Source organism: Liolophura sinensis, chromosome 6 (assembly GCF_032854445.1).
Source record: "Liolophura sinensis isolate JHLJ2023 chromosome 6, CUHK_Ljap_v2, whole genome shotgun sequence".
NCBI lineage: Eukaryota > Metazoa > Mollusca > Polyplacophora > Chitonida > Chitonidae > Liolophura > Liolophura sinensis.
The window spans coordinates 42,766,414-42,910,351 of NC_088300.1; the positions used below are offsets into that span (position 1 = coordinate 42,766,414).

Consider the following 143,938-nt stretch of genomic DNA (forward strand, 5'->3'; position numbering starts at 1 on the left):
CGTACGTGCGAAGGTCTGCCAGCAGCCTGCGGACGGTCGTGGGTTTCCCCCGGGCTGTGCCCGGTTTCCACCCACCATAATGCTGGCCGCCGTCGTATAAGTGAAATATTCTTGAGTACGGCGTAAAACACCACTCAAATAACTCAAATAACTCAAGACCTACTCAAGTATGGCTGCAAAGGAAACTAGCATGAGCTGAAGTTGAGCTCACAGCGACGGCACTGCCGTGAGGGTTATTGCATCCCGCTGGCAAGCTGACCACCTCGACCACCGAGTCCCCCCATCTCAGGTCAACACGCTCTAAAATGGACGCAGAGGCAGATGATATATTCGTTTCTTTCAGATCCACAGATGAAGAAAGCTTTGGCACAGTCAAAGACACTTCATTGTTAAGCGCAACTTAACAAACTTTAAGCAAAATTCACAGCATGCAGATGAGCCAGCGGACAATTATGTCACAGACCTATATTGCCTTGCTACAAAGTTTCAGTACGATGACCAAAGAAGAAGGAAATTAGAGACAGAATCCTTAAGGGATCTAAGATTGTCAGAAGAACCCGGAATTAGCTGTACAAAAAGCTGTGACACGAGTCAAACGAAGGAAATTGTAAGACAACAACACAAACAATTTAAAACCAAGTGAAGAGACAAATGATATAGTTACTTTAAAACAGTAGGAAACCTAACTAAAATAAAGACAAAAACTGTCAAACAAAATTTAGAAGACAACAGAATCCAAAACCATGTAACATACAGATATGTTGCAAAAAATATCTACGACATCATCTGTGAAAGATGTAGTCTCCGGGTACGCAACACAAAGACCAGCTAGGAAACCACAGCGTAAAATACACTAGACATAGCTGGAAGACGGGTTTGACTACGACGGAGAGCTAGGCGAACTCTCTCTGGGCACAGTAACTGGCAGTTTTCCTTCTGGACAAGACTGGGACGTACACTCTCCATGAAAAGCCAGTGGGACAATAAACAATCACGATGTCATATGTGAACTGGACACACGTGCAGACGTCACAATTGTACTGTCATGTCAGTCTTTCACAAAATAGGGGAATTTTGAGGCACACTAGAGGCAACCAACAAAATTCTGTTATAGGCCCGAGCAAGCAACAACTCTAATGCAAGGGCCAGTTCAGTGCTAAGATTACAACAGACAGTACAGAAATGGTGGAAGACAGATACGTCGTAGATAACATGGAGATACCATTGCCATGTCGTGGTGCAATATTTGTGATGCATTATTGCTTCAGTGTGTTACAACATGGTGTTAATTCCAGCTCTGCACTCGCAAAATTAATCTGTTAATGTTAACAGTCTGTTTTCCGAGTTATAGTAGAATGTGTTGTGTTATTATAACATAATACGCTGTCATATTCAACGTAATATCCTGTTAGTCCTGCCATCCTTCTAAATGAATCTTCATGAAACTTATAGGTGTAGGTATTTTTGCTTATCAATGGCAGAACATAATGATCAATTTCTTTACTTCCAAGTATCTGTCTTTACTCACTGCACAGCAAAAGCTCTATCATTTATACGTTTTCCTATCCAGCATGTTCATGTGAACACATGGGTCAAATTGACAGATGCCGTATTACAACGGTGAAAGACCACAGAAATGTTTCTAGATGCACTGAAGTATACAATCATGTTTTCAACTGCAATGAATTTCAGTATCTTATCAGTTTACTCTGTCTACCAGATAACCTCAAAAAACCACTAATCCAACCAGCCTTTGTGATAGCATTCTAAGCAACACAACTATTATAGATCAATAATACCACTGGTCCGACATTTTGTTTAAGGAAGCCGTTGTATTCGCAGATGCAGGCCTAACCTGAACCATGGGTTAAAAGCATCCAAAGATCTTGTGTTATTCCGGTAGACCGCCCCCCCCCCCCCCCACCTCCATTCCCATTTTCCTGTCTTGTTAAAATTTTCTACTTAATCTTTGTACTTGTCCTGCTGTGAAACCCATATGTATATGTCATATCATGTTATTTTCTTTAGTGTTCAGTAAGTCAGGTTAATTGATCTTGTTTTGTTTTGTTTCTTGATACTCTGTCTAGACAACTGATTTTATGTTATTCTTGTTTCTATGATCTTATATATACTCTACTACAAGTACACTACAGCTATTTTTTCAGAAATGCATGAGTCATATCCCTGCAAATGACGATGTGTTAATACATGGCTCAGATCAAGAGATACAACAGCAAGATGACAACACATGGTGACCAGTAAGCTACATGTCCAGAGCCACGAATCCTACTGATATGCAAAATGAAAATGACGCACTTTCAGCGGTTTCATTGTTGGAAGGGAAATATCCATGCAAACACATCACAAACCTCTGGCAACTCTACTAACCAAGTACACTCTGGATTCGTTACCACCACGAATACAAAGGCATTGTATGTGACTCAGACGATTCAGTTCACGGAAGTGACGGAAAGAAAAGCACACTTCTGATGATCTGTCACGATTACAATGCCAGTCTATGACGGTCACTACGACTTTTGAAAACCTGCACATCAACGCTATCGTCACAAGCATCATTGATAGCTTAACTGTGTCCAATGTGGGGGGGGCCTACGTGGCTCAGTTGGTTAGCGCACTATCGCAGCGTTATGACCTAGAAGCCTCTCACCAAATGCGGTCGCTGTGAGTTCAAGTCCAGCTCATGCTGGCTTCCTCTCCGGTCGTACGTGGGAAGGTCTGGATGGTCGTGTGTTTCCCCCGGGGTTTTGCCCGATTTCCTTCCACCATAATGCTGGCTACCGTCGTATAAGTGATATATTCTTGAGTACGGCGTAAAACACCAATCAAATAAATAAATAAATAAATGTATCCGATGTGAAACTCCTAGGCCCCGTGGCCGAGGTGGTTATTGCGCCAGCGCGGCCCATTGGAACCTCTCGTTTTCCTCCCACCACAATGCTGGCCGCAATCGTATATTCTTGTGTACGGATTAAAACACCAATCATTCAAATTCATCAACCGATCCGAAACTCCAGGTTATTAGAGAAGCCCAGGAGGGAGTAAAACCTGCACACATTCAGACAACAGAATCATTCCATCGAGGGTCAGAATCGATCGTCTGGACAAAATCCATGCGATACACCAGGGGGCAGCCAAATGCCAGTAGCATCAGAACCATTGATTCCAAAGGATTCTGTACCAACAGTCCACATGCATCTTGTTCCATGGTGGCCAAACATGAAACAGTACAGACAAAATGAAACGTTTAGGAATGAGAATCAGAAACAAACTTATGTCATGCATCAATGTTCGAATGTTCATAAAGGATCGAAGGACAGAGATAGTCGTGACAAGATCGGACAACCCAAGATCATAAGTTGAACAAACACCTGACAGCACAGTGATGCAAAACAGCAGCCTTTTGACTCCATTCAGTAGAGAAGGGAAGCGTGTCTTATTAGGCTTTTCCAAACGTCTTCAAAACCCTTGACCATCTTTGCTACACAGCAGGACGAAAGGTGTTTGTAAACCTACCTGGAAAGTCAGAGAAAATCTTGGGCTTGACTGAAGCTAACTGTGTGTATAAGCCAGCCATAGGATTTTTGTCAAGAAACATTAACATTACAGAACGCAAGAAAAAAAACTGTTTAGAAATTTATTTTTAAAATGTATTTTTAAAATTAATTGCAAAAGAGTGATTTGATATAACCGATTCCATTAAGTTGATTATTTGCAAGTCACCCGAAGTTAGAGATATTTTTTGTAATTCTGCATCCCGTATCAAGTTAATAGTTACCGACTTTAAGTGCAATTACCTAGCCTTAATAGGGGAGGTGTGGTACAGTGTTGTTGTCATGATAGTGACGTGCTGATATACGGTGAATTAGAAAGGTGGATTTAAGATGCAATAATTATTTGTTAGTGTCAATTTACGACCGGCCCCGATAGCACTTTTGATAGAGCGTCCGCTTCGGGAGTGGTAGATCCAGGGTCAATCCTGAGTCGAGTCACACGCTCGCCTTCGGTAAGGCGTCTCAGTGAAGCAGCACTAGATAAAACAAGGAGCATATAGACATATTGCATGCACTGCAAGGATTCCTTTGTCGTCATATGACTGAGGGGCCTCCGTGGCTCAGTTGGTTAGCGCGCTAGCGCAGCGCAATGACCCAGGAGTCTCTCACCAATGCGGTCGCTGTGAGTTCAAGTCCAGCTCACGCTGGCTTCCTTTCCGGCCATACGTGGGAAGGTCTGCACGTGGGAAGGTCTGCAGCAATAATGACCCCAAGCTCTGCGCGGTTTCCACCCACCATAATGCTGGCCGCCGCCGTATAAGTACGGCGTAAAACACCAATCAAATAAATAAATAAACCATATGGCTTGTCATAGAACCATAGAAGAATTGTTAACTACGACGTTAAACCCCCAAGCTCGTCGTCGTCACTCGTCAAACTATAACGACGACTGGAAAACCCCCAATATGCCACCAACATGGTATTGATATCCCTACATTCCACATGGAAAAATGCTCATAGCAGCAACAAGAATTCCGTCATTTCATTTTCTCCACGAGAAAAAACCTTTGACGGCATAACATATATAAGGGTGTCAAAACATCGCGTACAATCAAATTGTGCCACATTTACGTGGAGATAACACATGCAGCGTACCAACCGTCTGACTAACAGTATGTAATTGTGGGGCCAATTAAGGCATGCATGTGTTTTCTGAATAGATTTTGATACGCTTAACATACACCGAGCTGATGGCCTGCGTATCGCTGTAACCAGATCGGTCCACTGGATTATTAATGAGGCATACACCTATACTGTAATTAGCCTAATTTCAACCAATTTTAGAAGCGTCATCGGCTTCAGTAGTGCGGAACTTTGTTTGGTTAACCAGTATCACATGTGTGCAATCATTTCTGGAGGTTTAATTCTGCCTTCTGTACCCAGGAGATTTGTCAGGTGTCTATTCAACATTGTGCAACGGGTGTCTCCTGGTTACGTCTGGATTCGCCAACGCTCCAAAACTGGTGTCAGCTTTGGCTCTTATCCTTGAGCTGGCTCGCACACACAACATCCCAGGTATATTCCACTCGGTAATAGAGACCTTCAGTTAGATATATAAGTGTTATCTCCAACATTCGTATACCATTCGTAGTCCGTAAAGGGCGTTCCAAGTCGATAATCGCAAGATCCATTTCCAAAACAACGTTTAACACTAGCTCCCAAAGACAAAGGTATGTAAGAAATTATACAAATAGAAAATAAAGCCGGTAATACTCAAGAGAGAAGCGGTCATCAGTTTTCAATGATGCCGTGCAGACAGTGGATATTCCAGGCATGAATTCCGTTCAAAAAAAGTTCAAATTCGTAGTCCATGAATGAGTTCCAGGTCAAATAACAATTAAACAAGCTATCTCAGTCGTGCTTTGATTGCAACTGTCCATAAAGGCATCATGCAGATGTAATGAGCATGGCTGCCCTTACGGCCCCTAGCCCCAGGTTAAACGGTATTAGATACAGTTCGAAAATGACGAGCGTTACAGACCTTAACCGAACAGATTGTGATTCAAAAGTAACGGACGATTATGCCTTTCCGTTAATATGTAAGGATCTCATACTACAAGAGGCGCCATCTATGATGTTACACATGACACGCTGGTCTGTGTAACTTGTACCTTCAAAGTATAATTAGTTCACCTATTCTAGTTTGAAGCTACAAGCTATAAGTTGAACCTGTAACTTCTAAATAAAGGTCTCTTACGGCCAGCTCCGTATTCACGACATGGAAAACCATTTCTAAAGAAGGCGTCCATTACACTCGTCTTTTCAGGTTTAAGGCCCATGCGCCATCAAGAAACGATAACTGTTTCAAGACCCATAATTGCGGTGACGGCTTCTTTAGCGATGATTGTGAGGTGAATTTGGGTCCCGCGTGTACTTACCAAGTGGAATATACCTGAGATGTTGCGTGTGCGGGCGAACTGAGAGGTAAGAGGTAAAGCTGACACTAGTTTTGTACCCAAGCCATTGTTTAGAAAGGACTTATCGGACGTGACGTAAAATGGATGCCCCTTTGGCTACGATATACGCCAGCTGAGTATAAAGAGGGGAGTTAAAATAGCTACCTGGGGGGCTAGGTCTGTAGCTGCGGTGAATATGCTGAAGGAGAAGAAAACTTTAAAAAATGACATTATAGGCACATTTTTTCTATCTGGTGGTGCATGTTGCATAATTTTGCGATTTTTCCTCACCATACATGTAAAGCCTGAATACGGCAAAGCTGGCATAAATCGCTGAGTCCATCGCGTCCTCCATCTTTAACACCCTGTAATTTATGCTGGGGTGTGTTGCCTCTCAACCATTGAGAATCGTTAACTGCCGGCTTGTTCGTGTAAACTCGGAGCCTTTGTCCAACATTCCGGTTTCCCAATCGTCAAGCGGAAAACGAACTGTACTGTTCGCTACCTTCTGGGAAGAAGAGTTCTACCGGAAATGTACGAACTGCACTTCGGCGGTTTCCGACAGCAATTCTCCTCCTAACACAGAAGACTTCAGGACTAGTTCTTAGGCAAAATGGAGTCGCCCACAACGACTTTTGACGCTGACTTTGTTTATAATTTATCAACTTGAAGTACATGATAGAGTTTTATTTCTGGCATGCACCTGCGAGGAAATACATACTCTTTTCATTGGTATTTGTTTGATATTTACATTTTCTTCTCCTTTAATTTCACGCTAGGCAGTTTTATATATCGTATTTGATACACATTAGCGGAGTCATATAATAGCAGTATATAATACAGATATTGCTACAAAAGTAAAGCTTTTAAATCTCATTCCGTTTATGAATTACAAAGAAAATATCCCCAATGATTTGTTGTAGATAACTAATTTCACAATATCTTTTACGGTTTTTCAAAGTGTAGTAAGCGTGTCCCACAACTCATGTCCAAAATGATTTGACTGTTTCGCTTGATACGATGGGGGCCAATGTTGGGAGGAGGAAACCGGAGTAAACCACCCCATATTGATGAGTTACTTGACAACTCTTTCACGTGTGACATACTTCAATTGCGCATCACTTGAGAGGAAAGTTGTCCTGAGTGCAGTTCATGCAAGACCACACAAGGGATGGCCACCGACCATTGACTGACACCCAAGTTCCCAAGAATAATGGAAGCAGAGCTACGAGTCTGAAATTGGATTGAGCCTAGCCTTCGTGTCACCGAGCACCAGGTGGCTTGGAGCACATTAACACTCGGCCATGACACCTTCCTTGATCCCATGACGACGGTATAGATCTGCCAAAGTAAAATACGTATCCTGAGTGAAATTAAAGACACGATAAAAGCGGAAATGAGACATATTATTTGATCACACTGAAATACTGAGTAATGTATCAGAAGCTCGCCATGTTTACATATACAGTGTTTATAGACACAGTGCTGTGCCTTTCCCGTTTAATATGCTGAATGAAGAGTTATACAGAGTGAGAACTGACACAATTAATTGAATAACTTGGTCACTGAAGCATCGATCGTTGGTTGAACATTACTGAGAAAAAGCAAGGGGCTACCGATCAATACAAGCGCCTGTGTTTTCAATATTACCATACGTCTTGCCCGCTTTTCAAGGTATAGCTTCTGCACACCACAACTTGCTTTGAATATTTCTACTCCAGAACGGTTCCCCCTTGCACCCGAAATCCTCCATGTTGCCTCGCCTGGGATTTTGACTTCCGAGCAGATCATCTTCGAGTGATGGTCTAATTAATGTAATTTCAAAACTTCCTAAAGTATAAAACGATTTCAAGAAATAAATATCTGAACAATAGTTGTATTAATTTGCATATTGGCCTCCACTGATAAATTTTATAACAACTTTCAATACATTTCCTTCACTTCAAAATACAAATATTTTGGCAGTGTAAATTAGCGGACATCTTGCCTTTTACAATGTTTTATAATCCTTCGCTCTACGCCATGTGATACTGTACTCTTGTATGAAACAGTACACAGTTTTACAGTACTGTAATCCGCTATTCACCTTATTTATCGGCCGTATAAATGCATACGTGTACTTTGTGAGGTAGAATCACTCAAGGCCATTGACTAGATTCTCATCGGCACAACTGTCAGATAACAGAACCGGACCCAGTTGTTCAAAAGTGTATTGGCTTATACCAGTATTATGTTATATTTTATATTTAAGAATTTAGCCAGACTCAGCAGCCAATGCAATTGTCCAAAGCCAAAGTATAACAGCAGCAGCTTTAGTTCATATTTAATTCACTGGTACACAATGGTTTTTAGGCTAGGTACAAAACTGAACATTTGGCTTAAAGTTAAATCTGGTAATAAGTCTTAAAACTGTATTGAACAACTGGGCCCACAACTACAATGTATATAACTTAATGTCTCAGCCTTGATCATTTGAGGGTTGAACATTAGGAAAGATGTAAGTCGATAGTGAATCTGCGTCCTGTTCAGTTGCAAGGTCCAGATGGCACCGAGAGGCTGGGATTTTCATAATACTACGCAGCACCACCATGTTTCGATCTGTTCCACCGGCACCGTGCTTGCAGACTTCCTAAGCTTTCTCCTTCTAGGCGGAGGAGTTGCTGTGGTGCTGAACATGAAAGAATAGTCATTATTTGGGTCATCTCCAAACCAGAATTCCTTCATGGCATCCATGAATTCTTCTTCACTGATAAATCCGTTCGTGTCCAGGTCGAGGTGAACAAACACGCGGTGAGCGAAGCCTTCCGAGTCCAGACCGTGCCAACGGTAAAACACGGCCAGTTCCAACTCGGTCAGGTTGCCGTCGCGGTCGTCGTCAATGATATGAAACATGGCCTCCCAGAGTCCCTCGAACTCGGCGCGCAGAGCTGGGTACTTCCCTTCCTGCAGCAGCCGCATACAGGACATGTACATTGAGTCTGTGATCTCGAGGCTGTTCTCTCCCAAGCACTTCTCCATCAGCCACCACCACTGCAGCCAAAGGTTGTGCAGGCGCATAGCATTGTTCTCCGGAAGTGCAACAGATGACTGGGTAAAATTGCGGGCTAAAATATCGAAGTCGTTGAACGTGATGGTGCCATCTTTATCTGTGTCCAAGAAGGCGAAGAAAGCCTTCCATTTGCTGATCAGATGAGGTGTTAGTGGCATGATGGTGGAACAGTCCCGGTGGGTCTTCACTGGGACACCGTATGTAGATCTCACGGCAGCCCAGTTTACGCCATACAGTACATATAACCAAGGACTGAATTGCTCAAGAACTCTTTCTGGTATTCAGCTAAAGCAAGTCATACTTGTAAAGCACCTGGTGTGTCGTTTAACTTCCCACGACGGCAGCCACTATGTGCATGTATAGGATGAGGGGTGTTCAGCCTGGCTATTATACACTCCCTAGCACATGTGACCCACTACGCTAACAACGATCCATATATAACCAACACTGGCAATAACAAGTCCGTTCATTGACCTCTTGTGAGTCAAACAGAGCTGTAGAACAGTGATATCACTACTGACCCTTAGGAACGGCTTTCTGCACAGTATTGGTCGATAAAACAGAGGAAGTCCTCATTTACCTGCAAACGTAGTGCCGATCGGCTCCTTCCGTACGATTCCGTAAGTCTCGCGTTGACCGTGACAGCGCATATAATGTGTGACACACTGATTCAGCGCGATGTAACAAGTAAACAGGCTGTAGAGTTGTGCCTCATGTAAACGTTAGCTCGTTGTGTGTACAACGTTTTACATGCCGCCTGATTTAAATCAGTAGGTTTACTGACATGAAAGAGATGTGTATCTGTTCTCAGTCAAATTAACCCAACTATACAGGTAAAGGAAATTTAGTTGAAGACAAATTACACGACTGGCTAAGTAAGCCCGAAGTGAATCTCGGTAGTGTGATAAAATCTATCCTCAATTGTCGCTTTTATCAAACTACAGGCCTATACTCTTGTGACGGCATACTGTTAGCTGTGTTCCACACTCAAGTTTATACAGTCTAATCTTTGCTAATTTTCGTCTTCTCTCCCCCCCCCCCCCCCCTATTTTGCTCACGTCACGACAGTCATAGTGGTGAATTATGTATAACACGACACATTGAGCGTAGCTCCGTCCATAACCCTATGTTTAGAAGGTTTCATCTCCAGAACGTGCCACCGGACCCGATATCATTAAAGCGTCCTCTTCGGGAGGCGGTAGATCTAGCTGGGTCTGTTTGCCATGGTCAGCTGTACACCCAGCTCCCCTCCCACCAGCTCCTCTCCAACAGGATGACGTTAAGGGTCAAAATCCAGCGGACAAACCAGCGGTTACAGATTTTCGTATACCTATGATATTAGCAGGCCAACAGTGTAGGCGGCGGTCACTGAACAAATAGCTAACAGGAAAAGAGGAGGGGTGGGGAGACGACACTTGTAGTATGAGTGCCTCATGATTATACTGACCTATAAATACGTGGACAATCAGCAAAGGAAAAAAATAAAACATGTTTGGATACTATCTCGTGTCCACCACGTCCGACAGACACTAAATTCCATATGCATGTATTTATAATCATTGAAGCGTAATACCGGTGATGCATGTTCACTAAAGTATCAGTATGTAAGATCCCCCGCTTTACCTGGAGGCTGGAGCACGGATGTTTATTAATTAACACGCTGATACCTCTCGAGGATGACATAAAAAATCATGACGTCACGTACAGTCATATTCACAACCATGGCCACCGTGTAAAAAATAAAATACTTGGACCACCTGTATAAAACATCACGTAAATCCTGTCATTAAAAAGGTTTTTTTTCTCCAAACGACGCTGTGACAATAGGTATATTTATGGAGAATTGTGCAAGTATACTCTGGTATTTGCCGTGGTACCAATAACGTGCTCCAAATGAAAGGATTTCCTACAGAAGTAGATTTGTTTACTTTACTTATTTATTTATTTATTTGACGCTGTACCTAAGATTTTTTCCACTAATGCCATGGCGATGAGTTTTATGGGTGGAGTAAACTATGCGCAGACCTTGGGCCAGCAAGGTTGATACTGCTCCATGCCTTTGGTAGATTACTGACGAACTCTTCCATGTGCATATGGCGAACAGATATGTGTGCCAAGTGGTCATCAACGAACCCAAGGTTTCGCAAACGATCACACTGTAGAGTCGTCGACTGTTCATCGTGACTAAGGCCCTAAGAACAGTGAATCTGCAAAAGTCTTTTTCTCCACATTAAAAAAAAAATAATAAGAATAAGTAGAATTTTACAAATACAGGGACTTCGATATAATTTGTACTGAAAGTATTTATTTGCAATAGATTACTTAATATTTACATGGATATTTTTTACGCATGACGTAGGCTACCATTTGCCCTGAGCATGCTTTTTTTCTTACGAGTTTAGGACCAAATGGTTAGGTATCCTGCATTCTCGATAATCATGTATGTTATGATTTCATTGGGTATAGAGTCTCGTGTATGTCAATTTCTTAGCTTTGAAGACAAAGCTTATTACCTTTTCTGGCGAAGTCGGCTTTAGTTATTCTTTGTTGACGGTCAAACACACTAACACTGACATCATTTAACTGTATATGCCTAGTTGGTTGACACCAATCAGATACCTGACAAATACACCCTGAGCATGCGTGCTGCATTTCCTTCCCAGTGCCATTACTGTGATATCTCAAGAATGTTTGCACATAATGAATGTGGCATTGTTTAAACCTAGCTAAGTGAATCGCCGCTTAGGCGTCGAAAAGCGCATATATATTAATCCGCACTGTGTTAATCCATATAATACCACGTGCACGATTCAACCTGTCATCCAGTGGCCAATACACGCATTATGACATTCCAGTTACACAAGAGCATGACTATCCAGTGTACAATTTGCTTAAACGCTGAAACGGAAATTTGGATTAGTGTCTATAAAGGATCCTGATAGAAGAATTCTCTTTGTTTCTCCAAAAGTCCTTCCCTGTCAAACAAATACGGAATCAGTCCATTTCGAAACCTCTGATCTCCGAAGAAATATTCCCTGTATGCAATTCTAAACTCTTCTCTAGAAACGGAACTGTCACGAAGCAAATTGAGATTATTGAACAACGTCTCCACAATTATTTGATTGTGAATTCCCACTGCCTTGTAAAAAACTGTAAGTTCCTGTTTTGATATTTTTCCATCTCGATTAATATCAATAATTTCAAAAAAAATCTCACTGAAAATGTCCAGATCTTTGAAAAGATGTGTGTTGTCACTGACTTTTCCCAGTAATTGTCGTAAGGTCTTGCAAAATACGTCCGGATTTATCTCCCCTGCTGCCACTTGGCACAGCTCTTCCTCTTGTGTTTTCAGCCAGTGCTGCGCTTGCCTCCTCACATGCATTGCTCCACTTTCTGACAGCAGATTTCCTGCCTCCCGAATGAATCTATCCGCCAAAGTTCGCAAGTCTTTTTTGGTCCATTTCCCATCATTATCGGCATCAAAAAACTTGAAGAAGTTTGTCCATTTGACATACAGATGAGAGACAAAGGATTCGGGTTCGACTTCATCTGAAAAGAAACAAGAGTAAAGTCATTTTAGATTTATGAAACGTTTCAACTGATGAATATTTATGTATTGTAATATCCGAGGTAATACACTGGAGAGAAAAGAGAGAAAGATGCAGTAGAGCCCATGATAAAGTTCCTTAGCTAAAGCTGTTTTCCACTCTGTATTTAATTGATATCGATCGTTGCCAAAAGCCACGCTGTTGCAAGTAAGCTTAATACATGCTATTTTAAAACGACTTAGCTAAGTAGGGGCATATATAATCCTACTGCAGAGTTGTCGGGTTTATCCAGTCTTCAGTGAAAGGCCATTCACCTGTTACATTAGATAAAAGTGTATTTTCGGAACATGTGTAATACAATCCCCGCTCAAAGTACAAGGTAATGGAATGCAGTCATATAACTTGCCGGTGTTAGTTTTATGCGTGATTCACACTGTACATTTCAGGCGGTATTTCGGGTCGTATTTCAGGCTAAACCACGTCGTCGTTGTTGGTGCGATGTGTTCATACTGTTTGGGAAGAAATGTGGATGTTCACGCTAAATCACGTGAAGTGGTATTGTGTTATTGGTGATATGTAGTGATTTTGTGAATACGGTCGTTACTCAGGCTAAATCGAACGAAGTGATATTGTATTATAGGTGATATGCAATGATTTTGTGAATGTGGTCGATATTCAGGCTAAATCGCGCGAAGTGATAAATACCATATTGTTGTTATTGGTGTTATGCAAGTGCTGTTACTGTAAAAAAAAGGTAGTTATTCAGGCCTAGCTTGCTTAAAGAGAGGGTGTTGTTATTGGTGTTTGTGTATTCATACTGTGAAGAAAATTACGTTGTTTTTCAGACTAAATCGCGCAAAGAGGTCTTCCTGTGGCACTGTGCCTACTGAAGCTGCATGAGAAGAATGTCATTTTTCAGGCTAAACCGCGTGAACAGGGGCCGCTTCCAGAAAGCCATTTCTGACTTAAGTCAAAAATTAAATTCTCTTTGCAATGCTTAGTTATTGGTACTTAAAGTTGGACACGTTTGTCTTAAGATAGCATTGATGAAGTGTACAAACTGTTCATGAGTTAAGTCCAAAAATATGCTTTAAATTGTCATACCAATTTTGACTTCAGTCAGAAATGGCTTAGTGGAATCGTCCTCAAGTCTTACTATAGAAATATACTTATGCTTAGAAATAAATTGTTATTCAGACTCATTCGCCCGAGGAGGTATCATTGTTATTGGTGTGGTATGGCTATTCTGATACTAAGAAGAAAGTCATTCCTCTGGCTAAATTGCGTAAAGAGGAGGCGTTTTTCGTGGTTCTGTGTAGGGCACTCATTATTGAGAACATTATTTTGCAATTATAATAAGTGTAACGACAACAATTAATTACGAACTTATTTTAGGAAACTCAAAACTAAGACGTTTATCGACTGCCATATGAAATGATCTACACTGTATACCTGTACCACATCATTCCCAAATCTGTAGTTGTCGGTAAGATCAAACGGGTAGGGTCTTATTTCGAAAGTCCGGACAAACGTTTCATGAGATCTTAATACATGTTGTTATAAACATATAAACATATGCACACAAGTTGGAGTATGTATGGGATAGTTGTTCTCGGGGCGTTTGATGACCTTTCACGTGCGTACAGTTAATTAGCAGTGTTGTTCACCATTTAATACACCCTATTTCGAATTTATTCGACCCCTGGTGTGCTCTGTTTATCCCGTATACATGTAATTGTAGCAGGAATATTTAGTTTCTTTTTTTCACATGGTTAGTCCATTTACCCCCCCCCCCCCACCCCCACCCCCCAAAAAAACATGGGACAGAAATGTAATTCTTTGCTCTCAGCACTACTAATATCTATCCTAATGATTAGAATTAGGTTACAGACAATATTGTCTTCTTCACGATATGTCATCATGTCACTCAAAGGAAGTCGCAAAAAAAAAAGCGCATCCAAGCGAGAAGAAATCACAGACACCGATATATACATTTATTTCTCACTGAAACAATTAACACCTACTGTAAAAGGACGCCCATCCATTGACCCAGTTTCTTCCATCAATCACTTAAACAACTACGTGTTTCAGCTCTGTCATGTTGACCTATACTATGTACTAAGGCGACGGGTGCCGGGGAAGTAAAAAGAAATCCGAAGGTACTTGAGAATCGTCTGCACAATTTGATAATGATGTAGCGTTAAGACTTTCACTATATCGTACAGGTAAAACTGTACGGTAACTGACATAGCGTCCGTTTTTAGCCGTTAGCTTAACGAAAACCGCGACCTTCGTGTCCCCGTGGAAGACGTCGAGGGCACACACAGTGCAGATCCACGCCTCCTTCGTATTCCGCGGTGTCGCGAAGGTCGCGGCTTAATCAAGAAAAATCTAGTTATTAAATAAGACATGAGACATATCATATTTAACATTTGCAAAATTAGAAAAAAAAAATGGAATGCATGTATACAATCCCTGTTACACAACTTTTGCAAAAGCTGGTTCACCTGTCGTGAATATACATGCAGGAACCAGCCCTGCATCTGATATTCTATATAGACAATCCATCAATGAAGACGTGAATGTGACGTCAGTGTGCATTCCGGTCTCAAATGCCTTCAGGCTTATGACCTTCGCATGTTTTACATGTTCAAACACTTACTTCATGAACGGATTTGGTAAACCATGCAGCTAGGCAGAGTTGTACATTAACAATATTGCTAACTACTTAGTTTCACTCCCTTTGGAATATAATTTCTTGACATACTATAATTCCTATAAGATAGAAGTATGTATTTTTGTAATCCTGTTCTGATAAGACGTAAGGCTTAAAAATGGAGAATAAACACAAATGAGCTAAAACAAAAAAACCGTATCGTATAATACTACATCAGACATACTTTCGAGCAAATCTAGCCGACTGATATGCATGTACAAAGGTAGACATTATCTGCATATTTTCTTTTCAGTACAATGGAATCTAGTCCATGTCCCATACATAGTTGAGTGGTTTCTTTACATGTGGAGACATAAGATGTTGTACTGAGCGAGACAAACACTATGAAAAGCTACAAATCAACTTGAACTAACTTTTCAGTACGTCTATATATAACAACTGAAAATCTGTACTGTGGCCATACTCCTAAAACACAAATATACATGTTCATTTTCTTTCGGACATTGCCCTGAAACATCTGTACGGTTTGTGTAATATTGGGTACACCCGCCGAAACACTTTAAGAAACCCTTAAGTATATTTTATTTTATTTACATCTTTGATGAGAAAGCTCTTCAGCTAATGGTGTCTATATGATAAGACTGTCGCCAGAGGACATACTCTACTGTCTTAGTGTGGACAGAAATAAAAGTGCTTAGCCCAAAGCACTTATCTAAAACAATAAAGGATGATATCTCTGTACATAGGTGTTCTTTGATTTTCTTCGCCACCATTCGTTCAGTCGACATTGTACCAGCGGGGTGTGACAGATGCCCAAGGAAGTGCAGTGTCGAGTATTTAAAAAGTTGCGTATTGCGTATATGCAAATTAAGCAATAATGACGTCACAGACTGCACTAGTTTTCCATTACCGAATTTGCCATTTCCTGTTTTGTGTGTGTGTGCTTATAAATGGTGTCGGAATCGTGTACGTGCATGTAGGAGTATTCCCTAATGCACTTTAATGGTTGTGCCTCAAAGATATACGTCAGTCTATGTATACATAATAACTGTTGACAACAGATAGGCCTATAGGCCCTACCCTGTAGATACATTCTTCGATAACACATGTAGGCGCACGGTACATTGCAATATAGCTATGTGAGACTGCTACAATGTACGAGGGGCCGAGAAGGTTAGCGCGCCAGCACGATTTGACCAAGGAGCCTCCCACAAATGTGGTCGCTGTGAGTTCAAGCCCAGTTCATGCTGGCTCCCTTTCCAACCGTACGTGGGAAGGTCTTGCAGCAACCTGCGGATAGTTGTGGGTTTCCCCCGGACTGCCCGGTTTCCTCCGACCATAATGTTGGTAAAACATCAATGAAATAAATAAATCCAATGTGATGTATGACAAAGATCTGAGAACAAAGTAAGCTGTTGCAATAGTCTGTAACCCTTTAGCATTTCCTCCTTGCTTACCACAATGTAGAACGATGTATACACGGCTAAATCAATGGTGGAATGTTTGTTGTATGTTTTTGGCCGCCTTCATGGCGTTGCATGTAGCCTACAACTTGTGCCAGAAAGACGATAATCCCAGAACAACCTTTGAAATTAAGGCCTGCAATGTAAAACATTTCGGGCAATGGGAATCTATGTTACTGGATGCGTATATGCAGAAAATCAAAAGTTTGTTCCATAAAATACATGTATAAATATTAAGGAATAAATAATAAAAATTAGGAAACAATAAGACAGGACCATGAGCCTCGGTGTCAGATGGACTCTGATATTAAACTGTACACTGTACAGACTGTTACCAACCACTGATACATAAGTATGGTTGGTTTCAAGTATGCAGATTTCTCTGTTGATTCCATACAAATGAAAACGCAGAGCTCTTTATCCGTTCGCCGTTTACCATTTCCTAGTTTTCGCTTAAATTTCAACTCATGCACGCGGGCATACAGATCGCTCTCGCCAACGGGGGTTCCCTGGGGTGGCACACCGGTTTTGCGAGTTTTTGCTGATCGTCATTGTGTATTCATGTCTCTCTTGGCAATAATAGTCACTTACTATTCTTCGCCGCTGGGTTTCTGTCAGTGTGGGTCTAGTTGCTCCACTTGTGCATACCCATATCCTATACGCACCGAATAGTACGATAACCATCATTGAGAGGATATGTACAGTTGTAAAATACAGTTAGCATGCCAGTTTTGCATGCGAGGATACCGTTTATGTTGAAGAAGAGATGATAAATACAAATAAGATATAAAGATCACATGCTAATGGACGTAAGAGTGCGCCAAAGCTAATTAACTGGGTTGATTTTTGGTATGTTATTCAAAGGATATGGCATTTAGCGTCCTGGCCGATGGCCTCTCTGTTTTCCTCTAGTATGCATGAGGATTTGACACGCAGCAAAACAGCTGATTGCTTACCGAGTGTGTATTCCCACATGAGTGAACACCGTACAACCCACAAAGATGTACATGTTCGCACTGTTTGAACGTATTTCAAGTAATACAATCGTCTACAAGGAGGTAAGACAGTTCTTGTCTTCATCTTTTTATGAACATAAAATCAGCCACATATGATTTTGTTGATTTTTAGCGGATATATGGGAAATCTTTCAAGGTTATGATTGTGGTTTGTTGACTACTGACTGATGGATTGTACTTACTTTTTTGCTATAGAAGTTACGAAACGTGGCCGTAATGTGGATAGTCATCATTCAGCTACTGTTCACCGGAATGTATACGTGGTAATACACAGGTAACTGATTAAGCGATGATTGTGTTATCAGTGACTTACCTGTGGTGGAGTCCATGGCGCATCTGGACGACCGAGTACCTCTGTACCTGGATCGCAGTCAAAAGGCGTTCTGGGTATGCAGGCTATATACCTACAAACGACCACATATACACAGGGTGCACGACGCCCTGTAACAATTAAGGCTCGCCACAATTATAAGACTCTACTCCGCCTCTGACCTAGTTTTGTTCTCTCTTTCCGCTTCACTGCCTTTTCTGAAGTTCCCATCCAATGGTAGGTCCGGTGTATGAGGTCAGAATGTATGAGCTGGGATTCAGCCGATCAGTGCCAGACAGGTATCAGTGACGTTCATCTCACTGGTGATCAGTTGGTCTTGGCGAGACTAACAAGGATGTTTTTAAATGTCATACCCCGTCACTATAGCAGCCATGCGTGAAGACACGTCTATACCAGTGGACGAAAAGTTGTACAGCTGAATGTCTGACATATACCTTCAAATAGCGATTGTGCGAATATCTGCATTCATACGGGTATGACAGATTACCGCCTGTTACACTATATGTGAAAAGTTATATGAACTGATCGCGTGGGAGGGGGTGGGGGGGTGGGGGGAGGTGCGTGCGTCACCTCCGGCCGTACGTGGGGAGGGCAGCAGCAACCAGCGGATGGTCGTGGGTTTCCCTCGGGCTCTGCCCGGCTTCCTCCCACAATAATGCCGCTCCTGAATATTGTTGAGTACGGCGTAAAACACCAGTTCAATAAATAAATATGCATTGATGTGTCAGTTTTACAAAATGCCAACCTATACATATATCTTTGTACGGTATCTTTATTTGCAGAATATATAATGCCGTTCCGACAGTATTACATTGTTTGTAGTCGGTTATAGTTATAGTTTCAAATGTATGGTGAAATGCAGAGTGTTAAAGGTAGTATTGATGTTCCTATAGCCGTTTAATGGTTTGCGTTATGCAAACAGCCATAAGCCCAATAGCGGAAACCTGTCCAGCGGCCTATTATACAACCTACACAAGCTTCCAAGGTAGAGGACAACACTCTCCCTAAAATATAATCTTAGGGGTCCACTCATATATTGACACACAATAGCTTACCATCGAGATATTCCCACAACCAGTTATAATAACTATATTATCATAACCTGTTTAGTCAACGTATATTAGCCCTAAATCGATACAATGTATCTGAATACAGATGAAACCATGTGTTATAAATACCACATACATGTACAGTCCTGATTGATTACTTACAGTATGAACATAGCATACTGCGTTATTTCTAAATATTTTACAAATCATCAAAGTTATTGAATCGTAGACCTAAAACAACGTTAATGAGTTCGAATCCGACTTACAATCAATTTGTGTAAACTCAACATAAATGGATGAGGGCGTCAATGTTTGACCACAATCTTAGCGATCCCGCGGAGGGCGCGGTTTGAACAAAGCCCGGAAGGCGCGGAAATCGGAGAGGTTGTGGATACGCGTCTTCTGCGAACTCCGCGGGTGCACGAGGGTCGCGATTTTGTTACAACCGTATAGGTGATAGGGCGCATACATAACCCTGCGTGGAGCATGGTTTTCAAGGGAAAGCCATACATTGCAATATTATACGTAACAAGGTACCATACAATGCATGGTTGAGTGGACCTCAGTACATAAGTAATGGATGAGCAGCTAAATTCAAAGCCTGTGGTAGCGTTATGTCCCAGTAGTTAACCAGCTTTCCGAACACAGAGCTCTATATATACGTACACAATGGTTCTCACAGTTGGCCCCGAGGAGTCTCTGGGGTGAAAAGCACAGGACCTCGGTGATATATGCTAGGCACAAACATCTACTTTGTCGGCCGTATACTTGGTACAAGCATATCTGTTCTGTCGCGGGTATGCTGGGCACAAACATCTGCTTTGTCGGTGGTATGCTGGGCACAGAGAGATACTCTGTCGGCGAATTGCTGGGTACAGACATCTACTCTGTCGGTGATATGCTGGGCACAAACATCTACTCTGTCGGCCACATGCTGAGCATAAACATCTGCATTGTCGGTGGTATGCTGGGCACAGAGAGATACTCTGTCGGTAATATGTTGTGCACAGACATTTACTCTGCTGGTATTATGCTGGCCACAGACATCTATATACATTGTTGGTGATAGGCTGGGCACCAAGATCTGTTCTATCACTGACATGCTGGTCACAGAATCTATACTGTCAGGGAAATGCTGGACACAAAAATCTACTATGTTGGTTATATGCTGGGTACAGACATCTACTCCTTGAGTGATATCCTCGGCACAAACATCTACTCTGTGGATGGTATGCTGGGCACAAACATCTACTCTGTCGATCACATGCTGGGCATAAACACTTACTCTGTCGGTGATGTGCTGGGCACAGACGTCTACTCTGTCGGTGATATGCTTGGCACAAACATCTACTCTGTCGGTGATGTGTCAAGCACAAACATCTACTCTGCAGGTGATGTGCTGGGCACAGAAATTTACTCTGTCGGTGATGTGCTGGGTACAGACATTTACTCTGTCGGTGATATACTGGCCAGAAACATCTTCTCTGTCGGTGATATGCTTTGCACAAACGTCTGCACTCTGTCGGTGATATGTTTGGCACAAACACCTACTCTGTCGGTGGTATACTGGGTGCAGACATCTACTCTGTCGGTGATATACTGGGCACAAACATCTACTCGGTCGGTGACATGCTTGGCCCAAACATCTACTCTGTCGGTGATGTGCTGGGCACAAACATCTACTCTGTCGGTGATATACTGGGCACAAACATCTACTTTGTCAGTGATATGCTTTGCACAAACGTCTGCACTCTGTCGGTAATATGTTCTGCACAAACATCTAACTGTCGGTGGTATGCTGGGCATAGACACCTACTCTGTCGGTGATACATGCTGATCACAGTCATCATTTGTGTAGGTGATATATGCTGGGCACAGACACCTATACTTTGTCGGTGATGAACTCATCCTCTACTTTCATTGTCTGTCGATGATATATTGATATATATTTTTTACTTTAATTGTTACGGGCACTATAACTGCTAAAACATCAAGATATGAAGACTGTCGTTTGCTCACTATTAAAGCTAAATTGTGATGAGTTTTTGTCGTATACTGTTTATCGGTTGGTGACCAAGGACATGCTCTTCAAAAGGGTGCTGTAACCCGATCAAATATCAAATGATCAAATATCATTGTAAGTATTATATAACATGTGGGAAATTTCCGTCACAGTACTAAAATGACATAAAAAGCTCCTGCACTCACGTCTTGTCAATGAATGAATGAATGCGTGTGGTTTACACGTTAGTCATATGACGAGTCATTATGTGTATAGACACATATTGTGTATTCTTGAGGCAGGGTGAGTCTATGACGTCATGCCGAAGACACCATATATGACACCCCACCCAATCACATTACACTGACACCGAGCCAACCAGTCCGGTTTCCTTGCGCAAACTTCTGCGAGCAGTGGAAAGTGGGACTTGACTGAAAATCGATGATACATACAGGTTCATCAATTAATAAACTGGCCTTTCTGAGAAACAACGTCATACATGATATGAATGATGCCGAACGACCTGAGTGGGCCCCTACATGTGATCTTGATCAACACAGACTAACGCTCAAACATCGATCAGATAATCGTTCATTAAAAAAACATGAAATAAAATCAATTATCAGAATATACGATTAGCTTCAATCATTCCTCCCAAAAAAACTGCTTTTGATAAAACTGCAGCAACTACATAGGCCTATACTAATTGCAAGCATTACTTTGCCTGAACAACTGCTTTGCCTCTCTGGAGGCGGCATATAGGCCTACACTTCAAATCGATACTCGATGAGCAATATACGCTTTATATTTCGGGATTTCAAAGAAATGGTCAAGCCATTCATGAATGATAATGTAGTAGGTAGTTCTAAACGGCTTGAAAAAAAAAAGACATTGTAATAAGAAAAGCCCACTTGATCGAACAGTGTCCAGAAACGGCTTTAAATGTCATTGGGTATATTTTATTCTTCTAATTTTTTCGCCACATATGATGAAATGATAGTTTAATCTTGAACACATCTGCAATCAGTTTAATTGTATGCGCAGCATGGGCAGGAATTATTAGTCATTATGCCGTATCACGGGTTTTATGTTCACATTTGTGGTAACCTCAGAGGGGCATAAAAACCTGTAGAACAAGGTTGTGTAACGATAATTACTGAAGTAACTGCCCATTACTGCAATAGCATGAACTTCACGCATAAGGAAGATAAAACAGGATAAAACAACGTTGTAAGGAGTGGATGTATTCTGATGACGTTGTCACACCATGCATTTCGCAGATAAAGCCTATTCTCATTTTATCTACAGCGGTTTAAAAACAAACAAACAAAAAAAAAACAACAAACAAACAACTACAACAATAACAACAGAAAAATAATTATAATAGTCAACGATAATTAAATTATAGATTATGCGAGCATTCTTTTAATGTCATCATGAGATGCTTTATAGCTATTTTCCTTTGAGGCGTAAATGTACATGTAGGTAAACACCAGCTGTACACACATGAACGTCAGTTGTCCAAAGGGAGGTAATTGTGTATACCGTAGTATAATTAACCAACGTGTATGATATTTTATAAACGCCTATATTGTCTTATTTCTCATATTTTTTCAGTTCAGCCTCAGTTTTAACATCATTTTGGTCATATATCCCAAAAGTATCGCCTTGTAAAATACCGGTTTGAAGTCCGACATCTATACGTGGTGGCCCTATCTGACAATAGATATCTACATGCACATCAACGGTATATAGTATTCCTATAGTTGGCCTGCTTCAGTACGCTCAAGCGGCGGAAGTACAACAGCTGCGAATTTTAAAGTCTTACATAGCTTGACATGTACGTATGAGTCATGGAACTGGATGTGCCATATATTTACGACGGGGACACTAGCATTATATACAATAAATTATAATAATAGGAATGCTATTATCTCAGACATATACATATATACAATAAAAAAAAATACAACTGTTCGAGTGAACAACATACATACATGCCCACAATAAACCGACAGAACTGCTGACTTACGGCCGCTTTCATGCCACCAATCAGCTGAATAAATGAATAAGTTCCTAAATAAATATTTTTTTCTTTCTTTGAGTGGTGTTTTTGTTATACAAATAATTTGTTAATTTTAACATTAAGTCCGTTGTGGGAGTGATGCTTGAATGTATTCTGTTATTATAACATAATGCCATGTCATATACAACTTTATATCCTGTTGGTCTAATACAGTCATTAAATGCTGAATGAATAGATCATGAACATAATATCTGCTGCAATAACAGGATACATTCTAGTATAATGCAACAGATTTTCTGTTAAATTTAACAAATTATTGTTTCTTTTTTGAGAGTATATATTCTGCACACATGCATGCAGGTATAAACATGCGAATAGTGCTTTCATTTTGCTTTTTAATATAGCCTATGCTTCTATGCACTGAAAATAATTGTGAAATAAAAGTCTACATGCATTCATATATATATACACTTTGAGGTGTGTGCATCTCATACACTGTAGGCCTGTAGATGCGATCGGGCCGAACACCATTTAATCAAGCCGGACACGTGTGCGGCGCATATATTTGGTGTCAAACCAAAATGTTGGTTTCAGGCCTATATTCCTGTACGTACAGACTATTCATACTGTGGGTAAAGCGTCCACTTTGGTAGCGGTATATCCAGGGTTAGTCCTGGGTCGAGTCACATCTAAAACCTGAAAGGAGGAAGCTGTAACTTCCTCGCTTGGCGTTCAGCATGAAGGGTATAGTGCACCGACTAAAATCGTACCGATATCAGTAGGCCCCTATAGTGGCTCGGGCGGGGCAACTTACTTGCCTTCGGTAAGGCGTCTCAGTGAAGCAGCACTAGATAAAAGAGCGGAAGAAATCCATTCGTCGTCCTCATATGACTGAAATTTTTTTAAATACGACGTTAAACCCCAAGCACTCACTCACTCACTCAATTCATATTGTGCAGCGATGTCACTGGCACACTCTTTGGTCACGTGACTAGATTACTGACGGTGAAAACAAAACGAATTTAGCCCTACTGAGATATAGGCACTAAAACATATTTTAAGTAAGAAATTCTTGCTGGAAAAGTTATCAGAAAAAACTAAGTAATCAAACTTTAGGAATGGACACAAATCCGCATTTCGCCCATTTTGCTCCATATTATTTATCACCTCCTGCTCCTTGTGAGGAACCCGGGTGCTCGAAACTATGAATAGGGCTATGCTGAAAAAGTTCCAAGTGTTCATGTCTTACATTTATCTCCAGCCCAACAATCATATGATCTATGAGATCACAGGCTCGAATCCAGCTCTCCCTTCTTTGTCCGCGGCTTAAATTCAAGACGTTATGACCGATGTCTGATGAAAGGTGGTGGTCTATTCGAAACGGTTTCCTAAAACTAGAATGTTGGCTATCGTCGCAGTCTGTATATAGTGAAGCATTCCACAGGCAAATTTTGCAATTTTGCAGGGGTAGGCTTAGGTCTATACCTACCGGGGTCAAAATATGCTAGCATCTAAACATATTGATAATGCAGAAGCAACGAAAAATCATAACTTCATTTATATCTATTATTTCTGACAGCTTCTCTATTTTGCAAGATTCTGAACATTAATTGTGCACGTACGTGGATTTAAAAATATAAATGTACCGCTGTTCACAGAATAAGGAAGCTGAACCATTTTTTTTCTCTCTAGCCTACGTACAATGTGTGCGTGTATTATCTGTAAAAATATTACTGTAACCATGGGATGGATCGAATATCCAGCACCCCAGCAATTAATGCTTGACATGTGACGCTTAAACCGACTGTCATACTGATAACTGCCACGTAAGGCTACTAGATCAGACAGCAGTTCGCATTGACACTTCATCAATATTCATGAGCTTCGCAACATGGCGGCCGCCATAACAGTCCTGTTGTGGCTGAAATTTGTCCTGGAATTATGTAGGTTTTGTGACTGTTCTTCGCACTGGATTGTCACGGAAGATGGAAGAATTCAGGCACAGGTAACTATGAGGCTAATTCAATTAAGTTCTTTGGCAGGCACGGTCGTGTAACGGAAAATTCACCTGACAATGCCCCGGTGTACCGACGTCTGGTTATGCATCAGGCAGTACGTTATGCCGCTAACCCAGCTTGAGGCTACCCTGTGTACATTACGCACGGAAATCGCTATTTTACGCTCTTGAGGTTAAGCGTTTTAAACAACAATGCTAGTAGACCTTAAGACAATGTCGGACAAGCGCTAGGTAAAAGTTACGCGCGGTGGTGATCAACACTGATTTGTCATCATACTAACTAATGCTAAAATCTGATTGGGTTAGCATTCTCTTCAGTTTCTGGACTTACTCTGTTCTGTCATTTGTGAGCGTAATCTTGTTACGGTCCTGGTAACTAGGCCAGCGAACACATACTATTAAATATCCAAATTTCATAACACGATACTTTATTTCGTAGTTGTTCCTATGCTTTAAATTAATTATGTTTGCATACCGTTACTTCACATGCCTTATCCCTCTTGGGCAGGCAATGGTAGGCCTATATCAGCTGTCCTAACCAGTCTTATAACATACTTTTGTACAGTAATGCATTATGTATGCTCCATTCAAGAAAAAAATTGCCCTCATACGTTTTTCAAAGAATTTACCTGGTGCCACTAACACCTACCACCCTGCAATGACAAGAATATAATTACATGTAAGATCCGTGGAAATCTCGAGAAAGCCTTGGCAGTTTGTGAGTGATGGGATTAACAGATAACATTTTACACTGGATCTGCATGGAACTCTGTTGTACGCCTTGGTCATTGTTTAGTTTGAAGTTTATATACCAAGGCTTTCCAGCATAAAAATATCATTTGGTACTTTGTAGACTCATACCTACATTGTTGGTCGGAACCTGCAACCTTTTGCTTGTAACTCACAAAATCCAGTGGTCATTGAAAATTTCAATAGAAGTCTTAGTAGGGCTTAATTCCTATTAAGAAAAAAATAAATAAAAACTGATTGCGCAGATTGATTTTGTCCAGTAGCATTTGAAATTCTTATGTGATACATGATCTGGTAATACCGTATACTTGTACCTTAGTTTCTGCACATTCTACAGTTTGGTTGTAATGGATGGTTTTTCAAATGATACATAGCTTTTCTACAATGTGTGGAAAAGCAGGTATGTTGCTTTTCAAGATTTTGTAACTTGTCGCTTATGTTCTGCTACATGTAGGCTACTTTGCCTATCGTGTTGTGCTAAAAGCCTTCAGTACTGCTGAATTATAACAGTGATCCATGCATGGCGTGGTGATATTTATTTATTTGATTGGTGTTTTATGCCATACTCAAGAATATTTTACTTATACTACGGTGGCCAGCATTATGGTGGGTGGAAACCGGGCAAAGCCGGCGGAAACCCACGACCATCCTCTGGTTGCTGGCAGACCTTCCCTCGTATGGCCGGAGATAATTGGTGATATATTTTCACATCATACGTAATATTCTTATCAGACTTAGATGTAAAAGGCAGGTATCAATCTTCAGATTCCTGGAACATTTTATAATAGTAACTTGTACCAAGTGTATTCATTACTTCAGTCAAGAATGATCAATAGTATGGTCTGAGAATAATCACATCTTAAATTTTTTTTTAATCTGAAGATCATAAAATTAATACATGTATATAGTCTACATCATATGATGTATTGATTATTCTAAAGGGTTCTAATTACAATGTTATGGTTATATTTCTTTTTCAGCTGGACACAGTATTTAACATGCGTCGCCCATATGATCTGGTGGCCTTCATGAAGCAAGATGAACGCGCTCGAACATTAAGTGGTCTCAAAAATGAACTCTTATCCAGGAAAGATGAAATTGATAAAAATGAAGACAAAGATACAGGTAAATCATTATCACACATTCATCAGGCGGATTAATTCTTTGTGTGCCAATGAGCACTCCATACCCTTGAGTATAAGGTTTTTTGCTCAGGCCATTTCATGCTCAGGCCATTCCATGCTCATGTTAAATGATGAACTTAATTTGAAGGGAAAGAAGTTTCTAAGAAATTACTGAATTGGACAAGAGGTTCTTGTGCACAGTATTTCCATGTAAGGTAGCCTGAGCGAGTCTCTAGGAGGGAAAAAGACTTTAAAAGACTCGTATGCGGACAGGATTTGAAGTAAATACATGGACTTAAAATGAAGCATATATATAGCGGAACCGACACCTCATGCCCCCCCCCCCCTCCAAATCACCCCCCCCTCCAAATCCCCATGCAGTGATATTACATGTGTTTGTGTGTCATCTGTATACCCATGTACTGCTGGTCTGGAGTTCTGGACTGCATATGTACATCTAGGCTACCAATAAGCCCGACTTGTCACAGCCTGCATGCATGGCCTGTTTTTGGTGAATCTTGTTAAGCACAGTTTAAACATGGCCTATAGGTAGTACTGTAAGCCAGTACTACTTTCTTTAACCTGACAAAAGCTGTTTTCTGTTTTTCATGAACAATGATACAGGCCCGCAGCTAGAAATCAAAAAGGGCAGGGTGCAAAGGTACATTCCTCATAAAGGGACAGGGTTGCAGGGTGTCTATTTTCAGTCGCATGTGTTAACATTGTGTGTGTGAAAAATGGAGCAGGGTGCACAGTTTAGGGTAGGATGCAACATAGCTAGGGTCTAACCAGTGAATCAGTTGTGTTCAGATTAGCAAGGACTTACTGCGGTCTGCTGAACAAGGATAATATTTCAGTGTCTACCAGCCAAATGGGATTTTTTTCAGTTCCTCTCAGTATTAAAAGTTTTAACTGCCGATACAGAAATTCAGTAGCTTAAGCGCATGAATTCAAATTTTTGAATTATTATGCAAATTCGGATTGATATGGTAAAAATGCAGGCATGTTGTTTGCTCAGATGTTTATTATGTGATAAAATAAGGACCATTTCCTTGATGAAGGTCCCTAACATCTCATCAGCAGTATCAGTAATTTGCTTATTACACGTGAAAATTGTGCTTGTGATGTTATTACAGTTTAAGCAGTAAAGTGTCTGTAGAACTAGGAAACCTGATATATTGTGTTGATATGGCATTATTGAATTCAGTGGTTTTCACTCAATAAACACTCAGCATTCACAGTCAGATCAGCAGTATATTGATCAGACTATTTGTAACCATGTCAGTTCACAAACAACCATTTAATATGTGCACCAATTATCTCATCATGTGTTCATATTACGAAAGAGGATTATATCTGACATCAGTAGAGTCCCAGCCTTCGTATCTCCAGTAGGCTTTGATCATCCCAGCCTTTGTATCTCCAGTAGGCTTTGATCATCCCAGCCTTCGTATTTCCAGTAGGCTATGATCATCCCAGCCATCCTGTCTCCAGTAACCTATGATCATCCCAGCCATCTGTCTCCAGTAGGCTATGATCATCCCAGCCATCTGTCTCCAGTAGGCTATGTTCATCCCAGCCATCCTGTCTCCAGTAGGCTATGATCATCCCAGCCTTCGTATCTCCAGTAGGCTATGATCATCCCAGCCTTCATATCTCCAGTAGGCTATGATCATCCCAGCCTTCGTATCTCCAGTAGGCTATGATCATCCCAGCCTTCATATCTCCAGTAGGCTATGATCATCCCAGCCTTCATATCTCCAGTAGGCTATGATCATCCCAGCCTTCGTATCTCCAGTAGGCTATGATCATCCCAGCCATCCCGTCTCCAGTAGGCTATGATCATCCCAGCCTTTGTATCTCCAGTAGCCTATGATCATTCAGTTGCATTTATGTTGCAAGTTTGAGTCTTTTGAGTTTGCTCATTGATATAATATTAAATTCAGTCACAATTAACTTTAGTATCATGCAGCATTTTGTATTGATTGATATTGTCCAGCTTAGAGCACTGTAATCTTGACACAAAGGGTGTTTCTGGACAACACTAATTCATTTAGTTATTTGATTGGTGTTTTACGCTCTTCTCTGTAAATGAAGTGTTCTTCCTGTAAATGGCACCCATACCCCCCAGCCTACTGCTGACCTACAATGGCCAGACCTGTCATCAGTTTTGAAAGCTGCTCAGTATTGCAATGACTGTGTCAGAACTTCTTATCTGGACACCTTTGACAGTGAATTACTATTTACATTTATGTTGATGGTTATCTCTAAAAGCTATTAAGGAAAAAATTATCTACTCAGATTTCAAGTGTAGTTGCCTTAAATACATGAAGTTTTGTGTTGTTAAAGTCAGCCCTTACAGGGATTCACTAATTTACCTCTGAAACTGGATTAAATTTTTCTGTAGAAATTAAGTATTTTTGTCTAAATCTGACAGAATAAAGTTTTCAACCATAATTTCCAGGTATGAACTGAACTTTACCCCTGAACACCAGGGCCCTGTATCACAAAGCAGACGTAGCGCTATGTTCACGCTTTGTGAAACGGGGCCCTGGTCATAAAGCTGATGGGTATGAATCCGCACTCTGTAGTCAGACTGTATGCAATGTGTTCAATACATGTATGTTTATGGCTGTACTTTGAAATGGGATAACTTAATTCTGAGATTCAGTTCTTTCAGTCATCCAGATCACATAAGTGTGGACATCTTGCCATTAATCAGTGAAGCGATGTTTTCAGTCAACCTTCTGTCGATTCTGTTGATGTCCATTGCCAGAAGGTTTGTCTGTGGCTGAATGCAGAAAACACTCCAGAACTGAGTCATAATTTGTAGTATGATTTAAATGCTTACTATCAGATCATGGGAGTTAAATTTGAAAATAAGTGTTGTGTTGAGACAGCTGTGGTGAAATTTGAAACCCTGGGGCCATAAGTTGTATAATATTAAGGTTTTAAGTTTGAATTTTGACAAGTCAAGATTTGTTTTTGTGGAATTGGTCCTAGGTATTGGACAAGGTGCATATAAGGTTTATTCCAGGTGTTGTCCGTTTTGTCCACCACAGACCTGACTCTAATTTATTAGATAAACTCTGAGCTTTCATATATCATTGTTTTGTTAAACATGTTCAAAAGTCTGTCATACCTGATATATTTGTCTGAAGTTCCATTTGATACCTGTATGTGTTGTCAAGTCTGCGAATCAGCTGAAGGTCAGGGACAACGTTTGTGCACCCATTGAAGTGTTGGCAAGGGCCAGTTGATTGCTACAGGAAGAACTACCTTGTAAATGACGTGGCAACTTTTTTTGAAACATTGTCAATAATGTCACACACCAACTTAAAAATTATTTCCAGGCTTGTGAGAGATTGTATTAGGGTTTAGGGATGGATTTTGACACTTTTTAATAAGTCAGCAGCTATCGTAAGACTTTTCTTGTTTGTTTTGCAGGGCTGGAGCAGAGGTTTTACAAGACAGATTCTGATTGTGTATCTGCTGGAAAGGCTCTACCAGAGTTTGACCTGTATATCAGTACTGTGTTACCCCTGGAAAACAAGGGGATAAGGTTAGTGACAGGGCTCTTGCCTCACATTAAAGCTTGAACATTTTCTGATTTATGAGATTTCCGGGCACATGCTGCTGTACTCATGTATACAGTCAAAACTCAGTCAGAATCAACATTGAATTCATAGTAATCAAATATTTGAATGCCTTTCAACACTCTTTAAAAAAATCTGAAAAAATAAAAAAAGTTAATTTTATGCATAGTTTTAAGTTGTCTGTATGTTGACCTCGCTTCATATTTTAGCTTTCTTTTACTTTAATACAAAAATCTGCTTCATGGCAGTCCAAAACAAAGGTTTGTTGATATTTCAAGTTTAGGTATGCTGTGCAGATTGGTCTAGGATCTAACATCGTACAATTTCCTGCTCTTATCAGGCAGAGTTTTGAGAATATTGGGCATTGTTATCCATTTCTGTACGCCTCACCCTCCCGTGTTATCTGCTACCTCAGCATCCGGCTGGTGATATGCCCAGATGTGTCTGGTTTCAAGTGTAATACATGAGACAGTTCATGGCAGAAGTTTGATTTGAGTTGATTTGTACTATTAAATTCAGGTTCTCACAATATTGTAGATATTAAAAAAGATACATATTTGACATTCTGATTGATGTATAGTATTGTATGTGTATTATGTAAACATAAAACAGATATCGGCCGTGAATAAAAAAAAAAGGTTGTTTGGTTACACGTACGTATGAAGAATTGAGTTGTTTTTACTTCATGTTTGTATAGTAAATAGTATTTCAAGCTGACTCTTCATAACGTTCAGCATTGACGATTTGAATTTTGTACATGTTAGAAAACTTTAACTTTTACACCCAATGATATTTCCTTTAAATTAAAAGTGACACATAACCCGTATATAGCAGAACATATGTCTGTGTGTCGTTTACAGGCCAGAGGAGCACATAGATATTAAGGCCCCACCCTCAGCTATCCCTATACCACCAGACTGTACAGCTGTCATGGATCTAGACTACTCCTTTCATGCTTTTGAGCATTTAGAGGTGAGTTCGCTGGTAATAACAGTGGTAGCGCTAACACTTATTGGATACTTGCAATTTGAGGTCTTTGTCTCTCTCAGATGTAAAATATCTTACTGTTGTACTTCTTTCAGGGGATGAAGGATCGTGAGAACCTGACAGGCACTCCAGAGCTGGGGTTAAAAAATGCCATCACCCACAGGGACAATGTGGATGATTATGGTCACCTTATATATGAGGCCATGAAGAAGGCAAGTGAATGAAAGACTATGGCTTTAATGTGACGCTACATGTTTGACTGAATGACTGCCTTTAATGCCACACTACATGTATGAATGAATGACTGTGGTTTTAATGCCACACTACATGTAATAATGAATGACTGGCTTTAATGCCACATTACATGTATGGATCAATGACTATGACTTTAATGCCACACTACATGTATTAATGAATGACTGGCTTTAATGCCACACTACATCTTTGAATGAATGACTGCCTTTAATGCCACACTACATGTATGAATGAATGAGTATGGCTTTAATGCAACACTACATATGTGAATGAATGGCTATGGCTTTAATATCACTCTACATGTATTAATGAATGACTGTGGCTTTAATGCCACACTTCATGTATTAATGAATGACTGGCTTTAATGCCATACTACATGTTTGAATGAATGACTGTGGCTTTAATGCCACACCACATGTATTAATGAATGACTGGCTTTAATGCCACATTACATGTATGAATGAATGATTATGGCTTTAATGCCACACTACATGTATGAATGAATGACGATGGCTTTAATGCCACACTACATGTATTAATGAATGACTGGCTTAAATGCCACACTACATGTATGAATGAATGATTGTGGCTTTAATGCCACACTGCATGTATCAATGAATGACGGTGGCTTTAATATCACACTACATGTATGAATGAATGACTGTGGTTTTAATGCCACACTACATGTAATAATGAATGACTGCCTTTAATGCCACACTACATGTATGAATGAATGACTGTGGTTTTAATGCCACACTACATGTAATAATGAATGACTGGCTTTAATGCCACATTACATGTATGGATCAATGACTATGACTTTAATGCCACACTACATGTATTAATGAATGACTGGCTTTAATGCCACACTACATCTTTGAATGAATGACTGCCTTTAATGCCACACTACATGTATGAATGAATGAGTATGGCTTTAATGCAACACTACATATGTGAATGAATGGCTATGGCTTTAATATCACTCTACATGTATTAATGAATGACTGTGGCTTTAATGCCACACTTCATGTATTAATGAATGACTGGCTTTAATGCCATACTACATGTTTGAATGAATGACTGTGGCTTTAATGCCACACCACATGTATTAATGAATGACTGGCTTTAATGCCACATTACATGTATGAATGAATGATTATGGCTTTAATGCCACACTACATGTATGAATGAATGACGATGGCTTTAATGCCACACTACATGTATTAATGAATGACTGGCTTAAATGCCACACTACATGTATGAATGAATGATTGTGGCTTTAATGCCACACTGCATGTATCAATGAATGACGATGGCTTTAATATCACACTACATGTATGAATGAATGCCGATGGCTTTAATGCCACACTACATGTATTAATGAATGACTGGTTTTAATGCCACATTACATGTATCAATGAATGACTGTAGCTTTAATATCACACTACTTGTATGAATGAATGACTATGGCTTTAATGTCAGACTGGATATATAAATGAATGACTCAATGCTTAATGCAATGTTACATGTACATGCATGCGAGGACAACTGGAATATACTTTAATGTATGATAATAATTTAATAATATTGAATGGTCAGGAAAAATCAGTAACCTTCCAAAATACCCAATTATTCAAAATGTTTTTAGACTTTGGTGTATTTTACACACATTATTTAATGGATATGACACACCTTTCATGAATATGTCTGCTTCATGAATATGTCTGCTTCATGAATATGTCTGCCTTGTGAATATGTCTGCTTCATGAATATGTCTACTTCATGAATATGTCTATTTCATGTATGAAATAGTATTAAACTTTGACAGATGTAATTCGGCCGTATGTGAGAAGGTCTGTCAGCAACCTGCGGATGGTCGTGGGTTTCCCCCGGGCTCTGCCCGGTTTCCTCCCACCATAATGCTGGCCGCCGTCGTGTAAGTGAAATATTCTTGAGTACGGCGTAAAACACCAATCAAGTAAATAAATAAATTGACAAATGTAAAAGTGCATGCCTAAAACGTACAGCAACTTTGTGTGGGTTGCGGTGTTACTTTTTCCTAGTCTGGTTAATGTGACATCTGTCACGCACTTATCAGTTTACAGGCTAATACTATTTCATAAGAGTAATGCCTCAGATGTTCCTGGGGGATTCAGATGCATCACCAGTGTCCACTCCAAACCTTGTACATGTGCATGTGTGTATTAATTTAGTGATTGACCGGCACAAATGCTTTAATGTACTGATGAATGTTTTAAGGACATTGGTCTTCATGATTGGTGCTGGTGAGTAATATAACTGTTTCTGATATGTATTGTATGGATATGTCAGTTAACATGAACCACACATGTACATGTGTGTTTTTCACTTAAACATATGATTTAATATGGTATATTAACAGTTGCGCATTTGTATACTTCCAGAATAAAACTTCATGGGTGTTATATAACATGGCAGCTTTTTACTGGAGGATAAAGGGAGACTCCTATAATGTTATAGAATGTCTGAGGCGGGCTCTGCACTATTCTCCCAGGTAAATCCACAAGTGTATCTACACATGTTACATACCATAGATGTTTTGTAAAGAAGAACTCTGCAGGGACCATAAAGAGCATCCACCATGTGTCACTTGTTCACCTTTATCTTTTCTGTAATTCTTCAACCTTTTTGTATGTTGGCAAGGTGTTTATTCATGCATATTTTGAAGGCATTACTCTGTGCAGACTTTTTGGGAAGCCCTGAAATTGGCTAATCCAACCAATGTAGTTTTGTTACCAAAATAAACTTAAGAATGTGCACAAATTACACTGACAGTTGCTCTTTTATATGTGAAAAGGTTGAGAAATTAAGATATTGTAACATGAAATGTGAAAGAACAATTTCCTTGGTGATTTGTTGGAGGGTTGAACATGTAAGCGTAGGTACAAAATCATAGCATGGCGTGAAACGTTCTGTTACAAAGCAGTGGCGAATTAGGAGATTATAGTCCATCGGGAGTTTGTGTGAAGGATGGAAAGGTTAACCTTCTAACATTTGATGGAAATAGCCCCAGGGGCATGGGAGAGCCTCTGGGTGACGAATGGTTAATTAGATGCTGTTACATTTTGCCATGGAATATCTTATTGATACACAGGGACTAATTTTATTGTGGTAACTTCTAATTGAGAAATGATGACAATATACAATGTTATATTACCTTTGGTCATTTGATAGCTCTAAGTTTATTGTGGCTCCTAAGTGAGAGTTCAAAACTGATGCTGTTGCTTTGTTAGAATATTATACAAGTTCATGAAGTGAATGATCTGACAGAAGAGCTATCTCAAGTAACTCTCATGTTATAGGGCACCATGATTGCTTAAACATTATTTTCAGTAAAATTAAGAAAAGAAAAAAAAAAAAAAAGGGGTGAAGACTATTGGAATAGGTCATTTAGTAAATCAAACGTGTTTGAAATGAACACCTGGATCTCAAGGCTGTCCAAGTGAATTGTTGGATATTATCCACTAAATTTCTGTATTTCTTCGTACATCATCGTAACATTTATTGCCTCAGAGATTACAAACTATAAAGCAGACAAAAATATGATGGTTATATGCACGATGAGACACTTATCACAAGAAACAAAGTGTCATGATCAGTGAATCAAAGTGTCCAAATATTTAAGTACAAGCACATCACTGTTATTCAATAAGATGTTCTTTTTTATCAATTCCAGAATGCAAAAAGATGTAGCCTTGATCAGCTTGGCCAACGTTTTACATCGAGCTCGATATTCTAATGAGGCTGCAATAGTCGTTCATGCAGCATTGGATGTTTCCAAAGAACTCAATGTTAACCATTTTACCCTAGGGAATATTTATGCCGTAAGTTCATTATTTACCAAGTTATGAATCTTTTAATGGCTATGCTCATTTATATAGAAAGTTCTGATGATAGCAATGTGGATAAAGTGTCTAGTTTGTGTATTATCTGTTTTATATAAGTATTCACTTAGTACAGTTGAGTCATAGTCATTGCGAAAAAAATTACCATAAAGCTCTGTTGTAGTTTAGTTTTAACCAAGCAAAGAATGTAAACCTGCTGTATGTTTTCCACCTTAAGTTTGGTATGTGCATGTAAAAATGTAACATGTAACACAGGAAACACATAAAGGTCTCAAATGATACTTTTGATGTCATCACTTAAGTTTTTCTTTGGAAGGAATTTAATGATGAAACTTCATGTAAGCAGCCATATAAAGTGGCTGAATCAATCAGAATGAAGCAAATGTGTCAGCTGAAAAGTGCTAAACTTTGAGTGAAATACACTCATCTTATCCTGTATTCAAGATATTAAGGGGCCTTTGTGGGAGAGAGGGTTTAAACATGCCTCAGTGATCCATTAGCCTTTTACCAATGCGTTTGCTGTGAGTTCAAGTCCAGCTCATGCTGTCTTCCTCTCCGGTTATAAGTTGGAAAGTCTGTCAGATGGTCGTGGGTTTCCCCCAGAGCTCTGCCCGGTTTCCTCCCACCTGGGCATCATCATATTTGTGAAATATTCTCGAGTACGGAGTGGAACACCAATCAAATAAGTAGATAAATTCAAGGTATTAAAATATCATTGTGTACAATATGTGATCTGATTGCATGGTCTCAGACTATCACTACAGTCTGCATATATGTCTATATTTTCTAGGATTTTACCTGTAGGTTGTGTTTTGACAGGTGTTAGGGGAGTACAACAAGTCTGTGATTTGTTTTGAGAACACTCTAAAAATTCAGCCTGACTTTGATGCCGCAGCGAAGAGGAAACATGCGGTGTTGTGTCATGCAAAGTTAGAGTCAGCACTGGAAGCTCAGCACAGGTACAACTTCTGTCTGATGTGTAAAGGGAAACGATTTTGATCTTTGAATGATCCTCTTACTATGAAATGTATTAAATGCAGCATTTTTTTCTTTTAGGAAAATTTTTTGTCCTTTTGGGTCATCTCATGTCATTTCAGCCGGCTTTTATGGCGACCCTCTTGGATTTTGCTGAAAAAATTCTTAAAAATTCCTTGACATATATCAAGAAGGGTTCCTAAGTTATAGCCCCAAATTCCAAGTTGTTTTTGAGATATGACCATCTAATAACACCCTGTAAACTTCATTTTAAAAGTCGCGAATAGGATATCTGTTCTGGAGGCATTTTTGGATGACCATAACTTCCAATAGAATGGGCCTAGAAGTCTGAAAATCTACCTACAGGGTATTTTCTACCCTGACTTTCAGAATATGGAATATCTTCAATACTGTTTGAGATATATGTCCCTAAAAACCGGGTTTCGTTCAATGCATATCTGCTATTTTGTATTTTCAGTGAGCTACCATATATCGTGATAGATTTAGGAGATATTTGTTGCCTGATTAATATTATTGATGTACATGACAATTTGCAGAAGAAGGTCTGCAAGGCATCATGCTCTGTCTCATAATGACTTTGAGAGGATAGAGAGCAAATTGCCAAATTTTTCTCAATAGGTTTACTTGCCACTCTGGGATTTGAATCTCAGTTTTAAGTTCAGAAATTGACATGTGTCTTAATCATTCTAACAAAATTGTATAATGGTGAAACATAATGAAAGGTATAGAAAAAAACTATGTGCCTGTTTATATAGCAAGTTATTGTCTGTATACCAATAATAGTTATACAAAGTGTAGCATGTACCATACTACAAATGTCTATTAAATAATCGCCTATTTAATTAAATTAACTATCTGGTTTGCTGAAAACAGTTTGGAATACTAATTTAGCTGACCGTTTCGCCGTGGTTACATTGTACTAGACTTACGTACTTCAATATATACAGTGTTATCTACATGCATCATTGTCATAAAACATATATCAGATGTTGCTTTTTTCAAAAATTTAATTTCAGTAGAAGGAGTTGAGAACAACTCTTGAATATTCTCCCGTAGTTGACTAATAGGTGTATCTAGATGTGGAAAAAATTTCAAGCAGATGTTCAACTGTCATCAGGGGATAAGTTAAGACAAAAACCAGGTAAAGTGTCTGCTTTTTTGTCCTGGAGCAAAGTTCGGACACCAACTTCATGAAGAATAATACCTCAAAGTGGTCAGACTTTCTTCTGCAAATTGTGATGTACATCAATAATATTAATCAGGCAACAAATATCTCCCAAATCTATCACATGACCTATGGCAGCTCACTGAAAATACAAAATAGCAGATATGCATTGAACGAAACGTGGTTTTAGGGGCATGTATCTCGAAAAGTATTGAAGATGTTTATTTTTTGGTTCCGTAATTTTCAGGGTAGAAAATACCCTGTAGGTAGATTTTCAAACTTCTAGGCCCATTGAATGGGAAGTTATGGTCATCCAAAAATGCCTCCAGAACAGATATCCTATTCGCGACTGTTGAAAATGAAGTTTACAGGGTGTTATTAGATGGTCATATCTCCAAAACCACTGGGAATTTCGGGCTATTACTTGGGAACCCTTCCTGATATACGTCAAGGAATTTTTAAGAATTTTTTCAACAAAATCCAAGAGGGTCGCCACAAAAAAAATTTGGGGGGGCTGATTTGATGTGAAATGACCCTTTTTATAAAAAAGCTTTTCACAAAAATGTGCTGGATTTAAGTGCTTTGAATGACAAAATTATAAGGTGTGTAGTAAACACTACTGCCTGTCTCGAATGGGCAAAATTAGTATATATGGTATACATAGCTGTAATATTTAATACTTAAACCAGCAAAAACTTGATAAGCTCAGAAAGTAAAACTTGTAAATTTGTCTTGTAAGCATTCTTACAACAGATTAATGTTTTTTCAAGATCTCTACAGAGGACGCTAAATGATCTGAAGGATTATCAGAAAAAGCATGATCACTGGCAGCAAGAGAATGACCGACTGCTGACAGAGCAGGTGATGAGTGGGGTGAAGATGGAGCAGAGGCTGGCCTATGAGCAGCTGAAGAGTCGAGATAGCTCCAGTGGTGTGGGTAAGGCTTATTGGTGCGGGGGTCTATTTGGTATCCTGGTTTAGGGAAGCAGGAATGAGAATTTGGTAGTGCAGAGTTGTGTAATTCTCCAGTGGAACGACCTACAAGTGATGTGAACATGGATGCCCAATGCCCATTAGAGTCATGAGGCATATCACTGGCATTTCAAGAGGTCAAGAGGTTAGAAACTTTGACATTGAAGTCATTAGTATTTCCATTTTCATTGGTAAGCTTCAAAAAGTAGAATGTCTTAGCAACTACAACAAATGACTTAAGCAATACATGACTCAGTGCTTTGGTTTTATTTAAACCAATTTGAATTTATTAAAATGGTTTAAATAATATTGAAGCATTGAATCATTTATCACCTTTTGTCATTTGTTGTTAAAGTCATCAGTAGTTATGACTGTATAGAATAGTTCATGGTGTGAACAGCTTATTTGAGTCCTGTAAAGAATGGCCACTTTATTATTGGTATATTGTGAATACATGTTGTTCTATGTATGTTTTTATGTATGCACTTGTTATTGTGAAATTGTGTTTTACTACAGGTGAGCATTGTTTAATGGGGGAGAAAGATGGGAGGCAGGTGTTAACGTGTACCTGGAAGAAACAGCGGAGTCCTGACCTGGACTTCTCGGCCCTATTTGAGGGAGTCTCATCCAGCCTATATAACCCTCAGGTGAGTGTCACACCTGTCCTGTTTGAGAGAGTCTCATCCATAACCCTCAGGTGTCTCACACGTGACCTGTTTGAGGGAGTCTCATCCATAACCCTCAGGTGTCTCACACCTGTCGTGTTTGAGAGAGTCTCATCCATAACCCTCAGGTGTCTCACACCTGTTCTTTTTGAGGGAGTCTCATCCAGCCTGTATAACCTTCAGGTGAGTCTCACACCTGACCGGTTTGAGAGATTCTCATCCAGCGTGTATAACTGTCATGAGAGTCTCACACCTGACCTGTTTTAGGATGGCTCATCCAACCCATGTAAACTTAAGGTGAGTCTTACACCTGATCTGTTTTAGGATGGCTCATCCAGCCCATGTAAACCTCAGGTGAGTCTCACACCTGAGCTGTTTTAGGATGGCTCATCCAGCCAGTGTAAACCTCAGGTGAATCTCACTCCTGATATATTTGAGGATGGCTCATCGAGCCCGTGTAAACCTCAGGTGAGTCTCACACCTGACCTTTGGGCTTCAGTGCGAGATTCTGGACTATGTCACGCATCCCATGTCCCCTGGTAGGTGTAAGGGTAATACAGGTTTGTGTTTTGTTTTGACAATCTCAAGATGTGAGATGCATATTTATATAACATGCTGAAAAGGTACCGGTGTTGATAAATACTGATTAAAGGCTGTGTTTTGTTTGTGTTTCAGACAAGAGGGACAGGGGATGGTCCAAAGAAGAAGAGTTTAGACTATTCTAAACCAGTGAGAGCTCCGCTGTACACCAAACACAGACGAGAAGCACCTAAGGTAATGGCATAACTTCATGAAAATAATTTATTTGTTTATCTATTTATTTATTTATTTGTTTGGTGTTCTATGGCATACTCAAGAATATTTCACTTATCCAACGGCAGCCCGTATTAAGGTGGAAGGAAACCAAGCAGAGCCTGGGGGAAACCTATAACCATCTGCAGTTTGCTGACAGACCTTCCCACGTACGGTTATAAAAATGAAAAAGTGTTCAGGAAACAATGCTATCCTATATGTGTACTGCATTAAGGGTGAGTTATAGAAACACTGAAAGAACATGCTTATGATAGAAGACATTTCATACCATCAAGTGTACAATCTGATTGGAAAGCTTTCATTAAACACTTTTCTTACATGTACACATTTTGTTCAGGTAATTTCTTTCTCATTGACATAATTAGCGAATATGGTGAATTGTTATTTGATTTGATGAAACTTTAAGACTACCTTATTTGTAATGAGTGTTGTACCTGTATAGATGTCTTAGTCAAATAAAAAAAAGACATCAATGAGAAAAAAAGGAAAACAAATGTGCAACCTGTTGGTCATAGAGAGGGACATAGTGTTTTCCTGTGTGTTGTAATATTACCTTTTGTATGTTTCAGTTTGGGGACCCGTCAGCTGACTGGCCTAGCAAGGAGGAATGTGACACTTTTGTACAGAAGGCACCCACAGCCATGGAACTTCCTTCTGTTTACCTCTCACCTGAAAACAAGGGCTTTGAGTGAGTTATTTGTTCATGTGTTCTGGTGTACTTACAGGCCTTCAATGACTGTGGGTAGACATGCTGGTGTGTTGTCAACTGTCAACTACATGTAATTGTGTTGGGGCCTCTGTGGCCTCTGTGGGTTAACATTACAGACTGGTGCAATGACCCAGGAGCCTCTCACCAATGCAGTGGTTGGGAGTTTAAGTCCAGCTCATGCTGGCGTCCTCTGTTGTCGTATATGGGAAGGTCTGTTGGCAACCTGCGGATGGCCGTGTGTTTCCCCCGGGCTCCTCCCCTCATAATGCTGACCGCCATTGTATAAGTGAAATATTCTTGAGTACAGCGGAATCTCCAATAAAATAAGTAAATGATGCACCAAGTTGTAATAATAGATTTGTTCTTTGTAGTCTTGAGTTGTCTGTCTTAAAGTCTGAAAAGCCTATTAAGTTGGTTCCTTGCTGTCCTGTTTGGATTTTTTGCAAATGTAAATACAAACCTGACTTTTCCAGCAAGTCAGCAATAAACTAACACATGCTGTGTAGGACCAGGTCTCAAGTAGTTACACATACACTTATATCCCTGTTTCTCCTGTAATAAACTGAAAATGTTACATGTACCTGTAGTTCATGTTACACATTGTTCATGTTACACGTACATGTAGCTCTTGTTACACGTAGTTCATGTTACACCTGTTTTCGTTACAGGGTGAAAGCACTATTATCTGAGGAGCAGAATCTGAAGCCTGGGGCTCAGCATGCCCTGCCGTGGTACCCTCCAGCTTGTGTGCCCATCATGGACCTCACAGAGGGCAGCACTGTTTCCTATGATCACCTTAAGTCCATTAGTATTGAGGAGCGAGGCAAGATGCCTCTGAAACTCCCTGACAAAGGGGTCCTTAGCGTGAGTTTTAATCAGTACTCGTACCATAATAATGGTGATGCAGGTACAACCGTCTCACCATGTCAAATCTACGATGTACATGTATTGCATATCTTTGTAAGAGAAAAAGTGAAATTTGAAAATGTAATACTTTTGGTGAAGCAGAATGTACAGATGTTCAAATGCCAGGTCTTGATCTCAAGAAATTCCGTTGATACATGACAAAATTACATTGGTTGGATTGTCCAATTTCAGAGTTTCATAAATTGTGTTATTTGTGTCACTTTACACTGGTGATACAGTATGCTTGAATAAACATCTTACGATTATGTGAACAGGCTAAAGAATTACAGTATTAGGGCTTGGTATATTTGTTTCTTTAGGCTATCTACCTGTCCTCAGGAAGCTTTCAGTCATCAGGATCTGATAGCAGTATACATGCAAATTGCACATATACAGTGTTCTCAGTTAGTACAAGCATAATTTTGGCAGATAAACTGATGATTAAAAAATATCATTGCTGGTTGTATTTGTTTCATTAAACTCTCTGCATCTGAAACCTCTTGCCAAATACACATATAATGTGGTCTGCAGTCAAGTCTTGTGTTTGTTGTTTAGGCCCTGCTGAACCACATTAATGGTGGGTCGGTAACAGAGGAGGAGGTGGGTCAGAGAATCCTGACCGCTCTGAAACAGGTGAGTTCATGTCCAGCTATGACCTTACATTGCCCATGTACATGTATAGTACAGTACATGAATCGGGATGCGCGAGTTACCAGACTGCCCGCAAATCGTCATCTACACCAGTAAACAAAAGGCCATAAACCCTTGACCAGAATAAATTTAGATGTGACCTTGATCGTGCTGGCCTCCTCTTCGGCCGCTTGTGTGACGGTCTCTCAGCAACACTGTGCATGGCTGTGGGTTTCAACCGGGCTCTTTCCGGATTTGTCCAGTCATAATGCTGGCCACCATTGAATAAGTGAAATATTCTGGAGTATGGCGTAAACACCCATCAACTAAGTACGTGAATGTAAATTAATATATAAAGGGGCTTTAACACTAATCAAACAAGTAAGTAAATAAATAAATAAATAAATAAATAAATAAATGGTAGTGTTCCATGTGCTCGTAGTACAGTACGTTGCGTACACTAATAATTGCTACACACAATCTTTGAACAGAACATTGGGCCAAGCTGGGTTCTGTTCAATCTAGCCGGTCTGTACTGGCGGGTGGCAGGTAACGGGTTCCAAGGGGTGGAGTGTATCAGGCGTGCGCTACACACGGTCCCTGAACAGTACCGTGACGTACCCCTGGTAAACCTGGCTAACGTGCTGTACCGATGGGGGAGACATGACGATGCTGTGGTTGTCATGCAGGAGGCTCTCAGAATCAATGACTTAGAGGTGAGTCAGGGCACAACAGCAGGGTATGTACAGAAGCATACTTATGTGGATGGATGATTTATAATTAAATTGTAGGAACCAGTTGTTCAAAAGTGGTTTAAGACTTAATGCCAGTTTTAATTTTTAAGCCAAGTTTTAAATTTTGTACTTAGACTAAAAAATATTGTGTAACATTATATCAAAATAGGAACTAAAAATGTTGCTGTTACACTTTAACTGGAGAAATGCATTGGCTCAAATTTTAAATATGAAATATGACTTAATACCAGTATCAGCTAATACACTTTCAAAAAACTGGGTGTAGATGATTAATAGAGTAAGGGTTAATATTAGAATAGATCAGTGGTACTCAATAAAGGGATTAAGATGTCATGGAGACCTGATTGTCATTTGGCTACACAGGATATAACAGTGTATCCATCACTGTGGTTGGAGCCTAATTTATTTATTTTTAAATGATAATAGTAATGAAAACAATGAATCAATTAGCTTCCCTGTTTTCAGCCACTCATTTGTTTCTCATACAGCAATAATTTCCTCTTGTCATGACTCACTGTAATATTAAATGATTTAACTCTTTTTTTTTTTTTTTTCAGCCGGCCTCCCACTTCTTGTTTGGTCACCTGCTGTGGTCTAAGGGTAACTACACAGGGGCTGTGTGGCACTATGAACAGACCCTTAGGAGTGACCCTGACAGCCAGGAGGCTTTCTCCACCCTCAGAGCCATCAAATGTTTCCAGAAGTATCACCAGGCAGCTCAGAGTGCAGCTCCACGAGAAACTGTCTCAAAGCCTGTGGACAGCAACTGTAACCACAAAGGGGGAGGTAACCCCAGCAGTCAACAAACGGAGAGCAGAGTTATCTGTAAAACTGTAAGTGGATGCTACAAAATGGATGTTGATCAGCATACACTTGCATTGCACTGGCCCTGATGGCACAGTTAGTAAAGCGTCAGCTTCAGGAGGCGGTAGAGCTAGGATCAATCCTGGGTCAGGTCATACTAAGGCCTTAAAAGGTTAGACTTTCAGCATGAAGTGGATAGTGCAACAACTGGTTGACCCGCATCAGTATAATGGCTCGGGTGGGGCGGCTTACTTGCCTTCAGTAAGGCATCTCATTGAAGCAGCACTAGATAAAAGAGCAGTGGAAATCTGTCCTGCCACAAGGAGGCACATTACGTTCACTCTAAGGACGCTTTCATCGTCATATAACTAAAAAATTGTTAAGTACGACATTAGACCCCAAGCACTCACTGACTCACTTGCATTGCATTTTCCGTGAATTTATTGGCCAAACTCACACAGATACTTTGCTATGACTGGTCACTTCTAATTACATGGTATCTTTTAGTGTTACGTATATATGTTAAGGATTGGAGGAAAGCTCTCATGATTTCATCATGCAAGATTGTCACAAATGGTAGTGGCATTTCCATATACATGTAAGCCCTTTAAATATCTTACAAGTTTACTAACTCTACAGAAAGTGAAGAAGGCATTTGTATGCTTGATATATTTTATACAATGTAAGTATAAGGTAAGTACATAATCAGTTCTATTTGTCACATTATCTTTTCACATTGGAGAGTTATGAGATGGTATCCTTTTTTGATAACTCTGCAGGAGAATGGAGAAGAAAAGTGTATTATTGAGACTCGAACTCGGACAAAAATGCCGGAGTGTAATGGCCACTGCACACAGACCTGTACCATCACCCCCATCAAACTGGACTCCTGTGGCAGTATGGCAGGGGAGATCACTCTTGATGGTAAGTGCAATGTAGGGGTGGGGGCAAGGGGATGCTGTGCTGCCAAAGGCTCCTAGATTGTAACATCAGATGTCAGCATATTTCAGCACCTGTTTTCAATGGTGGTTAAACAAAGGTTTACGGTTTTGTGATGGCTTCAGTATTCAAAGTGTAAAACAATACTAGGAATTAAGGAACTATTCTGACATTGCTCGAAGTTTACGCGCTTCTTCTCCCTCTGTTGTTGGGGACAGTACTTTGCTAAACCATACCAGTCAGAACATAGTTAACATTTGTCAGTTAACAGCATACAGTGAAACAAATTAATAAAATCCGGGAACTACGGTGGATTTCATAAGGTTCAAAGTGTTTTTACTAAGATTACTTAAACATTGTGGTTTAGTTTCCATATTCCAATTTGGAGAGTTGTGATTATTGTGCACAGGGTCTTCATATTGACATATAATGGAAGATTGATCAATTTGTTATCTGGTGAGCATCTTGCATGTTCTGCTCGTTTTTGGTATTCAGTAGGCAGAGAACAGCAAGAGTTATATCCCTTGTGCCATTGACTTTCTGCAGCTGTAGATGTAAAACCATTGTTCACATTGTACATATATATACTAGAAATTAAAGCCATGGAAATGATTGAACTTTCTTAAAAATTTTTTATATTTAATTATAAAAATTAGGAAATTCTAAATTAGGAAATTTAAATTGGTTATTAGAATCCAGATATCATGATCTTAATGTAAATTCTACTGTGCCCAGTTTTTTTTGATATGGTGGGATTATCATTGTGTTATTTAAATAAAGTGAAAAAAGAAGATTTTAATTATGTTACCTTAATTCCGCAACCTTTTTCACACATGAAAGAGCAACGTTCCATGCAATTTATGCAGAAAGTGTAATTTAATCAGTCAGCACGAAATAATCCCCCCCTCCAAGAATTTTTTTGAATAAACACCTTGCAAACATGCAAAAATGCTAAAAGAATTACTGTAATATTTGGAGGCAGCTATATGTTTCCTAGTAGTTTACATGTGATACGGGAAAGTGAATTATTTTCAGATGGTAAGAGTGAGACAAATAGCTGTGGTCCTAAGGGACCTAACCAACCGTATGCCAGCTCCCTGGGCCTGGAGGACTCCTTCTGTATGTACTGCCTTCATCTCACTTCACTATCACCTGTGGTTCTTCGTCTTGTCTTATGCTCTTGATTTTGTATAACAGTACATGTATATTGAAGATCTAAGATTTTGTGGAGACACTGTATCACATTTCTTTAGGTTCTTTTTAACTCACTGTTGCCTAAACTTGAACAAAACCCATTATTTTGTAGTCTGTAAATTAAATTAGTATTTATTTAGGACAGTTAACCTTCAGTTCAGTTTTCAAATTTAGACATGATTGCCATCATACAGGTGAAACATTGTTGAGAACGGCATTAACAGTAATCAATCAATCAATCAATCAATTTTACACAACACCATACATATTATGGCATGTTGTTCACTGACACTTACAGATTAATTACCAGATTGACTTACTTGTAATGAGTGAGATGACATAATGATGATCAGATTGACAGATTTACTTGATTCAATTATTTGTATTTTTTGTGTTTGCCTTATTTTACTCTAACTGTGAAGAAAAAAGTCCTGATAGTGATGATATAAGTAAATGCAAGTTTCTGAATCTTCACTATACATGTACTACCATCCAAGTCTCCATTCTTTAATTTATTTATTTGATTGGTGTTTTACGCCGTAGTTAAGAATATTTCACATTCAGGACTACAGCCAGCTTTTTGGTGGAAGGAAACCCATGCCCATCCACAGGCTGCTGGCAGACCTTCCTAAGTACGGATGGAGTGGAAGTCAGCATGATCTCCATTCTTTGTATCAGTGCGTAGTTTCTTTGATCACCGTAATACAGATCATTTCATGTGTGAGTGTGTGATTAAAATGTTCAAAGTACCTCACAGACTGCATGCATGTATTTACATGTGAATCCATGTGACTGTATTTGTATTATGTATCATTTATTTCAGCTGTTCGTTAAGTAAACACACCGTATTGCTGCACATGTGGTTTGTATAAGTATTTAGTAGTGGACTTAGTTTATGTGACAGTAGCCATATCTGGTTTTGTAAATGACAAAAAATACTGAATTTTTTTTTTTAAAAGTCCTAAAAGCCTTTTGAACAAGTGGGCCCTGTCAAGACTGCTGCATACTGAATAGAGGAGAAAGCTCTAGTGTTTACTGTAAACAGCTAGGATTATAAAGACTGTGAAAGTCTACTGTAAACTACCAGGAATATAAAGACTGAGCTGTAAGTTGTACTGTAAACTACCAGGAGTATAAAGACTAAGCTGTAAGTTGTACTGTAAACTACCAGGAGTATAAAGACTGAGCTGTACTTTGTACTGTAAACTGCTAGGAGTATAAAAACAAAGCTACAATGTTTACTGTAAACAGCTAGGATTATAAAGACTGTGAAAGTGTACTGTAAACTACCAGGAGTATAAAGACTGAGCTGTACTTTGTACTGTAAACTGCTAGGAGTATAAAAACAAAGCTACAATGTTTACTGTTAACCGCCAACAGTAAAACGACAAAGCTATAATGTTTACTGTAAATTGCGAAAAATATAAAGACTAAGCTACAGTGTTTACTGTAAACTGGCAGGAGTATAAAAACAAAGCTACAGTGTTTACTGTAATTTTGCCAGGAGTACAAAAGCTACAATGTAAGCCTATAGTGTTTACTGTAAACTCTCTGGGGAACATGTATAAAGACTGTAAGGCTGTGATGTTTATTGTAAACTACCAGGAGTATAAAGACTAAGCTGTAATGTTTACTGTAAACTGCCAGGAGTATAAAACTGAAGCTACAATGTCTACTGTAAATTGCCAGGAGTATAAAAAGCTACAATGTAAGCCTATAGTGTTTACTGTAAACTACCAGGGGAACATGTATAAAGACTGTATGGCTCTGATGTTTATTGTGAACTACCAGGAGTATAAAGACTAAGTTTATTTAATAAGAGGCAATGTTCACACCTTGATGATGTATGTTGACTTTCGAATGTGTTGTTTTTCAGTCACGGCGGAGTTCGCTGGCAAACTGGACGAGGTGAGTGAGATATACCAGAGGAAAGGGCTGTGTAATGGCGATGAGTGTAATCAGCTTAAAGTACAGGTGAGGTATTCCTCTCCACCAATCAGAGTTTCTTGCACCTGAGAGAGAGGGCAGGTGGATTCAAATCAGGACTTTTTGTTCACTTTGAACCTTTTTTTTTTTTTGTTAGGACATTTATTGTTGCCATGGTCATTTAAAGCACAGAAGCAGCATTAATTATGTCTGTTATATCTTAACATTTTATCGCCAAAATGACCTTCAAATTCTCTGGCCTAGACTGTGTCAGAATAAACAGAGTTTTCTTTCATTCTACAGTGCATTTTCAGCAGCATTTAATAATTAAGGACAATTATCCTCTGGATTAACCATTAATGTAGTTATTAATAAGCTTAATAACTACATGTATTTTGGGAAATGATGTGGTTTTACAATACTATCAGCACCACCAGCAGATTAAATTTTTGCTAGGGTTGAAGATCATGGTCAAGTACAAATGGTGCCCACCCTAATTCCTGAACCTTTTTGCATATGAAAGATCCACTTTCATCGCAATTTATGCATATTTTTAATTTGGTTTTGGAAACAAAACTACATTGTTTGGATTGGTTGTTTTCTGGGCTCACAAAAATTATGATTTTTTCAGTCAACAGAGAATAATTCCTTCAGAATATGCTTGAATAAACATCTTGTAAAACATGCTAAAAGGTTGAAGAGTTACAGTGATTACATTTATCGGTATATCTGCCAGCATTTTATCCGTACAAAAAGGCATTTAGGAAAGAACTGAGAGTAATGTTAATGAGAAAAACACCATCTCCTTTAAAGTCCTGTGTTAGGTGGAATGGATGTTTATCATGATTGTAAATTTTACACCCCATTTCCTTTCAAAATGCTTTGTAGCTGAGGCTACCGGTTTACATATTTGTAGCTGATATGTTTATTATATGGCGTGTCTTTGTATTATAACCATTATCAGTGTGCGTCCCTGTAGTGTGGTTCTGCATGGTTGAATCAACTGACACTGATGCTGACCCTAGATCTGCTTAGCTAATAATGATTGTTTTCAACTGTCAATGGTGACACTGATTGTGTTCAGCTGTTATGGTGACATTGATTCTGCTCAGCCGTTAATGGTGACACTGATTCTGCTCAGCTGTTAATGGTGACTGATCCTGCTTAGCTGTTACCGGTGACATTGATTGTGTTCAGCTGTTAATGATGACACTGATTCTGTTCAGGTGTCAATGGTGACACTGATTCTGTTCAGCTCTTTACAGTGACTCTGATTCTGTTTAATGTTAATGGTTACACTGATTCTGTTTAGCTGTTACTGGTGACACTGATTCTGCTCAGCTGTTAATGGTGACACTGATTCAGTTCAGTTCTTTATGTTGACTCTGGTTCTGTTTAACTGTTAATGTTAGCAGTGGCATTTATTCTGTCCAACAGTTCAAAGTGGTGACATTGATTCTGCCCAGCTGTTAAATTTAACTTGTTTTGTTAATGACACTGACAGTGGCATGGCTGACAGATTCTGAGCTGATAAATGTTAACAGGTTGATATAATGACGACACATGCCCATATTAGCGAATAATAGTGATGTGGTTTTCGTTGGTTGATCATACTGGCAACTGCTCTGTAGAAACCTGTTTGGTGAAGTTAGTGCAGGTACAGGTGTGCTGTGTTAGGCTAATACATCTGCGACAAAAAGGATATTGTATGTATGTTTGAAAAGTCTTTCACTGTTAACAATATTAAAGTCCATATTGATGCACCAAAAAACTGCTCCTTTTTCCAGTTCATCTCAAAATGCCTATGTCATTACCTGGTGCTGATGTAATTACAACCTGTCTCACCTGGCCGTGAAAATGTGTCAGTAAAAATGATCTGACCTTCTGAAGTTTGTTGGTGATTTGACAGTTTTAGTGTAGAAGACTGTTAACTGGCTGCCTCTATTGCAGTGTGTTGCACCTATGAAGACCATGACTGGCATGATAGCGCACATTGTAATGCCCCCTCAGCACTATATCAGACCCACATCTCTCCACCCAGCTCAGTGCATGGTAGGACAGTTCTCCCCACATTCCCCTTACATCGTGGGGTGTGATTTTTGTGTTGTGAGTGCTTAGGCTGATAACTTGGTTATTGTTTTGTAGAATGTTTTTTTAGTACAGAACCTCTAAATTTTTGTGTTTGACTTTTGTTTGGTTTGGTTGGCTGCTGTGCACATAGAGATGAGTTGTAATCTGTTTTCAAAGCTTATCTCATGACAGTGAAGTATTTGAATACTGCTGTCCAATCTTGAGTACATATATCCTCAATATTGTGTGCTTGGTCCGTATGATTGCCCTCCCATAATAGTCTGTAATACTGCATAAAATTGTTTGAGGCAGGTCAAAAACCATGTCCTCTTCTTTGTATACTTTTCCCCCTAATATAATTTAGTTATTTCCAATAGTGTGTATTTGCCCTTCATCAGACTTGTATATAAATGTATTGAAGTCTACAACTTATTTATTGTTCTTTCCCCAATCTTATCTAAACAAGATCATGTGTTTTCAAAGCTCTGCTAAGAAAGGCACATACTGTGAATGTAACATCTCAGTGGTACAGATGGTCTCACCTGTTGCGAAGACTTCCACACGTCTTGTATTTTTCTATACACCTGTTGTGAATTTATAGGATTTCCATGAACCTATTCTGAACACTTCTATACACCTATTCTGAACATTTCTTTATAAATGTTTTGCCTTGCTTTTTATGCTGATCTTTGAGTGGAAAATCTTTGAAGATTAAAATCTAATCGTATCCATCAGATATCAGTTACAGACATACAAACACCAAGTTTACTGTGATATAAACAAAAGTTTAATGTCTAAAATATTTGCTTTGATCATGCTTACATTGTATCTGTAGTACATGTAACACTTATGTGGTATTCTGTGGTACATGTACACGTAATTCTTCCTATGTTTAGGGGGGCCTCCGTGCCTCAGTTGGTTAGCGCGCTAGCGCAGCGTAATGACCCAGGAGCCTCTCACCAATGCGGTCGCTGTGAGTTCAAGTCCAGCTCATGCTGGCTTTCTCTCCGGCCGTATGTGGGAAGGTCTGTCAGCTACCTGCGGATGGTCGTGGGTTTCCCCCGGGTTCTGCCCGGTTTCCACCCACCATAATGCTGGCTGCCGTCGTATAAGTGAAATATTCTTGAGTACGGCGTAAAACACCAATCAAAAAAAAAAAAAAAATCCTATGTTTAGGACAGATATTTTGTAGTGCTGAAAACTGAAAATTACATTTCTGCCCTATTTTTTTGGGAAAAGTAAAGATATGAATATGTAGTTAATTAGATGATCTTTTATAAACCATGGGAGAAAAGAGAAACTGTATTCCTGTTATGTTTACATGTGTATTTCCTAGAAAGAGCAGAACAGTTTGCACAAAACTTAGAAGAATGAAATATATAGTACTAAACTCTGTATACTGTATTTGATTATCTTTTTTTAAAAACTTAAATTTATTATTTCACAAACTTCAATATACATTGAATATACAATGTACACATTTTTAAATTTATACATTTTCATATCACAATACATGCTTCCTTACAGTGCATGTCTAGTGTGACTTTATTTATTATATTACAATATAAATGATTTCATGGTTGCCAAACAGCAAGTTTCATGTTGAACTAGATAGTTTGTAGGACACAGACAGTTTGTGATAGTTTGACGTGTTTGTCTTGCAGCATGGCACGCAAAAACCCCACATCAAGCTGGACTATGTGAACGGGGTTCTTCACCAAAAACTAATATTTGTGGACTCACCCAATGACATACAGGTGGAGGCTCATGAGTGCATGATTTATAACGACGGGTCTCGCTCTACAGGCTGCAGTCAGGAAGAATTCCAAACCTATGTGAGTATATCCCCTTCTCTTTAACGGGATATCCCCTTCTTTTTAACCATATATCCCTCCTCCTTAACCATATATCCCTCCTCCTCAACCAAGTATATGTAGTCTTGTCCCCTTCACCAGTTATCCCGTCTTCTTAACCACCTAGTTCAAGTGATACATGTAATTGTAGAAGTCAAATAGTATTGAAATTGTTTAAGAATCAAGTTTATCATCATGAAATGTCAGTTTTCCTTGACATCATTTTAAAGGGATAAATTGAAGTATTGAGATACGACGACATTAAATCCATAAACCCATAAAAATCAGACAGGTAGGTTTCATAGACACAGCACCTGAGGAACAGGTGACTTTCACATGCTAACATTTGTGTCATAGTTGAACAATACTCATGAAGTATCAAAGCTATATACTAGTTTACCTCGCCTTAATGTTTTGATGAGCATCTTCATGTTCAGTTCATTTATGATTTTTATTTCATCAGACATCTTCAGTATGGTCTGTTATGGTGGTCTGATCCGTCTTGTTTTATGTGTAGTGTAAATGTGCAGGTCTGTTATGAACATCTAGATATACACATACATGTAGGATGCACGTATATAGACTGTAGGATGTGCATATATAGACTGTAGGATGGTTGGGTAATTCAGCCATTGCCGTCAGTATATTGGGACCTTACCATAAGTTATCCTTCATTCATCCTGGCCAGGATTACATCCTACATACAGGGTTATAATAAGCAATTACTAACATAGGATTTAAACTTATGACCTGGCTTATACTGTATTTGTGAACCTAAATTGAAAAACAGTACCTACAAATCTATGACCATTTTGACACGCTGTTCTATTTATTTTGTTTTTTTTTTTCAATTGTCTCCATTGCAGCGACCTCATTTCTAAGGATTGGGTATACTGAATTTCTTTTCCACTCTTTCCCCAGCTGTACTGTGCTTTACCTGTTTAATTTATTTCTCTTGTGTTATCTGCCAGTTGAACTTGTTGCTGTGTATCTATGCATCCAGAAGCATGACGGTTAGTGACACCTGTGTTTTAGTAATCACAAGTACCATTTTCACTCTAAACCTGTATTTTCTAGATTTGTTTTATTAAATATTGGAGCTAATATTCAAAGACTTTTGTTTCATGTGGCGTTCAGGTCGTTTTAAATTTAATCAAGCTGTATGTTACAATTAAACTTATCGAAAGGGAAATAATCGTGCATTATCTCAAGATTGTGAATCTAAGGTTTTAAAGGAACTGGGTTTAACTGAGAGTTTAGAAATGCGCATCTGTGAATACTGTTTAACTGTGGGGAACAGGTTGAACTTACCAATGTCAAATGTCCTTGAATTAAAATGTTCGGAGCTAAAGACATATATGAAATAAGAATACTGTGAAAATACAGGTGTTTTTAATTCAAATTTAATAATTTAATAAATTTAATCTGTGATGAATAATTTTGAACAGGGCCTGATTGCGTACATTTCATTTCAGTCATTACTTTTGATTGTAAATCATCTTAAAACAACTGGTTGAGATTTGTCAAGTTTCAAGTAACCAAAGAAATTAAGTTTGAAGTAGGCAGACAAGCATAAATTGTGAATGTTGGCAGCCAGTGCGCATCAGCCATTATTTTTGACCACATCATTGAGTAACAACAACACACTATGGTACATGTGTACAATGGTTTCAACTCTCTGGAGACCAGTGATAAAACTCTACCCTTATAGATGCAAGTCAGATGAGTTTCCTGAGTCTTTATACATGTATAATTGTATGTGATATTTGAGACAGGCATGTTCTGACATATGGTGACAATTTGACATACAGTAGGAACATTTTTGGTGCAGGGACAATTTAATTTAGGAAGATTTTGATCCGTATCCAAAACTTCCCCTAATTCTTTTAATTGTGCCAAGATTTTATTATGTATTAACTTGTAATCAAGATGCTTTTCCAAAATGTGATGAGGCTTACTTTGGTATTTGATCACAAGTTTACAGCTGGTGATATATGAACAACAGCGAGCAAGGGTTGTACCAGACTTTATACACATTAATGTGCTGTTAACTACATGTGCTGTTAATTAATGTTTATTAAGTCTTTTAATTCATGGATGAAACAAATTTCTGCATGTAATCTGTCCTCAAAAGTTTTTTTTTATACTGATGCTCATACCTTGCAGTTTTTAGAACTGCCATTGTTTCATAAATGCAAGTGTTTCATTTTACATTGTTACTTACTAAAGTGTTTCTTGTGCTTGTATAAAAGTTGTGTTCTTTGTGTTGAAGAATGCATGTTCTTTTGGTTCTTTACCCATTACGGCATTGATGATTTCCTTATTTGTTAATCAGAACATAAGAAACTCGGGCATATGTCACTTCAGTCTCTATTCTCACATATAGGAGGACTACAGATATCTATGATGACTACGTTGATAATCTCCTTACTGTCAGTGTACAGCCATTTGTTCTCAGAATTATGTGTGCCATTTGACATTATCTAACATGTACTATTTTGGAACTATTTTCACAGTTTTGAACTAAATCAGATCATGCTGAGAGGTATTAAAAACTTCTGAAAGTATTAAAATCTGTTATAATTTAACAGGATGATTCAGGATTTTTATAAATCTGAACTCTATAAGATTGAACATCTCTGTTCAGATTCCTTGAAGTTGAACTTTCTGAACATAAAATTGCCAGCTCAGATCTTCATAACTCCCTGAAATTCCTTGTCTTAAAAGTTCAGAACTTGCAAAATGTGATCTTCCAAAAATCACAGTGAAAGCTTAATATGAATAATTTGATAGAACTGAACCCAACCCTCCCAGAATCAGACAGGCGAGGGAGAGATTAAAATTTCCTATAGTGGATTTCTCTAAAATCAGACAGTGTGAGTTCAGAATTCCATAGAACTAAATAATTCGACACTGACGCTGACAATTCTGCATTTTCCTAATAGTTAGGTTACTTCCCTTTTCAAGGTATTACACCTCTCCAACACCCACCACCCCACCCCGCCCACCCCTTCCCATGCACAGAGGCAGTTGGTAATGATTCTACAAGTAATTAACCTTACAAGAAATTACACAGGCGGATTGGTCACAGTTAATTACTATCGTTCCATCACACTGGTAGGACAATTGAACTAATATTTAGTGTCAAGGGAGGTAAATCCTTGAAAAGGGAAATAACCTATGTATTACCAAATAGCACATAGTGTGTATATAGCCGTAATGGCTTTGTATTACATTAAGACTTTGTAACTGTACATGTAGAGCAGCTTAACATCTGAACAAATGCTATGCAGCGCCAGCAACCTGCAGATGCTTGTGGTTTCCCTAGGGCTCTGACAGGTTTCCTCCCACCATAGTGTTTGCCGTCATTGTAAAACTTTTAATCAAATAAAGAAATAAACAAGAGCCATGCAGCCACAGAAAAGTGAACTAGATGACTGAATTGGTTGATAGTTATGTTGAGTGTACTCATGTACCTCTAAGCCATGTTGTTTTGTATGCCATTAAATTGCCAATGGTCTGAGCTTATGCCTTTTTGTTGCTATGCCTTTTTGACTTGATAATTTACTTGTACATCCCAGGTGAGGATAATTTGGACAAACTTTTCTGGAAGACTGTGTACACGTACTTTATAGTGCACCAAATAAGCTGGTAGTGGCAGCTGCTGTGCAGTGCTGGCTATCATGTGTTTTCGTATTTAATATTTTAACTGATTTGTTATGGACTTTGCGTATTATTTTGTATGTATTTACCTTGTGTCTTTTTGAAATGTTAGTTTTCTAATTTCTTCTATATTTTTGTTATTATTGGCCGTATTTGTCAAGCACTGCTATGGTGTATGTTGTGTGAATTTTCGAAGTCTATGACCCGTTTTGTGGGTGTATTTGTAAAGGTGCCAGTCAGATCCATCTGACTCTTTGTTTCCCATCGATGATTTTTGCTCAAAGTTTAGATATCTTCCTGACATGGTGTGTCAGCGAATGACTTTGTCTCCGCAGTTGACTTTGTCTGTGTGAGTGACGATGTCTCCAGCAGAACTGAACTGTTCTATTAGCTGACTTTGCTGTAGATCTGACCTTCTGTAATAGGGGTCACTCCACCAGTGCAATGACCAAAAGTGTCTGTTGCTAATAAAAAGATAATTTACGAAGGAACAGGTTTTGTTGAATTATTTCTTCCTGTGTAAAAACGCCCTCTTACCTGTACCTACAGAAGAAAATCTGAAATATTTTATGCTAATACAGTACATCATCATTTGGAGAAAAAATGAGTTTTAGGTACATGGCAACTTTGTCATGTCAAAAAGATGTTCATTACCTCTTTAAATATGACAGCTTATAGTATTTGGAAGAATATTTTTATTGGCATCAAAAATCAAAAGACTTGGGGGCAAAACTTGTGACAAACAAAATATGTTCAAAGCACCTTTCTGACAACAATGAACATAAATCAGAATTTGGTGATATACATGTACAAAGAGAAGATATTTTGTGAAAGCAGTCAGAGATTATTAGGCAATAATGCAAAGACAGGGAAAGCCTTCTGAGTGTGCCCATAAGATTTATCAGGTTAAAATGGCTGCCATCATGTAGAGTTCCTACATGTGAATATCATGTGCATTCTGATACGTTACTGTGAATTTTGATTCCCTCTGACTTTAGAAGAAATTGTGCTGATGCAAAAGCCATGTTAGTTCTGTCTATGGCTGTCATACAGTTCTAATTTTGAATGAAAGCTGTTTTGAATTAAAAAATGGTAGACTTGGACCCTAGATTCTCTGAAACGTACATGTACGTATACTGTAGATTAAAATTATATCAACATATATTATTAAGTCAACAGTCCAATTAGTGACAAATAAGAAATTATTAAATGAAATACAGTACTAGCATGTGTATTTCTAAGTCACCCACACAACATTGCTCAGGTTCATACAGTACATGTACATATCAAGCTTATGCAATGAAATAACTGCTCTAGCTTTTTTGCCATAACAGATTTCTTTGATTGTATAACATGCCAAAATAAAGTATTTATAGTCCAAAGAAGTCTGCTTATATAGGTCTAAGGGATTGGGTGTGCCGACAACCAAAAAGTGTCTGGATAACCTCCCCAAGATGACCACTAAAACAGCACAAGTCTAGCGCTAACACTTAAGGTTTCATGGTCGCAGATATATTTTCATGTACCAAGGATTCTGTGTGAATATAGTAGACTGCTGCCATATTGAAGAAGACACTGATGTGCAGTAAGAATTACACACCCTCGTCTCCCAGAGAGCATCAGAAGGGATACAGATTTGGTGAGCAAATTTAGTATTGTGTGTGCTGATGTCGTTTCCTTGTTCTTACCTGTGCAAGCTGTATGTGCAGTGAGTGCTACATGTATATTCTGTTTATGGATAACACTAATGCTTGCAATGTATACTGTACATGTATCTTGCTAAGCAAAATAAGAACCATCCTTATGTCTCGCTTATCTTTGTTTGACTGACAACATGTTAATCTTAATTTGCTATCAGCATTTAGAACAAGCCAGTCTAAAAGTTAAGAGTCTAAAAGAAGCTATTAAAGCCGGTAGTAAGCCATGTGCCTATTTGTAGTTTGTGTTTGGTACATTGACCATATCCTCAAACACGAACAGTTGAACACTTGCATGTGGTTTGCAAACATTTTATAAACAACACCAGTGATCAAAACTCTTTATTAGGGAGTAGCAGGTCATGAGCCTGCTCATGGATTGGTGCAGTGACTCCACAGACATTCCCATAAAGCCAAAAAATATGACCAAACAATAGACTGACATCCCAGTTAATGGTGGTGGATTTCTGGAACTGTGTGTGTGGTAAGCCAGTGGCATAGCACTAAGGACTTTTAGTCTGGCTGGAAACTCGCATGATGTATATCTTTTGCACTGTTGTTATTTTATATTGCTGTTTTATCTGTCTTAGGCAGACTACATGATTTGCTGAAGCTTGACATTTTGTTTGGACTGAACTGCAATTTCTGCTGATGTGTTTGAGGCATGTTACATGCAATACAACCTCTATTCATTACTCTTTAATATTGCTTGCTTTAAGAGCAGACTAGATTATATCTCCTATCAGTGTTGTTTTCGTTTTGTACACATATCTTGAATATGAATTTGCATCCCTGTATATGTTATATGGGTGTGTACTGACAATGAACATTGTGAATAGTCACAGGGTATTTTTATCATATACATGTGTATAGATTCAATGGGAACAATTTTGTTTTTGTTTTCAGATAGCTTTAGATCATATGCAATAGCTGTAGCGTGACTTTATTGTATAAATTCATACTTTGCTTTTTAATGTTGTGTTTCAAAGGTGGTCTGAGTTTCAGTTCTATTTTGCATGTGTGTTTAAAATGAAGTTTCTTTTGCTTCTCAACCTGTTCCGTTGCTGATTTCCATTTTTTTTTTTGTGAATAGAAAATCTTTACGTATTGTGTTGGAGATTATTTGCCACTGGTCAGTAGCTTTTGTGTAAATTACCTTTTCCTGGCCAATCATAATTCGGGCCAAAACCAGGCTGACCAATCTTCCCTTTTAACAAACGAGTATTGCGTTGTGATAAATCGTTATCGTAAAGACAGCTAGGAATGAACACTAGACTGCGGGTTTCTTGAGGTAATGTACCTATTTTTCTTTTCAACCTTTGAAAGTGTGCATGCAGTGTTATAATGTGATGCCATTGTTATTTATTTATTTATTTGATTGGTGTTAAACCCCGTGCTCTATTTATTTATTTATTTATTTCATTGGTGTTTTACGCCATACTCAAGAATATTTCACTTATACAACGGCGGCCAGCATTATGGTGGGTGGAATCCGGGCACAACCCGGGGGAAACCCACGACCATCCGCAGGTTGCTGTCAGACCTTCCCACTTATGGCCCGAGAGGAAGACAGCATGAGTTGGACTTGAACTCACAGCGACCGCATTGGTGAGAGGCTCCTGGGTCATTACGCTGCGCTAGCGCGCTAACCCACTGAACCTGATGCCATTGTATGTTCGTCAGGAAGATCATACGTGTATGACGTTTGGCTTTTTGTGAAATAAGAAATATGTACATATTATCTTCTGACCGAGTTAACAGACGTCATCAACTCTGGCTAGAACTGGTTTCCTAAAGGCTGCATTTATACATGGATGTGTTGTTGTTGTTGTTGGTGGTGGTGATAAGAGATGTGATAAAGTCTTGTAGTATAATGTACCCAACATTTAGCAGCTAATGAGGAGACCTGTGTTTATCTACTGTACATGTTTACTGGAGAAGAGATGAATTCATGCGTATGTGTTTGCTGTGGACGTGTAATACCATGCTTCTTTAAATAGAATGGGTCTTTTGTCGTAGTCAATGTGAATCATAACCTTTTCAACCACTAAAGCACTTTTTTTTCAGTGGGATTTACGGTACAGTTATTGTGCAGATGATGCTAAAAATGACCTGTTTGTGTCATGAAAGTTGCATGCTTTATAAAACTGCGAATTATTGCTTTACACCCCCATAATTCTCTCAGATTGTTTCAAAGTATTGATTGCAGAGGCGGTTGAATTGGTTGATGAGTTAGATCATAGCTTGTACAGCACATGGAAACCCATTTAGTGTCTCCTGGTATGAACATGTTGTGGTCACAATATGGCAGCAATATTGCTGAAGTTGTGTTTATAACCAGTAGTCTTTCATTCACTCATAATTTGTACAGACGCTGCCTGCCCATGAAACTGAAAAAGGAAGAAAAAAATATATGTACTAATGCTTTGTAACATGTCTACCCATCATCATCTTTTGTTGATGATACAAGTGCTAAAATATTTAAGGCTAATTTAGGTAAAACTAATTTTGATGGCTTTGCCTAGATGTAAAGACAATTACATGCACAGCTAATATTAATAATGTACATGTATACTCATCATAAAACTGTTCATATATCTAGACAAAGTTACAATGAAAAGACAAAAGCTGTAATTGGATTACAAAGACATGAGTTGGACCTCAGTGTGAAACTTTGAGCTGTTGATCTTTTATATTATTGTTGTTCAGTGTTATGTAGAAGGTAAAATATAAGATCAAATAAAGACTACAGCAGGAAGAGCATAACCAGAGCAGTGACGATCAGGTGATAATGGTCAAATGGTCACATGTAACGGTTGAAATCAGGCCTCGTGTAAGTTTACGTCATTTAAAGCTTTATTCTAACACAAAACACCCAGACTGACACATTTGTTCTACATACAGTACTGTACTATACAACTTGAGGATGTTACTGTAAAGTAATCAGTGCAGAAACAAAGTACATGTATGTGTATGTTCTTACATGTTGTTATTTGCACTTTAGCATAGTCTAGTTGTGTTATAACATTGTGACATTAAGCATATTCTAGTTGCGTTATAACATTGTGACGTTATTCTGTTTACAGCAAGATGAACTGGAACACATACAGGAAGAAATAAGTGAGCTTCTCAACCTGAACAACTTCCACTGTTACCAAGAGTCTGCTTCTCCTGCCCCTGCCCCGGAGCAGACTCACACGCCGGCGGTACAGGCAGCCAGCGGAAACACCCGCGAGACACCCCAGGAGGAAAGCCCATTACCTGACCAGTCTAACGAGCCCAAACAACCGGAGGTTAACGATGGGATGAAACGTTCCTGGACTGCACATGATATTCCTGACACACAGCTTCCAAGTAAGTGCAGCAGGCAAGGTTATGCTGAACTGCCTGGCTTGCTTGAGGCAGAACAAGCCCCATATTAGAAGAAGATGTATATAGAGAGATAAAATATAATGGAGTCTACCTTCTGTGCTTCTCCTATGTAATGGTTTTCTTTTAAGGTGCCCTACATGCACAGTTTATCTTAAGCCTCACAAGCACTTTAGTCAAGTGCCTTGTTTATATACGTTTTGCAGTAAAAATTGCCTGCTGTATGATGTAAATATTTAACTTGAAAGCCCTCTAGCTGTTCATGACCAGGTATTGTGTTGTCAGAAATTATTGTACATGTATTGAAATGGATGTTGGAGAGCAGCTGATAGTTATGTTTTATGATGATAATGTAATCAGTAATCATGTGGCTTTGTTCCAATGTTTGCAGACACCCGGATCCATATCAAGCATCGGTTTCACCTGGCCATGCCAAGCTTTGAGAAATGTCAGACACTGTCATTGATTGACTTCACTCTCTTCTCCAGTACCTGGCTCTCTGTCACAGCCAAACAAATAAAGTAAGTCAGATACTGGTCCCTGTTCAAAGACTTCTCAAGTTTTGCTCTCCAGTACCAGGCTCTTTGTTACAACTCATGTCTACTAGCACCTGTTTGACTTTATAGTCCCCATTCTTCAGGACCTGGCTCTCTCATGATAATCAGATGGATAAAGTAAGTCAGGCACAGGTCCTTTGATAGACTTCTCAAGTTTTGCTCTCCAGTACCAGGCTCTTTGTTACAACTCATGTCTACTAGCGCCTGTTTGACTTTATAGTCCTCATTCTTCAGGACCTGGCTCTCATGATAATCAGATGGATAAAGTAAGTCAGGCACAGGTCCTTTGATAGACTTCTCAAGTTTTCTTCTCCAGTACCAGGCTCTTTGTTACAACTCATGTCTACTAGCACCTGTTTGACTTTATAGTCCTCATTCTTCAGGACCTGGCTCTCTCACGATAATCAAATGGATAAAGTAAGTCAGGCACAGGTCCTTGTATAGACTGTTCAAGGTTTCTTCTCCAGTACCAGGCTCTTTGTTACATCTCTCATCTACTAGCACATCTAAGACTTTACTGTCTTTTTTCTATAACACCTGGCTCCCTCTTGCTGCCAGGTGAATGAAGGAGCTCAGATACCAGATCCAGTAAGACTTCACAATTCCATGTTACAGCCAAATAGTTTTTAAAGGTACATCACTTCAGCTGTAGCATTTTGATGTGTTGCAAGAATTTTCTCACTAAGTGTTGGTATTTAGTGTTGCAGATGGTTTATTTGTTGTTATTTTTCCTGAATGCTGACAGAGGGTTTATGGGTGAAGGTTCCTGAAAAACATTGGAAGGTGGCTCCCATTTTCTTTGAAGTGAGATATTTTAAGCAAGATAAAATGTGTTTAAATGAACATGTATTGTGTAAAATACATGAACTGGTAGGTATTACAGTGGTGCCTTAATTTCTCAACCATTTCACATATGAAATAGCAGCTTTCAGTGCAATTTATGTATATTTTTAGTTGATTTTGGAGATTAAACTACATTGGTTGGATTGGCCAATTTCAGGTCTTCACAAGTGTAATTTTATCAGTCTACAGAGAATAACGCCTTCAGAATAAAAACCTTGCAAATATGTGAAAAGATTGAGAAATGATGTAATACTGACCACCATTGTATAAGAAAAAAATTCTTGAATATGTCATCAAAAAATCAGATAAAATAATAAACGTATTTTATGGTGGTAGATTGTTAATTCACTTCTCTTTTCTCATTTTCTTTTTCTTTCAGCCTTTCTGATTTCCTGGACTTTGACACTGTACTGAAGAGGGATTTTGAGGAGCCATCTTGTAAGACTGGAGTACTGCGTGTGCCTTCAATAGACCATCTACCTGGTGTGGCCAACAGCAATCTGTTAGAGTATTCCCCTGAGACTGGTCTGACTGAGGTGAGAGTACAGTGTGACTTCAGGTTATGGGAATTGACCTGTTAGAGTATTCTCCTGAGACTGGGCTGGCTGAGGTAATAGTACAGTGTGACTTCAGGTTATGGGAACTCACCTGTTAGAGTATTCTCCTGAGACTGGTCTGACTGAGGTGAGAGTACAGTGTGACTTCAGGTTATGGGAATTAACCTGTTAGAGTATTCTTCTGAGACTGGGTTGGCTGAGGTAAGAGTACAGAGTGACTTCAGGTTATGACCTACCTTAGGTGAGAGAGTACAGTGTGACTTCAGGCTGTGGGAACTCACCTGTTAGAGTATTCCCCTGAGGTGAGAGAACAGTGTGACTTCAGGTTATGGGCACTCACCGGTTGGAGTATTCCCCTGAGGTGAAAATACAGTTTGACTTCAGGCTATTTGAACTCATCCGTTAGAGTATTCCCATGAGACTGGGCTGGCAGAGGCAATAGTACAGTGTGACTTCAGGTTGTGGGAACTCACCTGTTAGAGTATTCCCCTGAGACTGGGCTGGCTGAGGTGAGAGTACAGTGTGAGTTCAAGTTATGGTCAGTCACCTGTTAGAGTATTCCCTTGAGGTGAGAGTACAGTGTAACTTCAGGTTATGGACACTCACCTTTGTAGAGTATTTCCCTGAGGTGAGAGTACAATGTGACTTCAGGTTAGGACAGGTACCTATTGGAGTATTCCCCCGAGACAAGGCTGAGTGAGGTGAGAGCATAGTGTGACATCAGGTTATGGGATTATGGAGGTGAGAGCACAGTGTGACTTTAGGTTATGGGATGATTGAGATGAGAGCACAGTGTGACTTCAGGTTATGGGATGATTGAGTTGAGAGCATAGTGTGACTTCAGGTTATGGGATGATTGAGGTGAGAGCACAGTGTGACTTCAGGTTGTGGGATGATTGAGGTGAGAGCACAGTGTGACTTCAGGTTGTGGGATGATTGAGGTGAGAGCACAGTGTGACTTCAAGTGATGGGCTGACAGAGGTGAGAGTACAGTGTTTCTTTTCAGGATTTGTTCAGGTACCTATTAGAGTATTCCCCTGAGACAAGGCTGACAGAGGTGTGAGTATAATGTGACATCACAATGTGGACAGTGACTTGTTTAATGGAGTATTGCACCTGCAGTGGCTGATTTTCTCAGAGACTTGTTTTAGGATTCCCTTTCTTCTTGAGTCATCCAGTAATAACAGTTGATTTATTTTCCAAAGCAAAAAAAGTTTAATGGTTTCATAAATTGGGCTTTGGCTTCATTTTTTACTAATGTAACGAAAGTTTTATAAAGATGAGCATGTTATAATGAACATAGATGTGGCTAACAAATGTATGTATGGTGTGGTCACTGTGCAGTCAAGTCCAGCTCATGCTGGCTTCCTTTCCAGCCAGTACAACTTGCAGATGATTGTGGGCTTCCCGGTTTCCTCCCACCGTAATGCAGGTGAAATATTCTTGAGTACAACATAAAATACCAGTCAGATAAATAAATAAATGTAACGCTCGTTATTTTGGCTGTCAGGTGCTACAGAGACTGGGTGGGGAGCCTCAACCTGGCCAAGTCATGGCCACCAGGATATCACATGCCATCAAAAAGGTAAGGCTGACTCAACCTGCAACAACTAGTTATAATGAAATTATTATAGTATAAAGAACATGTCCATCTTTTTATTTATGTCTTCTTGTGTGGCTGATCTGTGCATGGCATTTAGAAAACATTGCCAATTATATTGTATGTTGTTGACAAAGACTAGTAGTTTACTCTGAGCACTCCAGTTTCCTCCATCCTAGAGATATTCTTGATTACAGCATTAAAAATGAGTTAATTAATCTATCAGACCAGTAGGTCTGCATGTACATGAAACATGCTCATACATGGTACAGTATCCTGTCTTCTGCTCATTCCGTTTACACGTACATGTAGGCCCCTAGCTTTCGTGGTCTTAGTATCCCACTCTGCCTTCCCATCACTGGTGTCCAGATTTTTACATGTAAATTTGCTCTTGGACAGGTGATTTTGTTTGTGACCTTCCCTGACTGCCATAACCCAAACTACCATAACCCTGACTGCCATAATCCAGACTGCCATAAAACAGACTGCCACAACCCAAACCACCATAACCTTGACTGCCATAACCCTGACTGCCATAACCCAAACCACTATAACCCTGACTGCCATAACCCAAACCACCATAACCCAGACTGCCATAACCCTGACTGCCATAACCCAAACCACCATAACCCTGACTGCCATAACCCAGACTGCCATATTAAACCCTGAGTGCCATAACCCAAACCACCATAACTCTGACTGCCATAACCCAGACTGCCATAACCCTGACTGCCATAACCCAAACCACCATAACCCAGACTGCCATAACCCAAACCACTATAACCCTGACTGCCATAACCCAAACCACCATAACCCAGAATGCCATAACCCTGACTGCCATAACCCAGACTGCCATAACCTGCGAGTGAATGTCAAAGGGCCTGATTCCCTTGACAGTGAATAGGCCTAAGTACAAAACCAGAGTATAGGTGGTGTTTATGTTTTAGAATGCTAACTCCTGGGTATTGGCTAACCTGGCAGCTCTGTACTGGAGGATAGAAGGGGATGCAAGGCGAGCGGTAGATTGTCTGAGGGTGGCCATCTCCACAGCTCCACACGAACACAAGGTATGTAACATACTGTAACAATTGATCAAGTCCTGACTGTACACCAAAGCCATCTCCACAGCTCCACACCAACACAAGGTATGTAACATACTGTAACAATTGATCAAGTCCTGACTGTACACCAAAGCCAACTCCACAGCTCCACACCAACACAAGGTATGTAACATACTGAAACAATTGATCTAGTCCTTACTGTACACTTAAAGCCCATCTCCACAGCTCCACACGAACACAAGGTATGTAACATACTGTAACAATTGATCTAGTCCTGACTGTACACTAAAGCCCATCTCCACAGCTCCACACGAACACAAGGTATGTAACACAATATGACAATTGATCAAGTCCCGACTGTACACTACAGCCCATCTATACAGCTCCACATGAACACAAGTTTTGTAACACAATATAACAGTTGATCAAGTCCCGACTGTACGCTACAGCCCATCTTCAGCACCACATGAACACAAGTTTTGTAACACAGTATAACAATTGATCAAGTCCTAACTGTATGCTAGAGCCCATCTACAGCTCCACATGAACACAAGGTATGTAACACAATATAACAATTGATCAAGTCCTAACTGTACGCTACAGCCCATCTACACAGCTTCACACGAACACAAGTTTTGTAACACAATATAACAATTGATCAAGTCCTGACTGTTCACTACAGCTTCACATGAACTCAGGGTATATGTAACATGCTGTAACAATTGATCAAGTCCTGACTGTTCACTACAGCTTCACATGAACTCAGGGTATATGTAACAAGCCGTAACAAATGATCAAGTCCTGACTGTTCACTACAGCCCGAACTGTGTGCATGTTGAAACATTACCATGGCAGTGCGACATATAATGAAACAAATTCTGTGCATAACTTGTGAAACTTTGTTCAGTGCTTGATCATAAAGTTGAACTGAGCTGAGTCCTTTTACGTCACCCAAGCCAGCATTGGTTTAGGTACAAAATGCCATGTGCCCCATCCTGGGCATGCGTACTGATCCACCACTCGAAACAGCTACCTTATCTGGCTTATTCATTTCAGGTGCATTAAACACTGTAGTAGTGCTGAGATTCGTATGCGTATACATGTATGTCCATGGCACTGAAATAGGATTGAGGGTGTGGCAGCAACCTGCCGATGGCTGTGGGTTTCCCTCAGGCTCTACTCCCACCATAATGCTGGCTGCTGCTGTATACTTATGTATGGCGAAAAACACCAGTCATAACCCTGGCTGTCATTGTATAAGTGAAATATTATTGAGTCCGGCATTAAGACCACTCATAATGCTGGCTCTCGTGTAAGTAAAATATTCTTGAGTACGGCGAAAAACACCAGTCATTGTGCTGGCTGTCGTTGTATGGTGAAATATTCCTGAGTACAGCATAAAACACCAGTCATTGTGCTGGCTGTCATTGTATAAGTGAAATATTCTTGAGTACAGCGTAAAACACCAATCAAATAAAATGTTATTAGGATTCTGATGATAAAACTGAAGATTTTTATTGTTAATGGACAGGACATCGCCCTGATCAGTCTGGCCAATGTCCTACACAAGACAGGCAGACTGAATGAGGCTATCATTGTGACAAACATGGCCTTAGAAATTGCCAACAAACTGGTCGTCACACATTTTACAATGGCGAATCTCTACGCGGCCAAGGTAAGTACATAACTAGCTTCGTTGGGGAATATTTTCTTAACGGTGTCAGACTTTACAAATAAATGTACAGTTTCATGAAAGCTTCAAATATATTTTTGTGCACCTCACTTTAGTTTTGGAGATCCAAAAATAACTAAACAAAGCAACTCTTGACTACAGTTTGTCGGGGGAGAGATATACAGGTAGTCAATATCATTAACTGATCCCTTATTTTATATAGAATATATTTGAGTGGTCCACCATACCAGAAATAGCATGTTGTACTGCTTAGCTAGACTGGGAGCTCTGGATCTCAAATAGCCTTGAATTTCATTTTCATTGTTTGGTCATTGAAGACTTCTTGTTCCCCTGTCTTTGAACATTTTTTTATCTCGATGTTACAGGCACAGTGGGATAAAGCTACGATGTTTTACGAGTCTACGCTAGGTCTCCAGTCCAACTTTGAGCCTGCCAAACAACGTCTCATCTCTATCCAGTGTATGCGAATTTTAAAAAACCCTCAGTATTTCAAACAGGAGAAATCAGCAAAGCCAAATGACTGACAGCTTGTAGAGTCAGTTTTCAGATTTTATTCTTTTATAACAAGGAGGTATAGCAGCTGTTTGAAAGTATTGAATGTGCTGTACTTATTTTATTGACAGTTTTGGATCTCAGTAGATGATTAAACAGAAAATAACAAATGATCATTAATTCAGGATTCTCAGCCTTTTTGAGAGTTTCAGTGAGGGACTTGGTAACTATGTTTGAGAACTTCACAAGTGGTAAATTACTTTTGTGATGTTTTAAACAAAGACTAATCTTTGCTTCTAGAAATATTCAACTAAGTGGTCTTTTTTTAACTTCTTTTCTAAAGAGGTCTTAGACTGCTGACTCATGAAGTTTAACCTGTTGAGCCATCATTGTTGCCTGCATGTTGTTCGCTGTTATGATGGTAGTGAACACATAAATGTTGCCTGGCCAGCATTAACCACCACACCATTAGTCTACAGTAACTTTCAACTTTCAGCAGATGGGAGCTAGTGAAATGCTAGCCTGCTAATGGTGTGCTAGTGGTGTGCATGTAGCTTACCACTGCGGAACTTGTCAACCTGGCCGGTACTATGTTGGACCACTATGGTGCACCTCAATTTGAGTATTTTATACGTAAGACTTAATTCTTTTTAATTTGATGTACACTTTCAAGATCAATTTTATTTGCTATCTGTATATTCAGTGAAGATTACATTTTGAGAGTGATAGAACTAGTAGAGGCGGTTTATTTATTAGTTTTAGTTAAAAGTAAAGTTCACAGAACACAGTTTTATGTGCAGTCTAAACCAGATTGTATCAGAAGATACCTTTTATCTAATCAGTATTAGATCATTTTGTACCAAATGCTTTGTTTTTCTTTTTTTTTTAAAGTTGTAAGCCGATCATGGTAAAATCCAATTTTATCCAGATGAATAGTTTTCTTTCTGGAAGCTTCATTTTGTTTTTGTTAAGAATAGAGAGCTTTATGATGGTTTTGCAAGTAAGGCATTTGTAAGATTTATGCTTTCAATCTACTCAGTTACGTTTTATGGGAAAAAGGGAATAAAATATCACTTGTTGATATTGTTTATATTTTCCTTTTACTCTTTGATAATGTGGATATTTGTGATTTTTGGTGCTGTCTTTTGTTACTGTGTAATTGATTATTTTCTAAATATCCTAATGTCATGAAATTACTTGTATATTTATTTTTGATTGGAGTTTTACAGTGGTCTCAACAATATTTCACCTACACAATCAGCATTAGAGGCGGGAGAAAAAAGGGGAAAAACAGAGGGACCCACGACCATCCGCAGGTTGCAAGCAGAACTTCTCATGTACAACTAGAGAGAAAGCCAGTTTGCACTGGTCTTGAACTCACAGCAATCGTCTTGGCTCCTCTAGAGAGGCGCTGTGCTAGGCCACTAGGAGGCTCCAAATTAATAATATATTCATCATGACTGCCATGGATACATTGCTTACGTAGGCAATGTACATCATAGCTGCAGAGGCTGTCACTGTGAGCAGGCCCATGGAGGAAATACCAGTTTGACTATAGGTGCATTCTAATGTACCTGCTGGTTTTTCTCCAGGCACTCTGGTCTCCTCCACCCATAGAACTAACACAGAGCAGTTATATAAGTGAAAAATTCTTTAGTATGGTGTTGAAACAACAATGAAATGAAATATACAAACATACATGTAAGAAAAAAGATCAGCTGTGCATAAAACACCAATTAGTTTAATATGAACATGAGCTGTAACCCACCACTTACATGTAGTATAGCCTACCCCGAATATATTACTCTGGGTACAGTTAGTGTTGCCATGGTGGTGTGTTAATGTGGGTACACATACACATCTGGGTATTGCTAGACATGATGCACCACGATTATTGTGGAGTTTTGTGCACTTAGAGCAGCCATTATGCACCATAGTTACTGTGCATGCACTTAGAGCAGCAATTATGCACCATGGTTATTGTGTGTGCACTTGGAGCAGCCATTATGCACCACTGTTTTTGTGGATGCACTTGGAGCAGCCATTATGCACCACTGTTTTTGTGGATGGACTTAGAGCAGCCATTATGCACCATGGTTATTGTGGATGCACTTAGAGCAGCCATTATGCACCATGGTTATTGTGGATGCACTTAGAGCAGCCATTAAGCACCATGGTTATTGTGGATGGACTTAGAGCAGCCATTATGCACAATGGTTATTGTGGATGGACTTAGAGCAGCCATTATGCACCATGGTTATTGTGGATACACTTGGAGCAGCCATTATGCACCATGGTTATTGTGGATGCACTTAGAGCAGCCATTATGCACCATGGTTATTGTGGATGCACTTGGAGCAGCCATTATGCACAATGGTTATTGTGGATGCACTTGGAGCAGCCATTATGCACAATGGTTATTGTGGATGGACTTAGAGCAGCCATTATGCACCATGGTTATTGTGGATGGACTTAGAGCAGCCATTATGCACCATAGTTATTGTGGATGCACTCAGAGGAGCCATTATGCACCATGGTTATTGTGGATGCACTTAAAGCCATTATGCACCATAGTTATTGTGGATGCACTTAGAGCAGCCATTAAGCACCATGGTTATTGTGGATGGACTTAGAGCAGCCATTATGCACCATGGTTATTGTGGATGGACTTGAAGCAGCCATTATGCACCATGGTTATTGTGGATGCACTTAGAGCAGCCATTATGCACCATGGTGATTGTGGATGCACTTAGAGCAGCCATTATGCACCATGGTTATTGTGGATGCACTTAGAGCAGCCATTATGCACCATGGTTATTGTGGATGCACTTAGAGCAGCCATTATGCACCATGGTGATTGTGGATGCACTTAGAGCAGCCATTATGCACCATGGTTATTGTGGATGGACTTAGAGCAGCCATTATGCACCATAGTTATTGTGGATGCACTCAGAGGAGCCATTATGCACCATGGTTATTGTGGATGCACTTAAAGCCATTATGCACCATAGTTATTGTGGATGCACTTAGAGCAGCCATTAAGCACCATGGTTATTGTGGATGGACTTAGAGCAGCCATTATGCACCATGGTTATTGTGGATGCACTTGGAGCAGCCATTATGCACCATGGTTATTGTGGATGGACTTAGAGCAGCCATTATGCACCATGGTTATTGTGGATGGACTTGAAGCAGCCATTATGCACCATAGTCACATTATGCCTCATGTGGATGCACTTAGAGCAGCCATTATGCACCATGGTGATTGTGGATGCACTTAGAGCAGCCATTATGCACCATGGTGATTGTGGATGCACTTAGAGCAGCCATTATGCACCATGGTTATTGTGGATGCACTTAGAGCAGCCATTATGCACCATGGTTATTGTGGATGCACTTAGAGCAGCCATTATGCACAGTGGTTATTGTGGATGCACTTAGAGCAGCCATTATGCACCATGGTTATTGTGGATGCACTTAGAGCAGCCATTATGCACAGTGGTTATTGTGGATGCACTTAGAGCAGCCATTATGCACCATAGTTATTGTGGATGCACTTAGAGCAGCCATTATGCACCATGGTTATTGTGGATGCACTTGGAGCAGCCATTATGCACAATGGTTATTGTGGATGCACTTAAAGCCATTATGCACCATAGTTATTGTGGATGCACTTAGAGCAGCCATTATGCACCATGGTTATTGTGGATGGACTTGAAGCAGCCATTATGCACCATGGTTATTGTGGATGGACTTAGAGCAGCCATTATGCACCATGGTTATTGTGGATGCACTTAGAGCAACAATTAAGCACCATGGTTATTGTGGATGCACTTAGAGCAGCCATTATGCCTCATGGTTATTGTGGATGCACTTAGAGCAGTCATTATGCACCATGGTTATTGTGGATGCACTTAGAGCAGCCATTATGCACAATGGTTATTGTGGATGCACTTAGAGCAGCCATTAAGCACCATTGTTATTGTTATTGTGTGTGCACATAGTACAGCCATTATGCACCATGGTTATTGTGGATACACTTGGAGCAGCCATTATGCACAATGGTTATTGTGTGTGCACTTACGGCAGCCATTATGTCCCATGGTTATTGTGTGTGCACTTAGAGCAGCCATTATGCACCATGGTTATTGTGGATGCACTTAAGGCAGCCATTATGCACCATAGTTATTGTGGATCCTTGCTCTGTGTGGAAAAATCAGTGTCAGAATTAAGCCAGTTGTTTCTTCCACTTGTAGCTCCCGACATGAGTATACTCAGAGAACATTCATATTGACTGATGGACATAAGCTCAACGTAACAGTGGTTTAAAATATATGCGTACAGTAATGCCAGTTCTTAATGGCTGCTCTTCATGAACCCAGCACAATACAGTAACAGTGATTCACAATGGCTGCATATCACTGTGCCTGGAAAAAATCACTCGTAATGCAGTTGCTGAGCAGATAGACAGTGCAGAAATCATGTACCATACTTTCTTTGGTTACACCTAGTGTTGCCATCACTACATAACTAATTGGTCTACTGATACATACCCTAAATAACCAAAAAATTTAATTATAGAGGCAAATAAATGTCACAAAATATTAGTTTTGGTGCTGTAAATTACAACTTTCTAGTAGAATATCATCCCATGCTCTAAGCAAACCTCAAAACACCTTTCTCAAATCAAGAGAATTCTCTTAATCAGGAAAAATGGCTAAATTAGTCATGGATGAAATTTATGTACATTTAGGGCAACTAAAAGGTCTATTGTCTTAACTAATAGAACTATTTTCATAATGAAACAAGAACAAGAAACAAAAGATAGTCTGGCATAATTTCTTGGCGATGTGAACAAAGTTTGCATCCTTTAATCTGATGGCCTGATGTGATATTCACGAATATACATGTAACATCAACGCTAAAATACACAAATCTCAAAATATCCACAATATAATTCATCTAGAACAGTACATGTACAAAACTTCACTCAAACTATGCAAAGTACAAAATAGCATATTCTTACTGCACAAAATTACACAGCATTTGGATGAATGACATCACATAGGATATGATATCACAAACAGATATGCCAGTCAAAACAGCTTCCCGCAAACTGCTATTTGGCAATGGAGAATCCAGGTTTTTAGAAAAAAAAAACATTAATAAAAGCATTTTTTTTAGTCTTTAGTGAAAAGCCTGCTAAATATTACCATTAAACAAGGAGTTCCCTTTAAATTCACCAGAGGCTATACAGTAACAACTTCAGGACATCTAATTCTGACTAGTTGATAGAGATATATATGTTTATAGCCTACATCAGGTAGAAGTATATATGTACATGATACAGAGCCTGCAGACTTGTTTGGCAATATCTGACTGCTTATATACTAAAACTAAGTTATAGGACCTATGCTGAGGTCGAGATCTGTCAAGCTGAATCAAGTGTCAAGTTTCACAAAACAATCTATTCTGTGTGGGACCGATTCCTATAATATTAATATGAGGTTTTTTTTTCTCTCCATTGATCCAAGATGGTTAAGAAGGCTGTCAAAGTCCTCTTAGTTTTAGCTAGGCATATCTATATATTCTCCATGATAAGGTAGAGTTTCCAAGGTTAGCACTTACAAGTAGGTGCAACACACTGTGCTTCTGAAAAGTAAAATTGTAAAATGTGTAATAAGATCCCCTCAATGACTAATTCAAACTTGTTATGGCTTCTACCATCAGACATTATAAAATAATACAAAGTTTGAGGGCTAAGATTGTCACATGGCCCCCAATTAATGCTGAAAACAGAGCAACATTTGATTTTAAGGGGAGGTAACAATGCAACCATGGCTGACCTCTACTTGGTAAGGAAACATAACTGGTGTTTTCATTAATCGCCGAGTTGTGCTCTCACCCAGTATAAATTATCACAGTTGGTCTGTACCATGTATATTTCTTTACAGTATTCCATATTCTGATCCTAACAAGGCACATTTGTGTAATTATCAGAAATCTACCCTCATTTCACAGTCGACCCAAGATCCCCTTGTGACTCGACACCTTTAATGTGGCAAAATTAAAACACAACTACTTTATATACAATCTTACATCTTCAAAAAGATCACTCCTTTTACTGACCATCTGACTATAACACTTGATGTAGAATTTAAATATTGTTAACTTTAAAAAAAATTCAAAAAAAAAAAAAATAAATAAATAAAAAAAAGAGGAACAAATGTGAACAAACCATCCAAAGATGTATGAAACTTGTGTGAAATAAGCTAAGAAAAGACAGAAAAACTCAATTACTTTTCAACTAAAAAAAACCCCTTAAGTAACAAATATGGTGGGTGGAGTTTCAAAACAGAAAATTGTGAAAACTGTAAAAAGTGTAAAACATTTCTTACAGCGAAGGAAAAATCAAACGATTGAGGCATGTCCAAGTTCAAAGCTATAACATAAGAGTTAACTCAAGTAAGCACTTCATAAAATACTCTCTGTCACTGACTGTGTCTGATTACTCACTGTGTTAGCTGTTAGGTATTTCAATGATTGAAAAGTTGTGATACTCTACTCCAGCCCTTAATTAAACAAAAGAAAACTTGTTTAGAAGGCTAAAATTGAAAACAAACATGAAAGGTATTAAGGGGGTCTTGAGCCAACACTTCTCACTCCTGATCATAATTTAAAACACAGAACAATGTGAAACCATGTACCATTCTTTTTTGTGTTTCTGTTTATCTAAAAAAATACACTTGGTAAAAATGTTCAGAACTATAAAATACATCAACATTTTCATCCTTTAAAAACAGGGAATTTGTCTTAATACATCATAACATAATGTCACATTTGTGGTTGAATATGGTGTGTACGCGTGTATATGTATGTATGTATGTATATATATATATATATATATATATATATATATATATATATATATATATATACTACAGTAAAGGCATACATCTGTGTTTCCTTGTAAATCTACACCGGTAACACACAGTTATGTCCCCTAAGTTTGAGTCCTTACAACATACATGTGGGCAAGTGGCCTGGTGAGGATGTGGTTAAGTTCATCGGAGGGGGTGCGTACACTTTGATTGCATCCCAATAAGATGGGCTTTTTGTCCAAGTGGCCCTCAAAATTTTACATGTGTTTTTAACACAGAAGTGGATTTAAACTTTCTCACAGAATACTTTCATGTACATGTACATCTATTTCAAAACTAATACACAAAGGTGCGTATAATCTCCATTTTGATAAACTTCATGTCCTTTTTTGTCTAGGTTCTTCCCAACAAGAAATCAAATTATTGTGATGCATAAATCTGTTTAAACCTGGCCTTAATGTAAACTGGAAACTCATCCTGTTCAAGTTTTAAAAGGTAAATTGGTAAAGCTCACAGGAAGAATACACTTAGGGATTCGCTTTACCCAGGAGAGATAAGAAAATCTGTTTGCAAAAAAAAAACAAGAGGCAGGCACAACCTACAGGTGTATACAAGTAGGTGGGTTTTCTAATTCTGTGTAGCAAAATACGCCATAGTACTGGCTATAAATCACACCAATTTGCTATTGGCTACACTACTTTAACAAAGCCATGCACTCAGAGCAACAATCATCATTTGTGTATATAGGCCATACGGCAGGTGCGAGACCAAATAAAAAGGCAGCAGATTTACAGTTTTTTCCCCAGTATAAACACATGCATGTACATGTAAGAGCTACTTGCACATATCTGTCATGTCTTGTTAAGTTTAATTATTAAGGCGGATGTGATCACTCTGAAATCTTTCATGTTGTGGTTGTAATATCAATGCTGGAATGTTGGCATATAAAACTGTGATAACGGCATAAAATATCTGTATCATTTTGTCATAAAGGCCAATACACTATATATATTTATATATATATATGTTACCATAACACTGTAACCATGTACATTCCTTTGTTCCATAATAAAATTTATGTTTATACATAATATAATTTCCAAGGCCCTGTAAAAATAGGCCATCAACAATCATTTAAAAATTGTACACGTGTCATGTTTGTAATGATCATGATTGAAAACACAGGTGTCGTCAGGCTGGCTTAACCACATGGAGTTTCATAATTATCCAGTCATTAGTGTGCTGGATAGGGCTACCTCCCACTCTGGAAAATCAAAAATGGTGTATAAAGATTCAAGCCACAAGTGCACCACAAGATAGCCATTTTTTCCGGTTCCTCAAGAACATCTTGTGAAAAAAAATATAAAAAATAAAATGGCCACAGCAATTTATAAAATCTTCAAAAAAATTTGGACCCACCATATGAAAAATGTGTAACAAAACCTGTTTGTACATATGTGTGACATAGCTATCTGGGTAACTCTGTGTCCATGTACTGAATATAAGAAATTATCTGACAGACACACTCATGTTTGCCAGACATTTGATCAACACATTTTTTTCAGCCTTTCAAGCAAAAACTTCAGAAGTGAATTTCGCATCACAGCTCTGACTAATAGGCCCAAAAAAATGATAGGAAGTAGTTTGATTTGGGGATATGCCTCTGTGCTGATACGGTGTTGTTGGCGGTGAAGAGGATGGGCAACTGAACTAATGAGGTAGATGCTGTACTTTACAAGCCCTCACAATGATACAAGGGTTTAGACGGGGCAGATCAGCACACAGGCAAGGGTGTGTCGGTAATCAGGGGGGTTGAAGACATGCTGTATCTGACTGTATGAGGTCACCAGGTTTACAACAACAGCCAAAACTGAGATCAAGAACGTCACAGTCATCACACTGGGAGTCATTTCACATGTACGTGTGGTAGATAGAGTATGCGATTCCTTCATAAGTGTAATTCTGGCGTCAGAATCTTGGGCCACATTGAAAGATAACAACATGACAGTTAGCGTATAAAACAAAACAGAAAATTCTAAACAACTATAACAACACATGTACACCTCGACTGTCATTGTAGGCAGGGTTGGTTTATAAGGGCATATGTGAACGGCTTGAGCACATCAATAAATAAAAACAAACGACAACAGTAACTGTATATCACAAACCTGGTACATGTCAACTTCACTGTATACATTTAACATACTTAAGACTAGGGACAGGGGTTCAAAACCACAAATAAAATCATCCGCTATTCTTTCACAGTTTAACTGCATGCACACCGCCAACATTCATGACACCTACTTCAACACTATAATGTTAGTCAATGCACACCTGTAATGTGTACTAGGTTCAGTGGGTTATCTCCTTTTCTTCAATGCATTTACCACTTTATCTTCATTAAAAAGTCATCCAGTGCTCAAAAAACATTCTCATCCACATTTAAATATTTTACATTTAGTTTCACCACACAAAAACATTTCATCCACATGCGAAATGTTTTTTTCTTCTTTATCATGGAACTTATCCTGCTACCATGATCCTTCCACAAACACATTCCTCCTCCCCTTAAGGCATTCATCCTTCCACCAACTTATTAATCCTTGATTTACCAAATTTATCCCCCTAACAACTACATTAATCCTTCCACCAACACATTCACCCATCCAACAATTCATCCTTCTTCAAACACATTCATCCTTGCTAAACCACATTCATCCTCCCCTTGAGGCATTCATCACTCCACCAACACATTCACCCTTCTACCAACATATTCATCTGTCCAACAATTCATCCTTCCTCTTCCACATTCATCCTTGCTCAACCACATTCATCCTACTAGCAACACATTCATCCTCCTACCAACACATTCATCCTACTAGCAACACATTCATCCTTCACCCCACACAGTCATTTTGCTCTTCCACATTCATCCTCCTGGCAACACATTCATCCTTCCAATAGCACATTCGTCTCTCACCTAAACCTTGTCTCCTCTCCTACACATTTTTATTTTTGTACATGTTTTACAACATTTCACATATACATGTACTGAACTCATTCCACCTTTCTAACTGTACAAAGTCTGCAACACTCATTACACCATTCAACAAATCTTTGCTTACATATAAACCACTCTGAATCAGTAAAAGCAGGAAATAAATCCCTCAATCAAGTCCCTCACCATGAAGCTTTGTATCAATCATAATGATTACACAAATGTACTTTATACTTATCATTAAACTGGCTAGTATCAATTCAAATTTACAATTAATATATTAGCATGAATACTGCACCTAATAACAAATAGTTGGATATGTTGACAAAGTTGGATATGAGACAATTCCCAATGTGAAGGAATGAAGATGATAATCTTTTAAACTTAGTAAAATTAAACTTTCCAAAGAAAACAATAACAATAAATAAAATTTTGTCCAACCACACTTAACATCTGAGGTCCTTCCAAATGAGTAGGTGAAGGCACAGGGCAAATGCCAGGGCAAATACAGTCTGCTCTCCTGTTCTATTTACACAATGAGTGGGTGATGGATTAAAGAGATCCCATCAATCTCTAACAAAACAGCTTCATTTTCAGCGAAATGAATCGTGGAGTCTACAGGCATTTTACTGCTCTTCCTACATCACTGTCTCTGGAAGATGTCAATGGGAAAATCTGGCGGCCCAGGAAAGCACATTTTCATCTTGTGAACAAATGTCAATACAAACAGTCTCCCACAAAAAGCACTGTCTAAGTCATCCTCCTTCTACTGCAGATAAGGCCACATTCTTTGTCATGGGACACTTATGGTGGGACTGCAGTCAGAGTAAAGTACAACCTGCCAGGTCTGATAGTATGGTCAGTCCCACAACAAGGGAGCTAACTCATTTCACAACCACATTGTAAAAACCCCAGTGTGGTTTCAACGGTGTTCAAACACAACTAGTTTGTTATGGGGACTTGCTTAGAGTGGCCAGGGTAAATCGTTGAAGTCGACAGGGCCCCCGAGTCCAGCATCAGCTTCCAGAAGACTCATAATGACAGCCATTGCAGCCTCGTCATTGCCTTCATCACCTGCACAAGGCAAGTCCTGCATGTCCTCATTCATGAAAATGTCTATCAAACTGTTCTCTATTGCCAGGATCTCTTCTGTGGAGCAGAAAGTTAAAGTACATATTTTCAGACATTAATGAACACATTCACATATATGAAAACAATTTTCAAGACATGGTTGTAATGGAAGAAACTTCTACATACATGCAAATATATGTGTGCAAGGTCAGGGTTTTATGTCAAGCTTAACAGTTTCAGTCATAAAAATTGTTTCTACAGTACATGCAGTGCATGTCAGTAGAACACGCTGAATGGAGTTACAATGGGCTGTTGTACAATGTAGCTCAGCAGAACCAAGGCTATTTTATTTATTATTAAAATCTTTTTCATTTTCATTTTATTATGATTATGAACACCAGGTCACAATAGTTCCATTGTGACCTCAAATGATGCACATTCTATACTGCTCATATTTTCGCCTACCTGGTCCGTTATGTTGAAGATTAGCACCGTTCTGGTTGGGGAGAATCCGTCCCAGGTTCAGTCCATTCTGACCCCCTAGGGCTGGGCCATGTCTGTTCTGTACCACTGCAGCATTGCTCGTACCTAGTGAACAAACAGACCAGTGTTATGGATTTGTCTTCATAATCTAAAATATTTCACTTATTAATAATGTGCATATTTACGTATGGAGGAAGCCTATATACAGCCTGTGTGTAGGCCTGCATCACTGCAGGGGCTATACCAGACAAGCCTCCTCGAATATGTGCAGCCACAACTCACCCAGCCAGAGTGGGATTTGAACACAACTTCTTGGGCTAATAGTGTGCTGAGCAGTAAGGCCAGGATTCGTTTTCGCAAAACTTTCCAAATAAATTTTGCATATCTTTTCTTGTAAATGGTGTCACCTTATGGTGCTGTAACCTAGACAACATCTCTTACGAAAAAAGTTATGAGAATTCTGACTTACAAAGTTTTACGACAGTAGCCTCAGTGCAGCAATCTAATATAATATCAAACCTAAACCAGTACATGCCACAATGTATTATAATAGTAACAGTGATCTAATATACTTCATTTAACACAGTACGTTTATCAACCAACCTCTGGTGATGTACACTGCGTAACCTAATTCTTCTAATTTGTCCGTTTTGGCCAATATACATGTAATTGTAGCAAGAATATTTAGTTTCTTCACATGGTCAGTTCATATAATGAACAACATATTAATATCTTTACTTTTCCGAAAAAAAAAAACTGGGAGAGAAATGTAATTCTTTTCAGCACTACTAATATCTGTCGTAAGACACGTGAGCGTGATGTATGTACACAGCCGTGACGAGATGAGAATAACAGCCAAACCACTCTTGCTCCCTATCAGTAATTACATCAATACAATTAGAAAAATTCCAAGCTAGATTTGAAATTCATAAGCTATTCTATCAATACACTTAGAGGAATCCCCAATGAGAAAGTGCCCTAGGTATTTGTAAATTATTCTATCAATACAATTAGCGAAATCCCCATTGAGATTGTATCCTTGGTATTTGTAAGTTATTCTATCAATACAATTAGCGGAATCCCCATTGAGACTGTATCCTTGGTATTTGTAAGTTATTCTATCAATACAATTAGAGGAATCCCCAAGAAGAATGTGCCCTGGGTATTTGTAAATTATTCTATCAATACAATTAGTGGAATCCCCATTGAGATTGTATCCTTGGTATTTGTAAGTTATTCTATCAATACAATTAGAGGAATCCCCAAGAAGAATGTGCCCTGGGTATTTGTAAATTATTCTATCAATACAATTAGCGGAATCCCCATTGAGATTGTATCCTTGGTATTTGTAAGTTATTCTATCAATACAATTAGCGGAATCCCCATTGAGACTGTATCCTTGGTATTTGTAAGTTATTCTATCAATACAATTAGAGGAATCCCCAAGAAGAATGTGCCCTGGGTATTTGTAAATTATTCTATCAATACAATTAGTGGAATCCCCATTGAGATTGTATCCTTGGTATTTGTAAGTTATTCTATCAATACAATTAGATGAATCCCCAAGAAGAATATGCTGGTTTGGCCATATTACATTTCAGGCTTTATTTTGGGAACGTCCAGCTTAGCTTTTGGCTATAGAGTAGCAGTATTTGCTGCACAGTAACAAGAACATTCGATAACCTTTTGTGACAAAAAACTATGCGAAGAACAAAGGAAAGCACAATATAAATAAAATTTTTATTCAATGCATAACCATAACATATAATTCCCCATAAAACAATGAAGACAACATCATGAAAGGAAACTAATATTTGACCCTAACACACGGTCTGCTTTGTTAAGTGCATTGACACGTCGTACTTGGATGAAACTACTTCCGGCAATTTCTACACATTTTTTCATGTATCTATAATGGGCCTCTAGCGATTCTCACCAATAGACCCACAAAAATGTGAAAACAAAAGTAATATTTATAAACTGTGCAAAATAGCACTTTCACCAATGAAGGAAATTCCAAATTTCACCTTTATATAAATCATAAGGCAAATCTAATAAATTTCACCTTTATATAAATCATAAAGCAAATGTAAAAAATAAACAAACTCCAATTCTTTTATCTATAGAAATAAACTGCATGAAATGATATTATTTGGGGAGATAAAAATACCGATCGGTGTGTTGCGTGACACATTCGCTGTTGTTTAAAAGGTCATCTATATATAAAAACTGACAGGAGCAGAGAATAGGACTTTAAAGCAGATTCACAAGACTATTGTAAAACTAGACTTACTTGTACTGGAGCTGTTGGCTTGGCTAAGAGACATGGTTTTGGGGGGCGTCTGGTGCTGAAGTGGAGAAACACAATAAAACCAGAATGTACATTTTATTGATACACATATACATGGCTTCAAGCACGTACAAACTTGACAGGCTAAACAGAGAGAAACAGAGTGGAGAGTATACAAGATAGTGGACACCACACCTGTGGCAATACCTTTACATGTGAAATTGTGTGCAAACACATATATCACCGCAAACAGCATGGATTCCCATGGAATCATTTTGGGGCCTCCACAGACTTATGGTTAGCATGCTAGCACAGCACTATGACCTAGGAGCCTCTCACCAATTATGACAATGCACTTGCTGTGAGTTCAAGTCCAGCTCATGCCAGCTTCCTCTCTGGTCATACTTGGGAAGGTTAGCAGCAACCTGTGGATGGTCATTGGTTCAACTGGGTTCTGCCTAATTTCCTCCAACTCTAATGCTGACCCCAGTCGTATAGAAATATTCTTGAGTATGGTGTATAACACCAATGAAATCAACAAATAAATACTGTATGTTCAGATTTGTGTTCCCTGACAGACATGAGGTGTACATCTCAGTGTGAAGTATAGATGAGGTATGTATGGGGTGTAAGCCCCATGTACACCTTAGTGTGAGGTACAGATGAGGTGTATATGGGGTGTATGCCCCATGTACACCTTAGTGTGAGGTATAGATGAGGTGTATTATCTGAGGTGACCTGTACCTGAAGTACACCCCAACCATATGCCTATACCCCAGATGTACCTCGGGACCATTGACAAAAAAATCAACACTTCGAAGATGTACCTCAGGTACACCTTAGAAACTTTAACAGTTAAAAAAAGTCAATGATGTGCCTCTGGTACACCTTTGAGAGTTTTTGATTATAAATTAGTGGTCATGTACCTCAGCCACTTTTCTTAAGTTTTAAAATAAGGGATCATATTCACATTTACTTCAAACAAAATACAAATATTTTTGTGCAAATAAAAAATAAATAAACATAAGCCTTGCCTCACCCTCACTTCCCATTCAGCGTGCAAATATTGACCAATCAAAGAGCACGGATATATTTGCCCTTGATTATTCCAAGATGGCTGCCCTGAACAAGACGCATATGGAAGCAGTACCCTATTTCTCGGGAGGGACGAATGTAATCCTGTGTATTTTAGGGTGTAAAGCCTTTTTTCGCTGCCAGCCTGCCATTTTTGGTGTACAGGTGCATGCTTGGTATCAAAATGATGGGCAGGTATGACTTTTAATGATGAAAGTTTGAAATTCTCCGGCGAGAGGGCATAAGGAGGCAGGTGGTGATGAGGCTGCAAGCTGCTAGGCACTCCTCCGAGCTGCCGGCATGAAAAGGTCCAGATTTTGACGAACAACCTATGTCAAGATTTTTTTGGCTTCCTTCTCACAGGCTGGACCAGGTATGCACCAAAGCTTATTGGCCAGGGAATGTTTGGGACTGAGCTACAGAGCTAAATGTTAACACTGACGCTTATGGAAAATTAATGGGGGTCTGAGGCCATATATATTCTAGACTACGGGAAAACAACCAAATTATGCAATTTGTGAATTTGTGATATGTTTGGGCACATCAACAGTTCTACAAGGCATAAAAAAGGAGCACCTCTAAATTTTCATCAAGCAGCTAGAAACCCTCATGTTAATGTATATCACTGTTGTTGTGGTAAGTCAGCTGAGATTTACAGACACTGTAAACAAAGAACAGTATACACTTGCAAACTTACTTAAATTTATCTCTAATTTATACAGCCAATATTTAAGTGGTTTGAGCTTGTTTTCTATCAAAATAAAAGTACAAACAGTGTACATCCACCTTGTCTATAATCATGTACCTCAGCTATACCTCACTTGTACCTCAGACATACCTCAGACATCATATTTTTCACCTAATATTTACAGGGTGCACCTCCACTGAGGTGTACTATAGGTGTATTTGAGGTAATAATTTGCATAATTGGCAGCACCTCAGACACATCTTCAATACACCTCAGATACACCTCAAGTATACCTTAGACACACCTCAATTCCGATATGCTACAACCCAATGGTACACTTCAGATGTACATGTATCTCAAGTATACCTCTAGTACACACTATAAGCATAAGGGTTGATTTTAAATCAGCTACACTGAATTGGTGCCCAATATCCGAGTCTTACTTGCGAGGAGTTGGGAAGATTGGAAGTTCCTGGTGTGTTGCTACTGTCAGCATTGTTAGGGGAATCAGACACACTGTAACAAATCAAATCATCAAGTGTTGTGAAATTGCAAAGAAATGCCAGACGTATGATAAAACAACACTGCTTTTGGTGATATACATGCATGATCTTGTAGCAATCAGCCAAGACAGTCTAGGCTCTAAGCCTGTGTTAATTAATTAATTAAATTAATTAAATTAATTAATTAATTTAATTAATTAATTAAATTAATTAAATTAATTAAATTAATTAAATTAATTAATTTAATCTTTTCAACCACTGAAGCACTTTTTTCATTGGAATTTATGCATACAATAATGATGAAAATGACGCTAAAAATAATTTGCTTGTGTCACCAAAGATGCAAACTTCATTAAACTGTGAAAGGTATTTCTTTACACCCCATAATTTTCTCAGAATGTTTCAAGATATTGGTTGCTGACATGGTTTAAAAATGTTGAAGAATTAGGGTTTATCTCTACACATCACTTTCCAACATTTGATACCTACAAGGGAAATGAATATTAACATGAAAGCCTGACTTAGGTTAATGAATAACCTACACCTGACGACATCATCAGTATACAATTTAAGCCATGTATTTCTGAGAAATTGGCAATTTGCTTACAGGGGTGAAAAAAAACCCCAAAAAACCAAAAAACAAAAAAAAAAACCACTGTTGTCTACATTACTTTGGTCATATCACAATGGTGTAACCATGTAACAAGCTGGTACAAACACTTCCTATGGTGCTGCGTCACTGCAAGACCATGCTACTGAGGGAATTGCAATCAATTGGCTCTATAATTTTGTGTTTCGGCGCATTCATCACTGAACGAGGAATAATGACCAAAGTTAGAAAAAAAAACCGTTACATCACTTTGACTGACTGACTGACACTATTTTAAAAGGTAAAGAAATTAATTTGGTATGAGTAAACGACTGACGATCGTTACTATGATCAGAACATTTTGAATTAACCGGTATATTTGTGTAGTGATGAACACAATTCCCTCTGCAGTAACACGCCAGAAATGACAGCCCAGCCAGTTACAGTACACATCTGACATATCCCCATATACATGCAAGCATCAAAACTGCCAATTTTACATGATTTCACTTCGCAAAGAGACTATCACACCCATCCACATTGACCTACCGTTGTGTTTCTATGATTTCGTCGGCAATCTGTCGCCCAATACGACCCGCCCCTGCCCTTGTACCCCCTGGAACCCCGGGTATAGGAAGTCCTCGCTTAACCGTGGTGCCTACAGAGAGACAAGCATAGATTTGAACATAAGGCTATTTTCTCCAGGCAACAGGTGAACCACCAATACAACACGAGGGTACGAAACACTTGCAGACATGCTTCACGTAGAAAATCACACATCTGCCTACACTTACTCATTCATGTGAATACACTGTACTAAGTTATAATACATTCATTTATCTGTCTAAACACCTGAGAGCGGAAATGACACATTACATGCTAACTGTACTTAGTGATATCTTTCATGAGGCTATTTTACCTTGAGCACAAAACTAGGTTATGACTCATCATTTATATAGACATTGTTGCCTAAGGGAGATAACCATGCATCACACCATAGCAAGTTCATAAATCATATTCAAAACCGAAAAATAGGTCAACTCATGTGTAAAATCAATACAAATCAAGTCTGGTTAGAATATTTACAGAGATAACAAGCCTTAAGATCATGCCAATTCCTCACAACTGTAGGAAATGGTTTTACTTATATAAAGATCTGATGGATTACTTTTGGATCCACCACACTGAACAGCATTTCACAAAACACAATTTTTAGGGCAGATTTAAGGGTTGTGGGAATCCAAACACAAATTCTGCCTCAAGGGAAAATTTCTCTTTTTTTTTTCATTGCTTCAGGAAATTATTCAAGCAGTGTAAGCAGTGTACTGTACTTTTTATTCCAAAAATTGTTGTCATTTAGGGCATACCGTGTGCAGAGAATGTATATGCCTTCAATGGTCAGATGGAAACTAAATTCTCTTCAATGAAGACAATGGCTCAAAACAATATCTGATGTGATAAATAAGTAAATGTGTGCACAGGTGCCTGGAGGAAATTGATATACAGTACACATTTACCACAGGCATCTGACTTACGTTGTATCAAGTCTGTCATTTTGGAGTCCGATGAATTATCATCAGCCATTAACACAGAGTACTCTTGGGGATCAGACGTTTGACTTGAGCTTGTTACCTCCTGCATCCTACAAAAAAAAAAAAAACACAAAAACCAAAAATAATAATAATAATATTATGATATTTTAAAATAGCTGAAACAAATTCATTTCAATTTAAATCTGAAATATTCCAGAGAAAAATTCAACCTCATTACAGACCAATCTAATTACTGCACAAGTTTCTGATCAAGACGGATTTCACTGCCAACTTACGGAACAACTGTGTTGGTACAAACAATGTACTCGACTTCTTTGGTCCATGGATTGTGGAAACTAAAACTCTTGGAACGCAAGTGCAGAAACGAGCCATCTCGAGTCTTGAATCGGAATACACCACTCTCAACTTTCTCCTTGCAGCGTAAAACTGAAAACAACATTAATACTATAGTGGAAATGTCTGATACTTGTCGCTTACTCAATGTAAATCAACTTTATTTGGGTCATATTACTGCGGTGCCGTTATATACATGTATGGTGTATAATTCTTCTAATTTCAAATGTGGATGTTAATGGATATTACACATAGCAGCTCAATTATCAGTTTATTTTTTACTATAATATGATAGATTCCATTCTACCTGTATCATCAGATTAACTCTGATTTAAGTTGAATTAATTTGCATGATTTTGGGGCCTATCTGGTGATTTTAAACCAAATGAAATACCCACATGACACTGCAAACTAAACATTCACTTTAATAGTCAATCAAAGGACTTGAATTAATCTTGTTTTCCAGGTCTTTATAACGACATTCAAATACATGCAAGTACCTCAACGAACACTGTATCTTATCAGTCTAGCATCATGAGTATAAATCATTTTACAGACTTGATTGGTCTCTTATGGCGTGCTCAAGAGCACATCACAGATTCTGCGTGTAAACAACTGTAACTCGTACTGGTCTTGCATTTAGCACGAACCTAAAATTAACCTAAAGCTGTGTGACTCTAAACGTCCTGATGCAACGGAATCCTGTATAGCTGTATAGTGTATAGCTGGTTTAAACATCACGATCGTACCTTTGCGGTGGACATCAGCCATTGGGATAATATCATCTTGATAGTAATACTCATAGACAGAGGAGCCCAGCAATTCCTGAGGTAAATACCCAAGTATCACGGTAACTCTGAAAACAAAAACACATTCAGAGCATTTATCCTGCATCAGACAAAATGCTATTCGATAGCAACGGTCATGTGGAGGATGTGTATATTCCCATATCCTGCAGTCAATACAATGAGTCTTTTGAATCTTCCTTTATTTGCCTGTGAAAACAAAGGTTACTCTGAAATGATTCGCCTATACATCGGTCTTCTGCACTAAATTAATAGGTCTTTTGCAGGATAAATTTGTTACATGGTTACTCAGTGACAGGATACGGAAATATATGGTGTCAGCAACCTTCAAATTGGGTGTCATTTGCCAAACAAATTTTGCTGAGTTCATTATGAGGATTACGGACACCATACATTTCCATATCCTGTCACTGAGTAACCATGTAACTAATAATATCTTTTTATGCAAATCACAAACAATTGGCATGGCTATTTATTTATTTATATATTTGATTGATTGATGTTTTACGCCATATTCCAGAATATTTCACTTATGCGACGGCAGCCAGCATTATGGTGGGAGGAAATCGCGCAGAGCCCAGGGGAAACCCACAACCATCCACAGGTTGCTGACAGACCTTCCCACGTGCATGGCTATTTAAAGGGGCACAGAATCAACTCTGATTGGCTCAATCAATGAACAGTACATCAAAATGATGTAACATGTGACAGACTGTCTTATCAAAAGAAAATAATACCTGACTGCATTGTAACAAGTAACATATATGTACAAATATACTGCACTTAAAAAGCCATAGTTTCTGTCTGAAATATTTCCTCTTAAGTTTTTGAGCATAGTGTGAGCATAGGCTCTTTCCACGAAGCCAATCAGCACTGTCTGAGTGCATAAGAATATAAGCCAACCTCCAAAACGTGCACTCTATCCCATTATCATGTGTTATTAAAGTAAATGTAAAATCTAGAAAACAGCTATAGTGTTCTTTTGTTGTTAATCAAAAATATATCTAAGTAAATACCATCAATGTGAGTTTTTTCTTTCCTGGTGTATTTATTTTACCATAAGCACTGCACTATATCATGCCACTTAACAGGTGAAGATCAATGTGTAGCATCCAAGCATGTACTCACCGCTGATCTATATAGGTGAACTTGCCATCAATACTGTGTCTGGAGACAAACTCTGTCTGCCTCACCTGGATATGACTGTTGTCAGGGATGTTGTATGGGCTACAGACAGGCTCTACGCGACCCACAGCTACGAGACAGCTCAAATTACAGCCATCTCCTTCCCACTCCCCCTCCTCCACCAGCCCCACGCGTGATGATGACCACGACTTAAGGTAACCCGTGCAGTGAATAATACTGAAACTCTTACGACCTGTGCAAAAAAAAAAAAAAAAATGGCTGGATATTATTTTAAATCCTATCATACAAAACATGACAACAAAATGCAAGAAATGTTTGGCCTCCAAAGACAAAAGTTTGCAAAGACAAAGTGGTAAGAAAATGCATTCAAGGCATTTTTTAAATCTAATATTCCAACAAAATGTTCCAAATATTTCAAAAACTGTTTATCATTTGCTTAAATAACCAGTTTGCGAAAATGTTTCATATAAACTATTAACTATGTTGACAACATATAAGCTTACAAAACCAAATTATGCTTTTAAGAGGTAAAAGTGGTCTATAGTCAGGCTGACAAAGTCTAGAAACCCATGCCAGGGCAACCTTTTTGTGTATTCCTTACCCTTGGAAACAAGCGTACATGAATTGTCGAAATACGTTAACATTTACAATAGGCCTAATACAATAATATTACATAAAAAAACAAATGTTATCGACATTTTGCACCAATACTTTCTAAACAGAGAAAGGCATTTAACAGGTAAGGATAATTACAATGGTGGATTTCAAAAATTAAATGACCTTTCCTGTATTTATGTAACTGACACATGTACAAGTCGACAGGGTATCAGACATGTTTGAAAATACTGATCCTTATAAAATTCTCATAGTTGGTTGGGTACTTGTGTAATGTGTCAACATTGCATACTGAGATATTACCTGTACACAATTAAGTGGTGTCCATTTGATAAAATCTGTACAGAAACAGAATGGAAGGGTATAGACCCATATGTGCGTTGTTGTTGTTGTGCTTCACAAACGTCACTCAGGACAAGAGTAAAACTTAGATTTGGCAGCAAAGGCTACCAAATAACTCACCTGTATTTAATAGTATTTAATATGTGCACACCGAATACATGATGAAATATCCGTCCGTGTTATTGTGCTCTACATGTGTGCAAACTCTGATCTCATTACTGGCAGTAGTTTTTAAGGTGCCACCCCTAACATTTTGTTTAACTTGCAAATTTCCCTGTTACTGGACGTCGACACCATCGCTCAGAGTACGTCAAAAGTTATGCCTAATAAATGGGACCAACCACAAAAAAAAGACTGGTCTGGGAGAGAAAAAATTATACAGATAATTGAATTCAGCTCTCTGTTTTAGCACCAGTTGGCATGTAGCTAAGTGGCAACCTGCTGAGATTTGTGTTCACTGTCCAACCTTGAGTAAAGCAACCTTTAGATCCATTAATTTAAATTTAAAGGAAAGTAAAGGGGATGGGTGGGGTCACTTTTCAGCGCCCAGTGTTGTAAACGTTGACAATCAAAGCACGTTTTGGAGGTTGGCTTATATTCTTATGCACTCAGACACATTGGTACCCACGGCATTTCTACGCTCACAAAGCTTGCCTCCGCTGCTCACAATTAATATGTGAATTTCACACGAGTATTCGTTCCACCCCCTGTCTATCCTAGCAAAATGGCAGAGATAATTGACACTTCTTTGTTCGGAGCTCATATATAGGGATTCACAAACTTGACAGCTCCGGTACAAGCTGTGCTGTTGTTATTTTTAGTTTTGATTAGTTTTTGTTGGTTCAATTCATCAACCAGTTTCCGTTAAATTGGCACAAGGGGAAGATCAAGAGGTCAAAATACCTCTATATGTCAGTAAAATTTATCTCCTAAAAAGAAGATTGGAACAAAAGAGTCTGAGATTACAAATAATAATTATGCGAAGACTGGAACATTAATACCAATATTAAAGACTTTGTTATCTTATTGGCTCAGACTCGTGTGACTATATATGCTATGCAAGCAGACTCAAAAAATGCAGAACAACACTTGAAATATTGAAAATTTTATGATGTTTGGTGTGCATTTGTTCCCCATACAGACTCATGATCATTACTATTACATTTGGATATTGATATTACTTCAGAAGTCAGGATTAAGCCAGAAGAAGCCACGGTTTCTTCCCTATCGAACTCTTTTATTATTTAATTGGGTTTCTGGACTCGTATCTCAGTGCTCAGATACGTGTATGTGGGTGCTGGAAACTTGGCATTCTGAGAACCCACTCCACCAATAGGGCCTCAGCTGGATTTAAGTATAAGATCTAACTGGTTAAGACCAACTGGCTGCCAAGGGCGTGACATTTTTAAAGCACCAGGAGCAAACCTCTCTGGATTGGTTATGCCCATTTCTGACATCAAGTCCAAGAAACTGATATAACTCAGGACAGACATTCTGTCTCCCAATAAATTAGACAAAAGCTATAAATATCAACTTCAGCAAATCAGCTGGTCAGTGTTTAGCTTTAAATTTATCTGACCTTTACAATATTGTATTACACATAACATCAGCTCATGTCCATGCTCAAACTTGTCTCAGCTGTTTTCTCTCTCATAAAACATGCAATTCAACGACACACACGATATTATGAAAAAAGATCAGAATTTACAGTGATTTGTAGGTCACTGAACCTATCTAACAAGACTCATTTGGTGGCTGGTCAGGTCTGGTCAGGCCTCTCATGTATCTGCCTTCCAGATACTCATTGCCAGCATTAATATCAACTACAGCTCACAGTGTCCCATCCTCACTTCTAAACGCAGCTAACAAATGTAGGACATTTTGGTTCTGGACAACCCATTCATATGTAACCCATAATCTGTGAAAATCCCATGACCCTTCCCCCTCGCACATTATTAATCACTGTACCTTTAGCTCTCTAGACACCCCACACTCCTCCTTGCCATTATCCTTTTTTTGAACTTTATCTTCCTCCATTGGCCACAATGCAACAAGTTGGCAACAAGTTGGCCACAATGCAACAAGTTGGCAACGAGTTGGCCACAATGCAACAAGCTGCCCACAAGGCAACAAGTTGCCAACAACCTCGACATATTAAGAATACACATTACATGATGCTGATTCTCTGTAATTTAGATGTAACTGAAAGTAAAATGTTAACCTAAGGTGTAAACCAAGGGGGTTTTCTCCTGCAAAACGACGGGTGGATTTTACTATAAACACGCCTGGATTATGTACCATGAAACAAGTTACTGCTCCAGGTAAATACCACTGCACTTCAACTCTCCACAAGCTTCCTGACCCAGGTGTGTTGCCAGGTTAATGCTGGGACTGAGGGGATGTGGTTCTGTAAGGACTTCAATAATATCTCAGCAAATCTTTGGAGTACTTGAGGCATAGGCAGGCCAGCTGGGGAATATTTTGTTCATTATTTCACACTATCCACAGCCTTTATAAAGTTTGAATAGTAAGATAGTATTTGTATATCTGTGACTTTATAGTAAGAATTATTGGCGCCTGCTGGCCTGTCTCATGCCAATCCTTTTTTAACTCAGGAATAATGCGAAAGGGGTGGGTGGGTTTGGGGAAATGACACTTTCCCAAGCCCATACACATTCTGAAAAAAAAATGAAATGTTCTGAAAGTGTCTCCCATTTGAGAATAAAGTTACACAGAATTATCAGTTAAACTTACACCATGCAATACTGTTTGTTGAACACCACACATCAATTGCAATACCCCCCTGCAATTGAGAGTGGGGTGGGATCAGACGTTATACAAGTGGTGAGGGACAAGATCTGACCCTATAGAAGTGATGAGGGGCAAAATCACAAGTGCAATGACAGATCTGGGTTTGCTGACTGAGCAGAGCTATATACAGGTTACTGGTGTATGTGCTGTCCATATCTGTCTGTAGACAGGAAAACAGATTCAAACACAAATCCCTAAAATTACATCATATTTAAACAGTAATATCAATACTGTATACAGCCACGGAAAAGAAGTCTTCTAGTTACACTCCTGTCAATGGATAAAGCTGCCAGGTATAAAGTGCTGAAACTATTTTAATTCCAGTGTTTGTGTATTGAACGTTACATAACCACCTGAGCGGAAGAAAACCGCAGAGAGAAACGCTGTGTTGTCAAGGGAGAGTGTTGCTCGGCCGGCGACATGCATGTCATAGCAAGGAATACACAAGCAAACACAAAAAGGGGGAATCCGGTGAGAGGCCTGCGGACTCCAGAGAAAGGAAACAACACAGAGCTAGGGCATGACTGCTGGGAATCTAGCTGGTCTAGCAGACAGGAAATCACAGATAACACAGGGCTGACAGCTATCCACATTTTAATAGTTGGACAGACAACCTGGCAGCAACTGAGTTTATACACCATGAAGTGTCACATCAAGGTGTTCCATCTTTTCAATTGTAGAATACAAACACAAAAGTTTTCTCTGTTTCGGGATTTTTTTTTTTAAACAAGTGCGCATAACACTATAAAGTTAAAACATAGCCCTACGCATAGTTGCACATTGCATCTGGTGCAGACGTCATTTTTTGACATTTATTCCAGGATAAATTAAGAATAACCTAAATCCTCAACAAATCTAACCACACACAGTGTATGTTTTTGCATGTTACAGGCATGTTACAGGCATGTTACAGGCATGTTACAGGCATGTTACCTGGTCTGGACACGTTCTTATGTAATTTCTGCGAAGTCCACATGTGCCCCTACATGAAGAATACATTTCACTCGACAAAATCTCTAATGAATTTTGCTTTCAAATGGCATCAAAATTTGAACTTTATTGGTTGAGTATTTTTAGCGTAGTTACACAACACTTGGGAACTGCTGACTAACCTGACTTCTTTTTTCTCTGACAGACTTCTAACTCTGGCTTTTTCTCTGTTTTGACGGCAGATGTGGAAGATGAAGACTTGTTGCCACATTTCATGCGGCAGAAAAAAGAGCGCCTTGCACCGGAGCAGAGCCTCGTCGGATGCTGGGGTAACTCGGTTTTCACTGGAAGCATGGCTACACACAGAAATATAAAGTCATACTAATAAATATATGAATTATACAATTAAGTAAAATATTCATGACTACCTAGCTATAACAGCTTTAATATTCAGATTCTGAGTGTGAAAATGCATGTACATGTACATTTCATGCAATGTTTAAGTACTTCAAAACAGATAAAAGTGGGAGTTACATGTACAGGTGTACAATTTCTTTCAAATCTGAACCCCCAAAAAAAAAATTTATGAACATTTCATACCCTGTCATTTCACAGGACAAATACAATTTCTTAACAATATAAACTGAATACTACAGAAAGGCACATTAGGAATCCACTATTTCCTCTTTTTAGGAGGTATCTATCGTTCCACAATCTGAGAGCCAATTGTTACTTTGACATACAAGTGCATGCATTTCTTGTGTGACTGTTGCAGTATGTTTCTAATGTCATGTACCCATAGTTTACATTGAGTGCTGCATGGGGAAAAACTTCCAGAAAACAGAATGAATGTGTCCAGTAACAGAGCAGCGAGATCCGCATGAAATGTTATGAGAATATTTATGGTTTTGATAGGGCAGTATTCCCAGTGGCTATCTTGTACAAAGTTGACAGTGTGGATAAAGAGACAATACATACTCTTGGCATCAATGAGCCTCTCTCGTGGTGAGAGATCTGAGGACGAGAGCTGCTCCTTCACTTTCCCAATATCCTTTGGGTGGAGCACATCAAATAAACTTTGCCCTATCAAGTCAGACTGCAACCAGAAGAGAATTAAAATCTTTCAGCTGTTGCAAAACAAAGACATTGCTGAAGTTTCCAATATTTACCTGGATTTCTGACAGTGTACATATTGAGGTCAGGGCATAGCTGGGCTGACGGGGAGTCAACCTAGCACAAACACAACTTGCCACAGCTGCCCCTTCTTACCTGGGGGAATGGTCCCTAAAGACGACACAGACTCAAGACTTTGAAACTTCACATAAGAACATAGCAGTTTAATGCCACCTAATATATTGGCACCAGTATGCATGTATATTTATAGCACAAGGAAGATTCTGTCAATTAAAAAGAGACAGGTACTGCTCTGAAGGCAAATTCTCAACCAATAAATCTATACATTCCAAAATAAGCAAATGAAGATATACATGTAGATCATATATTTTGGAATGTTATACAGTTAAATTTATTTAACTTAAGTAGGGCATGCACCAATATTCCACTCAGCTTTGATCATTTTAAAGTACAAAGAAAATAGGGTGTCACTTCCACAAAACTGCACTTAAAAAACCGCCATTGGGTATCTCCATTCATTAAAATTTGAACAGAACCTGTAGAAGTTCATGGCTGCAATGTGTTTTAGGTTTCATCCGATCTGTATTTATTTCTTGGACATATTTTGTCATACTCTGAAGAATATATTTTATTATTTATATGAAATGTCAGGATTTTCTTCAATGACAAGTCATATCTCAATGGCTCAGTTAGATATCACTTTTGTTATAACACACCCTGACGCCATAACACAGAGAATAGTGCGCAGTGAAAGTTGAAGGTTTGATTCAGAGGTGAAAATAATAACCTACGAGACACGAGGCATTAAGTGTGTTTTCATTTCCATCTTTCACAAGAAAAGATTTATGACATTCACCCATCTATGACATCATGAGATTTCACCTTTATATAAATAATAAATTTTGTTTTCTGACATTCCAATCTGAGCTCAGGGGAATGTCATAATACAAGTTCAGTTAACTTTAACATTCCTACATTAGGCAACAAGACACGATGTCATGCAAAACATCACGTGCGACGTCAGGCTATATACAGGCCTACACAAAACACATTGCTTAAAAACACAAAATCACTGTCCTGTTAAAATAGAAATAATAAAGCGAGCATTGCACAGTGAAGGTGGAATATCACATATATTTTTCCACCTCTCACTCGAAAAATATTCGTTTATTTCATCCCTGGTTTATGCCATACTCAAGAACATATTTCATTCTCTTCCTCTGTGGTTTATGTCTTATTAATGAATATTTCACTTCTGCAATGGCAGTCAATCTGGACAGTAAAAATTCGGGTGGAACTTTATATCCTTCACTCGACTCCTGATGCACAATTATGAAGCTACAACCAAGACTAGAGTGGGGTCAAGGGCATGGTGTTAGCACCGACAGCTTTAGATGATCCAGAGTTTTTCAAGGAGCCTATTCTAAAGAATATTTCATTTCACTTTTGATATCCAACAGTTAGAAGGAACTGGCCATCTAATTTTATGTCCTCTTGCTTTGATTTGTAAAAGAGAGATTTTACAGCTATTCTAAACTGAAACATGCCCGTATGCACTGATTAATAGAAATGCTGAAAAGGTGCCAGAAGATCAGATACGTGTATTCTGTGACTTATACAGAGATTAAATACTTTAACAGTGGATGTTTCTTTTTTTTCACACACACCGCAATACAGATTGAATATGAAGATAAAGAGGGAAGAAAAAAAACATCCCAAGTCTGGCACATCAACAAATTGAAATCAACATCTCATCAATCTAATTTTTAAACATGATTTATTTTACCTGACGTACAAAGGCTTGAGCTTTGTCCCATAAGCACTGGCAATATTTAAATGAAGTTAGAGTCAGTTGTAAGGCTGTGCATCTGATGATGCTGGAGTGAGCGGAGGGCCCAGGGATTCAGACTGGCAGAGACAGCCTGTGGCAGCCAGGACAAACAGTGAGGGGGCAAGCACGTATTGATTTCTGAAACACCAGGAATGGCTTCTGTTCTTGGATCAGGAAGCACTGGGACATCAACAATAACCTTACCCACAGGTGCATTACTAATGGAAAAATGACATGGAAATTACCTGAGAATAGTTTAAGGTGTCGATGACGGACTCTGACACATAGAGGATTCTTCCTCTATCACATCCAACAACAAAGAGGAAACCTGATGCAGCCTGCGAAAGAAAAACATGAATCAGTAGTATAAGTTGGACCTTTAATATTAATGGTGAAATAATGCAACACAGAAACAGTTATAAAGAACATAAAGCAATGAACAGCAAAGGCATCATAGAGGCAAGCAGATACATAAGTTCTGAGAGCAATCAGAACAATATAGGTCTTCTAAGTGTTATTTATCTACCTGATATTAAGCTACAATTCTCCAGGGAGCCTTAAAAAGCCACTTCAGTACTAAGTTCTAAGAGGCGCCAGGTTGAAATATTAAACTGATATGAAAGATACCCTATGGAATATAGCTAGTGCCACGGTTCAAAACAATTATCACTGAATAGCGCTATTTAACTCCTAAAAGTGAAGTATCCTGGAAAACAAAATCTTCGGCAGTTTAAATAAAAATTTTCCCAACGTACTATTCCTTGTGTGACGATGAATCAGGCTGATATGACGTCGCGGAAAGGCAGTTATGCTGGAATGACGCGTTTGAAAATATGACGTCATTTGTTGCTATATTTTATTTATTTGATTGGTATTTTACGCCGTACTCAAGAATATTTCACTTATACGACGGCGGCCAGCATTATGGTGGGTGGAAACCGGGCACAGCCCAGGGGAAACCCACGACCATCCGCAGGTTGCTTGCAGACCTTCCCACTTACGGCCGGAGAGGAAGCCAGCATGAGCTGGACTTGAACTCACAGCGACCGCATTGGTGAGAGGCTCCTGGGTCATTACGCTGCGCTAGCGCACTCACCGACTGAGCCACGGAGGCCCCTTTTGTTGCTATAGGTCACTGATGGGTGACATCAAGTGTTCTTGCATGAAGTCACACCAGGAAAAATTTGAAACAGCAGTAAACTTTTGCTTCTGTATTATCCCCCAAAAACTAACAACAACGGCTTTAATACAATGTGTTTTTTTCTGCAATTTAATAAAACAATTCTGACTATCTCGATCCTTATCATTTAACCTTGCCTTTAAGACATACACGTCTTAACACTAAAGTAGCTCTTTGAGATTACAAGAATGACTGAATTCGAGAAAGGCCTGAGGAATTTGTCAAAGCCGTAAACAGTTCTTGGAAGCAGTGCTCATGACAATGGTTTGCTGGGGGTTTAATTCACGACTCAATAATGTCTCTATGGTCAGATTTGTGGACAGAGGAAACTAAGTATGACATAACAGGTCATAATATTAAACACGACCAGAAGTCCTTTACTTACAAGTATGCAACTTCCCTATAGCTAGTTTCTACCGCATATTACATGTGTTAAGTCATCTGTAGGAGCTCACGCCACCTGGTGGAGAAATGTGCCAACTTCTTTGTGGAAATTGTGAACAGAATCTAATGTAAATGGCTCCTACAAGAACTACAATTTCTCTCATCATTGTTGCTACCCAGTTAAGAAACCACTAACTATTTTTATATTTAAAAGCAACTCTAAAACAATTGCTATCACTGTTGTCCTTTCACAAACCTGTCCGTTGTAATTTTTAAAGTCTATTTCAACACAAATGCATTTGGAACGTTCTTTCCCACCATGCTTCAGCCGTTTCTCAAGCGTTTGCTGCGCAATAGAGAGAAAAACAAATACATGGCTGCACAGACACATCACATAATGTGTTATAAGTGGAAGAGAAGAGTAAAGTGGTGTGGAGACTAGCTATAAGATAGTTGCACACTTTTAGGTAATGGACTTCTCACATGACATATACACACATGATGACATAACAAATTCTGTAATTCATATCACAATTACACAACAGGAAACATCACCAGAATTTGTAAAACTGTTTATGACAGATTCTTTTAGGATTTGAAAATTTTATCAATTTGAAACCAAGAACCTTTTTGACAGACTTTTGACAGAGCCACTGTACCCCCGAACCCCTACCATACCCCCCCCCCCCCAACCCACCCAGACAAATGCCTTGTTATCAAAGAAACACCTCTCAACCCCTGTTAATGTTGCAAGAAAGGGGCAAATGTCTGTTAAATGTAACTGAAAAACAAGTTTCAATAGGGTTTCCAAAATTATATGAATAAATTTGAATTATAAATGTTGGTAATGCATTTGTCAGAGCTATGGCAGTTAAGAATGTATGGATAAGCAGTATGACAGGCAGACAGATGGGCATGACCCTGACAGTACCGTTGACCTTTCACATAAACTGGTAAAAATCTGCCATATATATTCTGAACGATGTGCTAAGTACTTTCACAATAGAATACAGAGAAGTCGGGTGTGTAAAACACAGGTCTTTTTGTCTCAGCATTGACCTGCTCAAGGTTCAAGATCACATGAAAAGGGTAGCTATTCCTCAGGTGCACTGTCCAAAGATCATCGGATGAAATATCGTTATCCAAAGATGAGCGGGTAATGTATCAATCTGGTATGTATCAATCTGGTATGTATCCGAGTATACAGAAACCAGGTCAAGCTCATCAGTTTTCTGTAATGATGTGGAATAAGATCAGAAGGACATCGATAGAATGATAAGTGATGAGGGACGAAATAGTCTTGGCACTGACCACGGCCAGACTGCAATAGAGTGACCTGCAGACTTACCTGGAGGATCAGGTGTTTCAATTCTTCATCAGACAGGAAGGACGGCTTGTGGCAAGCTTCGGTGTATGAGTTACTGGCACCTGAGACAAAACATCCATCAGAGAAATGAGACGGTGAGTGCCGTCAAAGGTTGGACAAGATGCCACACAGACCAGTAACAGTACAGGCACGAGAGCTCAAACCAGAGTGCTCAATGTATATGATCTACTGCCTGCACGCCTCCCTCTGCAGCTGTACGTGTTCAGATTATATTCCATGTCCAAGGCTCAGTCTACATAATCTGTATATATGTAGGCCTACATGTATTTTTGATACAGATCCTCACCATGTTGACACTTAGCATTGCAAATGGCTCCCATTAGGCTAAGCATTAGACTTTATAACCCAGAAATATCTGGTACTATAACTGTTAAACTTCACAAATGATAATTTGATTACAGTCTTTTCACATGATTAGCATTGGTGGCTTCAGTTCACATGATTAAGACCAGTGGCTTCAATTAAGCTAACAAGGGAATACAACAGATGAGGCCATTCTTACCTCTAGAAAAAAGCCATCAGTATTAATCCTGTCTACCCTACTATTCATAACCTATTCTTTCCTCAAGACAGTTTCATCAAAATCAAAAAAAAAATGGAAACTACATGTAATATGCTTGGCTTTTCTAAAACTACAGTGAGTGCATGGAATCACAGCAAGAAACAAATGTTCTCATTTCGGCACAATAAGCATCATGGCTGTGAAACAGGGCATTCCGTCCTCAAACTGGAGAAAACATGAAAATCACTTACCTCTGAGAGTTTTCATGTGTTGTACAGCCATTCTCAGGACCGTGAGCTTGTCAAGTTTTCTATTCATAGCATTACACATAGGCACCATGGCTGAGAGCTCCGTTATGTACGAGTTCATTTTATCTCTCCTTCTCTTTTCAATTTCACTGTGGTTTTGCCTGGCATAATGTAAACCAATGTTATACTGTACACCAACAAAGAGCAAAATTATTAAAAAATTATGACCATAATATTAAACATTATCTTGTTTCAAACCTTGCTTGGTCTTTATTCTGTCTAAAAAGCAAAAAAAGAGTCTTATACATCATTCACAGAGGAAAAGAGTCTTACACATCAGTCACACAGGTAAGGAGTCTTACACATCAGTCACACAGGTAAAGAATCTCAAACATCAGTCACACAGCTAAAGAGTCTTACACATCAGTCACAAAGGTAAAGAGTCGTACACTTCAGTCACACAGGTAAGAAGTCTTACACATCAGTCACACGGGTAAAGAGTATTACGCATGAGTCACACAGGTAAAGAGTATTACACATCAGCCACACAGGTAAAGAGTATTACACATCAGCCACACAGGTAAAGAGTCTTATACATCAATCACACAGGTAAAGAGTATTACACATCAGCCACACAGGCAAAGAGTCTTACACATCAGTCACACAGGTAAAGAGTGTTATACATCAGTCACAAAGGTAAAGAGTCTTACACATCAGTCACAAAGGTAAAGAGTCTTACACTTCAGTCACACAGATAAGAAGTCTTACACATCAGTCACACAGGTAAAGAGTATTACACATCAGTCACACAGGTAAAGAGTCTTACACATCAGTCACACAGGTAAAGAGTCTTATACATCAATCACACAGGTAAAGAGTCTTATACATCAGTCACACAGGTAAAAAGTCTTATACATCAGTAACACAGCTAAAGAGTCCTATACATCAATCACACAGGTAAAGAGTCTTATACATCAATCACACAGGTAAAGAGTATTGCACATTAGCCACACAGGTAAGGAGTCTTACACATCAGTCACAAAGGTAAAAAGTCTTACACATTCGTCACACAGGTAAGAGTCTTATACATCAGTCACACAGCTAAAGAGTCTTATAAATCAGTCACACAGGTAAAGAGTATTACACATGGTCACACAGCTAAAGAGTATTACACATCAGTCACACAGGCAAAGAGTCTTATACAACAGTCACACAGGTAAAGAGTCTTACACATGGTCACACAGGTAAAGAGTATTACACATGGTCACACAGATAAAGAGTATTGCACATCAGCCACACAGGTAAAGAGTATTGCACATCAGTCACACAGGTAAAGAGTATCACACATCAGCCACACAGGTAAAGAGTATTACACATCAGCCACACAGGTAAAGTGTATCACAAAGGTAAGGAATCTTACACATCCGTCACACAGGTAAGAGTCTTATACATCAGCCACACAGGTAAAGAGTCTTATACATCAGTCAAACAGCTAAAGAGTCTTATACATCAGTCACACAGGTAAAGAGTATTACACATCAGTCACACAGGTACAGAGTATTACACATCAGCCACACAGGTAAAGAGGGTCACAAGGGTGACTTCTACAAATCAGTCACACAAGTAAAGAGTGTGATATGAGTCACACAGGCCATCAGTCACATAGGTTATCTATTTCTTTGATTGGTGTTTTACGCCGACGGCAGCCAGAATTATGATGGGAGGAAACAAGGCAGAGTCTGGAGGACCCACAACCATCCGCGAGTTGCCAGCAGACCTTTCACATATAAGGTAAAGAGTCTTAACATCAGTACTCTGTATGTCCAGAGTGGAAGCCAGCATGAGCTGGAATTGAACTCACAGCGATCGCATTGGTGAGAGGCTCCTGGGTCATTGCGTAGTACTGACATGCTAACCACCTCTGCAACGGCCAGTCACATAGGTGAAGAGTTTCACAAATAATTCGCACACTGAGGTGAAGTCTCGTACATCGATCACCCAGGTAAAGAGTTTCATACATCATTCACACAGGTAAAGAGTCACATATCATTCACACAGGCGGGGATTTCCACATTCACACAGGTACACTGTTACCTGCCATACTTTTTTGTATCTTCCATGTCAAGACGTGCCATTTTTGTCCTCGTCTTCATCCTCTCCACTCTCAAAGCTCCTAAAAAACAGAATCCCAAACAAATGTTAATATATTCATCTTAACATGTTTCAAGTCAAGAGTGAATGACCAAGCTTGCAAGATATCAAATCTGACTGTATTCTATACAAAGGCAGTAAAGTTTAAGGTCGATCATGCCAAGTCAAGTGTCTGAAAACCCTACTGATAATAATTAAGTCAAAGCAGAAGAGGTTTTAAACTGGGGGAGGGGTGTGTGTTACTGAACATCTATTCCAGCAAACCCAGGCAAGGATCCTGGTGTTACCTAGGCCCCAGAAGGCCCGCACATTGAAAGCTAGATATCTGGCTTAAGATAGGTCAATGCAGCAAACATTACTGAAAAGGTCTTACTGAAAAGAACTAGTTGATCATGCATTCATTAAGGTAAATAGAATACTCCTATTAGCCAAATCAACCTCAATTTCATTGAGGAATGATTGCTTTGAGTTTAATGCCACAATGACAGTACTTAAGCCATGCTGTGGTGAGGACATGTTACACCCAGCAAACAGTTTTAGTGTTTGACACCACAATGATAACACCCAAAACATTTAAGTAATATGCATACGAAGCATGAGGGAAAGAACAAGCATGTAAAACTTCAGGTCAATGCCTGCTGTACTTTTTGAGATACCACCCGTAACATCCTGTTCAACACACTGAATCAACGATGAAATATCCTCCTCATGCTATTGTGCTCTACAAGTGTGCAAACCCTGAGCTCAATACATGCAGTACTTTTTAAGATACCATGGATGCCGATGCTCGCAGTACATCATCAGCTATGCCTGTACATGTACTTTGTATGGGCAAACTAAAACTTAATATACGTATGTCATTGTCAAATTCATTTCGTACATGTATGTGCTGGCAAATAGGTCAGCCAGAAGGTATTAAGTATTTTGTAGGTTCGTTAACAATGAAGTCTGGACAAGGAATTCATTGATTCCCCTCACCCACATTGTTTGTGTGAATCAAGTATTCATGTTTAAAAAATCTGGCTGGAAATGGAAAGAGAATCTATCAAATTACACCAGAATGACCTTGAAATTTTTAGCTGCAGCATGGCAAATGTACGTGCGTAGGTGTGGCTTTAATCGCAGTATGACATCTTCATGGTGGTGTGCTAAATTCTGTTATAGCTGTGTACATGAAGAGCTCTGCAGTTAAAACAGATATCTGACGTGCCACTCATCATGTGTATAAAGGTACTGGGTAGTCGCGCTTAATCTTTTTTTTCTCTCTCCCAAATTTCTGTGTTTCACAAAATGGTGATCATAAAGCAATCAAGGTGCACTTGTTGGGAAGTACACATACCAAATTCACAATGATTAAAACTCTTGGCAATAGGAGCATAGAATGACTGCTCAGTGCCTGTTTTTTGCATTTGAGGATAGTGTATCTACTCCCCTTACCACCCATGGCGCCCAATCCGTAAAAACCACAATTAATACGATGAATCACTGGATACACTTAGTAAATCCGAAACTTTAGGTCATTTATTGTAACAGTGATCAAAACACAGATCAAAACAAAGCAAATTTATTTTGCAGCGAGTTGTTTAAAATATTTGCTTGCTCAAAATGGCAACTGTAGGGGCAACCATAAGGGACAGGTTACTTTCTCACATTTATTTTCACTAGCCCATGACAGGGCAAATATGTAAGTATTAAGTTCCAGCAGTGTACGTATACACTACGTAGTTCTGATCTGTTCACAATGTAACAGTCAAACCCAGCAAAAATCACCCCAACATGTAAGTCTGTGAAATGCATTAAGAAAGGAATAAACATAAAGCTCTGGCCCAGGTATCACAAATCGATCTTAGATTGGAGTAGAAAATTCAATCATTAAATTTGGTATGTCCCTTTCCATTGTTTTAGCTGAAAATTTTTGCACAACAACTTACACAGAATTTAAGTTGTCAAGCAATATTTTGATTTGGTTACATCAGAAATAACAATTTTAAAGTGATTTTACATTTTGACTTAAGACTTAAGATTGTTTCTTGATCCAAGGGCCTGTTCTTCAAAAAATTATCTGATAATAAAAAGTTCCAAATAGGAACAGTTTTTAAGATGCGATAAATGATGTAAATTTCGCCCTAGGACTGTGTATATCCCAGGATTCATTGCGTTGATTGTGGTTTTTACTGACTGAGCGCAGCAGGGGAGCATCACGGGTAGTCAGGGGATTATAAGGACCGTCCAAGGATGTAATAAACAAGCTCACATTTCAATGAGCAGTTAGTCTATGCTCCTACCACCGACAGTTCATGTTTTCCTCAGTTTTAAAGTGAAAGATTTATTTATTTTATTTATTTGATTGGTGTTTTACGCGGCCAGCATTACGGTGGGAGGAAACCGGGCACAACCCTGGGGAACCCATGACCATACGCAGGTTCCTGGAAGACCTTCCCATTTACGGACGAAAAAGAAGCCAGTATGAGCTGGACTTGAACTCACAGCGACCGCATTGGTGAGAGGCTCCTAGGTCATTACGCTGCGCTAGAGCGCTAAAAGACTGAGCCACGGAGGCCCCTACAGTGACAGCACCTTACAAATGTTTAAGTCCACTGAAAGACTACCATTCAAATTATCTTAATCTGGTATTAAATACTGCTTTCCATTTTTTTTCAAGCCAGTTAAAGTTTAGTTAAACTTCACCTTGAAGCAGCTCCATTATCAACAGCAAGGTAACGTCATATGTGAAAGCATGTAAATTAATTCCATCAGTGAGCCATAGAAATTAATCAGCAGCTGTGTGCGTTGACAGTTGTGTGCAATGGCCACTATGTGCCATGGCAGCTGTGTGCAATGGCAGCTATGTGCCATGACAGCTGTGTGCAATGGCAGCTGTGTGCCATGACAGTTGTGTGCAATGGCAGCTATGTGCCATGGCAGCTGTGTGCAATGGCAGCTATGTGCCATGGCAGCTGTGTGCCATGGCAGCAGTGTGCAATGGCCGCTGTGTGCAATGGCAGCTGTTTGCAACGGCAGCTGTGTGCAATGGCCACTATGTGCCATGGCAGCTGTGTGCCATGACAGCTGTTTGCAACGGCAGCTGTGTGCAATGGCCACTATGTGCCATGGCAGCTATGTGCCATGACAGCTGTGTGTAATGGCAGCTGTGTGCAATGGCAGCTGTGTGCCATGGCAGCAGTGTGCAATGGCCGCTGTGTGCAATGGCAGCTGTGTGCAACGGCAGCTGTGTGCAACGGCAGCTGTGTGCCACAGCAGCTGTGTGCCACAGCAGCTGTGTGCAATGGCAGCTGTGTGCAGGGGGAGCTGTGTACCATGACAGCTGTGTGCAATGGCAGCTGTGTGCCATGACAGCTGTGTGCAATGGCAGCTGTGTGCCATGACAGCTGTGTGCAACGGCAGCTGTGTGCCATGACCACTGTGTGCAATGGCAGCTGTTACTATTAAATAGTCCAGTGACTACATGTACAATTTACAGGAGTAATAATCTGAAAATGGTAGACTAACAATCCAACAGAATAAATGCATTTGCTGATGCTCTGTAACTATCAAATTAAAAGGTAATAACACTTGTTTTCTCAACAAACCTGGAGTTGGTCAAAAAGATGTTTTTCATCTGTATACATGAAATTCTATGCACTAGGCCAAAAAAGATCCTAAAATATTTTCACATTTTAAAGGAGAGAAATGAACTGTACGTTAACTACTGGGTTACTATCAGCCTAAAGTTATTCAAGTACCTAAATTCTTCAACCATTTCAAACCTCTGCAACCAAGAGTTTGAAACATCCTAAGAGAAAGCTTGCATCTTACTAATTCAGGTTTCTATTCTATCCATATATTTCACAGAAAAATTGATGTAGAGGAGAAAAATGTTGAAGATTTATTGTATCAGTATTATTTATTCATTTGATTGCGTAACACAGCATTCAATTATTTCCGCTTATAAGATATAGCTGTCAGTTTCACAGCCGAAGGTGTTCAGATTTCACACAATATTACACATTACCCTGTCCTGTCTATTGCTTTTCGCTACCAAGGTCCCAAGGGCACTCAGAACGAGGAGATCCAAAATATTCCCCTTCAAAGAATGGCCGCGACTGAACTCTGATATTACCAAGCTATTAGGAGGCAAGACAATACCCTAACCACTCAGCCATGGTCTGTTGCTGACCACAGCATCAGCAAGAAAATGTTACACACCATCAGTTGTTAAATATGTACAAATGAACACTTAAACATTACTGCACGGTCAACAAGTGGTACTTAATCGTGTGCTATAGGTACAGCCAAATGCGGAGAACTTCTTGGATGGAAATGTGAGGATTTCCATGGTGGAAATGTGAAAGACTTTCATGGTGGAAATATAGAGAATTTCCATGATGGAACTGTGTGAGATTTTCACAATGACAATTTATGCCACTCACATTTATAAACCTAAATCTGTAAAGTTTCAAATTAGCTACATATACATAAATCATGTGTATTAATTTATCCCTGTATATTTGATAAGAGTTTGCGCCAAACTCCAGAATCTTTCTCTTATACAACAGCAGCCAGCATTATGGTGAGTGACACAGTCTAAGGGAAACCCACGACCATTTGTAGATGGCTGGTAGATCTACTTCTGTAAGATCGGAGAGGATGCCAGCCTGAGCTTAAATGATGTATATGCAGGGGTGTTTAATATACAGATTACAAAATAGGAGCTATAAATAAATCAACATTCATGAACAATGTTTACGTAAAATGTCATGGCAAGATAGATGGGGCTTTTGGAAATAAGTCACATGATTTGTTTACTCATATACACATAAGCGCCTTGTCATGTTAGCAGGTTTGCTGCCATAAGAAAACTCATGAGGACAGCATAACACTGAAGGCAGGTAATTCAGAGCTGTCAATCAACACTCTTAAGGTACACGTAACTACAAGTAGATATTTTTACCTGCAATGGCCCATCTATCACCATAGTGGGTTTATCCACTTTTCATGGATAAACAATGATGAGAGCAGCAACACATGTACATGTATGTACAAATTTCTGAGCTCAGCCTTCTGATCAATATATGTACATGAGAAGAATGACGAGACTTAATTCCTGTACTTACTGATACCCTGCATTTTTGCGTTTCCGTATGGCCTGCATTTGAGGGTTCCAGACAGGCTGGGCTGGGTAGGGTGGAGGTGGTGGTTCCGGCAGTTGAAACTCAGTTGGGGAATAATGATCTGAAACAAGCAATAAAGGACATCCATATGTACAATTAATTATCCAATTGTTCCCATAGAAATGTGCAAGACGACAAGCCATTCAGTCACAGAACATATCCACATATACATAGTCACGAGGTAAGACATTTAGGAGAGGATTGTACATTTACCTGCCTCTAACATGTTTACCAAAATGATGAATGGGTGCATAGAGTGTCTCATTCTCCTCAGGCATTGAGGGCTGAGGATCCAGTTAGCACACTCTCACCCCACTAATCAGCAGGTCATTTATCAGTTTTCACTTAGGAAGGGTTAAACTGTTGTGTTTCTGTACAGCCAGTTCCACAGGGCATTTTGGTCACAGAAGACTTGGCTGTGACAGTATATCAGAGCAGGTGTCAACGCTAAGGCAAAACTGGCTGGACATAACATTTTGATGACAAGCATCTAAATTCAGTCCAACTCCCTGGATTTCTGAACCTTTATCTGAGTGTAATGTAAGCAAGATGAGCCTGCCACAAGATGCAAGCAGGTTAAAACTAGAAGGAAGCAGTACAAGAGACATCCAGTCAATGCTCTTGTTAGTCCAATACTCCCAGTCCTGCTTTTACATAAGGTTTCCCAACTCCTGTCATATTTATTTATTTGCTTATCTGATTGGTGTTTTACACCGTACTCAAAAATATTTCACTTATATGGCGGCCAGCATTATGGTGAGAGGAAACCCAACAGAGCCTTGGGGAAACCCACAACCATCCGCAGGTTGCTTGCAGACCTTCCCAAATAAGGCCTGAGAGGAAGCCAGCATGAGCTGGACTTGAACTCACAGCGACCATATTGGTGAGAGGCTACTGGATCATTACGCTGCGCTAGCGCGCTAACCAACTGAGCCACAGAGGTTCTGAACTCCTGTCATAAATACTCAAACATGTGCACCAATGATTAATCATGATTAATCTGACAGTGTCAGGCTACAGAGTAAAGTCTGCAGCTGTGAGTGCTAGAAAGCTCTAGTAAGTAGAAGGTCCATCATTCCTGCATAAGCCTATATTTAAGCTCTCTAATTAAACAGAAATCCTTATGTTCCGAGTATTAAATTCACAAAACTACAATTGACAACAAATAATCATTTGTCTTCACAGGGTTTCCAACATAAATTAATTACCCCATGCACCTAAACTCTCTACAGAGCACTGTGTACATGTACTGTGTATTCAGTTACTGTTATCTCACTTGTGGATAGCTAAACTCTAAAACCAAATGACAAAGAGAACTATAGCTGAAAATTATAATGAAATGTGTGTAGTCTTTGAATGTAAAGGGTCGTATCAAAATGAATAATTTGCTTTACAACTTGTCATTCTCCCTCATTTACCCTACATGTGCACATTTACCACTGGTACCCAGCAATATCTTAGGGAGTTTTCTAACTTGTAATGGGTATACCTGTAATCCCTTCTGCAACCCCCGCTTGTGCATTCTACACATATAATTAAAGTTAAACAAACAAATGTTTAAAGATCAACCTGCACAGAATTAATTATCCATCTACCTGGATAGGATTTCAGAGCAAGTGCCCATTATTTTGAGCTATATAATACAGCTTTTCAACATGAAAGAAGCTGTTTTATTCCTTAAAGCTTAACGTGAAATAAGATACCTCATAAAGTACAAATGGCTTCACCGCCAAATACAAAATGGTTATTGAGTTATGTCATGTGTTATTTATTCTGATTATAAAACTCAAGTTGATGTCACAGGTATTCGAGACATCTCTAAGGCCTCTTATTAGATTCATTTATTTTTGTAATTGATTGGTGTTTTACCCGTACTCAAGAATATTTTACTTATGCGATGGCTACCAGCATTATGGTGGGAGGAAACCAGGCAGAGCCCAGGGGAAACTCACTATCCAGGAAAATAATGTAGAGCCTTATGATGGACTTTCAAATTTGTTTTTATTCCACTTTTGGATGTTTTAGTGTTTCAAGTTTCAGGGCAAATTTCAATTTTAAAGGGACATACCATCGACGTGGAGAAAAAACTGTACTGTTAGTTTAGACGTCCTCTACATAAAGCTAAGATTTCCAGATGTCCACTGACCGTACCCGATTTTGAGTTAGTAATCAAATGTTCAGATTTATCAGGGGTTTCCCTTCGACCATGAACTCACTTGAGTCGCCGTATTCAGAAAGCCTTATTTTTTCAGTTTAAAAAATCAGTTACCTCCCCTTGTTGTCTAGTGAACTTGGCATGTCAGACACAGTATTGTGTTGTAATTATGCGGTCTACCATGTAACTTCAGTTCTGCTGTACAGACCATTGGAATTAGGAATACTTCACAAAAATGTATCGACACAAAGGAGATCGTATTTGGTTTACTAGACTTTCAATTCACTTTCAATCTATCGTACTGTTTACATGTACAATTGACGAGCGAACAATGCACTGTGGAAATCTCTGCTCTGCCGCATTTGTATGTTATCTTGTCGGGCAGACAGATTTGACCAGTCATGAATTTCCCCTTGTAATTCTCTAAACCGACAAGGTGGCCGAGGTGCTTTAGGTAGGAGTCAAACGCAAGTCATTGTATTTTGCTGAACTAACTCAAAAAATCTGAATTTCTTTTGGCAGTATGTCCCTTTAAACCCAGCTTTATAGGTAAATCATTTGCTGTTACTCATTATAATATCTCTAAAACGTGAAAAATATAATGATAATAATCGAGGACAAAATACCGTCTTCACAATAATGCTAAATAAACAGATGTGTTTGTTTACTTTCTTGGAATATAATGCCATACTTACCATCTTCTGGCCATTTCTCATCCAAAATATGCGGACAAATTTACAGTGCTACATCCTCACTTGAATGCCACGTCAAAGACACCAACAAAGACTACATGTACGTAGCACAACATACACAGCAATGCAACCATTCAGTATCTACATGTACATGTACATTAATTAAAGCACGGACCCATTTCCCTGTTTTCTGAACACCTACTACAACTACAAAGACCACCAACTTAAAATTCTTTCACATTATTAATGAATAATTTATGTCTATTTGACTGGTGTTTGAAGCAGTACTCAAGAACATTTCACTTACAAGATGGCAGCCAGCATCATCGTGGGAGGGGAAACCCATGACCACCTGCAGATTGCTGGCAGACCTAATCTGACTATATAAAATTATACCAGGGTCTACCGTAGTGCTCACAAAAGGAGGTCACTGATACAGTACGATATTTAACAGATTTATGACTAACACCAGGTTACAGAGGGCCACCAGAGGCATAGTTTTATACTTACACAAACATCATCAACACAAGGATATTGTACAGAAACTATATTTCATGTGTTTGTTATTAATTTTAACTAATTTTATATTATTTTGTTTTAGCCAGCATTAAAACCATTGGTTTTTATTTTCTTGTGACTGAAGATGTTACCAATCTCTTGTCGAAAGACCCCCTCTCGTTTGCACCTTGTTCTCGCCACAATATGGCTGAAATGTCCCCAATGCGGCGTTAAGCCGTTATCATTCATTCATTCTTGTGGAAAGCCATACCTGTTTCCAGGTTGTAACATATTCTTGCTATGACATTGTTGAAATACTCCCAATGAATTTAGCATTAAACCCTATAATCATTCATTCATTCCTTCATTCATGCTTCAAAAACTTAATGATAGCCAGAAGAAAATGAGGATGCCAATATCACATCATCAAATGAGATATCAATAAGTGTTGTCCATGATACAGTAAAGTAACATTTAGTGTACTTAAAGCTGTACAGCATCAGTATGTAAAATATCAACGGTTATTGTATGTATATGTATATAGGTGGTCTTCACGATGATCGATACTAAGGCTGATTCTTTCTCGAAAGCCATCAATGATTTGGAGCATTGCAGATATGAATTTTCTAGCTCAAAGCAGAAATTTTTGTTGTAAAGTTGTATAAGGGTAGCTTTACCAATGATCGGCTTGTAAACTTCAGACAAAGCTATATGTTCCTCTACACCAGAATTCAGTAGAAACAAGGCATTCTCAAATCCCAATCAACACTGCAATTTCAATGCAGTCTTGAGCCTAGTCTTTCCCATAATAAACTGACGCTTGAGGAGGAAGTTTGTCTTTGTGTAAGCCAGTCCACAGCACCCCAGCAAAGTTTGCTTAGGCCAATCAAAGAATGTGCCAGTTCATACTGGGCCCAATTGCTGCCTGGAGAGCACACAGTTCCTCCGGAGAGACAACCTGGCTACCCCAAGCTTGTCTTTTATGATCCTTTCCAGCCAAACCCAGCTAAGGCCAGTGTTTGGGGAGCTTTGCATACACTGAATAGATGTGGTGTGAAAATGTCCTAACATCCTTGTACACACCCTAGTCAGGTCAGATGTGGGGGGATCTCCTGATGTCTTCTGACATGCTCGCAAGGGTGACATGGGGTCAACACAGCTTCATAACCTCAACCAGGTCAAACACATGAGGAGCCAATTACTACACCAAAATCTTACATAATATCTATGCCAACAATTCCCATCCAACAACATAAAAGCAAATGGCAATAAATGTAAGGTTAACATAAGAAATGAAGTATGCACTAAACACTGATACATCAAACAAATATCATATTTGAACTTAAAAAAACATTAATCATTTCCCATATGGCATGAGTAAATAAAAGGCTTAAAGGGTCCCTTGGTAGTAATTTACAACACATCACGTGCCACCTGAAGTCACCAGAAGATTTTGGATGCCACAGACAACTTGGAGGTCTCTACATGTTTCTTTCCACATGATGAGCATACATGTACTGAATTCTGGACTAGAAGCCTAAAGAGAAGGTGTCTAGGAAAAGACTATACAGGTATGCATTTACCTGCATAATTTAATTATTCATCTACCGTATGACCGTAAGCATCCCAGACACTAGCGTCGGCGAGAAATCTGAAGCAATGTCCGAGTGTACATATCTTGTTTTTCACGATTCCCATTGGATCACAACCCAGCCTAGGGTAGGGCTTCTCCATCGAAACCCAGCTATGAATGAGACACTTGTATGGGTACATAGCCACTGTACCTGAGAGCAAGGATTGTTAGAACGTACTTCGCTGATCAGTTGTGAACAATACCACAGTGGGTATCAGCCTAACCATATAAGCTTATCAGGTTCCATGCATTCTGCAGGATTAAAATACGCAAGATTTAAATTTCATTCTTTTTTGCTCTCTTATTGACAAAGGAGATACACCTATAAGCTTGAGTAAATACGGAATAAAGTTCTTTATTCAATAACAGCTCATTTGCGTGATGTAACAGGGTGTGATTTTCCAATGGACATAAAAAGTCTGTGTGGGTTCAAACCCATGGTTACCAACCCATTCTACTGAATGTGGCCAGGCTAACGAGATAGGGATTTGAAACGGTGATTTCTGAATTTCTATTTCACGCTTCCCACCTAAACTAAAAATAAATTCCCTCCAGTCTAGAGATAGATAGAGCTCATATCCCATCCGACAACGGTAATATTTTCTTCAATATGCAGATATCTTACTTTGCTAATGTCAGATTAATCTTTCTGTGTTATGCATATATTAAAAAAACTCTGGAAGGTCTGCCAACAACCTGCGGATGGTCGTGGGTTTCCCCCGGGCTGTGTCCGGTTTCCACCCACCATAATGCTGGTCGCCGTCGTATAAGTGAAATATTCTTGAGTACGGCGTAAAAGACCAATCAAATAAATAAATAAAAACTCTGATGCACTACAAATGGGTCCTGTACAAGATGGCCGAACTGATGAATGATATACTATCCACATACCCATTACAAATATGTGCTGTTTTCACAAGATTTATGTAAATAAATGATCGAGATCCGAGTAAAATAAAAAGATAACTTAAGACTTCTCTGACCAGTACATATTTTTCATCAAGTAGTGATCAATGTAATTTCTTTGCCCACTTTGAATTTAATGATTTCACTCATTTCCTTTTGCAGATTTCTTTCAACTGGCCTGCTTAATTAAAACTGCATAGCTTAACAGAAAAATCTGTTCCAAATCTCAGCTAGCTGTGCTGTACTATACAAATTAGATCTCACCTACTTTTTTTTCTCGATCTAGCATAGTTATGAAAAGGCCAGATGTAAATTACAATATCAACTATTTGAAGAAGGGAAGTCAACTTTAAAGTCAAATATCAAATTATACCTGCTTATGAGGAAGAATTCGTATTCAGATTTCAAATCATTATGCCATCTTCTTTTCCCTTACAGAAACGTGCATAAGATGTAAAGTTTGTTTTTAACAGGTGATGGGAGGGGATTGGGGTTAAGCGAGTGAGTGAGTGCTTGGGGTTTAACGTCGTACTCAACAATTTTTCAGTCATATGACGACGAAGGAATCATTAGGGTGCATGTACGTGTAATGTGCCTCCTTGTAGCAGGACGGATTTCGACCGCTCTTTTATTTAGTGCTGCTTCACTGAGACGACTTACCGAAGTGGTTGATGTAATAAGTATATAGATCTATTTTTGAGGTTTAGGACACATGAGATAGTATGGAATCATTCCTTGCCCTGTTTATGGAATTTGTAAATTGTCCCACTGGCTCACACTATTTGTGGGGAATAGATGACAATAAGTGGCTGACAAAGGCTGTTTGCACAATCAAAAACCTCAGGCTGAACATCACTTGTCTTCCACCAATATGGTGTGCACATATGTACTTCAGACGTGGGAAAGTTTGTCTGTAACTTACCAAAGGCGGGTGGTTTATCAGATCCAGTCTCTTTCACCTATAAAACCAACCACCATCGAGTTATGACATTCAACAATCAAATGAATACAGGAATTCCCTCTGACCACTCATGAAACACACATTCATTTACCCCTCCCTGCAAAGGGTAAAGAAGAGACTGAGAATTTATGACACATCGGAAAAACATGGTGACTTGGTTGTCATCCTGCCCAGGTGACTGACTTTACACAATTATCCCCCACTTAACTCAGAGCTAAAGTGTAATTAGAGCACAGAACGCAAAGGACCCAGCCTCACATTTCAAATACCAGGGACAATGAACTTTGAGTAGCAGCATAGCAAATTACTGAATGACACATGTCTATATAGTGGAAACCCGGAGCATTGAGAAAGAACAGCTGGGCATCTTCTAACTGTGAAGAGTTAATTCTCCAACCGTGAAGCTGTGAGAAAAACAGAAAAACAGCCACCACTCCAACTTTCTCTTACAACAACTGGAATCAATGCAAGGTGTCAGCATTCAGGGGGGGGGGTGGGGTGGGGAGGGTGTCTCGAAAAAATGGACACCTTTAACAAAATTTATTTATTTATTTATTTGATTGGTGTTTTACGCCGTACTCAAGAATATTTCACTTATACGACGGCGGCCAGCATTATGGTGGGTGGAAACTGGGCACAGCCCGGGGGAAACCCACGACCATCCGCAGGTTGCTGGCAGACCTTCCCACTTATGGCCAGAGAGGAAGCCAGCATGAGCTGGACTTGAACTCACAGTGACCGTATTGGTGAGAGGCTCCTGTGTCATTATGCTGCGCTAGCGCACTAACTGACTGAGCCACCTGGCCCCACCTTTAACAAAAGAAGTCCAAATAATAGACTTGAACATCATTTACAACATCAAAATACTTGACATCAATGGTCTTGCACATGTTAAAAGACAACGTACCAAAAACTTGATCAACTGATTGACTGGCACACAGACAGAGGAAGCCACAAACACAGTAACTTCAGCTGCTTGTCACATAGAGGGACAGTTACAACCTATTCAATACATGCCAATTTTATTACAGGTCCTGGCTACTGATGTTCCACAACAATTCTACATCGCAAACTGGAAATGGCAGTAAATCTGGTAAAGGGTAAACTTGTTGTAAGTAAACAAACCTAGCAGCTGGAGCTTCTTATTGCAAAACACAAGACAGCTTGTGTAGGAGGTGGTATACAAAAAAACTTGACGTAACTCAATGCCATAGCCAACACTGACACAAGGCTGAACCACATTGCTTGCATGATGTTCATCAGGGAATAGCTTGACGGGTGAATCAGCCTTCAGTTCAATTAATCTGACTGACTGTTTTATCAAATGGAATCTAATGCCACACTTACAGGAAACATGAAAGGCAAGAATCAAACCAAGATGATGTTTTAGGGGAAGTGAAGAAAGCTATACCCAAAAATGAGAAACTTACATTTTTAAGGCATATTTTACATGTCACGCCCCTTTTTTATGAATATTTTCCGCTTGCAAATGATGTTAACAGTGAATCCAAGTAGCAACACCTCAGCCCCCTCCCCCTTTCAGATTCTTCTTCAAACAGAGCTGTTTCAACATCTGTCACCTTGGTGTCACAACAGCAGGCTATATACTCATCTTTCAAACTACCAAGGCCTTGGGAAAACTGTATTTAAAGCTATTTTAACTTTTCAAGTTAGGAAGCTTTTTTGACTGTTACATGCCAGCTCACATCCTAAACTGCATACCAAAGAAACAAAATTCTAACTTTTATTTATTTAGCTGATGGGTGTTATGCGCCCTGTGCAAGAATATTTCACTTATACGACGGTGGCCAGCATTATTTATTTATTTATTTATTTATTCGATTGATGTTTTATGCTGTACTCAAAAATATTTTATTTATATGATGGTGGCCAGCATTATGGTGGGTGGAAACTGGGCACAGCCCGAGGGAAACCCACGCCCATCCACAGGTGGCTGCCAGACTTTCCCACGTATTTTAACTACTTAATTTAACTTTTCATGTACAGGTGTGCAGGTGATCTGCAACCAACTTCATGGAAGATCACATGAAACAGACCAGTACTAGAAGTATTTATCCTGAAAACCCCTGTCTAAGGCTGGGAGAGAACCAACGGCCAGGGATCTGATGGTATAAAAACTTAGTTCTTTATCTGTTGTTACGACTACTAGTAAGGTCATCATCATGTTTTCACATGTACCTGTCAGTACCCACAGGGTATAGATGTTTCCTCCAAGTTCTGTAAATGGGCATGTTAATTTTAAGGTGAAGTGACTTAATTGGCATGTGCTCTGTTGGCATATAGAAACAAAATGAACAGAAACCTGGGAACTCTACAAAGTAAAACTGTTCTCTAGATCTAGTAGGGATGCTAATCAATCCTTCAATCAATCTAGATGGACGTATGGACAACATCACTCCATAATACCAACCATCATTACAGACAGGCATGTAATAATATCACAAACTTGTTCAGCTTAGCAATTTTTTTTTTTATGACAGTTAAGGCTGTAGTGATCGACGTCATTCTGTATAAAACACGCAGCATTTAATTTATGAAAAACTCATCCTAAGACATCCTACATGTAGGTAGGTGTTCAGCAACAAGAAAATAACAAATTAAGTCATATGAGTACACAGGGCTCAAGCTGGAGTTCTGCACTTTTTGATCATGACATGCAGACAGAGCTTCTTCGTAATTTTGGATTTAAGGCAGCTAGATTTGGACAATCATCGTTATAATTAACACTAAATCTTATGGCTGCACAAAAATATCTGATTTAAAGACATTAATTTTTTAATACCAGAAATTAGGTGAAAAAGAAATAAGTGGTAGAACTCACATGTTTATTTCAAATCACTGGAGTTATATATCCAACCAGAGAACTCCTCGCACGATCTGTTGCTGCCACAACAGTTTAGTAATTGATTGGTGATGGCAACAGCAAAAACCAGGGCTTGACAAAGTAGAGGCAATATAGATAATGACACAGCTATTAGACTGCCATTGAGATAACATCCTGGCAGAGAAATTACCTGGTGGCAAACTTACAGCCATACCGCCTCCTTTCCCAAATCCAGCAAGGCTAAGTGAGTGCTACTACCCCGACAATAAAGAGCAGTTAGATGGATATATGAGAGTCATCTGCTCTGACACCGTCATGTCCGGCCAGCTGCAAAAATCTACTGCTTCTTTCCACTTTCCACCATTTGTTTGCTGCCTAGCCTACCTTGCTAAACCCAGGGCTATAATGGCAGGAAGGAAGCCCTGTGACCATTTCCTGCTTTTACTGCAACATCCATCAACAGGTAGTGATTTGAGCAGTGTGATACCAGCACCTATGCCAGTTATGACACTGTGACACTGGCCGTGAACATATCTGACCAACACATGGTCCAACTGATTCCCAAGGTGGTCCGTATGGCAGTGACATGGTAATCTTGGCAACCCAAATATAGCAGATTGTGAAGTTGGTGCTAAACATATGGGCTTTGGGTTAAAAATGTTACGATAATAGCTTTCATTATTTTACTTCCACAGAATTCTTTGAGCATTGATAAAGTGGATCAATGGAATAGAAATTGCATTACGAGCATAGGGCCTACGAGGCCATCCGGAACACGTACACACCATATGCAACACAAATATTCCCCACAACAGAAATTTATCAAATTGTGTCTGACGTAACACTGAAATAATTTTCACGTCCAACACAAAAACATTTTCTGAGAATCATGGTGTTAAAGAACAATCTTGCTTATAGATGTATACAATGAGAATTTATCAATTATTATTATAATGTATTCATAATGTACACTGGAATGATTTACATGTCTAACTTATCGTATTTGAACGTTTCTGTGCTTTTGTTCGACCCACTTTCAAGATAATGACACAAGAGGCCAATTTTTATTTTGCATACTTGATTCACATCCAACACCTTCTCCACATCAAACTGTATGCATCCTCTAATTTAGTTACATGTAGATTTTCCTCTTTTTATGTTTATCCTATAGAAGACAGAGGAAAGAAATCCATTATTTTGCTATGTATAGCTATACCTCTGTGTAATAAGAAACTACACGTATATTTGCTGTAAGATTAAAATTATTTTGATATATTGACGTATATCACTTTGTAAAAATGGCAGAAGGCCATGGTGAGCAGATCATGTATCTCTTTTCGCATTGAAATGTAATCAATTTATCTACATAGTAAATGCAAGGATATGGACTTCCTATATCATACAAACTCAACAAACAATATATCTTAGATCAGTGTTGAAATTCAAGAAAAATTTTAAAACAAAAAAAAGCAATTAGTAGTGTGTGAAACTAAATAAGTACATGGCTAAACCACTATAACTGTACTTTAGTTATAATTTCATTCATCAATTCATTCATAATGTTACATTTACTATAAAAGTATTAAAAATTTTTTAAAAAAGTATAATTTCAAGTGAAGTACAGTTGTTTTTCTTTTCTTTTCAAAATATAAAGTCTTCTCAGTCTGACAGGGTAATAATAATGAAAGTGTCAAATTGGCAATCATACAAAAATTACAATTACTGTCTAGTAGCGAGTTGAGGTTGAAGTTAAAATGGAGTGTTGAAGAAAACGCCACCAGTTTTTATACACCTTTAAACAACTGGTGATAATCCCACACTAAAGAAAGAAATTTGTCTTTCTTGACTACTTGACTAATTGCCCATGCTAATTAGGACTATTATAGTAGCTTATACAACAATGTTATGCTTTTCATGTGAAACTGCTTTAATGTACCACATGTGTAACTCCATACAGCAATTCATACATGAAAAGGAACATGTACTATTGAAGGGTATGGTTTTAAGGAACATGAAAACAGGTTTGCCTCCCCCCCCCCCCCAAAAAAAAAACATTTTTTTCATTTTTGGATGCAAATTTTATATTTTTAATAACTTTAATTTATACATATTTTCTGCCAATGCTGGCAATACTTAGCTCAATTTAGGCCCCCCTTCTCCCCCCTTCCCCTTTCCAAAAAAAAAAACCTGGTCAAAGTTGTTCTGATAGCTATCACCATTGACTTCACGACAGCACGATAACCTATTTCTTCCACCTTTCCGCATATGAAAGAGCAACTTTCAGAGCAATTTATGCATATTTTATTTTGATTTTGGAAACAAAACTGCATTGGTCAGATTGGCCAGTTTCCGAGCTTCACAGAACGTGTAACTTTATCAGTCTATACAGAATAATGCCTTCAGAATATGCCTAAATAAATGCCTTGCAAACATGCGAAAATGTTGAAGAATTACAGTACTTCATTTTCGACCAAGTGACTGGTGGGGCCATACAAAAAAAAACTGTAGTTTAAAGCTAGTTTTACACACCAAGAAGACACCTGATACATTTTTTTGGTCTTTTTATACGTTAGAACACATTGTATACTACATATTAAGAAAAAACAACCAAGAATTTCATGAATCCTTTAAGTTACATATCATTCTCACTCACATATACTTGTACTGTCTCACTGACCCCGAACATCCATCTTGGAACACCAATGTCTCTTTCGAAGCATAGATTCACATCAAATAATTTTCACAAATGGACAACATTAAATGACCAACATGTCTTAATGGTCAACTTGAACAAGACTGGCTTTGTAATGTCAAGGAAGTGATTGTTCTTACCACAAAAACAGTTTCTTTCACCTCAAAAACATGCACAAGAAAGACCATCTTTTGAACAGCTGAAATCATCAGTTTATATATTTCAACTGCGTAACAGTACCCTATCTATTTTAACACAGATGTTGAATACAAACATACAAAATTATTGCTAATCACCTTGATAGGTCTGAATTAATATAGTTCTGGATTTCCCAAAGTTTTCCCTAAATATTTATGATCCTCCTCATGATGCCTTCATACTTGCTGCTTATTTTAAGTAAACCTTATAGTTTGTTATCATTTGCATAAAATTCCAAAAAAAAAGAAAACAATTCACGTTTAGACTATAAATAAAGCAATACATTCTGATCATAAAATGTTCCATTAAATTAATGTTCACTAAACTTTTCAAGTTTGGTATGAATTTCAGTTATAAATTACATCTGATGATACAGGACTTTATACTTTGCTTTCCACAACAGAAATGTCAGAACATAAACACAACAAATATGAAATGGTGAACGAAATGGGTGAATAAATACAACTGACAAAACACCAAACCACTCTACCACAAAATAAAAGGCTACAAAAAAAAAACAATACTTTTGAAACATTTATAATAGAATAAGACATACATCTGGCACAATGAACAACCATGGCAGGCATTCCACACCAAATACTGACAATACAAAGTAACCAATCAAGATGTAGGAAGAACAAACTACGGATAGGACAACATGCATGACAAATGAAAAGCTAAGCTGGTATAGGCAATGGATGAATAATGGACTTACCCTGATGGTATGGTACATAGCGCTGGTCAATGGTGGGAGGGAACGGGACATAACCCGCATGTCCGCTGTGGCCTGGAGGAGGAAAACCATAATGATGGGGCCCATGTAAAGCATACTCATAACCTTCATACATTGTCTGCTGCTGCTGATGATGATGCTGCTCTTTCTGATTGAACAGGTCTTCTTCAAACTTTATTGCAGCTAACATTCAAAATAGTGGATGAGTGCTTTTAAAGTAAAAGCACGACCGAAAGAGAAAGATAACTATTCAATCAGCGTAACGGGTAAATGTGATGCCCCTATGTTCCTATTATCACCCAAGACAAGCAAGTAGGAATCAGTGGTAAGGAGGTACACCCCGATGGTAATGGTAGTCCATGGAACAACATGCAGATGCCAAACCCCCACACGTAACGAGTCAAAACTGGGAACCGCTAGACAATCAACCCCAGCATGTTTTTAGGCAACAAACGAGACTGATCACATGACTACTGGGTGTATTTTAAAAATTTACATTGTTCTTTGTTGTTTAGAAGTTGGGCACTGGGCCAGCCCCAGCTTCCCAGTCTCTGCAGCCCTGGACAAACAGAGAACCAGCGAAATGTTTAACTTCCTCACAAACACACCCAACATACAAAGATATAGATTTGCTTTGTCAAGTCCCAGACACAGAAAAAGCCAGCCAACCCTACTTCCTCACAAAATCTTTCTTGAGACCAAGTTGAAACAGTGTTTAAAACAAGCCCCATTCTTTTGTACCAAGTCAGATAGAGAATATTTCTTTCTTTACTGCATGAGTGTCATTCCGTCACAGGACAACACTTAAAAGCCTTCTAACCATCTACAAAATACAAGTACTACAGCCTCCCAGTCCGAACATGAATGCATAAAATAGACCACAATACAATGCCATTTAATATACTCTTGTTTTTCTTATCTTTATATACACAATAGCAGAGATTACAAATTCTTCAAACGTAGCTGTATAATGTATTCAGCAACTCAGTACTACTGTAATACGGCCAGACTAGCTAGAGCTGGATTCCAACCTGTGAGGGCCACGGTTCATGAACTAGATTCCAACCTGTGAGGGCCACAGTTCATGAACTAGATTCCAGCCTGTGAGGGCCACAGTTCATGAACTAGATTCCAAACTGTGAGGGCCACAGTTCATGAACTAGATTCCAGCCTGTGAGGGCCACAGTTCATGAACTAGATTCCAACCTGTGAGGGCCACTAGATTCCAACCTGTGAGGGCCACAGTTCATGAACTAGATTCCAAACTGTGAGGGCCACAGTTCATGAACTAGATTCCAAACTGTGAGGGCCACAGTTCATGAACTAGATTCCAAACTGTGAGGGCCACAGTTCATGAGCTATTTACAAGGACTATTAACCCAGAGAAAGATTCGGACAACGCTGTCGACAATACCTGAGCTTTTATTAACTGCTGGCTATTAAATAATTCTGACATAGAAGTTCTGAATCAAACATATCTTGAGTCTAGATTCTGTTAGCTATATATGGATTCTCTTTTCAATAAAGTCAAAGAGATCTGCCACATACACTAGAAGCAAACCTATAACTCAAAGGCCTTGTTGAGGACAAGTGAACCACAATGTCAAGTACCAGAAAAATGGTAAGTCAAGTCTTTTCCCCAAAATTTTAAATGTAAAAAATCTGTCTAGGTACTATTTATGCTATGTTAGTCTGTGAACTGCATTTAAAAAACATAAAATGTAAGCCAGCTCTTGCTGAAAAAAATTCACAGCCCTGACCGGGTGACGTCATGCTGTGAAACTGCCGGGATTACATACTTAGAAGCCCTGAAAAGCATTAGCCTGGAGACAAATCCACAATTACCCAATGTGCTTTTCCACAGGCCATGATACGGACTTTATCTGTAGTTATCCGTATGCGTGCACCACTTAATTAAAACCCAGAAAGTAAAACAGTTTCACAGCAAATATTTTGGATGATAACATAAGATACACTGGACCCTTTAAAAAGAGCAAATGACATAACATGATGGTATTCGCATTCTGGCCACCGTAGATGACACGAACGGAAACCTTTCCAGTTTGTATGACATGAATTGGATGAATCCATGAGATGTTGGTTGTACAGTGGAAAAATTAGCATGGTTTTGCATAGCCTCCCAAGTTGAGCGGCATGCGGACAGTACCGACAGTGACACAACAGACCAGATACGTGAATAATGGTCGGATAATGGCGGATCAGTCGATGTATGATTTTACCACATTATTCAACCCCCATATAATTCTACACGTACATGTAGTTTTCAGTACATTGAATATTTATATTATTGAACATACACACTTGGCTGTAAACCTATGATTGTGTGAAGGGGTCACATTCAATAAACGCCTTAAATGAGGAGAGAGTCCTCCGTGGTTCAGTTGGTTAGCGCGCTAGCTCAGCGTAATGACCCAGGAGTCTCTCACCAATGCGGTCGATGTGAGTTCAAGTCCAGCTCATGCTGGCTTTCTCTCCGGCCGTATGTGGGAAGGTCTGTCAGCTACCTGCGGATGGTCGTGGGTTTCTCCCGGGTTCTGCCCGGTTTCCACCCACCATAATGCTGGCCGCCGTCGTATAAGTGAAATATTCTTGAGTACGGCGTAAAACACCAATCAAAAAAAAAAAAAATAAATGAGGAGATAAATGATACGCAGATGGTCAATAGGCGTATACATAAATTTCACTGCAAAAAGTGCCTTAGTGGTAGAAAATGTTGAAGATTTACAGCATATACACATGCGCATACCTATGCAGTCATTAATAAATACTGTTAGATGAATAGCTCATCAATTTATGGAAGGTGTTTAAATGACTGAAGTCAGCACATCTACCGTAATTCGTTGACCTTTTGGACAACTGAGCAGCACTCATCGTCAGAATGCTCGATGGAAAATTGACAAAACAGGGTCAGGGACTCTAGGGGATTCTGATCTGATCAGTTAAATACTGCACCATGGTGGTTGATGGTTCTCACCCTTATGATAATATAGAAAGTGATTTCCCGAGCCACACTGCCTTTTGTGTACTATCATTTGTTCACTACGGGCAATGACGGACACCAAACTGTTTAATAGCCTGTTACACAACTTAATTTATTATATAAACTCATCTGTAAGAGTTTGTGCAGCAAACTGACAACACACGTGCAGGTTACAGCAAACATGTTGGTAACACACTAAATTTCTACTCTGACCTTGGGCCCTCTTCTTGTAAGAAAATCTATTTTCAGCATCTTTGTTTGCATCAAAACATACATGCGTCTTGACACCTTATCAGCGGAGGCTTTAACAATATGGAGGATCTAACAATATCATTCTTTGTGTGGAAATTTATGGGGTGGATGAGGGTTAATCTAAAACTGACAGTGTATTCAAAATCAAACAGCCAAGTTAGTACTGATAAATCACAACTTCACCCAGCTCTGGGTTAGCCTTTGAAATTCCAACATTATCTACAGAATCCGTCAATAACAGCAGAGACCCGACTCAACCACCTGTTGTTTTGTTAATTATTTTGAATTCTACCTGTGGTAAAAAGATTACATGTAAGTGTTGTGGATATCTTTGTAATACGCCTATACCAGCACATAACTTTAAGATGGATTTACTGAAATGGTGTAACAACAAATTCTAACCTGAAAGTTCAAGGGACAAAATGACAGAATACCACATATGTGAGGCTTTGAAAACTTCCCCCTGTATTTCACAGCACGTCTACTGTAATTGGTTTATCAGTCAGGCTGAGGTACATATCGCTAAAATACATCTGCATGCTGATTTGTTGTATTTATGGGACTGTGAACAGACAACACCGTTCCCCGTATGATGCAGTGTAGTTGACAGTTGGAGAAGCAATCGTTAGCTTGCCAGTTTGACAAGAACATGCACTGAGACAGTTTTGGAATAAGCAGATTTGTAAATAACTGTGACTTGATACTTTCTTCGTTTTAATTCACGGATAAAAATAAAGGTGTTGCCTGGAATTCTTTCAGCCTGTATCCACCAGACTATTTTCATCTCGCCAAGCATGCGCACTGTATTCCATCCCATGGTGAATTGTCAAGCCATAGGTCGAGGCGAGGAAACAATCACCTACCTTACCAATGTGGCAGTCTTAAGTTCTAACTCTAACATGCCAACCAACCACGTATCATTCGTGCATTATCTGATTAAAATGGCCACTGGATGGTGACATCATCCATATATATCCATATGTTTTAACTCTGGTCCACATTTTCTCAATCTGTGGCTTTTCTTTTTTGCCATTTGTGTAACTTAACAGAATCGTGTACTGTGTTACACAGAAGCAAAACATCAGCATGGCACGATCTCAAGATCAGTAGTAAAAGTCAAGCGGTTGCCTCCTGTGGTGAGCCAAGCCCAATACCTTTGCTGCTGGCTGCAATGACATCACAAGGTCAAAGGTCACTCTACTGTATGTATGTATGTATGTTTGAGGTCTAGCATCATACCTAACAATGTTTCAGTCGTATGATAATGATGAGTCATCAGGCGTGTGTACATATAATGTGTCTTCTTGTGGTTGGGCGAGTCCAGGCATGACACCCCACCCAGTCACATGATACTGCCACTGGGCCAACCAGTCCTGTTTCCTTGCTCTAACCTCTAAATGCTGAGCCCCAATGGACACATGTACCAAGTGTTTGGTGTGAACAGGTTTGATACAGAGTTTCCCCGACTTCAAACCACTCTATTGTAGTGAAGTAAATTTTCTGATGTTTGCTCACCTATTTCTAATAATTTTCTCAGGTTTTGTGTTCTAAATGAATGGATTCAATTTGAGATACATCAAACTAACTAACTGCAGTTTGGAAGACTCAGCACTGGACAATGGAGATATGCTTCAAATACACTGGACTCACCAAAGAATATACAGTGTTAAACAAAACCTTCCACCATAGTGGTTGCAGAAAACCTGATTACCCTGAATGTAAAGCTGCAACATTTGTGCAAGGTTTATATTCCTGTAAGTAAGGTAGAGAGCTATAAAGAGAGCTCTGCAAGGAAAGCAAACATGTTAACTACAAACTGAATAACCAAGATGACAAAATTTATTCATTTATTTATTTAATATTCAAGAATATTTCACTTATACGACGGCGACCAGCATTATGGTGGGTGGAAACCAGGCAGAGCCCGGGGGAAACCCACGACCATCCGCAGGTTCAAAGATGACAGAAAACTATAAAACTAAACACTCATGCAACAGTCAGGATAAACCATGAATGATTATTTTGTAATTAACATGTTTGCTTTCTTTGTGTATATACTGAATTCCAAAAGAAACGTGAATTTTTTCAATGTCAAATCAAAAGTACATTCCGAGTAATCAAAAGTGTGTAGATATGTAATGGATGTTCCAGAAAGTGTTTTTCAGTTTTAAAGATGAGTATCTTCTGCAAAAGCAGCGACCGCATCAAAGTCAAAGAGCCATCCGCAACATTGAGGCAGGTTGGAACGTCTCACGTGTCACCGGGCATTATGGTATTCATCAGTCCACCATATACAGACTCCTTGAACGCTACCAGCAGACAAACACAATTAATGACTGTCACGCCAAAGTTTCACAGTCAATTCCCGATTGTAGGAATTGGTTCGTGGAAGCAGCCACTACAGCTCAATACACACTTGGAACAACGAACCGACCAGCACCAATACTGCACGTAGCCAACTCAACGACGCAGGTTTGTGTTGCGGTTGACCTTATGTTAGTTCATGTTTGACTCCACGTCACGGACACACTCGACTTAATTGGGCTGCAGGTCATCGGAACTGACGCAATGGGCAATGGCAGAATATTGTCTTTTTGGATGAAAGTCAATTTTGCATTGACGCAGTGGACGGCCGAGTGAGGGTATGGCAACATAAAGGTTCAGTGATCCATGTGTATTAGAGAATGACCGTTGGGGAGTGCCTTCAAACATCTGGGGGGCAATCAGCTGGGGACGTGACGTTCCGCCTGTGATCTTCCAAAACAATGGACAGGGAGGCACCAAGGCGCAGCGCTACGTCGATGAAATGTTGAGGACAGTCATTCCATTTTTTGCTTGAAGACGCCATCTTCTTCTACAGCAAGATAATGCAAGGGTACATACTGCAAGATTGACACAAACATTTCTACTGAACAAATGCATCCTGACGATGGATTGGCCAGCCTTAAGTCCAGATTTAAATCCTATCGAGCACCTCTAGGATGAAATTGAACGCCGCATTCGCCATCAACTCCTCCAGCCAGTTGCCTTGCAACAACTACAACAAAGCTTCGTTGACGCTTACAATAACATTCCTCGGAGGTTCATCTGAAGCCTTTCAACAGCATGGGTAGAAGATGTGCTGCTGTTGTCGACCGTAAAGGTGGGGGTGGGGGTCTGGGGTGGATTAGTCACACTCATTATTGATGTCATTTTTATTCCATCAGAAAAAACAATTCCCAAAAGGCGTAGTTGTTGAGCCAAATTAAATGAGTTCTCCCATTTCCAGTCATTCAGAAGAATCAGCACGAAATGAGCTTTTAATTGCGTTACTGTCTTGTTGTGTAAGAGAAATATGTTTTAATAATGTCATCCGGCTCTTACTCATTTGTAGTTTGTACTATTTCTCCCATTCGCATTTCTTTTCGAATTCAGTATATATAAGCCTGAACACTTCTTTCTGCAGTACATTTCTGCAGACGCATACATGTGTTTTATACAATACAATATGGATACCAAAACGTTGACAAACAGACACTGACATAAAAATGGAAAATCCATCCCTCCAATGGCTCTACAAATCAACACAAAATCTTAATTCCAGCACCAGTTTGACTGGAGGCTCCTTATAAAATGAAGAACCATTTTGGAAGTATGTCCTGATCTGAGTTGTGAGAATAATAAAGAACCATGTCGAAGTCCACAACAGAGCAGAAACAGCTGAAAGTGGAAGAAACTGTCCAAAATTGAAAGTCACTCTTAAACTTGCTTTGGTTAAGCCACCATACATATACCAACTTTCACTAAAGAATAGCACATTGCTCTGAAAAAAATTTTTTTTTCTTACTAACTTGGATAAAACAGACACTAACTTATGGTGAAGTCATATGTCTATTAACTTTCAAATCAATATAAGTGGAAAACTGTTTCATGACTCACAGATGGTCGTATTTAGTGCAAACCTATAGCTCTTCCTCCTCCAGCCTCAAACATGTCAAATACCAGTAGGACATAATAATCAGAAACAGTTCCTCTTGAAACACTAAGGGGCCCAATGAACCACAGGAAAAATTTGCAATAATGTAATGTGACACTCAACAGCTACTCAATGCACACAGGATAAAAAAAAAAAAAACTTCAATTAAATAGCATATGTTCATTTACCTGCAAGATTTCATACCATACAATCTTATAGAAACCTTGGTTAATCAATTTTCAATGAATCCAAAGCCCATTTTGCTTAATTAACTCAAACAATCACACACGGCGACACACTGTTCTATTATCTGAGGCACACTGGCCAAAATACCGGTGTGTATATAGAATTTGTAAGACTATTACTACAAAACAAGAACAGTAAGTTGTATCCAGCCATGCCAGTATTACTATCGGCCAGGTACAAAGAATGGCATGATTAAACACAACTGTGTCTGCACAATCACTTAATCAGGTGTACAGAAGAAACAGAAGTTCTATAATAAGTACCTTAAATAATAAATCAATTCTATTACCTCTTGATTAAAAAAAACCAAAAAACAAAAAAACAACATCACTGCAACATTTATCTGCACAAAAAATCAAACCGTGTAATTAGGTAAATTTATGAAACTAGGTACCCTCCTGTATGGCAAGTAAGCTACAAGGCAGAAAAAAAGATCAAAGAAGGAGCTAGACCTGGTCCCAGCTGGCTAGTAAGGACTGACCTGGAAATTCCATGCTGTCCCCTGTCCCGTCACCAAGACTCTGACAGCTAACCTGGAAAGATAGGCAGCCAAGCACTGGTAGTCCATGACACTGACCTTGTTATATAACCCCACTCTAAACCCCGCCTATTGATACCTACGCCTTTGACACCGCAGTCCACTGAGCTACTGGGGACACAGCAAGGTGACAAGACACTCTGGTTAGAGCCAGATTCCTCACCAATCTTCACCAGCCACATTATAACACTGCTCTTGGAGCGTCATCAATTACTGCTAAGTCCAGCAAGTCCTTGCAGGTGGACTGCTGCATCAGAAGGCAATTAGACCACCTATCGGTGCTGCACTGGAGAAATATCCTGAAGGCAGGTTGAATATGACAGCCTCAAGATAATGTAAATGTGTCTTCATGAAGGGTAGGAGGTGATATAACCTACATGTATGGCAGATTACAATACGTTCTGTTTGGATTAATGGAATGAGTCACCACCGCACCTTCAGCATTAAGGTTAACTATTGAAGTACGCCGCCTCTGATACCAAAAGCAGCTGAAGACCATGAAAAATAGGTAAATTCCTACTGTAAGGCAAAATGACCATAAAATCTACTTGCTTCAAGATGGGTTGTATTGCAGTTTCACCTGTAGTAAAGAAGATTTCTAAAATTATTGGCTACAATTAAGGGTAAAGATCAAGCAATAAAGTTTAATTCTTCGGAAAAGTTAAATTTATGTCACAGGAATGTAAGGATGCCATTCAAATAAAAAGATTCACTCATCCAAAAAGCGTGGATCAGATACACAGATGCATGCACTAAATACAACCATCAACTTTTGATTCAATCTTCTGATGTGTTCAGCAGTTGTCAAATGTACGCTGTCCTATTCACGGCTTGAAAATACGTCTACGTACTGCATACATGTTTTGACTGCTAACTTTAAACTTAAAAGACATATTTTCCAGAACATGTCCTCTTAGAATTCTTGAAATTTCTGTTGGAGACAGTCTAGATACAATATTGAGCATATCAATGCCACATTTTCCTTCTTCATGCCAATCCTCTAAAAGCCATTCAAGCAGCCAATAATATTAATATTGATTCAGTAAATCAATACATAAACACAACTATTATACCAGCTTTGGAAATATCATTTCCAGAGCCTAAGGTCAATGTGTATGTGAGGGAGGAAATTATCTCTCAGCTAAGGAAGGAATAAGTTGATAATCAAAGGGAGGGAAGTGTAAATGCAATTAAGCACCTATCTTCACCTGACAGTGAGGCTTTGTATAAATGGGTCACTACACCGCAATTTAAGTCGCATGACATGGGCTTGGCAAACCATTAGTTTTGTAAGATTTTCATTCATTATACAAAAACCAACCCACACAACCACAACAGTCAATGCCACTTTTTTCTCAGGTTCAAAGACTCAAGGTTGGTGTGACTTTGTCAGGCATTATTTGCACAACAAGCTTTTCAAGGTCATTCACGAGAAAAACAGCACTAGAGACAGAAGTCATGTTCATAGCCTTTGAAATCCCATAGAGAAGTCCTTTTAATAACTCCTTCAACACGTCTACATAGTTATCTTTCACCTAAATAGAAAATTTGGCATCCAATACTGTTTTGGAAAAGCACCATAAATGTATTAATGGCATCTTCATTCACTAACAAAATCTGGAACTGTCATGCACAGATAATTTGTTTATAGGCTTACAAGAACAAGGTCAACTTAATCTTGCTGAATTTTTAACAGAACATTTGTTTACACACCAACTATCAAATATTGGAACAAAGTACATGCATGCAACTGTTAAATAAAGACACATAGGCCTACTCAAGAAAATTTCACTTATATGACAGCAGCCAGCATTATGGTGGGAGGAAACTTGGCAGAGCCAGTTAGGTTAATTGATGGTTGTTAACAACTGCTGACTGATACACACAAAGGTCACAGACATGTGTCAGATTTTTTTCTGATAAAAGCTCATCTTCAGCTTTAGCAATGAAAAGAACCATGAGCACATGAAGGTGTCAGATTTTCTAATAAAAAACTATCTTATGCAAAACAAAAGGAAAAAAACTGGCACTTTCATACACTTGTGCAGAGTATAATAGAGTGGCAGTTTCTAACTGTGTATCAACAAACAACTTTACGACAGTACATACAACAAACTCTCGGAAGAAACACCATCATGAAATCGTTTAAGAGGAGAACTGTGGCAAATCATGACTTGAAACATAAAACATAAAAATTGCACAATGAGTTCAATTAAAACAGAAAATATATAGTGTAAAAAAGATGTGGATATTACTACATGTATATGAAATAGTCAGAATAGTATTATACACCGGCTTGAAAACAACTGCCGCCCCATTATATAAGATCTTTCCAACAATTTATTCAATGAACACTTTTAAATACAGGCAGCAGCTTGATCATTAAATACTATTTAAAAAGTGAAATATGCATGTATGTATCCTCACACAACACGTAGATGGCTTGATATTACCAGCAACAAATATAGGGAGGACACGTAGGCAACTATTAAGGTTTTCCACAAACCTCTGAAATGCCAAGGTCCCTGCAGAATATATCAATTGTAACTGCTGTGAGATTCTTTGCTGAATGTGCACTATAGTTTTCTTAACCATCAGTTTATGCTTTCCCCAATGCATACATGACTGCGTTCGAATATTCCAATCCACCCACTATGAGCAACTATGTTACTTAGCACTTAAGGAAGTTTATGCATCCATGCTAGAGTTGGGATACTACATTCCTGGGGCTTGAACTTTCTTTGTTTTAATACGAGTAATGTTGTGTTCCAAGTTTGCTATTGATTGGGTTGATAGGTTTGATACCCAATGTTCTAATCAAACCCAAAATTTTACATGTTAAATAAAATGCATGGAGAATAATGTTTAGACAGACATAATATGCCTAACAAACAACTAGGAATAATAAATACATCATGTGTGTATTTATATTAAACATGTAATGTCCTTCCGCCTGCAGCCAACACACTAATGATCTGCACCGCCCATCACAGCCACTTCCAGTGAGAAAACGGACAAAGGTGAGAAAACAGACACTTCCAGAGAAAACGGACACTTCCAGTGAGAAACACTAAGACAATTAAGGTGCTAAGTGTACATTCACATCTCTGTCAATTAATGCAACCTCGTTATTCACCATTTCTGCCCATTAAAAAAAAACAAAAAAAAAAAAAAAACCTCAGCCATATTATAAGCAACAGTGCAAAAGATAGTGTGTTTACAAGAAAATGGAAGAAAACGTCAAAAGATTTAGAACAGATTGGTCAAGTTCAACGACAGTGCTTGGGGTTTAACATCGTATCTAACAATTTTTTAGTCATATGAGTGAGTGAGTGAGTGCTTGGGGTTTGACATCGTACTTAACAATTTTTCAGTCACAAGAGTGAGTAAGTGAGCGCTTGGGGCCTAACATCGTACTTAACAATTTTTCAGTCATGTGAGTGAGTGAGTGAGTGAGTGCTTGGGGTTTAACATCGTATTTAACAATTTTTCAGTCATAAGATTGAGTGAGTGAGTGCTTGGGGTTTAACGTCGTACTTAACAATTTTTCAGTCATATGAGTGAGTGACTGAGTGCATGGGGTTTAACGTTGTACTTAAAAATTTTTCAGTCATAAGAGTGAGTGAGTGAGTCCTTGTGGTTTAACGTCGTACTTAACAATTTTTCAGTCATATGAGTGAGTGACTGAGTGCATGGGTTTAACGTTGTACTTAACAATTTTTCAGTCATATGAGTGAATGAGTGAGTGAGTGAGTGCTTGGAGTTTTACATAGTACTTAACAATTTTTCAGTCATATGAGTGAGTGAGTGCTTGGGGTTTAACGTTGCACTTAACAATTTTTCAGTCATGTGAGTGAGAGAGTGAGTGAGTGCTTGGGGTTTAACATCATACTTAGCAATTTTTCATTGTCATATGACCATGAAGGAGACCTTAGAGTGCAACTAATGTGCTTCCATGTTGCAGGATTGATTTCCATCGCTTTTTATCTTGTGCTGCCTCACTGAAACGACTTACCACAGGCAAGTAAGCCGCCCCACCCGAGCCATTATACTGATATGGGTCATCCAGTCAATCCCCGTAAAACCCTTAATGTTGAACGCCAATTAACAAAGTTACTTCCTCTTTTAAGGTCTTAGGTGTGACCCGAACCAGGATTGACTCTGGATCTACCACCTACCGACATGGACACTCTATCAACTGTGTACCGTGGCCAGTGTAGTTCAATGACAGGTTTGTTCCATATTAATCACATGTGGTATAAGTTTGATGAAAATATTTCAAAGAGTTGTCTTACACCGAAGCCGCTCGTCAGATGAATCATGCACGTTTTACATGATGGGATGTCAAAAATGGACCAACAGAGTGAGTTATGCAGCTGCTTGTCACAGATGAAAATTAACCAAGGTCACACCCAGTCAGACTGAAGAAGGCTTCCCCAGTGCTTTATAGTGCATGAGGAATAAACAAACATGTCTGCTATAGCATGCAATAGATGAAGAAATGCACAGACAGACGGCCATGACAAGCCATGATGACAAGCCATGATCCCGGGGCAAATTTTGGGTAAAAAAGCAACTTTGAACACAATTAATGAACTATGAAAAACTGATTTAGGAATCAATATTTGCCCGGCAGACAGGTTAGATAAGAGAGCTAGTACATTAACAAAAGAATCAAATGTGCACATCATTTGTCTGTGTCGGCAAAAACAATGGTGACAACCAGTATTTGTTTCAGGACTTCCTCAATATTTCCATAGATCAGTGTTACAGAGGCAAGATTCCTGTTCTAATGGATCCTAGCCTTTACCAACACCTGAAACCTGGATGACTTTGCTTCAGGGAAATTCAACAAGAACTTAACGCTGTCCCTGAGCTATGTCTAGCTTCACCCCTAAACAAGATCATAAGCGGACATATAGGCCTATCGGCAAGATATTATAGAGTGCAACATAAAATACGAACTAAATAAATCAATCAATGGTCAAATTTAAAAATGTTTAACCATATAACCATTTTGTTCATCTTTATATGAAACCAATGTGACTATGAGCTCTGCATAGATATTCCATTAGTATAGTCTCTGGCAAGCTTTAATCATTAAATCCCTCAGCTAAGCAACTGGTGGGTCAGCTGTCAAGAAACATCTGCCATGTGAAACTAAAGTGAAATGGTGACATTTCATACATGACATTTCTAAAAGACGGTGACAGAGTTGGGTCCAGTTTAAGGATTTTCCTGACCTCCATTAAGTGAGCAATTACAGACACGACTTAACTGAGGTGTGTGCAACCAAAACCAAAATACAACACCTAAACCTGACCACTTATGTTCCAGTAAAATAACCTTGCATAAAACTATGCATAAATATACTTTCTTTTGTTTTTCTAAATTTTTGTGGAGAGAGGTAAAGACGTTCAATCATCTGACTTCTAAGGTGGGCTGTGTAGACCATACTATCAGAGTGTAGAAACTCTAACGTCACAGGACGTTTTTCCAACTCTACTCAAGACACTGAATGTAGGAATGACTCTTTTTAACTATGACTAAAAGATTACTGAAATAATGTTCACAAAAATTCTTTCCTTCTGGTCAGCATCAGGGAAAAAAGGTTATATGACATCAGAGTTCCTAGATACTGTCAGTATGGCTCATAAAGCCCACCACAGTATTCAAATATGTGAATGTCTTTCAACACTCTTTAAAAAAAATATAAAAAAATACACGAAAGCATTTTTACACATAGTTTTCAGTGGTCTGTATGATGACCTTTACTCCATATTTTAGCTTTGTTTTATTTTAATGTACACTGCAGAGAGCCACCTAGTATACAGGTACATCTTCTCCTCGTGAGGACAGCAAATGGTCAACACCTGAAAGCTAGATCAACAGCTGAAATCTGCAGGATTCTGTGTAATTTTCTAAAGGCACTCAATACCCTGCCTGCAGTTTTGAACTGCCCTCAAGTGCACCAGTATAGTCTCTACAGACCACTGCAGTAACCCTACACCGCAAGCAGAGGTTAGATGAATGGCTGTGGAATGCTAGAGCCAAACTAAGGAGTGAGCTTGTGGCACACCAATGAGAATCGTTAGTTACACGTACCTGATAGATGTATATAAAATTGAACTGTGCATACATGTGCACGTAGGCACTATATACTGTCAATAATTTACGCAAAAATACTTCCAGCGAAAAAACTTCCAACACTGAATCATATATACTACAGGTAACATGGGATTTGGGATACGAAGGCTCGGCAGGCCAGCTAAATTTTAACAGCAGGTAGGAAAATCAGTTCATTCATCTTCAGTTCGATGAATCTTCAGTATGTCTGTAAAATGAAACAAAAGTAGATACCAACACGTTCTGGCTCCACTGAGTGTCACTTTGATACACGCTGTCCCATTTGCTGTGTCTCTCCTAAAGACCAAAAAGTGAGCTTACAACAAACTGTGAACTGTGTATAACAACTGCAATGGTCGTTTGACAGCAATGTTAGCGGTTTCTGATTCACTACAGATGACGATTAACACTGAAAACAATCCAAAACTAATCATGTTACTTGAGTGCTTAATCAAGAGGGAATGACTTGCTCTGATAATGGTGAATTAATATGATTTGCGCTGAACTACTCAAAAGGTAACAGTTCACTTTGTCAGTTGATTAAAAGTCTGAGATTTCTCTGACATTAAGTTTAACAAAATTTTGCTCAGCCATGCATAGTACCAAGCCAATGTCAGAGTGCACTCCATTTAAAAACTTGATGCAGTTGCCGGGGTTTTGTGTCAAGGTGTTAGAGACAAAAATTATCTATTATCTATCAAATGTCTCCACGGCATTAAGTTTGAAGACACTTATGTTCCTTATCTAGGCCACGTGAGTACAAGATTCAAGGCGAATGGCTGTACTGTCAACCTCAACATATTTGAAAAAAAGACAGGCATCTGCATCAGGTTTTTAAATGTTTGTTTTTAAACACCCGGACATTGCTTTGGGGCCATCCTTGGTCCAATAAAATTTGGAAAAGTGTAACTTGGAGCTATCCAAGACTAGTTGCTTAAAAGTACTCATCAAAGATGCGAAAGCTACTGCTCACTGTAGGGGGTGAAAGTACTCTTCTTCAGTGGTGATAATCCATCCCAACTGTTTTAATCTATAATCCAAATTATGAGGATTAGTGACACTGCCAGGAACAAAATAAGAGCATTAAAATTACCTAGATAATATCTGTTTGACATGCTTAAGCAATTTCGGCCATATTATAAAGACACCATTCAATTAAGTGGAAATGATGCCGCATTTAGCCCCTGCATTGCTGCTTTAGTAAGCTATATTTTGGACTGCATCTTCCCACCTTTAACTTCAACACCTTTATGTATGGCAAACATACAGGCTGGGGGATTCTCCATTCTTAGTAACTATTAACGAGTTTGTGCAACAGCCACATGTAGCTTATACACAGCTGGACCACACAATTACAAGTTCACTGCAGTTCACCAAGCTTAATATTAAAAAGTTACTGATTAGTTAATGCAATGTTAATGAGAAGCTGTAAAATTTAACCCCCTTTAAACTTTACTAACTTACTATTTTTTTTTTTACCTCTGGATGAAATGTATGGATAGCAATAAGTAATTTCACATTTTGGCGGAGACACAATCTATTCTGTGAAGGTAGAAAAGGAATCATTTTCTGGCATACATCTTAAATATGAATGATAAGAATATAGAAGCATAAGAACAAAATTGTGTTCTATTTCCTGGATTTTAGATGGCATAAAATGACATGACATTCAAACCTTTGAAACCAATTGTCAAAAAAATTATTATGAATGTTGCCTGCTGTTCGCATTTTGGATGAACACTTGCGTCAGAGTGCCATGATAATTGTCTTCTATTCAATTGTAGCGGAATATAAAAACAAAAAAAAAAAACAAAAAAAAAACAGTCTATTCAATATATACGATGATATATTTGTCATTTCGTGTTCAGTTTGCTGTGTTATTTACTTCTGCGTCCCAGTCTGAATTAGCCTATACCACACACAGGTGTCAATGGCAATCATTAAAGAGGTTAAAGATGTATACCTACACATACATCTATATGTATGTTAAAATGGATGCTCCATGTGTTTTCAACAAGCCAAGAAGAAAGTGATATAGGCCACTTTAAACTTAACGCAGAAATTAGCTGTTCACTTACTTTATTGCTGAACTTGATTTAGTTCAACCTTACACATGGGACTGCAGGAGGCCTATAATCATTGCTACAATATATAAGCCTCTTTAAAAAAACATGTCAGTAATTCTTCCTAAGGTTTTACACCCACACTTCTTAAGATGTTGAGAGGTAATATAAGACACGAATCATGTCACAGGTCTGAGTAAAACTAGAACAATGTCAGACAGCTCAGATTACATGTAATATTGTAATATACAGAAAATGTTTATATGATTTATTCATTTACATATGTATTCATTTGATTGGGTTTTAAGACATTGCTCATTGGTGTTTCACATATATGATGGAGGTAAGTTTTACGAGTGAGAGAAATCAATCTGACAGAGTCCAGGAACCAGACAAATATCCAGGCTTAGACCTGCTCAGATCAGAACATCTGAACAGAGACAGGAATTTGAGTCCAAGACCCCAATGGTGGCTAGGGATATTTCTCCTAATGTGCCAGCAAAAGCCATTTTTTACATTCATGAATACTGCAATGCAAAACCTTGTGTCACTAAGCAACTACCTACATGAAAACTTTAAGTAGAAGTAGTTAACAAACATTGGTAACCACTCAGAAGCCACTGGGTAATCAATGTAAAACCGTGTGCCACAATGTTACCACCTAAATTAAGCCTGAATTGTGACACCAAGCCAAAAATTGTTCCGCTAACAAACATAGAAGCTTAAGTGTGCCATTTAGTTACCAGCTTAAAGCTTGTTACACTGTAGAAAACCATCCATAAGATACATCATAATGAACATGATGGCTAAATTTAGCTCATAAAAAATTTACTAATACTTCACCATGCTCGGGGTGCTTCTGTCAATACATACACTCCACATACGCACATTTTACCTCAAGGCTTCCATGTTAAAACTTTCACTTCCTCACAATATCTTGATACTTCAACACAACTGATGCATCTTTGTTTTGTAACAGCGATTACCTGCGGTGGTTTTCATGGTTAATATATAACCGTAATACATTTACAAAAACGTTAACCGTGTTTTAGGTAATTTCTACCTATAACCACAATGAGGGTGCACATGTGTGTGTAGATATATATATATATATATATATATATATATATACACACACACACACACACACATATATACATAGCCTAAATGTATATGTAACCTCGTTATTAAAGATATTATCAGAGTTAGCAGAATGAAAACCAAGTACACATATAGATGTTCATGTACATGGACACAATACTTGCTCTACATAATGGTGTACAACATCAACACAGTCACTGATAGTGTACAGCTAGATTCTAACCTGTAATCCTCCCCCAGAGGTTAACAGAAGTCATTTTTCCACCAAAAAACCACTACTGTCAGGAGGAAAATGACTTTTTTTTAATTTGAAATTAAGGTTTTACGACCAACCATTCGAGGTACCAAAATTGAATATTTTAGTACTTCACCATTCATCGCCTGAAGTAATTATCTCTGTCTGTATGAACTCAATTAAAGCGAATTTCCTATATAATATTGCAAAGTTTTAATCGGGGCTAACTGCAGGTATTGTTACACGTATTTACGGCTGCCTAGCACAAACTGTGTCCAGTGAAGTGTGAAGACGTACTCAGAAAGCTTACAGCCGAGAGCATCAATCTAGACTGAATTAAACTCACATCTTGTGCAAATGGTCTTGACACTGTTTTCAAGCTATATTTCAGTCATGAATCAAGATACAATGATAATGCGTATTAATTGGCTGTCAGTCTCATTCTGTAGAAGGGCATGTCCAAAACGATGTAGGTTAAAGGTAAAGAAAAAAAATTGAAACGTTTCAATTATTTAAATTCACTGAACACCTTACACGTTGGCTATACTAGAAACTGATAGTGCATCTAGATGAATGCTTTGTGCATCATTTAATTTCTCTTGAAAAATTATCTTAATTTGTCAAAGATTTCAATAAATAAAAAACCTTTTCTAAGATGATTAGCACAATCAGATTAATGCCTATTACTGAGGGCAAAGGTACGAGTCACAAAATTTACCGCAAAAATCAGCTAATGAGAAAATAAAAAGATAGTGAAATGCCCAACACAAAATTAACTATAATGATGGTAAAAGAGAGAGGCAACATATTTACAGAGATAAAATACACCGCTTTATCTACCTGTATCAATGACAATGGTTTGTGCCTTTTATGGCTGGATCTCAAAAGCCTGAAGTCATGCGTGGTACATATCTCCATGTTCTATCTCTGTAGAAAAATAGCACAGCTTTATACTGAATCAATGTCGCTTGTAGGTGTTCAGTTCTGGCCAAGGTGGTTTTTCTGTTGTAAACCATTTACCAAACTTCACATTCCCGAAAACGAAACCAGGTGACGAAATTGCAAACTGCATGCTTGCCTTGAAAGGACTAAAGCTATTTGCACATTTGCAGCACATTTGCTCATCATCCATCCACGGTGTGTGTATAATCCCTGTATAATAAGCCCACCGTCAAGCCAAAATGGATGTTCGGCCATGTTCGATGGTTGGATGATGGCGCCACAATTGGCATATGATTTTACAATATTATCCAGTTGACATACAATTTCAAAATGAGATAATTAAGCTATATTATCTTGTTGTGTATAAAGACAGACATAATGAAACCAAATATAACAGTGTACAGCCACCTATGTACAGGAATAGCACAGCCTTTATACAGCCATGACAAATGTAGTAAACTATATATTATTACCAAGAGTTCTGGTGTTCAAATTACTGATGGCATCAAAGAGTGACCCCTTATACTTGTCGTGAAAGCTGTGCTGTTTATTAACATTTTACGGCACATTTTACTCTCATAGGTGAAGTCTTATGCGGGTGTATATATCAGTTCGTGTGGGTATCAAAGAAAAGGATTAAACAACTGATTAAAGCATTAATGATGAAATGAGATGTTTAATGCAATGCATATAGGCAATTAAAATCATCTGCATGATACAAAATATCTGCACAGGTTATTTATTTATTTAATTGGTGTTTTACGTTGTACCTTAGGTAAATTATAATGAATACAGATCAACTTAACAAACAGTGGTCAAAATATGCCCAGTGAATAAGGGTTCAAAATTAAAGGTGCAGCCATGATTAAGCCAGGGCACAAATACATTTCAAACAACTTAAATTTTGCTCATCTGAAACATTAATTGGTAGTTTAGATTGACCAGGCTACGATCAATACCTGTGTTATGGTTGGTAAAGTTTACTGCGATTCCTTTGAAAATATACACTTGCCATCATACTCACAACAGCTTAAAAAATTATATATATATATATATATATATATATACAAAAAAAAAAATTATTTCATTGCACGTCTGAGCGGATTAATTCTGCACCATTCAGGGTTTTAATAGATGTACTATAAGCTGGTTGCACCATGCGACGAGGCGGCAGATAACAAGGTGACAGAGGTCAGCCGAAAGCATGTCGGCACCCAATGGATACCTATATATACCCATATCTTGCCTTACACCCATTTTAGCTGGGCTTCCAAGCTTGAAGCTTTTTCACTTTACTAGTTAAATGGATTTACATTGACAAAATGTCAATATACTTGTCCATATTTATTCACTGTAAGAACATATATAAACCTGTTAAAGTCATTTTGCATTTTTACTTCCCTATTTAACATTTTCCTGCAAAAGACAAAAAAAAGGAGAGACTGTAGTACTGTAGATTTCTGAGTTGGAGGTTAAAAGTTGACTGTTAAATATATTCATTTTTTTTCTTCCCTAAATAGATTTGTGAATAAATACCATAATACAAAGACAAAAATCTTTTTTAACTGATCCACTGGTTAATTATTTTAGGGTGTGCACCTAAACAATGTTTACCATAGCTGAGAGATTATAGCATACAGATTAAGATATATTACAGCACCCAAATGTAGATTACCTCAGCATAAAACAATATGTGTCTAAGCAAAAATCAATGCAGACAACATAGAGTGATAAAACCATATCAGAGCTTACTGCAATCAGGGCGATGAAGACATGCCACAGCATGTAGACATGTAACAACAAAGTGCTTCACTAACACTGAGAATGCTGTACCAGTCTGCTCATAGTAGCAATGACATACATGTACAGTACCACAGATAACAGCCATGAAGACATGCCACAGCATGTAGACATGTAACAACAAAGTGCTTCACTAACACTGAGAATGCTGTACCAGTTTGCTCGTAGTAGCAATGACATACATGTACAGTACCACAGATAACAGCCATGAAGACATGCCACAGCATGTAGACATGTAACAACAAAGTGCTTCACTAACACTGAGAATGCTGTACCAGTCTGCTCGTAGTAGCAATGACATACATGTACAGTACCACAGATAACAGCCATGAAGACATACCACAGCATGTAGACATGTAACAACAAAGTGCTTCACTAACACTGAGAATGCTGTACCAGTCTGCTCATAGTAGCAATGACATACATGTACAGTACCACAGATAAGAGCAATGAAGACATACCACAGCATGTAGACATGTAACAACAAAGTGCTTCACTAACACTGAGAATGCTGTACCAGTTTGCTCATAGTAGCAATGACATACATGTACTGTACCACAGATAAGAGCAATGAAGATATGCCACAGATTATAGCTGCTAGGATATGGATGTCCAGAATACTCCCATCCCCCAAAATTTCCCAAGATAAAAGAAAAACAAAATAAGAAATCTTTACAAGAAATTACAAGATATCTTGTTGTTTAGTTTCACCTCATATGGATTGTTTCATGGGCCATCCATCATTACCACTGAATGCACTACTGGTACATCCAGTTTGAATGCAGCAATGTAGCAATGAGAAGAGATTATAGAGTACATGAAAATCCTTTATTGCACCGAATAAAGTGCAATAGTGTCCGAACGGTTACCCGATTATAATTAAAGTTCAGCACACAAGTTCAGATGATGGGCAAGATGTAAGGTAACTGTCATAAAAATCGGTTGCACTAGTTTGGCAGGAGCATGAAGAAAACCTGAATATATGGAAAGCACTGTTACGCATTTAAGTCCTAAATGGGTGTAATTAAGAAAATAATTACCTGGTTGCCATTAAACTTAAGCATGTAAGTTTCATTGAAATCAGAGCAGTAGTTTGGCAGGAGATGCACAGACAAAACCGTGTTTACAGACAGACAGGCAGAGACACAAAAAGGCGGACAGACAAGGCGATTCCAGATAACAATAATCAAGAAGTAAACCTAAACATAGTTGTAACAATGAAGACATACCACTGCTCACAGCACTCAACACATCAGTAGCTTACAGCAACGAGGATATAAAAAAAACCTAAGCATAATTGTAACAAGGAGTGAGTGAGTGAATGCTTGGGGTTTAACGTCGTACCTAACAATTTTTCAGTCATATGAAGGAATCCTTTGAGTGCATGTGATGTGCCTCCTTTGTGCAGGATGGATTTCCACTGCTCTTTTATCTAGTGCTGCTTCACCCAGACGCCTTACCGAAGGCAAGTAAGCCGTCCCGCCTGAGCCATTATACTGATACGGGTCAACCAGTCATTGCACTATCCCCTTCATGCGGAATGCCAAACAAGGAAGTTACAACTTCGTCTTTTAAGGTCAGGTATGACTCGACCCAGGACTGAGCCTGGATCTAGCACTCCCGAAGCGGAATTTGTAACAAGGATGACATGCCACTGCTTATAGCACTGGAGACACAATCAGCTTATAGTAACAAAGAAATAAACCTAAGCTTACATGTAGTTGTAATAACGAAGACATAACACTGCTTATAGCACTGAAGACACAAGCAGCTGATAGTAAGGATGGCGTAAACCTAAGCATAGTTGTAACAATAAAGACGTGCCACTGCCTGTAACACTGAAGGCACAAGAGGCTTAAAATAATGAAAAAGTGTGGACAAAGTGAAACATCACACAAAAGACAGCAATGTGTGAACATTTCAGGGAAAGTAGTTCTTGGGTAAAAGGAGATATCAGATTGGCAAAGACAGGTATTGGTTATCCAAAAGAACAAAAATCAAATTTCAGGAATCAAGATAAAAATGTGCTCCAGGCTATGAAACACCCTTTTTCACAGGGAGAAAAGTGTTGTATAGTGAATAGTGTTAGACCCCTTTTAGACCTTTTATAGTCCAACCGTAGCACTACACAGTTCTTCCCTAATTTACATTAGACTGTAATTGGTAGACATAACAGATAAAAAAGTTTGCATCCCATCCAACATATATACATAATAATATGCTCTGATGATCAAAATTCATGTTTTAAATTATCTTCAAAATGTTAAACCTAATTTTATACTAAACAAGACATGCCAAAGAATGAGAGTGGGAGAAGGAAGGGAAGGAGAAAGAATCACCACTTTCTTGTTATCACTTGTTATCACTCCAGTCATTAAATCTCCACACAGTATATACATTGTAGATTTCAACGAAGAGTCCTACATAACAGGTGTTAAAATAGGTGTACATGTGTGTGAAGTCTTTCTTCCAGTGTTCATGTAAGATTTATATGGGAGTAAACGAGATTTATATTACAATACTTGGGGCCTCTATGGCTGAGGTGGTAAACTTGTCAGCTGGTGAGCAATGAGCTGGTGAGTACAACATGAAACACCAATCGAATAAATAAATAAATAAATAAATTATAACAGCAGCCTTTAAAAATCAATGCCATTTAACAAGCTGATCATCCTGAAGTGATGAATTTAATTTTCAGTTCATTATAAAATGTCTACTAATTCCTCACTTCCCAAATAACCAACTAATTGCCGAGTTCTTCCTGAATACTAATGCCTATGTCTTATATTCCATACCATATAGATACTCATATACTGTTCATAAGTTTTTGTCCCTTGGTATTTAGAGTCACTTCCTAGATCTTGACAATCATGCCTGACATATGCTTATATGTTTACATTCAGTACTCCTGCGTATAAACCTCACTATGTTCACAGGTCATCCAAAGTTCATATACTTGTTTGTTGTTTAACGCAATGTTCAAGAATAGTTCACTTGAGGAATGGTGAAAGTGCTCTTTGGCAAGTTACCGATACTTCTGATGTACTACAGATTTGCACACATGCCATACAAGAGAGAGCACAAACAAGTGCCCAGTTGTGGTCAGCAAAGTTCCTGAATAAGGACACACCAGGAATCTACAAACCTCTGTTTAATGCCACCCACCTTGTGTGCCTCATGGTTTGGAGTTGCACAACTCAACACTGGACCAGGTCGTCCCACCATGCTTATGCCATACTATAGAAGATTCCCCTTATACGACTATGGCTAGCACTATGGTGCAAGGAAATCAGGCAGAGTTCAGGGGAAACACATGATCATTCACTTCCCTTGAGCAATCAGATAGGAAGCCAACATGAGCTGGACTTGAACTCACAGTGATGAGTTCAGGTCACCTTTCCATGTATATAGAGTGCTCTGACAGCAAGATGTCTTGCATCCAATTGTTACCTTGTTTTAGGCCAATCACATACATTTAGTGCTAACTGCAGTATCTGCAAAATCGGCCAATTTGATCGGCTTATACTGCAACACTAGAAAGAGTGTTAGCCACAGCTAACTCCTTTGATTACCAATGGCAACATCCATTAACCA

General features: G+C 38.9%; 4 protein-coding genes across 5 annotated transcripts; 1 reads left to right on the top strand and 3 right to left on the bottom strand.

Moving 5' to 3' along the window:
• Positions 1-8,533: 8,533 nt before the first annotated feature.
• Positions 8,534-9,175, bottom strand: LOC135467235 (uncharacterized). The gene has a single exon (XM_064744999.1). It carries the CDS (start codon positions 9,173-9,175, stop codon positions 8,534-8,536), a length of 642 nt encoding a protein of 213 aa, XP_064601069.1.
• Positions 9,176-11,057: 1,882 nt separating this feature from the next.
• On the bottom strand, positions 11,058-18,245 carry LOC135468985 (sarcoplasmic calcium-binding protein-like). Its single transcript, XM_064747496.1, has 2 exons — positions 18,035-18,245; positions 11,058-12,566 (listed from the first exon to the last, which is right to left on the bottom strand). The coding sequence occupies exons 1-2, from the start codon at positions 18,048-18,050 to the stop codon at positions 11,941-11,943; spliced, it is 642 nt and encodes a 213-aa protein (XP_064603566.1). The 5' UTR covers positions 18,051-18,245; the 3' UTR covers positions 11,058-11,940.
• A 6,775-nt stretch (positions 18,246-25,020) lies between these two features.
• LOC135469375 (tetratricopeptide repeat protein 17-like) lies at positions 25,021-68,729 on the top strand. 2 transcript variants are annotated; one of them, XM_064748004.1, is made up of 27 exons: positions 25,021-25,134; positions 26,877-27,021; positions 30,468-30,582; positions 31,477-31,588; positions 31,699-31,815; positions 34,282-34,391; positions 35,574-35,721; positions 36,562-36,701; positions 38,674-38,840; positions 39,392-39,522; positions 40,216-40,314; positions 40,923-41,041; positions 41,731-41,926; positions 42,524-42,601; positions 43,090-43,314; positions 43,911-44,186; positions 44,937-45,081; positions 46,132-46,215; positions 48,167-48,264; positions 51,951-52,121; positions 60,586-60,853; positions 61,260-61,389; positions 62,648-62,804; positions 64,336-64,410; positions 65,373-65,492; positions 67,018-67,161; positions 67,545-68,729. In XM_064748004.1, the coding sequence occupies exons 1-27, from the start codon at positions 25,021-25,023 to the stop codon at positions 67,701-67,703; spliced, it is 3,843 nt and encodes a 1,280-aa protein (XP_064604074.1). In that variant the 3' UTR covers positions 67,704-68,729. The 2 variants fall into 2 exon arrangements, with proteins under 2 accessions (XP_064604074.1, XP_064604076.1); XM_064748006.1 differs by having other exon boundaries at positions 48,167-48,198.
• Positions 68,730-74,641: 5,912 nt separating this feature from the next.
• Positions 74,642-120,431, bottom strand: LOC135467236 (protein cycle-like). Its single transcript, XM_064745000.1, has 17 exons — positions 120,068-120,431; positions 106,716-106,833; positions 101,545-101,623; positions 99,454-99,611; positions 98,662-98,741; positions 95,995-96,087; positions 93,763-93,880; positions 92,967-93,140; positions 88,069-88,318; positions 86,884-86,990; positions 86,077-86,227; positions 85,784-85,890; positions 84,798-84,906; positions 83,600-83,672; positions 81,398-81,452; positions 79,087-79,209; positions 74,642-78,699 (listed from the first exon to the last, which is right to left on the bottom strand). The coding sequence occupies exons 1-17, from the start codon at positions 120,194-120,196 to the stop codon at positions 78,515-78,517; spliced, it is 2,109 nt and encodes a 702-aa protein (XP_064601070.1). The 5' UTR covers positions 120,197-120,431; the 3' UTR covers positions 74,642-78,514.
• Between the last annotated feature and the right edge of the window lie 23,507 nt (positions 120,432-143,938).

Coding starts and splice junctions, on each gene's coding strand:
- LOC135469375 (XM_064748004.1), top strand. CDS start 25,021: ATGGCGGCCGCCATAACAGTCCTGTTGTGGCTGAAATTTGTCCTGGAA. Junction 64,411..65,372: donor TATCACATGCCATCAAAAAG/GTAAGGCTGACT, acceptor TTTATGTTTTAG/AATGCTAACTCCTGGGTATT. Junction 67,162..67,544: donor CGAATCTCTACGCGGCCAAG/GTAAGTACATAA, acceptor TCGATGTTACAG/GCACAGTGGGATAAAGCTAC.
- LOC135467235 (XM_064744999.1), bottom strand. CDS start 9,175: ATGCCACTAACACCTCATCTGATCAGCAAATGGAAGGCTTTCTTCGCC.
- LOC135467236 (XM_064745000.1), bottom strand. CDS start 120,196: ATGAAGGTTATGAGTATGCTTTACATGGGCCCCATCATTATGGTTTTC. Junction 86,228..86,883: donor GGCTGATGTCCACCGCAAAG/GTACGATCGTGA, acceptor TGTTGTTTTCAG/TTTTACGCTGCAAGGAGAAA. Junction 85,891..86,076: donor TGTACCAACACAGTTGTTCC/GTAAGTTGGCAG, acceptor TTTTTTTTGTAG/GATGCAGGAGGTAACAAGCT.